General features: G+C 42.5%; 2 protein-coding genes and 2 long non-coding RNA genes across 4 annotated transcripts; 2 read left to right on the top strand and 2 right to left on the bottom strand.

Annotated features, from left to right (window-relative positions):
* Positions 1-7592: 7592 nt before the first annotated feature.
* Positions 7593-9324, bottom strand: LOC124282136. Its single transcript, XM_046718108.1, has 2 exons — positions 9241-9324; positions 7593-7912 (listed from the first exon to the last, which is right to left on the bottom strand). Exons 1-2 carry the CDS (start codon positions 9319-9321, stop codon positions 7625-7627), a joined length of 369 nt encoding a protein of 122 aa, XP_046574064.1. The 5' UTR covers positions 9322-9324; the 3' UTR covers positions 7593-7624.
* A 50823-nt stretch (positions 9325-60147) lies between these two features.
* Positions 60148-131132, top strand: LOC124282133. Its single transcript, XR_006900067.1, has 4 exons — positions 60148-60280; positions 69745-69850; positions 111464-111546; positions 131069-131132. It is a non-coding gene; the product is annotated as an uncharacterized LOC124282133 (long non-coding RNA).
* Positions 112471-117698, top strand: LOC124282132 (putative nuclease HARBI1). Its single transcript, XM_046718106.1, has 3 exons — positions 112471-113629; positions 113992-114098; positions 117300-117698. Exons 1-3 carry the CDS (start codon positions 113025-113027, stop codon positions 117482-117484), a joined length of 897 nt encoding a protein of 298 aa, XP_046574062.1. The 5' UTR covers positions 112471-113024; the 3' UTR covers positions 117485-117698.
* LOC124282134 lies at positions 118364-131506 on the bottom strand. The gene is made up of 4 exons (XR_006900068.1): positions 131496-131506; positions 122862-122865; positions 119351-119355; positions 118364-118554 (listed from the first exon to the last, which is right to left on the bottom strand). It is a non-coding gene; the product is annotated as an uncharacterized LOC124282134 (long non-coding RNA).
* Positions 131507-144179: the final 12673 nt, after the last annotated feature.

Here is a 144179-nt window from a genome sequence, read left to right as displayed (position 1 = left end):
TGAAAATTACACAGTACACATAGACGACATAGTCCTTTGCATCATGAGAGTCGAGGTGAACCCCGGCGTCATATACGGACACAACACCGCTCTTTCTACGACAACGGCTAAGTATTTTTACTCTTGCACGGAAGTGAAAATGATGTCCATACCCAGAGGTCAAGTGGCGTTCACGTACGATAATATCTTTCAAGGCATGCGACCCAATAAAGTGGTCGTAGGCTTCGTACCTTCCAACGCAGTAGCTGGAGATTATAGTCGAAATCCCTTCAACTTCGCCAACTACGATCTATCTCAGATAGCGCTCTACTGGGACGGTCGAAACGTCGGAGAATCGGGACCTATTAAACTTCAATTCAACAAAACGCAAGGTCAAAACATTATGATGGCATTCGCTAATCTCTTCCGGTTCAACGGGTGTTGGACGGCTGACGGAGGAGGTATCGATTCACAAAGCAGCGTCTATCTAGATAGGACGGATTTCGACGGGGGATACGCCCTATACGTCTTCCCATTGGAACTCGTCTTCGGGCGAAGCCACGAACAATCTTATCTAAATCTACAAAAACAAGGCAACCTCCGCCTAGAAGCTCAATTCGCCACTGCTCTTCCGGAAACGGTCACGTGTATCGTGAACGCGGAATTCGGGGATGGATTTCAGGTCGATAAAACCAGGAATGTCATAGTGCGATAGAGAGAATGAACAGACAGAAGGAATGTTATGTATAGCGATATATACTGAGACAATAGCTGTATTATCTCACTACTGTGTCTACCATTAAACCCGCGTGCAACACAACGTCGATATGACGAAAGTACCGCTTGTGAGACAGAGGCGTCTGACGCGGTACTACAGATGATGACGTTGAAGCGGCGTCGACGACCTTACCTCTACTCGCCCGACCACTATTTTCATTAGCGTACTTCACGCAAGGGGAAGTCGACCTTCACCAAGAGATTGATAGAAAATGTTGACACCATGTTCGAAAGAAAAGTAACGAAAATACTATATTGTTATTCCGTGTGGCAAGATATCTACGACTCATTGGAAAGAAATGCCAGAGAAAATGCATATCATCCGCTCTTAGAATTCCACAAAGGATTACCATGCGAAGAGAGTCTAAACGAATGGGCGAATTCTAGTGAACATAAGCTAATGATAGCCGACGATCTGATCGACCAGGCATCACGTGACCCGACAATGTGTAAAGTCTATACGACTCTCGGCCATCATAAAGACATAACGGTGTGTCTTCTCAGCCAAACACTCTTTCCCTCCGTCGCGTATGGAAAGTACGCCAGGACCATATCTTTAAATTCACATTACATCGTACTATTCAAAAATAGACGCGATACCTCTCAAATATCAACGATTGGACGACAGATCCTACCCGGGAAGGTGAAGTTTTATTGGATGCCTATGAAAAGGCAACGAGTAAACCGTTTGGGTATTTGATCATAGATCTGTCACCGAGAGGCGACCCGCGCTACCAGCTCAGAACCAACATATTCCCGGGTGAGGTGTTGACGGTATACGAAGCGTCCTGATAATCACCATGAACCATCCGATATCATCCGCGAGCGCGTTTCTGCATTTTATCAAAGATGCGCCGACGGACAGACAGCGGAAGTCGATACTGAACCTGATAACCAATTAGCAAATGGACGTACTGAGCGAAGTGTGTGTAAACATCTTATGCGGAAACATCCCAATTCCGCCCTATCTTAAGGAGAAGCTCAGAGGCAAGAAAAGTCAGTTGAGGAAAATCGCCGACAGGAGAATAGGCCGCTCTATCACCAAACGCCTCTTGTTACAACTCAGACATTTGTTGCCATTAATAATTAGTCTACTGAAGCTTAGATCCGAATCTACACTCGAAGACGACGCATCAGAACAAGACGGGCACTATGGCACAGGAAATGGTTCTGATTCCGAAGGAGAAATATGAACGAGAGCTCAACGAGCGATGCGTTCATCAGCACGAGGAAAGAGCGAAGGATAACAACGTTCGAGTCGACGACAATGACAACTCAACGCCATCAAGTCAATACGACGAGACTACAACGGAACAACAGCGAAATTGGGAAAAAACTCAAACTCCCTGCATGTCAATCGACTATGTATTACCATCCAAAAGCGAAAAGAATGAAGACTCATAGCACCATCTACCCCGATAGCATTGGTCATCAACAGTGGATACAGTATTGAAGGAATACTACACCACGAGCCGAACGGAGACATTTTATCAGTGACTATCCTCGCACGTATCACGAATCGAATATGAGAATACAGTATGTTGTAAATAGTTCCGTGTACAATCGTAGCGCTACTTCACTATATGTGTATATGTATGTATTCTGTTTGCGCTATCTATGTATCCTTCGTATATAGTTCTCTCGATTATATATTTTATCCATAACCCACCTCTCAATGATAGTGAATCGAGGTTATGAGAATACAATTTGTAATTAGCTTCACGTAAAATCGTAGCATTACTTTTCTGTTTGCGTATATGGGTGGTGTACAAGTATCACGAATCCGCTGTGTGAATAGTGTTTGTAAATAGGACGATGTGAAATCGTAGCACTACTTCTCTGTTTGTGTATACGCGTCGTATATGTATGTATTCTGTTTCGCGCTATGTATCCGATATATGTATATATTATATGTATATATTATATAGTTCTCTTGAATATACGTAATTACTGATTAACTGGTGTTTTGGGACTATGTTATAATGTATAGACCACATCGGGTCCGTGTAGTTGTATGTAACGACGAATAAAAAAACTCATGAACACAGAAGTACATAATAGTTGTATTTTATTTATATAGATATATGGATAAACACCAATACCAAGGATATATGTATATACGAATTCACATTTCTGCCCAGACCAACACGTGAGATTACAGATCAACATTATCTGGACACGGGTTTCAAAGTCAAACGTAATGGTCGAGTCGTCACTCCGTCAGACATCACTGCTCGTTTCGCATAGAAATAAGACAGTCCTGAGCGCCTTTGCTGATACGTATACATGGTATTATTTATATACTGGTATTGACAATCGATCTCGACATTCCATCACGCAAGACAGACCGATAGAGATTCATTGGGTCGTGAACCTTTCTCTTGTTCAACCCCTTGCAGCTCAATTTCACACTATTATCGCTCTGACGAAGGGCATACGTTTTAGAATTCAGCGATACCATCTCATCACCTTCACTCTCAACTTTGAAAAGCCCTGGCGTGAGCTTGTCTCGCATTGCGTGTTTGGCGCAACATTCACGAGGTAGAAAATGCATTTTATCGTCCGCCTCGATGTCATCTTTGTCGCAAAACCCGTATAGCATCCCGTCATACTCGGTTAGTTTTTCGGGTTTGATCGCCAGCCAAAGGGTCTTTTGCGATAATGCGAAGTAACAGCTCTCAGTATCGCATTGCAACAGCTCGAACGCACTCTTGTCTAGGAATTTCAGTAGGAATTCATAATGGAACTGTAACATGCGTAGCTTGGCGTACTGTAACACGAAGTAGCCGAGGACAGACGGCATATCGACCGAAATAGACCTTTTAAGCGATATGACCTCGAAGTCATGGTCGTCTAAAGCGCACAAGGACAAGAAATGTCTTTTATTGACCTGAGCCAAGACCGAGTTCTCTCCGTGAACGAACTTACACGTGGTATGATGCGTTTTGTCCATCAAAAGACTACCGTACGCGCTGTTGCCTATCAGTTTCCACACCTCGCCCATGATAGCGAAATCTTTGTCAGAGTCGCCTAGACGGGGACTCACTGTCACCTTTTCCACGAAGGGTTTGAAGCATTTCATTCCCTTGTATTCGACCGCCTGGTAAATTTTGGTTACCACGAGACCCTGCTGTAAATAGCAAGTAAGTAACGGCGTGGCTAGTAGTATTCTGCTTGCTTTCATTCCTCCCACCAACAAAGTGCGATCGCGTTGACTAAGTTTCTTTTCTCTGACAAAGTCGCGCATATCCCTGCGAAGGGAACTTTACACGTAGCAAATATTGGTGCCATTTCAGAAAAAATGTTTGTACAGTTCGTCCGGAACGTGAATATCGACCTCTACCAATCCGAACAAGGATCCGGTGATCACGGCATCGAGTAGGGTCTCCTGGCTAATGGCGGTATTCGCGTGAGCACTCGTGAAAGGATACTGTCTCGTCTTAAGAAAATCTTGCAGTTCAACATCCGTTTCGCACATCTTACGGAAATCGCATTCCCACAGGCAAATGATCTCGTATCCCAAACCCCTAAAGTAGCGCGTTCTCTCTACGGTTCTGTTAAATCGGAGTTTTGCTTTCTCGTTCTGCTCGACGCACGAATGACCGTGAAATAACACCTCATAAATTCGTAACAGGTTCGAGATACGGGATCGTACCCACCCACCAGAAAAGGTCCTATTTTTTTTTGCGCGCCCTGAATTCAATCGATGCATCAACGATATTCCTTTCCGGTGACTTTCCCAATCTAACCAATCGTAGCTCATGGTATACTTTTCAGATTTCTTGCGATAAAACCTGTTTTTACACCGCGTGTCCGGCAACCAGCGCACGAAATAACCAGTAGGCATCTCCAGTCCCAAACAGTAGAGATACAAGGCGTTGCAATCTAGACCGATGCACTTTTGACAGACTCTATCCTTATCCCCGCGCAAAAATGTCTCACCAGCGCTGTGATAACGACAAAAGATAATAGAAGGCCCTCCCACTATACCGCGTCTCACCGTCTCCCACAGATCACTATCCCCCGGTCTGAATAGGGTAAAGTGAGCGCATTCTTTAAGAACTGTCCGGAACAGTAATCATCTCGCGATACCCGGTGTTGACACGGCATCTTTGAAAATGTCTATGCATGTCTCACGCCAATAGAAGCGTTTTAGTCTGTCAACAGCCTCCACGCCGGGTGACACGTCTAGATTATTATACCAAATCAAAAAGTCCCTCAGCGTTTGCATGTTATTGTCGTTCCATATTTTTTGTATGTAAGCATAGTTCTCCTCCGCGCTTCTGGGGACGGTTTTTAATTTCAAATGTGATAGTATCTCTTGGGTTGACTTATTCTTCGCGGTCTCGGTGCGCAGGCAGGCGACATATTTTTGCCAATTCACATCCTCCAGGGTATTAATACCCTTTAGGTTAGACCAAAACGCCTCTATCGAAGGGAGCTTCGTTTCCTCTAGCTCCTTGAAACTATCGAGGTACTCGTAACAAAAGAAAGCCTTAGACTGAGAAACGTTGAACGTAGATAGAAACTGGTCATAGCTTACTCCGGGAGGCATAAAATTCGAGATATCTAAAATTTCAGTCTTTGGGAAACGATGCTAGTGTACTGATTGTTTCTCTTGATGATGAAGTTATTATCGTCATCGATCATGTTCAATGCCCTGGCTAATTTGCTCTTCCATAAATTCAAATCGTATTTGGAACTATTGAATCCCAAAAGAGTTGATTACAATAGTCGGTCACTTTTCGTAACAAAGAAACCAGTCCCTCGAGCGTCCATTCATCACCCGGTGTCCACACCACAGGGGGCGAGGTGGCGCGTGCTTGAACATCCGCTTCATTGATATCTTCCCATTCATTGTTGTTTTTCCTACCCCGTAAATGATCAATTTGCTTCCGCAATTCGACCAAGGCCGGTTGTAATTTCAATTCGGTTAATCTTTTCGCCTCCATGGCTATCTCCGTGACATAGTCCACGACCTGAGCGAGTAAACTCTCCGTTTCTTCCGTGACAATACACTTGGGTTCTTTGTAACCGGGAAAGTTGGAGCACACGGAAATAGAAACGGGATGGTGACGTGTCGTCCACAACGTAGACGAAGTTTTTTGGCTCTCATGAGCGCTCTCAAATATTGTCTGCGGCGGCGAAAAGTAACCACCGGGGGAATCTAAGCACGCTTTTCTGACAACAAGCGCTCTTTTCGTGATTCCTCGCGAGACTCCTCCTGCTGAAGCACATATCGCAATGTCGGTACTTGAATCGCTTAGCATAGACCTCGAGATCGACGATGTAGGTCAAGTGGCTTTCGTAACAATCCATATTCAGAGTGGATTTGTCATTGTCATTGCCTTGTTTATTCGACAGATAGACGGGTACGCAAGAATGACCGTGCATTTTGAATATATTGACACAAACGTTAAAAGTCCTCTCGAACAAAGGAACATCATCCGGGAAGTTCAATCCTTTAAACGATAGTGGGCTGATTTCCTTTCTTCCCTTAGCATGCGTAAATGTTCGAAATAGCTTTAAAACCTTACTTTTCTTGGGTGTTTGTTTTAATCTACACCCTCCCGCTTCACGATACAGTTGATGATATGCTAGACATCTGAAAGCGCATAGTGAATCCACTTCACGATCCCTCGCTATCACAACGCACTTCTTGTTCTTTAACCACGTAGGTAGAGAGAGGGTTTTCTTGCCGAGAACGTAATTAGTACGGTACACCCTGTATGCGACATTGGTGATGAATACGGGATTCCACTTCGTGTTCGGACGCTGTTGGAACATGAGCTCGTCTAGGTTTTTCCTGTGAATTCTTTTCACTACGCGGTTCAGCGAATCGCGGTTATGAATTAAACCAGGTCTGTCAAAAACGAAAGTGTTCTCGTAAGGAATAAAGTATCTGTATACACCCGTTTCAATGTGACGTAAAATCATCCCAAATGATAAGTTCACTTTAAACGAATTTTGTTCGTGCTGAAAAATGTAATCCAGCTGATTCCGGAATTCGATTGCGTCTGTGTTGACGAGTTCGGTCAATGGGAAATTGAACGTGCGCACAATATTATCTCCGCCATATTTATGCGGACGCAGTATGATATCTCTGTGAGTGATGTATACGTCTTTAAGAGTTTCGTTCACCACCGAACCTCCGTCGACTTGGTCCGTCCACGGTCTTCTCGCATCTCCTTCTGGCCATGGCTCGGGTTGTAAGAGTTCGCCGTTAGCGCCGTAATGGCTTCGATGTTGAGGACGCCACAATAATTTATGGCTTTCAAATCGTTGGTGACATTGACGGCACGTTACCTTCTTAGTCGTTGCTCCGGAAGACGACATCGTTGATAGATCATTGTTGTTGCGACATTACGACGAGTGGTGGTGAAACGATCGTTGTCTTTGGAATATCTTGCCACAGGATTCGCACAAATACAAACTCCTTCTACAACATTTCTTGATATGTGCGTTGAATTTGGTGCGAGTCCGGAAGAGTTTATCGCACTTGGGACACGTGTACGTAATACCGGATCGTTTCCCCGCCGATAACATTTCACGTGCGTGTGAACAGTCGTGAGCGGCGCCATTGTCACAAACGAGTCCACACGACTCGCACAAATAAACGTTGCTGGGAGTACGTTGATTATCGTCCTCTCTATCTTTAGTTTGCCGGTTACTACACGCATCAATATGACGAATAAGATGATTGCGCGTGTCAAATGGAGTCTGACACAGTCTACACTCGAAACAACGTCTTTGCGTACAGGCACAATCTACGACATATTGGTTAAATGCTTGTCCCTTCACCCGCTGATTACAAAGTCTACATCGCCAATGTTTATCTTTTCTGTTCGTATTGTTGCTAGCGTACATCCTACTCTCTCTGTTTGATGTTTAGTTTTCTTTTCAAATATTTGTTCACTTTCAGGAGATCCTCGACGGGGAAGTATATGCCGTTATCTTTTTGGTAGAGTGTACCCTCTTGTCCCTTAAAGCGTCGAACATTCGCGTACCAGTAGTTATCTATCTTGGTGAAAGTACAACGGTAGAACGGTTTCCTGGACACGAGCAGTTGAGCCGCCTCTCTCACGTCGCGATCTGATTTGTGTCGCTTCACTACCACGCTGTACGTGTGTTTGATGTCCCCGATCTTCTCAAACACCTGTAATTAATTAAACATAATAATTTAAAAAAATAATAAAAAATATATAAATAATAATATTAATTTGCAATCATCCAATGTTCCTTTAACACGTGCCTAAGTTATTGCTCTGATAAAAATGAAAAATTGCTGCGAGCGAGCGTTTGTGTTTAATATACCGTTAAATAAAGCATATATATATATATATATATATAATACATCTTAAGTTTTCCCCCTACGCATGCCCACACACACACGCACGCACACATTAAATGGAGAGAAAAGTTAATATATAATTGTTACATCTTAAGTTGTCCTTTCCTTTCTCGCGATTTTTTTCCGGGAAGCCCGGGTTTCTCGATGACGCTGCTGCGAACGAGCGTTTGTGACTGTAACCACAAAACTATTGTCTCTTTAAACCTACAATATGATTGTCAATCTTGATAATATTGGTAAAAATACTTGGGCAACCCGTATTCGTATTCTTTTGTTTAGATACGGCTTTGGATTTGTTTGGCTATCCCAAACCCTGGGCGACATTAATGCATTTATCAAACTCTTTCGTACCAGGGCTATTGATATCTTTAAACAAGACTGGCATTCATCTTTATATGAAAGTTCAAGATATGAATGTTATCGTGAGTTTAAATCTTTACTTGAACCTGAGTCGTATCTATACAACTTACGTAGTAAAAAGCTTCGTAATGTTTTCATGCGCCTGAGACTTAGCCAAAATGATTTATATATCAATCAAGGAAGATATTCATTTATTATAAAATCACAAAGGTTCTGTCCATTTTGTAATACTGTAGAGAATGAATTACACTTTCTATTTCTTTGTCCTGCATATAATGATTTAAGGCAACTGTATTTTCCACAATAGCTAGAATCAAACATTAATGCTACAAAACTGTATTCAATACTTTCATGTAAAGCATCACCATTACAATATAAGGAAGCTCTATCTATTTATCACGCGCTTATATTGAGAAGAGATTCAATGTAACGTGTGTGTGTCGCATGTTGTACATATCATACATATTTATTCTGTATATGGGCCTCTGGCCTTCATGCAATAAACTGATATATACGCCAAGCACGCTCTCCCCCACGCGCGCACGCACACACACACACACACACACACATTCGTGCGAAACATAGGAAAATAGTGACATTTCATAAACCGTTAAATAAAGCTACAATATAATTAATACATCTTAAGTTTTTCCCCTACGCATGCACACGCGTGCGCACACACACACACACATACACGCGGGCATTAAATGTAGAGAAAAGTTAATGTAGCATATATATATATATATAATTGTTACATCTTAAGTTGTACCTACCTTTCTCGCGACTTTTTCCGGGAAGCGCAGGTTTCTCGATGATGCAAATGTATATTTTTTGGATGTAGATGATACCTCCATCGATCTTGATTGAAATCTTTCTGGAGATAGTGTCCTTTAAAGTGACATAGGGCACGTTTGGGTTGCCGAACTCGTCGTAGCCATCGTCACTGTCATCGCTTAACAGGATAACATCGCTTTCGGTTTCGCTGGTAGTGTCATCGTCGAGGTCTGTTCTCTGTTTTTGAGTAAGATTACTCAGCACGTAGACATCGTCATCATCATCATCATCGTCGTCACAGATCACGATATCAGTATTTTGTGAGGAGCATTCGGGTTCGTTCTTCCAGTTCACTTCTGGCCGCTTTTTCGTTTTCTTCGAAGAAAAACTCGATTCAGCTACTTTGGGTGCCTTACGTTTCACATCACTCTTCTCGGCTTCGGCGACGTCGGCATTGCTGCTAGTGTTGATAGTCTTCTTCTTCTTCAAGATGTCCATGTCGTCGGCGGCGTGTTGGGGTGGTTGGCGGTAGCTTTGATATCGTTACACATAATACAAACACATGAAAAGAATAACAATTAGCGGTAGGACGCGAGGGAGAGAATAACAATTAGCGACGGGGATGCGCGGTGCAGGAAAACATAATTGTTACTAGGGTGGATGGTTTCGGGTCAATAAGGAGGAGCTTATGGGACGTAGGTGTTTGCACGTGTCTTCAGAAAGGAACATAACAAATACACTTACTCGTGCACGATGTAGATATATTCGGGAAAGACCAATATCCTTTCTCATTACACGACTCGGTATCTCTTCCCCATAAACAACTGAGGTTTAACAATGTGTATCGTCAAAAAATACAGGTCCTCTCTAGGGTTTGAGTTAATTAATGCACGTGGTCAATTCAACGCCTCTAGATGTATCGTCAAAAAACACGAATCTACGGGTGTGTATGTGATAACTATACTTCCATGGTTTACCCTAGCCCGAGCAAGGTGGGTGAGTGTTATTAGATGCTACATCACAGTAACGAGCAATTTGCGAGTAATTAACAGTGGTATCTTTGACTGACCGTCTCCTCTCTCCATGCGCGCGATGATCGCTAATTTGTTGATTGATGTGCGTCCGAGGGATGACAATCAAAAGAGGGGGAGGGAGTCTCAGCAGCTGACTATACACACGCTCAGCGAAATATTCGTTAACGACGTATTTTCAAAATTCGTACAATTAGCCCAGACAAGTGTTTATAAAATACTACATATCTTCGTTGCAATGATTTCATCAGTGTAATTATATGTGATCGAAGATATCGCTCTCCCGCGAACTGCTCGGCCCAAGTATGTGGAAATTATGTAATTCCACAAGCCATGTATCTGAGTGGACTTCGGTATCGGGTCACCTGTTCTCCCTTCACCCCACACTCCCCTCCCCCCATGGTCATGCCGGACTTTGGGTATCGGGTTACGTTACCTATTGTCTTTAACTAACTGGGGTCAGTCGATTAGAGACCACGCGACGAGAAGATAGACGTTTCATAATGGGATTTCTTATCATGTTTTGGATGAGTTTGGTGACTCTATGGTGGACTACCAGCGGTGTCCTGGTGTTACCCCCAAGATGCGCTTTGATGGATGGAGGGGAACTGTGGTGCTACGCTGGCACCCGAGACCATTTCAACGGGAGGACCGTACCCCCGGGTCCTAAGGATTACAGGCGAGAGGTGGGACCGGGGGTTTTCTGTTGGTGGATACAGCTATCCTAACCTGCGATTCGTGGATCTTAAAAACAGCGCCGTGTCCTGTGGGGAGATTTCGAGACCCTCCTTGGTCACGATACAGATTAACGGTGAACCGTGTTCCGAGGTGAGTTATGCAAACATAATTATAATATATAATGTTTTACAGATTAAAAGTAGTATGCAGCAGAGAGAGTTTGGAGATTATTTATTCATTTTATTATTTATTTATTCATTTTATTATTTATTTATTTATTTCGTGTTTTTCGCAGATTCTTGCTAGCTCACCATCGACGTCTGGAACCGCCACAATCATCAAAACCGATACAACTACGACAACTACGACAACTAGCACCCTCACCACCACCACCACTGCACCATTCACAGGTATTGTTACTAGATAACCTATTAGTTTTGTATTGAAACCGATCGTATTTTACTTATTTTGTTGTATTTCTAACTTCTTTTCTTAACTTTTTGTTCTTGTTCTCTATTGTTAGACGACGCTGGATCGGACCCACCAACTTCTGGAAACACCACATCGTACTCGATAAGCGATAGCGCTCTAGTTAACGGTAAGTAAATCGCATTTCTCTCTCTGTCTGTCGTGTGTGTGTGTGTGTGTGTGTGTGTGTGTTTGGATGAGAGAGAGAGAGAGAGAGAGAGAGAGAGAGAGAGAGAGAGAGAGAGAGAGAGAGAGAGAGAGAGAGAGAGAGAGAGAGAGATACTTCAGATACTCATTATTGCACGGATTCAGATTCTTTCTCCATTGCAGGTGTTAATAGATCAACACGACCGACCCCCTTCTATCACTTCTGCGAGTACTGTTGCTATAAACCTCTCTACTACTACTACTACTACTACTACTACTACTACTACTACTACTACTCCTGCTGCTGTACCTGTTTCTACTATGATGGTTTCACACATCGTCGTGTCGAGCGCTGTGTTTACTATCGGCGATGATAGAGCTTCGTCGAGAACGGGTGTTAACGACACGGTAATTTTCGTTATTTTGGGTGTGATTTGTGTGATCTTGATATGTATGTGTGGTGTCATGTGTAGATTTCAGAGAAGGTCTAATTACATTCATATGCAAAGTGTTTTATCTTCTTCTATCAAACTGCAACATCTCGTCGACAGGGGTGGTACCGGGTTTATATCTAATAATGATTGCTATGAATTGGAGGGAGATGAAGAAAATACTTTGTACGAAGAAGTAATTAGATAATATATTATCAAACGAGCCTAATTTCTTTTCCCTTTCTACTCGGTTTCCAGATTTGAAAGTTATGTGGTACCCCCTTGTCGGCGTGCTGAGTGGAGGATGGGTAATTTTTACCCTCGTCATCGGGGTTATGTGTAGGCAGCGACTTCGACGTCTCTCTAGACGGTGTTGTCGGCGTGGTGCACGTCAGCGTTTTGTGCCGGACATCGAGTTGATCGGATGTTGTCGTTGTTGTTGAATATATGGTTACACATCCTGTATTAGTATCACTTACATTAGATGAATACACACCCTCACCGTTCATTATTATCTACGACCGCTACTTGATTCCATGTATATCTACAGATCATCGCGAGCGATGCGATGCTGTATTGTATCTACCCCACTTTGATAGCTGTTCCTTTAATTTGTTCAGATTTTGTTTTTCCACCCATATTGTTAAAGGATGATTCGTTTCCTTTTCTCTCTGTCTTGAATTCCTGTATGAATGACAAGTATTCATCTTGTAAGCAATATTGATATACTTCGAATTGGTCAATGCTTCGTTGTTCAACTACGACTTATGCAGTGTTTTCTCGTTGCCCTTCGTGTTGTTCGGCGCTGCAAAAAATAATAAAAATAAATAATAATAATAATAATTATCTACATAAATACATTTGTATTAATTATTCCCGTGCGATATCCCTGATAGGGTTGTGAGTAATATACCACGTGATATTATTGCATTCGTTATGGGTGTACTTACCTCTCGTCTTGTGTGTCTCGTATTTCTTGATCATCGTCTCTTGATACCTCATTTGTAGTATGATGAATGACAACAAATTCAACTTCTTCATTGAAATAGCGAGCGTGTTGATCTCGGTGATATTCAGTGTCCACTTCATTATACGTTTTGAAACCACAATTCCTGCACTTATGGGTTGTTGTTTTTTTCGCACTGGTTGATGAATCTACTCTGCGGTATTGCAAGGGTCGTAACGTTATAAATTCATCGAACGTGACAAACCACGGTTTATCTAACGAGTCATCTTCTGAGGATGAATCGTCTTGGGTAGTTGATGATATTTTATCCGACTGCTCCATATCTTAGGTTTATGATAGCTAGTGTTGTCTGTATTTAGTAACTACTTTTTCTTAAACGCGTGAATATTCATCGAGAACAAACTAAACATTATTACACAAAAGGGAGAATGCTATGTCGTATGTCGGGGTTCTCCACTTGATAATCGTTTTTGAGAACAACGGATAGAACAACGGATAGAGTCATAATGTATTTGTAATTAACTACGCGTAGAAAATTGCTCCTGGAAGTTTTGGTGGGAGTAATGTTATTCATTCCATTGTAGTACGGATTAGTATGTTATTCATTCCATTGTAGTACGGATTAGTACTCGGGGGGTTTATAAGTCGTGCCTATTTCGAAACTCTTCCTTCGCAATAGACTTGTGGTGAATGATACAACTGATGATGATGGCTAAAAACGGTAGTGACTCAGCACCCATGCCTATACGCAGACAAGGTCTGAAGGCCTTGATGTTAGGATCGGGCCATTCGGAAAATGGTCTACCACCCCTTGGGCGTGGCAAGTGGAAGGAAACCGTGGAGACTTTAATAAAGTGCCCCTGTGACACCGCCCGTTGGACGAGCCAAATGGAGGGAAGGGGTAAAAAAAGCCTCTTTGCTGTGTGTTCCTAGGCTCCCTCGAAGTCTCTCAGCAGCATATATTGCCGACCCTGTGATGGGGTGTCGACCACCTTCACCCCCGAATAACCAACGACGAACCCGCAACGAAATGGACAGAGTTGTGGGACGAGTGGCGGCAGAGCAGACCCGATGGCAAGATCCTAGTATAGGACACGGAAAACGATTATGCTAAAAAGTACGTATTATCTTCCAATATTTTAGTTATTCATCTAATAACATAATATTGCTGCTCGATTCATCTAACATAACGTCTCTCACACACACACACACACTCTCTCTCTCTCTCTCTCACACACACACACACACACGGCAAACGAAACTTCTCACATTGCGTATTGATAAAATATGTCTTACCTCATCTTTTTTCCTGTGTCCCATTCTCCATGTTTTGTGATTTTGATGAGCGCTCACTCCGGTGATCCTCGTAATTGTCATAGGGATTGTTTTTCCCTGCGATCTGGTTAGTATCTGTGTGTATAGGGCATTGTTTCCGTTGATGGCTTTGTGGGAACCCATGCATGATAAGACCTTTGAACATGTTTCTTTTTTCCTTACAGAGACCCAGCGATGAAGTCCCTGCTTGATGTTCCTGACGCTTTGAGATGTTATAAAGCATACTTAAATGCTGCAATTTTTAAAAAAATAAATAAAAATAAATGCACTTCCTAACAGTACCTTTCGTTGGTTGTTGTTGAATAGTTGTGTAAATGTATTCACTCGAGAATATTAGGAGCTTTGGTTGATATGTACAGTGTCCAATGGCGTTAGCGGAATGATGTCAGTCTATTGTCTCAGTTCCGACACAAAAAATTCTTGTACATGATGGTTAGTCCGTGTAGTGCACTCACTTACACATGCATGAGTGAATCTTTGAAGATACTTTTTTCTTCACGGCACACTTTCCGATTACGTCAGAAAACGATGGTACGTGTATTTCAGTTTGGTGTTGCAATACACACAAGTAAATAGTCCTTGGTAATCTTCACAGTTTGCGTCCACTGGTAGCAGACCAGAACACGTATCACGCAGGTAGGCCATTTTAAACTAAAGTGTAAGAGCTCTAGAATGGCGTTGGTGCGCACGTAACACTCCTCGGTGAAATATTCAAACTCATATGACTCTTAAGACTCTGCCCCTATAGCTATTTAACCGACACTATCATTCACATTTAATTGTCGTTTTCAAGTTCTACAGTTTGGATGTTCTGTTCATACTATAAGAGCACGTGTATATCTTATTAATTAACTGCGGTCTCATTAGAATACTTTTAGCTATGACTCGATATCAGACGTCTGTGTACTTTTCTCGATAGTTTCCCGGGACAGGTGTTTACCCTACGTGGCGAGGTGTTTAATTAGTGGGCGACGGTCACTCGCCGTGGCAGAGCTCGCTAATTGGGGGGACCTCTTTTTTGCGAAAATTTTAACATAGGATTCCCCATTCAAAACTTGTAGGATAGTGACACATACATAACTACTAATATGGGTGGGCTTACCCCAGGACTACATAGACAATATTTGATTGACACCATGGGACGCCGTATTCAACAGTGCATCGAGAGAAACGGTGGACTAACAGACTATTGACTTGCATAACTGTAAACTTCATTATCCAGAGTGGATGTATGAAAAATATCACTGAATTTATCAGTAAATCAATTTGGAAACTACGCCTGTGAAAAGTCGCATTTTTTCTGCTCGTTACTGTATGTACAACAATGTTGACGTATGACATCACTACCGCTGACGGATTTCTTGCAAAATGGCGGCCTTGCTGACAAGGGTACACAGGATTTTGCGAGGACCCTTCCATTGATTCAGGGATCGTTTGTACATATATATGAGATGTAAGTAATCAGAATGATTCTGACTATCTGTGTATTGTTATATGTTTTTATCGTTTTCATTATAAGTAAGAGAAGAAGCCAGAAATGTAGATAATTACCATTGTCGTTCTGCGTGATTTTGCATCAGTCAGCGTCACGCTACATGGAAACTTTGACAATTTCCTATGAATTATATAATCATTGCATTGTATCTATTTATAATTTCCTATTTCTGGCTACGATACTCTTTCTATGCATATTCCAAAGGTATTGAGCCGTTGCAAGCGATGAATAAACGGATGAATGTTGGAAAATTTCAGAAAATGCTACGCAATGTACAATCGGAATTTGTCTTTGTTTACATTTCAAACAAGCGCAGTCTTTCGAGCGCAGCGTTTGTTTTCACACCAATTATGTTTCGTCTCATTTTATCGAGACAGTTGGTATTGGTGACCTCTGTAAAGTACCTTGCGTATCACTAACCTGGTGATTTTATTCTCATTTAAAGCTTTCAATAATTTTGCCGTCCATTCTCGCACGAAGTCAGGACATATGCCCGGAAATAAACAAATCTCAGGCTACAGACCCGCACTGAGTCTCTGATTGGATAGCGTCTTCTATTATTCCCACCTGTTTTAACGTGCAAACTATATTATCCAATCAGAGACTCACTCTACTATTCGGTGCTTTAAATGAGAATAAAATCATCGTAGTGATACGCAAGGTACTTTACAGAGGTCAACTGAGCATAAATTGTGCAGTTTATTCAACGGTCAAAGCGATGGAAGCGTTTGTCAGACCGAAACCAAGCCGAGCCGAGCCGGGTCGCCATTTTGTTTCGATTTACTGACACACCTTTCTTATATCTTATATATATAGGTCATACTTATGAACATATCAGAGTCAAGCGCCTATGCCTTCATCCGCATGTTCCCACGTTTCTATGAGTATGGAGACATCCGGATGTAAACTCCTCACTGCGCATAAATACACAAAACTCCTTGCAGTGTCAAACAATAGAAATGTACACTAGGCCTTAAAAAACAAAGATTCATAATGAAAGTTTCGGTTATTATATAATATGCTGTCAGCATGTAATAGAACTAAGTTACTCAAGTAGTTCATCTAATGAAAGGATAGTGTTACGTTCACGGTTGTAAACTTTACATCCGCGTATACACCAGAAGTGTGATTTTATAAATAGAAAAGCACATGGTGTTGTTTATAGTGTTCATAGCTATATCTGATTTGGCTTTTGCTGAATGATTTGTATCAGTCACAAATGAGTAGAGGAGTGACATTTTGTAATGAAGATAACCATATCTGCACAACATACATCTATATATAGTGGAGAAGGAAATTGCTCTGGTAGTTAGTCTCAACGCAAAGAATAATCGACGTTCCGTTGTATGCTTATTACCTTGCATACTACGGGAACTAAGTATTATGACATCAACAGACATAAAACACGAGTTGCTGCTTGTAATTTTCACAGCTATATCTCATCTTATGAATGATTTCTGAATGCTATTAAGTAAGTTACTAATCAAACATGAGATAACATTTTAGTTCATATTTTGTTAGATATCAAGACATTTATATGTCATGTCTAGTAATAATAGGTGCTGTCTACACATTAATTTTGGCAGAACGTCTGAGTTTACTGTAATATTTAACATATGGTATAATATTTAAATGTCATATTTAGTATTTACCTGAAAAATCCATGAATAATTCATATTCCAGTTCATGAAAGAGGAAATCCATTCCATGAATCAAGTTCGCTTTTTGTACAGACACTGGCGATTTTCCCCCAACACAAACTGAATCCGTGACGCTCTTCGCGTGTTTATGTATTATTAACTGAAAGTAAAAATGTTAGTCCTTGTTGGTCACACGTTGTCACAATTCACAGTCACAGTTTGAGTGTGTCCTCCAACGATATATTTTTCCAGTCGTCCTGTGAATTCTTCCTGTATTGGAGAGTTAGATCGACTCCCCGCTCCATAATTCGGGTTTTTAGCTTGTGGTCCCTTCTTAGTTCAAACGCTTTGTCAGCCAGTCGTCCGCGTTGCTTTTTGAGTGGGACTGGAAGGTCCGTTCGAACGCTTATTTTCTTCTCTCTCAGTACCTTGTTGTTCTTCAGAGAAGCCAGGTACCCTTTTTGTCTGTCGGCAGCTAGTACAAATTTGACACTAAAAGGTTTCGGCATATTCGCCCTGAAAGTTCGTGGGGTCTGTGCTTTTCCTCGGTAGACGATGCACATTTACCAGTAGCATGTTGTCGGCTCCTTCCACACCGAGTGAAGCGAAAACCTCTCGTACGGCCTTCTCGGGGTCCAACCCGTCCGCCACCCCGTAGACAAGGAGATTATTCTTGCGCGAATACAGTTCTTGCAGTAGTAGCTTCGACTCAAATTCTCGCTGCATTTCAAGAATTGTGTCTTTATTTTTCCTTATTTCTTCTACATTGCTCTTAATTTTACAAGCATTAAACTCAACTGTATTTCTTCAGTTTTCTTTTGTAACTCTTGAATGTCAGTATTTATTGTGTTCATCTTCTCGATTATCTCGCTTGTTTGGCTTTGCAGTGCTTGTGTTATCCATGCTTTGAGATCAGACTCAGTCGGCGTGTCAGGGTCCGCCATAATGGCGCCTTCGTTTTCAGACTGTGGGTTTCTTCCCGCTGTTGCCCTTGTCCTCATAACCACAAAATCGTCCAAATTGGTAGCTGGGGAGTTTGGCTGTGACCTGTTTTCCGGTTTACTTTGTTTTTTTCTGTTGTTGGCAGGCATTTTAGAATAAGATTGAGTGGATTGGTGAGGAGCCACACGATTAGCGTCTGCTCATGCTGGCAACTCAACCGGAATGATATTGGCATGACATTTGGACTCGACAAATGTAACACTCTTCATTTGAAACGTGGCAAGGTAACTAATGATGGATCAGTCAAGTTACAAGGGGGAGGAGTTATTGAGCATCTTGTGGAAGATCAGGCCTACACCTATCTTGGAATGCAAGTTCGAGACAAGCTCCAGAATGCCCAGATTCAAGACAAACTTCGGGCCGAGTACAAATTTCGTTTAAAGAAAATCTGGAGCTCAGAGCTAAATGCTCAAAACAAGGTCAAAGCCACCAATACTTTTGCTGTGCCAGTCCTTTCCTATTCCTTTGGAGTAGTTGATTGGACAAAACAAGACATCCAGAGTCTTGACCGTCTGACCAGAAGGATCATGTCTGATAACAGAGCCCACCACCCTCGTTCCTCTCTTAACCGTTTATACATGCCAATCAATTCTGGAGGTCGGGGTTTCATTAATGTGGAGGCTCTTCATGATAGAATTTTATTGCGTACTTTTGCACATATTTATTTATCGGATGATCCTCTAGTGATTTCCACAGCTATTTTAAGCGTGCCAAGGTTGTTGGACAGAATCTGAGATTTCAGGTTGATTTTGTTGATGGCGATGTACTACTGGATGGTACAGTGATGGGAGTAAACCAGGTGAAGTCCTTCACCAAGTCTGCCAAGAGTCGGTCTTTTGTGGAGAAGCTTTCTGAGAAGCCATTGCATCGTGTGCACATGCAGTGTGTTGAACAGAATAGCAATCCCACCGACTCCTTCGCCTGGATGAAGACGGCTGGTCTTAAATGTGAAACTGCTGCTCAGGACCAGTCACTTCCCACTCGCAATCGCCTAAATGTGATTCTTAAAGAAAATATCAATATGAAATGTCGACTTTGCAATGAATTCACGGAGACTGTCCAACACCTTGTTAGTGGATGCCCTTCCTTGGCACAAACAGCATATCTTAAGAGACATTATGGCATGGCTCGTTGCTTTTACTACCGTTTCCGCCATGTCTGTGGCTTTGACTCAGAGGTCCATCCATGATACGACCCTGAACATGTCCAGGGTATCATGGAAAATGATGCTTTCAAACTTCTCTGGAATAGGCCCATATACAGCCTCAGAAGAATTCCAGCCAACAAACCTGATCTTGTCCTTTTTGATAAAGCCAATGAATGTATTTATATCATTGAATTTTCTGTCCCTTTTGACAGCAATGTGATTGACAAGATTCAGGAAAAGCATGATAAATATGCGGACCTCGTCTTTGAAATGTCTCGCTTGCATCCCAAGTACACTGTCGTCAGGCTCCCCATTGTTCTCGGTGCCCTTGGTTTGGTACCTCCTGATCTCTTGGCGCAGATCAGGAGAGTGCCCGGGTTCTCCACTGGGAGTACAGCCCTTCTGACACTCTGGGTAATACAGAAGGTTGCAGTGTTGGGGAGCCTTCATATTCTCCGGAAAGTTCTTGGTGGGTTCGACTAGGCAGCGTTTCCTGGGAGAAGTCCCATTCGCTGTCTGGCCTGCATGTAGAGGGGGCAAGGGCCCTGAGCTGATGATGAGCCTTACCAGCTTGACTGTGCCAGGATCACCCGAACCCTCTCTGCTGCATACTATCTTTAATCTGTAAAACATAATAATAATCAAATAATCCTCTCCAGGTTCTCCTTCAGCCTTGTATCAGGACACCCATCCCGATTGGATACCAACTTTGAAACTTGGCTATGGCAAGGGTTCCAATGACAACAAGAGTAGTATATACACTGGGGGTACGAGATCACTTTTGACAAAAGCCTCGGTAAAGCTTTATTTCATAAATAAAGCTTTTATCAGGCCCTAATCTCTTCCGCAATTGTAGAATCCCCAGCCAACTTCCTGGTCACTATGACCGCGAGCCAACACTTTCCTGGTCATGTGACACTGTTGTGAGTGTTAACTTTTTTGAATCGCTACTTCTTGGGTGGGGGTAACATTGTGCCGTGAGGTATGATCAATAATTCCTCTCAAGTTCGGTTCGTCGTCTTTGATGTCCACTTTATCTATGTTGTAAGTTTTGATCGACCATGTCGGGTCGGTGGTTCATTTCCGAGTGTCTCCTTCGTGTTCCGCCAGCTGGTAGAAGTACCTCACGAGAGCCCAGTCGGGTATCTGTTTCTCGTTCCCATGCGATGGTGCAGTCGGTTCGGCCACCACTGATTTCAGTTTGATAGCGTCAAACGGTTTCTTACCGGTGAGACGAGTGGTTTCGTGATTGATAGCCGACACCACTTGATGGCGCTACCCATTCAGTCGATCGCTTTTCTGGGTTGACCATCTAACTTACATACTGGTGCCCAAATAAGCGCTCAGCCTAAGTCCGATTGAATCTCTCGACGATGGCTTGGCTGATATGAACCCCGGGCCGTGCCACGCCTGACCTGGATGCCATGCTTGGTTATCAGTTGTGTCACCGCACCCATGAACCAACTTGCAGCTCTGTGGGCCATGTCAGCGGACTGCGCTTGTATATGAGCTCGAATCCGCGGGCTACTTGGGCCGAATCTTTCGCGGTTAAGGGCTCGGCTTCTTTGTAGCGGCTGGCCACGTCAACGACGGTTAGGGCATACTTGTACCTCCTGTTGTGGGGTAGAAACAGGAGGTTGGCCTGGGGGACGCTATTGGGCGTCGACACACCGAAATTTCTTCTAGGTACGTAGCGTGGTACCAGTAGGTAGATCTGCCACAGGGCTTGTTTTTCAAGCCATACTTTGGCCTCATCTGGTGATATTCTTGCTATCTCGGCAAGCTTGTGTATGGCACTAGCCCCTTTCCAGTACCCACACGGGCTGTAGTAAATGGTCTGAAGGCGTCGTGACATCGTATATATATACGTCTATGTTTTCGGTTCAATTTTCTCATGACCGTACGTGTACGTGTTGATCCCGTCGATGGCTATCCAACGCTTCGTGTCCATCGGCGAAAGGGACGTCTTGTTTATCGTCAGTCCATATATCCTGTGCCCGTCACTTCTAAGCCCGTTCATCTGATGCTTGAAGGTGCGGGTCTTGAACAGGGCTTCCTTGAACCTGGCGTGTTTGATGTGTTGTTTCACCGCGTATTTCTTGACCCCCTTTGCCTTTGGATCTCGCCGTTGTCGGCCTTCAGGATTGAGTACATCTTGGGCCTCAAGCCTATGTACTCGGCAATCAGTGTGCCGGCACAGTCATCCTTCATCCTACCAAGGACCTTTTTGTTGACTTGGTTGTGCATAGGGTGGTCCTTGGCGTAGTCGCTGGTGTCGTACAGGTGCATGCGTTTCTTCATGTCCTCGTACACGTCCTCGGTTCAAATTTCCATCAGCAGGGAGTCCATGTCCGTGTACAGCACTTCGCACCTGTCGCCGTACTGCTTCTTGAGCTCGTTGTAGTAAAAGTCTTACATCAGGTGCTTGGAGACGTCGTGAGGTTCCTCATGTGCAGGGCCACCAGATCGTTGGTGAATATCTTGCTCCGGTTGAATGCCGAGCTGGCTATCAGTTTCCTGAGCTTGTCTTCCTCTTTCGACCCGACTAGCTTCACGGTCACGCATTTCCTCAGGTTCTCCATTGTCTTACCAAACACCGAGTTGTTCATGAGCTTGTAGAGGTTCTTCTCGAAGTCACTGGTGGCCCTCATCTGCAGGTCCGTGTTCATTCTGATGTAGGGCTCAATCCAGGGGCTCTGGTTGAACTTGAGCATCCTATGAATTTTAGTCAGCCTCATACCCAGCGACAGGTACAGCTGCAGGTTGCGATAGTGAACGATGTACTAGGTTTTGGCCATCAAGTTGGGTACAAGTTTTTCAACGTTGGCCGGCTAATTGCCCCCCAGAAAGTTCCACTGGTAGTCAGACATCCAGTCCGGGTCCACCGTCAAATGTTCGGTAGCCAGGGGGTAGCCGTTCTGTGACATATGTTGGATACTCCAAGTCCACTTCGAGTATGTAACCCTTCCCCGAATCCGGCGGTATGCTCATGACGACAGGCACCCACTCGAATCTCCCGGTGGGTAGATACTGGCTCATGGCCCAGCCGTACAGGTTGTTGGCGTCGAGGTAGAGGATGTGGGTAGTGGGCTTGCTAGAGTCGTAGCCCTTCACGTACTCGTTGTTGGCTTTTGAGTAGCGTTTGGTAGCCATGGATATCCCGCCTCGCAATCCTTTCTCGATGAACAGGTGCATGTTGTAATCGGTGAGGAGTTCTAGTTTGACCCCGGTCTTTTTCAGCAAGGCATCGCAAGAGAGACCGGGGCTGGTGTAGTTCCACGCGGGATCAAGTTGATACTGCTTGAAACTCGTCTTTCTGAACGTCTCGAACACGTCAGCCAGCAGGAGTATGTCCATTCTCAAGTACAGGTCGTGGTAATCACCCAGGTTCCTGCAGCCCAGTTTCGCCCACACATTCTGGGCGTGGCCGTAATCGTCCTGGGTGATGGCATAGTTGGTCAAGTTGCTGTAAAATCGGTCGATTGGGGGTAGTCGTGTCTCGGCGAACTTGGCCCAGCTGTCCATGTACTCGTAGGGGTTCTAGTATGCACGAACTGTAGAACGGCCATTGTTAAACTGAGATGCGAACCCAATCTCTAATTAGGCCCCCGGTTATGGAGGGGAGGTAACTCTGGCAGGCAAATTTTCATTCTGAGGAGGCGCCTACGTTCGTTTATGAAGTCCTTTTTCTTCTCGTAGATAAGCTGGTGCTGGACTACGTTTGCCCCGTGGGCTTTACATACGTAGGCAACATATTCAACACAAAAACGGTCTTCCCACAGCCCGTCTGACCGCACACGATAGCGCAGTGTGGGTCTCGAGGCAAATCAATAGATGGCTTGCACGAATCTTCCATTGTCTATATTAAGTTGCGCGTCCATAATCACGTACAAGTATAATTTTAATTTGCCTGCGGTTTGAGCCTTCTTAGTGATTTGGATGGTTATCCCCTCGCTGCCGTTGTCGACGCGACGTCTGCTGCTGTGCAACCGATCGTCGTCCGTGGATCGCATGTCCAGCCACTGCGCATACTTGGTGGTCAGGTAATCTCCGATCTGAACGGAGGATAGATCCCGTTCTTTGGCGACGTCGTTGATGGCCGTTAGCTTTGGTATCTTGTCCCATTGTTGGTGTGCCATCATACCTTGGCTGACCAGCTGGTTGGGTACGCCCTCGATGACTACTTCCACTTTTGTGATTTCGGGGTTGAAAAATCTTTCGCTGTCTCTTCGAAACAGGTCGTAATCTTCTACAGGGACGATCAAGATGCCTTTCATCGATCGCGCCGGCACGTTCAAGTTGATGCTCTTGTTCCGTACGATCGTTCTATGCCGCAGGACTCGGTAGTACAGGATGGACAGCTTTCCCGAGTACTGGTTTCGAACCTGCCGGGCCAGCTTCAGGTTCGTGACCATGTCGAACTCCAGCGAGATGTTGTTGATGGTGTAACTACCAGCATCACTGTTCGGCGCATGCACGACTTTGCTGTAGTCGTTAAGCGTGAGTTCGTATTCCAACCAATCGTCCAGCGCAGCCTGGTAAACCTAAAACTCAAAGTCAAGCGACACGCAAAACCGGTTCCCGTATGCTTTGGGGATAGCTTTTTCACCCGCCGGGATCTTGTCGAGCTGGTCTTGGGTGAAGCCGTACCCACCCGAAGCCGTGGTGGAAGGGGCTGTGTGGATGCGGGTCGAACCCTGGGCTCCGGGGGTGATGCCACTATGCTAGTATTCTTTGTAGATGTGATGGTTGAGACGTTGATATCCGGGTTGATACCCAACTTTTGATCGGCGGTGGCGTTGTTGTAGCCCACCACTTTATGGATTCTCAGTTGCATGTCGCTCGGGGCCATGTACAGTCCCATGTCGTAGACGTAGTCGACTTTAGACCGAGCGTATTCCAACACGTTTATGTAGCGTCGGATGGCACTCGGCAGGTCGACCGGAGCGGCGATAGCATCCTCGACGTTGGCCACGAACTGTTTCTGCGCGTCGTAAGCAGTCCCCTTACCGAGGATGTCGGAACACGTTTGTGCTTGTGCACCCACCAGCGCCCACACGTACGTTCGAATCGAGTCTTTCAAGCGTTTGGTGCCGGCAAGAGTGAACCCTCTCGATGTGTCCAGCATGAACATTTTCCAGTCATCCGCGGGTCCCTGCTCGAACCTCCAGACTCGGTAATCCTTGCTGTCGTCGAAAGCCATGTAACGGTCATTCCTCTCGTTCGTCGTGATGTGATGATACGACTTGTATCCCCATTCTTTCATCTTTTTGCTGGCTTCCATGAGGGGCATGTTATGAACGATGGGGATACCCAACCCATGGTTCAGGCGCGGTAAATGCCAATCCGTCTTCGGGTCTAGTTCGAATTCGTTGCAAACGCGTTCGTAGGCCCGTCGATCATACGGGTTATTTACTGCGTCCCATGCTTTGTCCTGTGGGAGCGGAGCGCTGATTTCTCTGAGGATACGCCTGACCTGGTAGTACACGTGAAACGTGAACACAGACCTACTGAGCGCATCACGCTGAGTGTCATTCAACGTCAAGCCGCACTCCCTTATAGCACTCAACACGGCGAAATTGAATTGATTCTGCCAGAACTGCATCGGGTTGCTAAACCAAACGTGCACAGTTTTCACATTCGCCACCGAAGCCCTGTAATTTTCAAACAAATCAATAAACTGTGCTCTGAAATGTAAACCATCCGCATCGACCACGGTCTTCATGTTCGTGAAATCTATATCCATTGTAGGGTAAAAGACTCCCAGTTTGTACATTTTAAAAGTATTATATAATGGGTATATATACTTCAATATGTACGTAACACTTCCAGGAATAACGAGCGGTGAGTCCGTTCAACTGATGCACGCGATCGATAACACGTCGGGTCAACTCGAATTCGCACTCTGCGATTTCACCTACCTACCGCGATGGACCAACATCAACAGCAGCAACAACAGGCTGTTCGTTAGTGATAAACGTAACCAAATAACGGATGGCTACTACAGTGTATGCTCGCTCAGCAATGAAATTTTCGAACCCGTGGGAGTCGAACTCAAAGTTAACGACTTGAATGGCACGGTCGTGTTAACCAACAACGGAAGAAACGTCTTGAGACTCAGTCGGACGTGGATTCGATGACCCAGGAAGAGATGGTAAACTGTACGCCTTGCAACTGAAAAATAACATTTACTAACACGTGGAAGTCCCTGCCGGACCCGGCAGTAACTTAAGTGATATCGTCGATACCGCAGGAGCGAACAGCAACACTCAGTACAGCTTAGTCTGCAACGACGAGGACGAATGGACAATACACCCAGTGTTCGGGGGCAAACTGTTCGACCTAGACGACGTCGAGGTCATGGTAAAGCATTGAAAAGCATTGAAACACGACGAGATCAGGGTTCTGGCCGAAATAAAGCTGAACATGGTAAGTGAGCGTATTTCCACGGCACTCACTGACAGTAAAGTCTCTGAGGAGGAGTTTCGTTTGGTCCTCTCTGAACTAACCAAGTACCGCAAAATGAAACAAGAGATTCGGTCCAAGTCTCCCAAAGCACTGCCATCAGTGAAGATGAGAAAAAAAGTATATAGAACAGGGGTACAACAAGCCCGACAAGCCTTCATCACGAAAACCAAAGAAATCATAGGAGATTCACATTAAATTGTTTCGCCGAGACCAGGAAAGTGTTGGCTCGCAGTCATAGTGGCCCGGAAGTTGGCTGGGGATTCAAAAGTGGTACAGTGGACTCTGTCAATACCGGCCTCTCTTAACACCGGCACTCTGTCTACATCGGCACAAAGTTTCAGTCCCGGCAGAAATGCACGTTATTATCATTTAGAAACTTCTGTAAACATCGGCATCTGTCTATTCAGGATATCGGCATTGTTTTTCAGTCCCAACGAACAAGTTGTTATGAAAACGAATCTGTAAAAACCGGCACATGAAAGACGACGTAACCCTTTGATGCAATTAGGTCCAAATGATGTAACAACACAATTCGCTCTGACTCCCGAGATTATTCAGAAACGGGAAGTGTTAATCAGTATCTTGTTAATCAGTGAGTGGTACGTAACACTTACCCAGAGTAATTAATACATATAGTGGGCAGTTTGACTGTATAAACAAGCAAGTGTTTACATGTTGTTGATTCGCGGGTATTGACTCCCGAGATTATTCAGAAACGGGAAGTGTCAATCAGTTTCGTGTTAATTAGTGAGTGGCACTCGTCACTTACATAGAGGCGAATCGTTTGATGGCGTGTATCGTTCGAAAGCTCTGAACATCAACAATATCACTGTACTCTTGCCGAGAGTATTTTCACATTTGTAAGAAGCGATTTTATTGGATAAAGATTGGTTTCTAACGACGCTTTTTCACTACACTCTGCTTATAAGGGTCGTGATTGGTCAAAATCAGACACGTGACCTAAGCAGCCAATCATATTATGGAAATGGATACCGTCCTCGTAAACGAAAAGTTTTAGATTAAGACAAAAGTTTTTTGGGTAAATAATGCTATTCTGAACATATTAAGAAAGACATCGCTACCTATACGTAAATCATGGAACGTATTGGACATATCGTGCTAGGTTATGGCCTATGACAAAAATGCTTCACGCATATATTTTCACATTAAGCATCGTGTGAAAGCCGAGATGTAACTTGTCAGTGACTTGACTTACATTGCATGATCGCTCAAAAGAATGGAAATAGTAATTTTATATGTACGTCTGACAACTTTTATGAATGTTATTGTTGATTTCAATTTATTTAATGATTTCCTCGATGTTTGAAACATCGTTACTTTGCTCTTTGACAATGCTACTGTAGACCCGCTGCCGAAGCATAAACAAGAATCGTTGTTTGCAATAACATTGCGAAAAATAGTTTATAATTTTAATTCTGCCGATAATATATGATCAGTTGAAATTTAATAAGAGATTTCAGACATTTTTATTTGATTTAAACAACATGAATGTGCATTCAGACACTGCCTTGTTTCTTATTCAAACATCTTGTTAATGCTAACGTGACAGTACGACAGCGAACTTCCGTGTGCGCAGGCGTCATAAGCGAACCTAGCTAAACCGGCACTCTGTCAAAACCGGCATTTTTACTTGGTCCCGACTGATGCCGGTATTGACAGAGTACACTGTATATACAATAGCGGAAGAGATTAGGTCCTGATAAAAGCTTTATTTATGAAATAAAGCTTTACAGAGGCTTTTGTCAAAAGTGATCTCGTACCCCCAGTGTATATACTACTACAAGTTTTTTTTTCTTCCGTCTGCAGGTAAAGTAAGGGACCGTTCATAATTTATGGCTGGGTAGGGGTGGTGATGATGATGATTTTAAAAGGGGTCACCCATTTTGATTTTGTTCTGCGGAGGTAGTGGGGGATCAGCAATTTTGTACACAATTTCTTGGGGGTGCATGTCAGCAATTTTGTACATCACAATATTTAAAAATTAGGCTTACAAAATATTGGAAGGGGGGGTCATTGATTTTGTACATGATATGCAGAGGGGGGTCAATTACTTTGTGCATAAATTTTAGGAGTGTCAGTCACATTGTACATGCTTCTCCATAAAAATCATCACACACACAGACAAACACACACACACACACACACACGGCCATAATTTATGAATGGTCCCTAAACATGTTTCATATTTTTTATGTATGTATATTTCGTATGTAACTGACTTGTGACACTTAATTAAAAGAAATGTTTCTGTCTTTCTGTTCATTTTGAAATTCCTTGAACATGCAAAGGAAGTCAAATTGAGGGGTGCAAGGTTAATTGATTTTTGCTGTAGTGTGTAACACAGATATTTCCCTCAATCGTAAATTATTTACATCATATATATAAGGTTTATTGTAAGGACCTCTTGATTTTCAAGATTTATTTTTGAACACTGAGATAAAAATGTTTAAACAACAGTGTTATGGTCTCAGTGCACTTGCTACATGTGTGTAACAGAAATACATGTAATTTAGCTAAAGAACTAGTGTTCTTTGTCATTTAGGAGCGCAAGGAAGCATCAAGACTCCGGAACCTGCGGTTTGATCTTGAAGAGGAACTTTGTGAGGCAGAATCAGACACTGAACCAGTAGATCAAGAGCATGATATTACACCCGAACAGGAACTTAAAAGTTGCAAAATTAAAATGGACATTCTTAAGTCAGAAAATGAATCTTTAAAACATGAGAATAATCTACTTAAAAAGATAGTTCATAAAATGAAAGCAAATAATACTGAAGACTTTGAAGGTGATGATGAATTGATGATAAAGTACGATATTATACTGGTCTGCCTTCTTTTGTAACACTAATTGCATTGTTCAATCTTGTAACATATGTAATTTGTCAGTCTTCACATTCATCTCTGACAAAGTTTCAAAAGTTAATTATTACATTAATGAGACAGACTGAATTTACCCACTCTTGACCTAAGTTACAGGTTTGGTGTCAGCAAAGCTACAATTTCCAGGACATTTAATCAGGTTATGGATGTCTTGTACATCAACTTGAAACAACTTGTGTTCTGGCCAGATAGAGAGGATTTATGGAAAACAATGCCAATGGTATTCAGAACATATTTTGGACGCAGAGTGTCTGTTATTATAGACTGTTTTGAGATTTTTATTGATAGACCATCCAATTTGACAGCTAGAACCCAGACATGGTCAACGCACAAGCATCATAATACTGTAAAATATCTTATTGGCATCACTCCCCAAGGTTCTGTAAGTTACATTTCTGATGGATGGGGAGGTCGTGTTAGTGATAAGTATTTAACAAATAATAGTGATTTCACCAATCATCTTCTCCACGGTGATATAGTATTAGCAGATAGAGGCTTTGATATACAAAAAATTGTTGGTTCTGTAGGAGCGGAGTTAAGGATTCCAGCATTTACACGAGGTAAACCACAGTTAAGTGGCGCTGAAGTAGAGGAAACAAGAAAAATTGCCAATGTAAGAATTCATGTTGAAAGTGTTATTGGTAGTGTCTGTCAAAAATACATGATACTCAGCAGCACTATTCCCACTGATTACCTAATGACAAAGAATAATGAAACTGATCAATTACTTGACAAGCTTGTCCATGTTTGCTGTGCACTTACCAGCATGTGTCCATCAGTTGTTCCATTTGAGTGAAGGTTACTTATATCTTGTGAGACTTACAAAAGATGAAAAACTTAAATGAAAGGTCAAATGTGTTTAATGTTGGCACTTTTAGCACTCGGGAATACACCCACGTTGACATGTTCAATGGCGACTAGAACCACATTGTAGTTTGCATCTGATATACTATTATCTGAAAATGCTGTAATCTATGTTTCTAACATCACCATGATCAATGTTGTTCACTTCAATTTTAAAAAGGTACTATTTGATAACTTCATCATTAATGATCATAGATGTGTTCAGTTTGAATTAAGTTTAAAAAGTCACTGGCAAGGAGGGCTAGTTAAGTAAAATTGTCGCTTGCCCATATCATACTTCACCGGCCCTGCAAAATATCAATATCAACATGCACATTGGTCAGGCCGGGTATTATGCTTGGTAATTACAGATGGCAGGTTATTGTCAACCCTTTGAAACAATACATTTGTATTGTAGTAATGGTTCCTAACTTCTTTTGCGCAATACTGTTAACATTTTCTATATAGTGATCTTCGTGTGGCAAGAGATAATATATATCACTAAACTTTTGAGGACAGACTTTTAACACCTTAATAAATGACTTCATAATATGATGAAATCATTTATTAAGGTGTTAAAAGCCTGTCCTCAAAAGTATGTACATTAAACAAAGAATAAATTATCTGATATTGAGCCAGTTGGGATAGCTTTAACAGTATATTATTTGCCCGATTCACAATCAGCTAGCATTTGTCTAGCAGGCAAGTAGCCATTTCAAACACTGTGATGTGTTGTCATTATTCAAGCAGATCATATGTCACAAAATTATTTATCAGTGAAATCACATCTTATTCAAAAGACTTTACTGATATTTTGTTTCACACAATAATTCAGCTGCATAATTATCCCAGCAACTATTGATGTCATAGACCATTTCACAAACCAATGGAAAATAGTTCATACACAAGACTATGAGTTACTGCTCAAATGTACAATCTGTCAATTATAGTAATAAAACTATTCTTAACGTGCTGAAACATTATCTGTGATTATTTTAGTTCTATGTTGGCATTGGTGTAGTGCCAACAAAATATGACATCAATATCATTTTGAGAACAAGTTCAATAAAGAGGTGGTGTGTCATCACAGACACAGAACAAGTTGCTTGGTGTCAGAGAGGCTTGAGACACATAAGTAAAGTTATACTGATAAAATATTGTTCATGAAACATCACTCTTCACTATTGTGTTTCCGCTTCTTTCGTGTGTTACTTGTAGAACAGTGTTTACAATACCATTTCCCTTTCGGTTTTCGCACAAGACCAACACACTTGAAGTGAAACCACCTCACTGTACATTCTTTCCCATCACAGCCAATATACCTCCTTCCATCTTCTGGCTTCTGGCATGTACAAAACACTTCCTTGTCAACACTTTCTTCAGCAACCCTTGCACGTGTGTTCGAGAAATGGCGTGCAACAATCTCTAGTAGAATACTGGATGTGAAGAACTGCATTGCATGATCAGCTACTGGTTTCCAAAATACCATACAAGGTGTAATTCTTTCCACAAATATATCATTGTTTGTCCAAACAACAAAGTCACAGTAATCATGATTAGTTACACATAGCTGTGTTTGCACCTGGTAATAATACTGACTGTCCCTTTTTAATTGCAGTGACCCATTAATCTCCTCTAAGTAAACTATATTACTATCAACAAAGTCATCCTTTGCACAGAATGGACACTTAATCTCAAGACAGCCCCTTCCACAACAGCCACAGTCAACAATACCATTTGGCAAGAAATGCACCACTGAATTCCTCATACATTTTAGAATCAAATTACAACTGGTCTTTGTCACCAATACCAACTGTGTCGATGAAATGAAACAAAAGATATTGGGTGTGAAAACGAACGCTGTGCGCAAAAGAATTAAAACACTTATTTGAAATGTAGATATAGAAAACTTCCGAGTTTACATTGCTTAGCATTTTCTCCAAATTTCCGACATCCATTCGTATATTCGTTGGTTGCATTGGCCCAATACCGTTAGAATATGCGTGGAAAGAGCATCGTATCAAGAAATAGGAAATTAAAAACCGATACAATACAATGATTAGTTAAATTCATACTAAAAAATCCGTGCAGTGTGACGCCATGGCTGAAGCAAAATCACGCAGAACGACAATGGTAATTATCGGCATTTCTGGCTTCTTCTCTTGCTTACAATGACGACGATAAAAACATATAACAATACACAGATAGTCAGAATCTGTCTGATTACTTACATCACATATCTATGTACACACGATCCCTGAATCAAGGGAAGGGTCCTCGCAAAATCCTGTGTACCCTTATCAGCGAAGCCGCCATTTTGTAAGAAATCGGTCATCGATAGTGACATAATTTACATATTGGATAGAGCCATCCAAATCGCTATTAGGTGCTTTCTCATGTAATAAGATGTCATCGTTTCTCATAAATTGTGATACTACCAAAATGTATACGGTTACAGTGGGGATCTTTGTATTTGAATAATTTTGTTCACCGTCGACAAAACATCACGAAAATTTAGCGTCCGTATCCACTCCAACGTATCTCCACGTGATCTGAGTTAATGGATTTTCCTCTGTGACGTCAAACCACGACAGAGAGGTCATACACGTATGAAGATAAGGGGGCATAACTACGCTGTGCCTAACACTAGGTCATTGTAACTCAGATCACGTGGAGATACGTTGAAGTGGATACGGACGCTAAATTTTCGTGATGTTTTGTCGACGGTGAACCAAATTATTCCAATACAAAGATCCCCACTGTAACCGTATACATTTTGGTAGTATTGTTCATGAGCTTGTAGAGGTTTTTCTCAAAGTCACTGGTGGCAAGCTTTCGGAGGTCTGTGTTCATTCTGATGTAAGGCTCCATCCAGGGGCTCTGGTTGAACACAAGCACCCTGTGTATTTTGGTCAGCCTCATACCCAACGACAGGTACAGCTGTAGGTTGCGATAGTGAACGATGTACTTGGTCTTATTCATTAAGTTGGGCACGAGTTTTTCAACGTCTGTCACCCGCCCACCTAACAAGTTATGTTGGTACTCAGACATCCAGTCTGGGTTAACCCTCATACGTTCGGGGGCCAGGGGGTAGCTGTTGTGCGATGTGTGCAATGCCTTGGGGTATTCTAAGTCCACCTCGAGGATATAACCTTTGTTCGAATCTGGTGCGACGCTCATAACATCGACCTCATGCGATGCCCATTCGAATCCCCCTGTGGGTAGATACTGGTTCATGGCCCAGCCGTACAGGTTGTTGGCGTCGAGGTAGAGAATATGATTGGTTGGCTTGCTCGGGTCGTAGCCCTTCACGTATCGATTATTTGCTTTCGCGTATCGTTTGGTTGCCATGGAAATCCCACCTCGCAAGCCTTTCTCAATGAATAGGTGCATGTCGTAATCGGTGAGCAATTCCAACTTAACCCCGGTCTTTTTCAGCAATGCATCCCACGACAGACCTGGGCTGGTGTAATACCATGCGGGGTCGAGTTGATACTGTTTGAAACACGTCCGCCTAAACGTCTCAAACACGTCGACTAGCAGCAGTACATCTGTTTTCAAGTACAGGTCGTGATAGTCACCAAGATTCTTACAGCCCAGTTTATTCCAAACGTTAATCGCGTGCGAGTAATCATCTTGGGTGATTGCCGAGTCGGTCAGGTTGCTGTAAAATTCTCTGATGGGGGGTAGTCGGGTCTCGGCGAACTTGGCCCAGCCATCCATGTACTCGTAGGGGTACACACCCTTCCTCATTAGCAGGGGTCGAGTCTCTGCGTCGGTGTATCGATCAGTGATGGGGAAGGTATCGTTGGCCTTGACAAGCATGTAGAGAGACGACAGGAGGAACTGAACCGAGTCGATGAACCTCAAGCCGTTTAAGCTGAAGGAGATGTACCTCTCTATACTCTATACTTACCGGTGACGTGGCAGTGATCTCTCACCGAATCACCGTTCAGTGGTTTATCACACACGTGACAATTAGTACTACAGGCGTGAGCTAGCCGGTCGGCTTGGGTCATACGCATGGGAGAGACTGTATACAGTGTATTCCTAATAATTTTTTCCTCCTCCTGCAAACACTTTAGAAACTTTTCAGCTGCGTCGGGACCCCTGTACACTATGGGAGCTTTCGTTTCCCCATCACAACGGACGACCACGTATCCAAACCCACAGGCCTCATGCTCCTGTGTTTTCTGTGTGGTTGGGGTACCCCCAACAGCCCCACCCCCGGCAACCTCAACGGGTTTGACCAAGGCTTCAAAGTCGGCGTAGATGACATAAGGCACGGACATTTGGTTCTTGTGGTTGCCGAATTTTAGGATATTGTCACCTTCCTTAGGCATGTCGACTCGTATGTCCGTCTGCCCCACACCTTGGCAATCCTCCGGTGGGATTCTAATAAATCAGCTCGGCTGAAACCGTGCAGGCATCGCACACAAAAGTGTTTTTTCCCAACGTGTTTCGACTGGTCGTGCAACAACCGACTGAGATGTTTTATCCACATGTAGTGATACTTTTCACCTCACTGGATCATGAATATATTGATAACACGGCGACCCAGACCCAACGGACTGACACTGTGTACTATTGTTGTGTTGCCTTCGTGCCCTAATACGTTTATGACTATATCATTCTGTTTTTCTATTTTAGTTATCTGGGATATGGGGGTGGGTTCATCTATACCATCCCAGTTGAGCCCATCATCTTGAGGATAGCTAGAAAGCCTGTTCGAATTAGTGTCAGCTGGAAACAAGGCTGACCTGATAGCTACCCTCAGGCAAATGTTTCCTCTATTCTTGACGTTGACCATGACCTGTTTTTTCTTATAGTAGGGGGGCAAGTCTAGGTATGACCCGCCTCTTAACGGCACGTAGTTAGCTATGTCTAGATAGACATTATCGATTTTCTCAACAACCCATCGGACCCCATGTGTGTGTAGCGTTCTAGGTATTCTCGTATCTGCTGAAAACTGATATCGATTGATGCGTCTATGGTCTCTGTATGAGTCACGATTTCCTGTTTACCTCGGAAGTAAGGCTGAACGTACTCAGTGACCCCAGCCCCCACCTGCTTATCGAGTGACATTTTCACTGTGATCTGAAACTTTATACTTCCCAGATTGTTTAGTTCCTGGTTGACTTTATCAGCTACCAGAGGCTTGATATCTGTGATGTCTATGTTCCTATCAACATGCATGCGCCAGCCTCTCAAATAGTTGCCTACAGTGGATATTAACTGTAGGTCAATAGCTCTATTCTGCCGTAATAGTTCTACAAGCTGTGGTTTCCTCATACGGGAATATCCGCCTAACCCCAAATTGCGTACCTCGGCTTTTAATTGTTTTACAGTGGGGAGCTGAAGGTGAACGGGGGTCATGTGATAACAATGTGACTAACCCGGCTCTCCCCAGGTGGGAATAACCCGTGAACCCCAGCTCTTTTGCTCGGAGTTTTAATTGTTTTACCGTAGGAGGGGCTTGCTGGCCTAGTAACCACAACAAGGCTGGCTTCCTCATCCTAGAGTAACCAATCACACCCCGCTGTCTCGCGATCTGCTTGAGCTCACGAATAGTAGTCATAGTTGCGTACACACCTAAGTATATCAAACTCTAATTGGGCCGCCGGCAAGGGAGGTAACTCCTACAACCTTGATAAAAAATAGTGAGGCGCCCATAAAATCCTTTAGTAAATATCTAGATAGACCTTATCGATTATTTCCTCGCCCCACCCGGAACATGCGCAGCATAGTAGGGTGTTTTGTATTACTTGCAACGAGTCGTCAACAAGTATATCTATCTCCCCATGCACATCTACTCGCCCCCCCATCAAAGTAATTCCAAGTGTGCCCAGCCCACGGCACATCAAACCCTACTTTCACCATGATTGTAAACGAGCACCCCTTATATAGTTCGCTGACAATCATGGGTTTGAGGACACTGACTTTCCCTGGGCTCAATTTCCACAAACATAGTTATACCTAGGTGTGTGCACAGTCTCTAATTGGGCCACTGGCAAAGGGACCAGCCTTACACTGCTATCCTGAGGAGGCGCCTACGTTCTTTTATGTAGGCCTTTTTATTCTCGTAGATGAGATGATGTCTGACTACGTTTGCTCTGTGAGCTTTGCATAGGCAGTAGTGCCCTTTAACCCCTATACCACACACAGAACACGTGTAGTTAGGGCTTCCCATGTGGAAACAACAGTACCCCTCGGTCCTGCATCTCCTACCACAGGGTTCAGTCTTCCCCATAAGTATGTATTCGCATCGGTACGGAGCAGGTCTCATCTTTGGTATACTTATATGAGTACTTAGTCTAATTGTTTTGCAACCAACGCAGTCGCTGCTATACCCAGCGCGATAAAGATTAATTCCCGGTCCATTTGCCCCTTGGATGGTGTGTAGTACTGAGAGAGTGTGGGCTTATGTAGTGGTTCCAGCTGTTTACCTGTTAGTAGGTAGTATTCTCTCGCTGCGTCGTCGACATAGTGGAATGTTTTAACGGCATGGCTCTCACGCCTGAGTTGTTCGTTAATGTAATCGATCCTCTGAACACGTTTTTTCGCGTACTCGGATTGTGCCGCTTGTAACTTCTCAACAGCAAGGTCGTGTCGCTTACGCTCTGCCTGTATCTCAGCCGCGTGTGACTCTCGTAGTTTCGAGAAGAGGAAATTACTCCCGGAAAATGCCAGGGCATTTACTAACCCCCGCCAACCATCATGGCGATCGTAGCCATCCTATATTTACTTCATAATATTTTCAGGTAGTATCCCTTGTTTTACTAGGATGTCCTTTGTGGCCATCGCCATACCAAGGTTCATTATGAGCATACCCATATCCTGCAGGTTGAAATCTAGCTTGATAGTCGGTTGTTTAAGCACCATTTTGGTCAACCGAGCGTACCCTACAGCTAGACTGGCGACCACGGTGGCGTGGTATGCGTCGTTGACGAACGTTTTCCCCTCAGACATTATGTATATGATATAAAAATATATATTTTATAACATCATATGTGGGTTGACCTCTAATTGCACTAGTTTCTCGCTGGGCTCCCTTGGCCGTGTATATAACCATGAGATAGCCACGGCAGCAGTTGCGTCTGCAATCAACAAGAGTGGAGTCGGGCTCCACGTGATACTTTTATGTTGGTTACACAACCTTTTTTTACCAGTAGCTACTCTCTTAGGGTTCTTCTGCCTGGTGACTATAGGAGGGTTCACCTCCCTTGGGGTCTCCCCCAACGTTGGGGTCTCCTCCAACGTTGGGGTCTCCTCCTGTGCAGCATCCATCTATACTATTATTATTATTTTTCCCCTCCTTAAATTGGCAATGTTTTGCCGTGATAATCGCTGCCGTCACCGGGGCTAAAAACATAACGTATTTGTGGTACAGCACGCAGCTGACAGAGCTCAAGGCGTGTTCAATAAACGGGTCTTTCTCAAGGGCCTCCCAAAGGTAAAGTCGGCGCTCCGGGGGGATGGGAAGGAAGTATGACGCAATACCAGTGTATATCTGGGTCATAGCGGATCCTATAGTTTTCTTCATCTCGGCCCCAAGTCTAGCCTCGTATCTAGCGTACAGATTATCGATTTCTTCGGCTGACATTTTGTGAATTTTATCTGGAGTGTAGTCTCCAAAGTAATGTTTGGCTTTGCCACCGACTGCCAACGCCACCAGTCTCTCTTATCATCGCCCACTGGCACCAACAATTGTTCTAGCAATTCATCACACTTCATCTTATAATGTAACAAGCAAGTTTTAGTTTTAACAATATAGTAGGCGAAACACAGAGAAATGAAGGTTAAGTTGCACACGACGAACACTTCAAAAACAACCATTGCTAAGCATTTGCTAAGCTTTGCTAAGCATTTGCTAAGCATTGCTAAGCTAAAACACCCTATAGGCCACGGGTTGGTTGGTCTTGAGCACAAGCTTAGCATGTTTAGTTTCAGCGAGCTGTTTCTTCACACATTCCCGTTCTGATTTGCTCATCACATCGTTCTCTCTCAAACACTCCTCAAACGAATCCCTGTCCTTGCAGTGGAATAAGGCCACCCATCGCGTCTGCTCCCTGAGGTCTTTCAACACCGAGTTGAACTTCTGCTTTAGTACACAGACGCTGTGTTTTGCGTGTCGGCCGGAGAAGGCCAGGTACGATAGCATGTCTCTCTTTTTTTGTTATCTCACGATTAGCGCTGCAGTCGTCCAGTATGAACAGCGTCGACTCCCCTTTAAATTTCATATGGTAAGCCTTCAACCAGTCCTGCAGACGTGTTCCCGGGTCGACTTTGTGTACGTCTGGGTCCGTCATCACCCAAGGTCTTTCCGTGTACGTGCTATTCATGTGCAGGGTAGGGCACATGATAACGATGTTGTCGAACACATCCTGGTGGTACCCCTCCAACATATCCAGCACGAAAACAGTCTTCCTATAGCCCGTCTGCCCGCACACTATGGCGCAGTGTGGGTCGCGGGGCAAATCAGCAGGCAGTGGCTTGCCACCATCAGTAGATGGCTTGCACGAATCTCCCATTGTCTATATTAAGTTGCGCGTCCATAATCACGTACAGATAGAATTTCAACTTGCCAGCGGGTTGAGCCTTCTTGGTAATCTGGATTGTAATTCCCTCGCTGCCGTTGTCAATGCGGCGACCGCTACCGTGCAGTTTATCGTCATCCGTGGATCGCATGTCCAACCACAGAGCATACTTGGTGGTCAAGTACTCACCGATCTGCACAGAGGATAGGTCCAAGTCTTTTGTCATGTATGGGTGTTGTTTGATAGCCGGTAGCTTTTTTTATCTCATCCCACTGCTGGTATGCCTTCATGCCACGACTGAACAGCTGGTTGGGCACGCCCTCGATGGTCACTTCCACCTTTTCAATCTCGGGGTTGAAAAACTTCTCGCTGTCCCTTCGGAACGGCTCGTAATCCTCCACAGGGACGACCAGGATGCCTTTCATCGATCGCGCCGGCACGTTCAGGTTGATATTCCACACAGTGTCGCTCTTATCCCGCACGACCGATCTATGCCTCAGTATGCGATCGTACAGGATGGCCACCTTCCCCGAGTACTGGCTTCGAACCTGCCTGGCCAGCTCTGGGCTAATGACCATGTCGAACTCCAGAGAGATGTTGTCTATGGTGTAACTGGCCTCATCACCGTTCGGCGTACGCACGACTTTGCTGTAGTCGTTAAACGTGAGCTTGTATTCAAGCCTATCCCCCAGCGTGGCCTGGTAAAACGGCGCGTGTTCCGTGAGCAACTCGAAGTCGAGCGAGCGGCACGCAGAACCTTTTCCCGTACGCTTGGGCGATGGCCTTTTCACCATCCGAGATCTTGTCTAACTGGTCTTGCGTGAAGCTGTATCCAACGCGCAACCGGGTCGATTTGCTGATTCCCTGGTACACGTCATTGACGCGTTCTCCCTCGCTTTTCCAGAGGTCCCTGTAGCAGTGAAACACGTCGCTGTCGTCGATGCTCAGCACCTCGTTACCGCTGATCTTGATGGTGGTTTTCTTGATGATGGCTCGACCTACATTCCGCACTAGCTCGCGTTTGTCGTTGTCGAAGGTCAGCGTGAGGTTGAACGTCAGTCGAACCGTGCCTGGTATGATAAGGTCATTCTCGCCAAGGTTTGGGAATCTAACCAGCAGCGTTTGGTTCTAGTCTATCTTGCTGGGATTGTTGGTGATGGTCACCGACTGGCGCACGGCTCTGACGCCTAGAGGCTCTCTTGATCTTCGAAACGGATCTAGCTTCCTGCCATACATTGTTATATAAATGAAATATATAAGTCTTAATATTAAATAATGGCTGAAGGCGGTCATGAGGACATACCTATGGATGATATGTGGGATGATAGTGCCCAGGCATTCGACGAAGAGGAAACCTCGTTCACGCAAGGCAACGAACTCGTGAAGCAGGCCGTCAACGGGTTTTACGATGGCTTAAAAGGAGATAAAAATTACGTCGAGCCGTGGGGGCGAGACTATTCCAAGTTTTTGGTCGATGGCAAGGGCACGTTGCAACTGAGGGATCGCCCGGAGATCGATCTCATGAATAAGCGCACGAGAGAACCGCTTGCCTTATCAACACTCGGCAGTCGCCATGGGGGTGACTTTATCTGCAATGAACTAGGCTTCATAGATTACGGTGGCGCACGGCCTAAGCTTCCCCTGGAGGCCGTTCAAGATCTACAAGACGTCAGGGGCGCCACATCGGATCAAGACATGACTGATAACATTGAAAAGCTGTTGGCCACCTACCATAACAAACCCTTACCCGGGTTCGAATTTACCGTTTGGGAACTGCAGGGGCTGGACAAGCCATGCAAACCATTCGCGGACATCTCGTGAACAACACAGCTCAACTGGACGCGATAGACGACCACATCGCCCATAAAAAGGTCAAACTCGGTTAAACGGAGGACGAGTCTCTGAAAGCCACAATCGAGGAACGAATACGTAATTTGGAAGAGGAAAGGAAGACACGGCTGGAGACCAGCTTCGATCCCAGATCAGCCGTGCGCGTGAAACCGTTGATCGAGTCCTCTACCAGGACACCACGTTAGCTGACAGGATCCGAATCCTGTTCCGGGAGCAAGGCATCACCATCGCCAGTATTCTGACTGCCTTGGGCTTCATCATATCAACCCTGGTGGTGTCACTGAGTGGGGGTACCCCCACGACTGCCGGCGGCAGTGGCACACCAACACCCACGGGTGGCGTCAAAGACTGGATAAAATTTTTTGGCTAAACTGGCTGGTAAGGCCGCCGAAGCCCTGCCCGGCATCCTGGGTAGCATCGTCTCGTGGCTGCTGAGCGCTCTGGCTAAAACTGCCACGTGGCTTAGTCAAAACCTGTGGGCAGCCATTGTCGCCGTGGCGGGTTTGGTGTACGTAGCGGCTATGGAATTTTTAACCAAATAAGTCCCAAACCCACCGCGACCCCGCCAACCACCAGGGTTGTTTTACGATCGATATGCTGCTGCAGGTGTGTGTGTGACCCCACAGTGGGTGTTGGTTGAGCCCTGGACTCCGGGGTTGGCGCCACTATACCCGTTTCACCTGTCGTGGGTGGTGGGATGTGGGGGACGTTGACATCGGGGTTGACTCCCAACTTTTGGCCCGCCGTGGCTATGACTATTTCGTTGTTGTATCCCACCACTTTTTTTACTCTCAGTTGCATATCGCTCTGAGCCATGTACAGTCCCACGTCGAAGACGTAGTCGACTTTCGACCTGGCGTAGTCCAACACGTCTTGGTAGCGTTTGATGGCACTCGGGAGATCAACTGGAGCATTGATGGCATCCTCAACGTTAACAACGAACTGTTTCTGAGTCTGAGCGTTGTAAGCAGTCCCCTCACCGAGGATGTTGGAACGCGTTTGCGTCTGCGCACCCAACAGCGCCCACACGTACGTTCGAATCGAGTCGTTCAATCTGATTACCCCGGCACGAGTGAACCCTCTCGACGTGTCCAACATGAACTTTTGCCAGTCATCCGCTGCCCCCTGCTCGAACCTCCAGGCTCGGTAATCCTTGCTGTTGTCGAAAGCCATGTAACGGTCATCCCACTCGTTTGTTGTGAGGTGATGATACGACTTGTAACCCCATTCTTTCATCTTCTCTCTGGCATCCACGAAGGGGAAGGTTGTGAACGATGGGGATACCCAACCCGTGGTTCGGTCCCGGCAAACGCCAATCCGCCTTCGGGTTTAGTTCGAATTCGTTGCAAATACGTTCGTAGGCCCGTTTATCATACTGGTTGTTTACTGCGTTCCACGCCTTGTCCTGTGGGAGCGGGGCGCTGATCTCATTGAGGATACGTCTGACTCAGTGGCCCACGCCGAGTGTCGGTCAATGTCACACCACACCCCGTTGTAGCGCACCACACGGCGAAGTTGAGTTGATTCTGCCAGAACTGCATCGGTTTGTTGAACCAAGCATGAACTACCTTAGCGTTAGTCACCGAAAACCTATACCGGTCAAACACATCTATGAACTGGGCGTTGAAATACAGCCCATCAGCGACCACGATCTTGTGTGGGAAATCTTTATGCAGTTTAGGGTAAAACACTCCAGGGGAGTAAAACACTACTTGGGAGTACATTTTAAAACTATTATATAATGAGCATATATATTCTAACATGCACATAACACTTCCAGGAATAACGAGCGGCGAGGCCGTTCAGCTGATGCACGCGATCGATAACACGTTGGGTCAACTCGAAGTCGCACTCTGCGATATCACCTACCTACCGCGATGGACTAACATCAATGTCAACAACAACAAGCTGTTCGTCAGTGGCGCCCGCAACCAGATAACTGACGGCTACTACAGCGTGTGCTCTCTAGGCGATGAGGTCTTCAAGCCCCTGGGAGCCGAACTCAAGATGAACGACTCAAACGGCACAGTGGTGTTAATCAATAATGGAAGAAACTCCTTGAGGCTCGGTCGACCATTGGCGAGGACACTCGGTATGCCGCCTGACGAGATAAAACCAACAACTACCGTCACAGGCACGAAGTTATCGACCTAGTACCGTACCGAGAGCTGTGCATTCATCTCGGCCAGCTGAGCACAACGGGCAACATTCAAGGGGGTCACCCTTCCACGATACTGAGAGCAGTACCAGTGAAAACGGAGAAATACAACGACGGTAGAACCGAGTCGTTTTCACCGCGGCAGTATAAGAGGTTAACTCGGGGCACCATCCCTGAGCTGATAATATCGGTGTTAGATATAAATCATAATCCCGCTAATATAGGATACCTCAGCATGACGCTGCACATAAAATGACTAGCGCACAAGGCCCCGGGATGAAGTTGAAAAAATGCATCAATACTGGGATCTCCGACCTCGGGGACACACGTGGATTCGACGACCCCGGAGTAAATGGTAAACTGTACGCCTTGCAGCTTAAAAACAGTATTTACAAACGCGTTGAAGTCCCCTCCATCGGTAGAACCCTAGGTGACATAGTAGATGTCTCAGGAGCGGACGTCAACCATCGGTTCGACCTAGTCCGTATCGGTGATGATAGATGGGCGGTATCCCAATCGTTCCGAGGCAAACTGTTCGACTTAGAAGATGTTGAGAGCACGACCGTCGCCCGAAACGAACCATATATGACAAGTGGGTGTTGTTGCCCTCTAAAGTCAACTGGTTTCTCAACATTAAGCTCGGCTCCCCCTACGTGTTCACGGAGAACAAAGACAACTACCTAACCAAAGTCATTAACAACGGAACCCTGCTTGTGGCTTACGTCCCGGCGCAGAGACGTAGCGTAGTCATCAGCCCAGTCGCCAGTATGGCAGCCCACATGCTATCGAGTAAACCGGGAGTGCAAGACGGAGCATTGCAGTTGGTGTCTGAATTCGCTGGCGTGGTCAACATCCTGGCGAGTCTACCGGCGAACTCTACGCTGGTCATCAAAGTCTACCTAGGGGAACCATCGAAGGATGAAGTCGAAATCGTAAAGGGGATCAAACTCCAGTGGGGGAAACAACACCAGTATCAAGTTTGCACTGTTTACGTTCGGGTGGGTGTCGACTCCCACACCAGTCTGCAGGGGGTCATCGTGACCGTGGAAGCCACGATATCACTCACCAAGATCTTCCTACCCGACAACATACACTTCATGGGGGTGAAGTGCACCCCTGAGAAATTATCAGAAAAACAATAGGAAATTATCTCGTAATAGTAATATAGCAATGTCCAATCATCACCCCAATGCTACGCTTAACGACCTAGGGGACAAGAAGGGATTCGCTCAGCCTGGCGAGGAAGACACCTCGTACGTCCTGTCCTTAAGAAAAGGCGTGTACGTGCGGCAGCATCGGCCAGACGACTTTATAGAGCCCAAATGGTTGATCAACATGACCCTCGCCGCACCTTATATCTCATTAAACAAAGATAGGGAGGTCTCCGAAATTAGGAACAACGGCATCTTGCTTGGGGTTTTTGTTCCGAACTATAGGATAAGTGCTCAGCTAACAGGGGATAATAACACGAGTAACATGTTAGTTGTTTCAGGCCGGGAGGACGAGTTAAGGTTTGACGTCCCCGATACCCAATTGGCCTATATGACTGTGGTACCAGGCTCCACACTCACCAGAGAAGTCTTCCTCGGATCGGTTCGTAATAATACAGAACGGCAACTTTTACCTGGGGTGACAATACGCTGGGGCATCACAGGCAGGTACCAACGTTGCCGTATCATCATACAACCGGACCCCTCAACGGGTTCTATAGTCCCCTCAGTAAGATGCCCCGATGATGTTCGTGTGGACGCAGAGTTACCTATTAGCCTCTCGCCTATTTCCCTGTATGATGATCTAAACCTTATAAGCCTCAAATACACTATGCAAGAATTAAATGTCGTACGATTTAAAGATCTTTTTTTAGAATATATTATATACACAGGATGGGGCTGTACCCAGTCGCGGAGGAAGTCCCGAAGCCACTGGAAACCGTAGACGGGTTCCGCTTGAGCCAGTTATGCGGCATAAAACGCCAACTAGAACAAGACCACGACACACGGGCAGCATTGTATAAGAAGTACCATAGAGCTTCCAATGTCGTGGATGGGGTTGATACCGCCCTTATGGCTGCCAGTATGGGGTTAGGGGCAGTAGGTATTGGGTTGTTGGCTACCATCATAGCTGCACCCGCAGTGCTAGGCATCGAAATAACAGCTGGGGTGTCAGGGTTGGCCGGATTGGTGTTTAAGTTTGTGTCATGCAGGCTGCATCGTAAAGCATTGAAACACGATGAGATCAGGATTCTGGCTGAGGCAAAGCTGAACACGGTAAGTGAGCGTATTTCTACAGCACTCACTGACAGTAAGACCTCAGAGGAGGAATCTCGTTCAATCCTCTCTGAACTCGATAAGTACCGTAAGATGAAACAAGAAATCCTGCTCAAGTCTCGTAAGTCTGCTATCGGCGAAGATGAGAAGAAAAAGTACATAGAACAAGGGGTGCGAAACATTAAACTGTTTCACAAGACATAGTGCCACGTGTGGGCGGGAAATTAACAGGGGCTCAAAAGTAGTAGATACAATGGTGGCAAGATCTAAGGGCCTGACAAAAGCTTTATTTGTGAAAAAAGGCTTTGCAAAGGCTTTTGTTGGACTTGATCTCGGACTATCATTATATATACTACTTAGGGAAATTAGGGTGTGCATTTAAAAATCGACCATCTGTTCACGCAAATAACACGAATATTTACGTTTACTGTTATTTCCTGTGAATATTAACATCAAAGACATAAAATAACAAAAAGTAAGAATTCAAAAAGAGGTTTCCAAGAAATAAGAACAATTTAATTTTCAAAGGTCTTTCCAGCGCCTGCATGACAGCGATTTTTCAAAACATAGAAAATACGTTTTTGACGTCTTCAGATGAAGGACAGCACGGCCGGCTAAAAATAGCAACCCATGGAAAATGACATAACAATGTCAATGTGTTTTTTATCATAGGCATTCACAGCCATCGTCTCTTTGGCCTGTACCGCCTCGAATATATTGCGATATTCGAGACGGGGCCCAGCTTACCTATACCGGCTCCTAGCTTTGGCGAACCTTAGCGCACGCAAAGGGAGCCTGGAACCAGCTTATTTACCGTCATTCAAAGTATAACATTTCCTGTGAAACTTTACCAAGGTTCCTATGAAGATATAGACTACTCCCTTAAATACTGAACCATCCTAAGTGCTTGGTTAGTAAAATTATATTATATAGGGATAATCAAAATTGTTACCTACCTCATAACATATACTGTGACTCTAACTTCCCTCCATAATCCGGAGAATCCAATAAGTCATTCTTGTGCTTAACACGTGAGCCAATCCCACCCCAGCCCACACACACTCCATACCCAACCAAAACACACACACACACACATACACACACACACCCCAGGCGGAGGAGAGGTGTTGTGCCGCAACTAAGGGACCCAGGGATTTAACCCCCTGGATGCCACAGGGACATATATGTCCTTCCCCTTCAACCCTCAATTTGAAGTCCAATAAAAATCACAATATCCCACGCACACAAATGTACTTCACAGTTTCGAATTCTGTGGGAAATTTCCCGTTTCTTGATACCATCCACTATCATTTTAGACAAAGTGCTGAAAATGACCATTCAAAATAGGCTTCAACGAAAATGTCGCCATTTTTGACACAGTACGAAATCGCAATTCACAGCGTTATTTGCTGTATATTTTGAAATGTGAAAATCAGATAATTACTGGGAGTGTTGAATTTCAAAAATAACATATTCATGATCACTAATATCAGTTTTACATGAAATCGCTAATGATATTCTGAAACGTTTCCGATGAATCTATATCGGTAGGGATGTTTTCGAAAATACACTTACATGAACGCCGTAGAGCGCTTTCCGCCATATTGGATAGTGTTTACAAAATCACGTTTCGCGAAGGCCGGTATTGAGACGCCTATTACATCATGTATATTTCATATTCAGCTCCGAAAAATGCACCACTGAAATCCCCATACATTTTAGAATCAAATTGCAACTGGTCTTTGTCACCAATACCAACTGTCTCGATAAAATGAGACGAAACATATTGGGTGTGAAAACGAACGCTGTGCTCGAAAGACTGCGCTTGTTTGAAATGGAAACAAAGACAAATTCTGATTGTACATTGCGTAGCATTTTCTGAAATTTTCCAACATTCATCTATCTATTGACTGCTTGCAATGGCTCAATAGCTTTGTAATATGCATGGGAAGAGAATCATAGCAAGAAATAGGAAATTATAAATAGATACAATGCAATGATTTGATAATTCATAAGAAATTGTCAAAGTTTCCGTGCAGCGTGACGCCATGACTGACGCAAAATCACGCAGAACGACAACGGTAATTATCTTCATTTCTGGCTTCTTCTCTTACTTATAATGAAAACGATAAAAACATATAATAATACACTGATAGTCAGAATCATTTTGATTACTTACATCTCATATTTATGTACAAACGCTCCCTGAATCAATGGAAGGTCCTCGCCAAATCCTGTGTACCCTTGTCAGCAAGCCACCATTTTGTAAGAAATCGGTCAACAGTAGTGATGTCATACGTCAACATTGTTGTACATATTAGGCAATTTCTTTGAGGTGAAGGTCGATTGAACAAGAGTAAACACAATCGCCCAATCCTTCCGATTACACAGTCAGTATTATAATCTATATTTTGCGTATAGTTCAGATACTTTTTCATGAAACTGACTTCAGTATCTACATTTAGCCTTGTTCAATATCATATCATACGTGCATATAGGGTTTACGGTGTTATATTCTTTGAAAGTTTTTGATTGTTTGAATAATATTTACATAAGAAATTGACACATTTAGTGCAGTACACCAGATTCTAAACCATTACACAAGTGTTAGAAGATCAAATGTAGCCATAACTACCACTACTTTAGTTCCTATGATGTACAATATTCAATGCATTTGGACTAATATTGCAGTTTCATATGAACAGCTTAATGAACAGCGATTTAATTCAACCTTATAAGTAAAACTGATAATATTTAATGAAAATGATTTATATATGTTATGAAATATATATGCACACATATTTAAAGGAATTGTCTTGTTCGTTGTATATTTTTGTGTCGTTTTATAGACAAAACAATTATGTATATATTGATTGGCCAGGTGCGCGTTTGTCGGAAACGTTTTATGATTTACTATCATTGTTTTCGATATATTTTTCATTTACATTAAATTTATGTCAAACAGGTGCGCGTGTTGCTCACAATAAGATACACAGTCAAGCCGTCTAATTGTCTATATACTCAGGACACTATTTAAATGGAAAAATCAGTCATTTTATGTTTTGTCTAAAGAGTGTTAAATTCTGACATAGAAGCCGAGACTTTTCACACAATTAATGGAAATTAGTTGAGATATATACTAATCAGCGTACCAATGTCGTCTTTTTCCGATGTCGCAAAATGCATAAATAAACCAATGACGTCAACTAAAATGTTGTATTATTTTCAGCAATTTCATTACATTTCAAGATATGGCTAGTACTCTGGTAATAACGATGCAAAATTAGTCAAAATACATCTACACAAACTGGAGAATATGGGAATCTAAGAACTAACTTATATATCGGATAGGGCCATCCAAATCGCTATTACGTGCTTTCACATGTAGTACGCTGTCATCTTTTCTTATAAATTGTGAAACTACCAAAGGGAACTTTGAGTTGGAACAGTTTGATTCACAGTGAACAAAAACTAACGAAAATATAGCGTCCGTATCCACAACAAATTCTTTCCATGTGATCTGAGTGAGTGAGTGAATGAGTTTGGTTTTATGCCGCTTTTAGCAATATTCCAGAAATATCACGGCGGGGCCATGTGATCTGAGTTACACTGACCTAGTGTTAAGCATAACGGAGTTATGCCCCTTCATCATTATACGTGTATGACCTCTCTGTCGTCGTTTGACGTCATAGAAGAAAACCCATTTTTGACATTTATTGCGAGTCATTTTTAATGTTGAACATATAACGTTATGCATAAGCTAATAAACCCAATTCATATGTCGCTCATACTTTCCGTAAAGATGCCAAATTAAAAAATTCGTAGCACAGTGTCTTTATCTGTGCGCGATAAAAAAGCGGGGAAATTTACTGTTTTTTAACGCATAACAAAACTTTGGACAACAAGTAGTAGATACAATGATTGTCCGGGACCAAGTCCAACAAAAGCCTCTGCAAAGCCTTATTTCACAAATAAAGCTTTTGTTAGGCCCTGAGATCTCACCAACCATTGTCTACTACTTTTGAACCCCCAGTTAACTTCCCGACCCCACGTGGCACTACTGTGCCGCTATGACCGCTATAGAAAGATAGAAAGGTTCTAAAAAGTAGTAAAAGGTCCCCGGCAGCCACAATTCCCCAAGGGTGAAATCGAAAGATGATGTTGCGCTTCTCCCAAGGGGAATTGCGTCGGCTGCCTTTCTCTCACCATGAGAGTGCCCCACTCAGCTAAGTCCTTTTCAGCGACCCAACTTATATGATCTTGATTCCTTACCGAAAAGTTACACACAAAGTTGCAAGGAATCTCCACTGAGGCAACGGTGGGATACGAACCCACATGTATAGCTTGCGCAAACTATACATAATGGGCCGCACCACTCAACCGATTGAGCTACCGGGGACTTAGCTGAATAATCTCGGTTTAACGGGTCTATCCTGAGATAGCGAACTAGCACTTTCCTGATCATGTGACATGTCGAGAAGCTTATCCAAACACCTTGCTCTACATCTTCCAATCTTCACAACTGGTCCGCTGAGAGGTTCACAATCCACAATAACAGTGGCACAACATAACCAGCAAATCACAGTCAACAGGTATCGACATGTTGACATCGAGGAAACAGTTTAATGTGATACAGTATACTATTGGGATTACTCAACAATAAGTGTTAAATATTTTGCTTGGGTGGCAACATTGTACTGTACGGTATGACTAATAATTCCTCTCTAACGAAACCTCTCCCTGGCCCATCTCTCAAGTAGTACAAGTTCGGTTCGTCGGCTTTGATGTCCACTTTATCTATGTTGTAAGTTTTGACTGACCATATCGGATCTGTGGCTCGCTTACGACTATCAGCCTTGTGCTCCCCCGGCTGGTATAGGTACCTCACTAGGGCCCTACCTGGTATCTGTTTCTCTTTCCCACGCAATGGCGCAGCCGACTCTGCCACTATTGATTTTAGTTTGATAGCGTCGGCTGGTTTTTTGCCGGTGAGACGGGTGATTTCATGGTTGATGGCAGACACCACCTGAGGTAGCCGCGCTACCCATTCAGTCGATCGTTTCCCCGGGTTGGTCATCTCTCTCACATACTGATGCCCAAATAAGCGCTCTGCCAAAGTCCGATTGAATCTCTCAACTGTGGCATGGCTGCGATGAGCCCCGGCAGCACCACGCCTGACCTTTGTATCGTGTTTGTCTGAACTCCCGCCCGGGGTCGACTTGCAGCTCTGTGGGCCACGTCAGCGGACTGCGTTTGTACATGCGTTCGAATCCGCGGGCTACCTGGGCCGAGTCCTTCGCGGTCAAGGGTTCTCTGGCAACGGCGACTGGCAACGTCCACGACGGTTAAGGCATACTTGTACCTCTTGTCGTGGGGTAGGAATAGGAGGTCGGCCTGGTGAACGCTATTGGGTATGTTAATACCGAACTTCCTTCTAGGCACGTAGCATGGTGCCGGTAAATAGATCTGCCACAGGGCTTGTTTTTCAAGCCACGCTTTGGCCTCGTTTGGGGGTACTCGCGCCATTTTGGCCAGCTTATGTACGGCGCTAACTCCTTTCCAGTACCCACGCGGGCTGTAGTAAATAGTCTCAAACTTTCTCTGGTTCCATGACATCCCGATATATATACACCTATGTTCTTGGTTCAATTTTCTCATGCCCGTACGCGTACGTGTTTATCCCATCAATAGCTATCCAACGCTTAGTGTCCATCGGCGACAGGGACGTCTTGTTTATAGTCAGTCCGTATATCCTATGGCCATCACTTCTAAGCGTGTTCATTTTATGTCTAAAGGTACGGGTCTTGAACAGGGCTTCCTTGAATCTGGCGTGTTTGATGTGTTGTTTCACCACGTACTTCTTAACACCCTTCGCCTTCCGGATCTCACCATTGTCGGCCTTCAGGATGGAGTACATCTTGGGTCTCAAGCCTATGAACTCGGATATGGGCGTGCCAGCACACTCATCCTTCATGTTACCGAGGACCTTTTTATTTACCGTGCTGTGTATGGCATGGTCCTTGGGGTAGTCACTGGTGTCATACAAATCGAGGCGTTTTTTTCATGTCCTCGTACACGTCCTCGGTTCGAATCTCCATCAGCAGGGAATCCATGTCAGTGTACAGCACTTCACACCTGGCGCCGTACTGTTTTTTCAGTTCATTGTAGTAAAAGTCGTACATCAGGTGTTTGGATAAATCGAGGATGCTCATCCCCACGTAAACAGGCCGGTTGAATTTGAAGTGGCTTTTCTTCATGTGTAGGGCAACCAGGTCGTCGGTGAATATCTTGCTCCGGTTGAATGCCGGGCTGGCTATCAAACTCCTGAGCTTGTCCTCCTCATTCAACCGAACCAGCTTCGCGGTCTCGCGTTTCCTCAGGTTCTCCATAGTCTTGCCAAACACCGAGTTGTTCATGAGCTTGTAGAGATTTTTCTCAAAGTCACTGGTGGCAAGCTTTCGCAGGTCTGTGTTCATTCTGATGTAGGGCTCCGTCCAGGGGCTCTGGTTGAACACGAGCATCCTGTGTATTTTGGTCAGCCTCAACGACAGGTACAGCTGTAGGTTGCGATAGTGAACGATGTACTTGGTCTTATTCATTAAGTTGGGCACGAGTTTTTCAACGTCTGCCACCCGCCCACCTAGCAAGTTATGTTGGTACTCAGACATCCAGTCTGGGTTAACCAACTCATACGTTCGGGGCCAGGGGGTAGCTGTTGTGCGATGTGTGCAATGCCTTGGGGTATTCTAAGTCCACCTCGAGGATATAGCCTTGATTCGATCTGGCGCGATGCTCATAACATCGACCTCGTGCGATGCCCATTCGAATCCCCCTGTGGGTAGATACTGGCTCATGGCCCAGCCGTACAGGTTGTTGGCGTCGAGGTAGAGAATGTGATTGGTTGGCTTGCTCGGATCGTAGCCCTTCACGTATTGATTATTTGCTTTCGTGTATCGTTTGGTAGCCATGGAAATCCCACCTCGCAAGCCTTTCTCAATGAATAGGTGCATGTCGTAATCGGTGAGCAATTCCAACTTAACTCCGGTCTTTTTCAACAATGCATCCCACGACAGACCTGGGCTGGTGTAGTATCATGCGGGGTTGAGTTGATACTGCTTTAAACACGTCCGCCTAAACGTCTCAAACACGTCCGCTAGCAGCAGTACATCTGTCCTCAAGTACAGGTCGTGATAGTCACCAAGATTCTTACAGTCCAGTTTTTGCCATACGTTAATCGCGTGCGAGGAATCGTCTTGGGTGATTGTCGAGTCGGTCAGGTTGCTGTAAAATTCTCTGATGGGAGGCAGTCGGGTCTCGGCGAACTTGGCCCAGCCATCCATGTACTCATAGGGGTACACACCCTTCCTCATCAGCAGGGGTCGAGTCTCGGCGTCGGTATATCGATCAGTGATGGGGAAGGTATCGTTGGCCTTGACCAGACTGTCGAGTGACGACAGGAGGAACTGAACCGAGTCGATGAACCTCAGACCATTCAAGCTGAAGGAGATGTATCTCTCCATGTTGTTGGGGATGCACGTCAGGTTGCCGTCGACTTTCGCGATGGCCTGCATGATCAAGTGAGAGTCGTACCCTCTCAAGTTGTGGAAGACCACGGGGATGTTTATTGTCTTGGGGTTGATTCTATACTTGAGGTTACACGCGTTGTGAGCGGCGCCTCTATACTTACCGGTGACGTGGCAGTGATCTCTCACCGAATCACCGTTCAGTGGTGAGTCACACACATGGCAGTGAGTGCTGCAGGCGTGAGCTAACCTGTCGGCTTGAGTCATACGCATGGGAGAGACTGTGTATAGTGCATTCCTAATACTATTTTCTTCCTCCTGCAAACACTTTAGAAACTTTTCAGCCGCCTCGGGACCCCTATACACTACCGGAGCATTCGTTTCCCCATCACATCGGACGACCACGTATCCAAACGCACAGGCCTCATGCTCCTGTGGTTTTTGTGTGCCTGGGGTACCCCCAACATCAATGGGTTTGACCAAGGCTTCAAAGTCGGCGTAGATGACATAAGGCACAGACATTTGGTTCTTGTGGTTGTCGAATTTTAGGATATTGTCACCTTCCTTAGGCATGTCGACTCGTATGGCCGTCTGCCCCACACCTTGACAATCCTCCCGGTGGGATTCTAATAAATCAGCTCGTGTGAAACCGTGAAGGCATCGTATGCAAAAGTTTTTTTTCCCAACGTGTTTCGACTGGTCGTGCAACAGCCTGCTAAGATGTTTTATCCACGTGTAGTGATACTTATCGCCTCACTGGGTCATGAATATATTGATCACGCGGCGACCCCCCTGTTCCCCCAACATTGGACTGACCCTGTGCACTATTGTTGTGGTACCTTCGTGCCCTAAGACGTTTATGGCTATATTATTCTGTTTTTCTACTTTAGCGATCTGGGATATGGGGGTGGGTTCATCTATACCATCCCAGTTGAGCCCATCATCTTGGGGATAGCTGGAAAGCCTGTCCGAATGAGTGTCAGCTGGAAACAAGGCTGACCTGATAGCTACCCTCAGGCAATCGTCTCCTCTATTCTTGACGTTGACCATGGCCTGTTTTGCTTTGTAGTAGGGGGGCAAGCCTATGTACGACCCGCCTCTGAATGGCACATAGTTAGCTATGTCTAGATAAACATTATCGATTTTATCCACGACCCACCCGGACCCCATGTGTGTGTAGCGTTCTAGGTATTCTCGTATCTGCTGAAAACTGATATCGATTGACTCTTCTATAGTGTCGGTATGAGTCACGACTTCTTGTTTACCTCGGAAGTAAGGCTGAACGTACTCAATGACCCCAGCGGGGGTTCCCCCCTGCTGTTTATCGAGTGACATTTTCACTGTGATTTGAAACTTTATACTTCCCAAATCGTTGAGTTCCTCATTGACTTTATCAGCGATTAGAGGCTTGGTATCGGTGATGTCTATGTTCCTTTCAACATGCATGCGCCAGCCTCTCAAATAGTTACCTACAGCGCGCTCAGTGCGCATGAACTCTAGGTCAATAGCTCTATTCTGCCGTAATAGTTCTACAAGCTGTGGTTTCCTCATACGGGAATGAATAACCTACTAAACCCAAATCGCGTGCCTCTTGTTTCAATTGTTTTACAGTGTGGAGCTTTGCTACGGGGTCATGTAATAATAATGCGACTAACCCGGCTCTCCCCAGGTGGGAATAACCCGTGAACCCTAGCTCTTTTGCTCGGAGTTTTAGTTGTTTTACCGTGGGAGGGGCTTGTATGTTAAGTAATCTCAACAATGCTGGTTTGGTCATTGGAGAATAACCAATTACACCCCGCTGTCTCGCGATCTGCTTGAGGTCCCGAGTAGTAGACATTGTGTACACACCTAAGTATATCAATCCTTAATTGGGCCGCCGGCAAGGGAGGTAACTCCTACAACCTTGATAAAAAATAGTGAGGCGCCCATAAAATCCTTTAGTAAATATCTAGATAGACCTTATCGATTATTTCCTCGCCCCACCCGGAACATGCGCAGCATAGTAGGGTGTTTTGTATTATTTGCAACGAGTTGTCAACAAGTATATCTATCTCTCCATGCGCATCTACTCGTCCACCATCAAAGTAATTCCAAGTGTGCCCAGCCCTCGGTACATCAAACCCTACTTTCACCATGATTGTAAATGAGCACCCCTTATATAGTTCGCTGACAATCATGGGTTTGAGGACACTGATATTGATACTTTCCCCCACATCCATCTGCCAGCTTCTCAGGCAACGACTTTCCCTGGGCTCAACTTCCACGAACATTGTTATACCTAGGTGTGCACAGTCTCTAATTGGGTCACTGGCAAAGGGACCAGCCTTACACTGCTATCCTGAGGAGGCGCCTACGTTCTTTTCTGTAGTCTTTTTTCTTCTCGTAGATAAGATGATGTCTGACTACGCTTGCTCCGTGAGCTTTGCATAGGCAGTAGTGACCTTTCACCCCGACACCACACACAGAACACGGGTAGTTGATACTATTTATATGAAAACAACAGTACCCCTCAGTCCTGCAGTTTCTACCACAGGCCTCAGTCTTCCCCATAAGCATGTATTCGCAATGGTACGGGGCAGGTCTCATCTTTGGTATACTCATATGAGTACTTAGTCTAATTGTTTTGCAACCAACGCAGTCGCTGCTAGACCCAGCACGATAAAGATCAATTCCCGGTCCTTTTGCCTCGGGGATGGTGTGTAGTACTGAGCGAGTGTGGGCTTATGGAGCGGTTCTAGCTGTTTACCGGTTAGCAGGTAGAATTCTCTCGATGCGTCGTCGACATCATGGAATGTTTTAACGGCATGGTTCTCACACCTGAGTTGTTCGTTAATGTAATCGATCCTCTGTACACGTTTTTTCGCGTACTCAGATTGCACTGCTTGTAATTTCTCCACGGCCGCGTGTGACTCCCGTGTGACTCCCGTAGTTTCGAGAAATTACTCCTGGAAAATGCCAGTGCGTTTACTAACGCGCCGTCAACCATCATGGCAACCGTAGCCATCCTATATATATAATTACATTTACTTCAAAATATTTTCCGGTAGGATCCCTTATTTTACGAGGATGTCCTTGGTTGCCATCGCCATACCAAGGTTCATTATGAGCATACCCATATCCTGCAGGTTGAAATCTAGCTTGATAGTCGGTTGTTTAAGCACCATTTTTGTCAACCGAGCGTACCCTACGGCTAGACTGGCGACCACGGTGGCGTGGTTTGCTTCGTTGACGAACGTTTTCCCCTCAGACATTATGTATATGATATGAAAATATATATTTATAACATGATATGTGGGTTGACCTCTAATTGTGGGGGTTCATGGGAAGGGTTTCCCTCCCTGGGTGGTTGTTTATTATATAACCATGAGATAGCCACGGCAGCAGTTGTGCCTGCAATCAACAGGAGTGGAGCCCGGCTCCACGTGTTACTCTTATGTTGGTTAGGCCACCTTTTTCTACCGGCGGCGACTCTCTTAGGGTTCTTCTGCCTGGTGACTGTAGGGGTCACCTCGGCAGGGGTTTGGGGTGGGGTTTCCTCTGAAGGGGTCAACTCCAGTTGGGGTGGGGTCTCCTCCTGTGTCATTTCTTGGGCAGCATCCATCTTGTATACTATTATTATTATTTTTTCCCTCCTTAAATTGGCAATGCTTTGCTGTGATAATCGCCGCCGTCACCAGGGGTAGAAACATACCGTATTTGTGGTACAGTACGCAGCTGATAGAGCTCAAGGTGTGTTCAATAAAAGGGTCTTTCTCGAGGTCCTCCCACAGGTAAAGTCGACGTTCCTAGGGAATGGGAAGGAAGTACGACGCAATACCAGTGTATATCTGCGTCATAGCCGGTCCTATAGTCTTTGTCATCTCGGCCCCGAGTCTAGCCTCGTATCTAGCGTACAGCTTATCGATTTCTTTGGTTGACATTTTGTGAATTTTATCGGGAGTGTAGTCCCCAAAGTAATGTTTGGCTTTGACACCAACAGCCAACGCTACCAGTCTCTCTCACTTATCATCGTCCCCTCGCTTATCCCCCTCCAACAGTTGTTCTAGCAATTCATCACACTCCATCTTATTATGTAATAAGTAAGTTTTAGTTTTAATAATATAATACCCGATGCAGGTTAAACACAGCGAAATGAAGGTTAAGTTGCACACGACGAGCACTTCAAAAACAACCATAACTATAACTATAACTGATAAGTGCTAAATGCTAAGCATTTGCTAAGCATTACTAAGCATTGCTAAGCTTTGCTAAGCTAAAACACCCTATAGGCCATGGGTTGGTTGGTCTTGAGCACGAGCTTAGCATGTTTAGTTTCAGCGAGCTGTTTCTTCACACGTTCCCGTTCTAGTTTGCTCATCACATCGTTCTCTCTCAAACACTCCTCGAACGAATCCCTGTCCTTGCAGTGGAATAAGGCCACCCATCGCGTCTGCTCCCTGAGGTCTTTGAACACCGAGTTGAACTTCTGCGTTAGTACACAGACGCTGTGATTTGCGTGCCGGCAGGAGAAGGCCAGGTATGATAACATGTCTCTCTTTTTTGTTATCTCCCGATTAGAGCTGCAGTCGTCCAGGATAAACAGCGTCGACGCCCCCTCGAATTTGTTGTGATAAGCCTTCAACCAGTCCTGCAGACGTCCTGTACGTCTGGGTCCGTCATCACCCAAGGTCTTTCCGTGTACGTTCTATTCATGTGCGGAGTAGGGCACATGATAACGATGGTATCGAACACATCCCAGTAGTACCCCTCCAACATATCCAGCACGAAACGGTCTTCCCACAGCCTGTCTGCCCGCACACTATGGCGCAGTGCGGGTCGCGGGGCAAATCAATAGATGGCTTGCCGCCGGCAGGCAAATCAGTAGATGGCTTGCACGAATCTCCCATTGTCTATATTAAGTTGCGCGTCCATAATCACGTACAGATAGAATTTCAACTTGCCCGCGGGTTGAGCCTTCTTGGTAATCTGGATTGTAATCCCCTCGCTGCCGTTGTCTATGCGGCGACCGCTACTGTGCAGTTTATCGTCATCCGTGGATCGCATGTCCAACCATAGCACGTACTTGGTGGTCAGATATTCACCAATCAGGTCCAGGTCTCATGGTTATGTATGGGTGTTGTTTGACAGCCGGTAGCTTTTTTATCTCATCCCACTGCTGGTATGCCCTCATACCATGACTGAACAGCTGGTTGGGCACGCCTTCGATGGTCACTTCCACCTTTTCAATCTCGGGGTTGAAAAACTTCTCGCTGTCCCTTCGGAACGGCTCGTAATCCTCCACAGGGACGACCAGGATACCTTTCATTGATCGCGCCGGCACGTTCAGGTTGATATTCCACACAGTGTCTCTCTTATCCCGCACGACCGATCTATGCCTCAGTATGCGGTCGTACAGGATGGCCACCTTCCCCGAGTACTGGCTTCGAACCTGCCTGGCCAGCTCCAGGCTAGTGACCATGTCGAACTCCAGAGAGATGTTGTCTATGGTGTAACTGGCCTCATCACTGTTCGGCGTACGCATTACTTTGCTGTAGTCGTTAAACGTGAGCTCGTATTCAAGCCTATCACCCAGCGCGGCCTGGTAAAACGGCGCGTGTCCCGTGAGCAACTCGAAGTCGAGCGGCATGCAGAACCTGTTCCCGTATGCTTGGGCGATGGCCTTTTCGCCGTCCGAGATCTTGTCTAGCTGGTCTTCAGTGAAGCCGTACCCCACGCGCAACCGAGTCGATTTGCTGATACCTTGGTACACGTCATTGATGCGTTCTCCCTCGCTTTTCCAGAGGTCCCCATAGCAATAAAACACGTCACTGTCATCTATGCTCAGCACCTCGTTACCGCTGATCTTGATGGTGGTTTTCTTGATGGTGACTCGACCTACGTTCCGCACGAGATCACGTTTTTCATTGTCGGAGGTCAACGTGAGGTTGAACGTCAGTCGAACCGTGCCTTGTACGATAAGGTCATTCTCACCCAGGTTTGGGAATCTAACCAGCAGCGTTTGATTCTGGTCTATCTTGCTGGGATTGTTGGTGATGGTCACCGACTGGCGCACGGCTCTGATGCCTAGAGGCTCTCTTGATCTTCGGAAAGGATCTAGTTTCCTGCCATACATTGTTATATAGATAAAATATAAAAGTTTAATATAAATAATGGCTGAAGGCGGTCATGAGTACATCCCGATGGATGATATGTGGGATGATAGTGTGTGGGATGACACCACATTCACTAACGACCCCTTAAGTGCTGAACTTGTACAGCCGGCCGTCGACGATTATTACGCAGCAGTTGAAAAGAGAGACAACATCAAGCCGTTGGTACGAGACTATGCCAAATTTACCATCAATAAGAAGGGCACGCTGCGATTGAAGGCTCACCTGGGGGTCGATATCATGAAAAAAGACGGGAAAGGACCGTATGCTTTGTCAACACTCACCAGTCGCCCTGGTGGGAGTCAACTGATCTGTGATGAACTAGGCTTCATAGATTACGGTGGCGCACGGCCTAAGCTTCCCCTGAAGGTCGTCCAAGATCTGCAAGCAGCCAGGCCCGAACTCAGTAATACTGGGGACGTACCCCAATGTGCTAAAGAAACGTCAGACAGCATTGAAAAACTGTTGGCCACGTACCATGACAACCCCTTGCCGGGGCTCGAATTTCCCCTCAGGGAACTGCGAGGCCTAGACGAAGCCTTGAAACATGTACGCGGAGAACTCCAGAACAACATGGGGAAACTGAACGAAGTCGACGAGCACATCGCTCGCGAAAAAATAAAACTCACCGAAATGGAGGACGATGAAACGTCATATCGAGGACAGAATAAAAAACTTGGAAGACGAGAGACCGACTCGGTTGGAATCCGCTTCCTCGAACCGGGAAGCCCTCCAATCACAGATCAGTCGTGTACGGGAAACCATCGATCGAGTCCTAAATGAGGACACCACGTTGGCCAACAGGATCCGAATCCGTCTTCACCAACGATGACAAGTGGGTGTTGTTACCCGCTAAAGGCGACTGGTTTCTCAATATTAGGCTCGGTTCCCCCTACTAAGGCTGTTGCACTGAAAGCCTCCACCGGCAGTGCTGTATGGGACAGAAACTCGGGTGCTGGGTTGTCAATACTTTGCCGTCCTGATCTGGTCAATGTGACGTCTAATGACTTTTGTCACCCGCTTCAGTGGTATAATTTTGTGCACCATCTTCAGACAATACTGTCCCGCACACCCACCTATCACCTATGGCACTATAGTTTCTTGCCCAGACCTTTTGCCCCACATCTAATTTTCTTGATGCCTCGACTGTTTGGAAGACTTGTTTTCCGGTGACTGTTTATATTAAATCTGGGTTCAACAGGTACAGTCTAGTTGTAATGTTATGCCCAAGAAACAGTTTGGTAGGTATTTCTCCTGTTGTACAGTGTGGAGTAGACTTGTACATCAATAGGAACTGTTCACATTTCTTCAATTCTGGAATATCATCCGAGTAGTCGAGGAGAAACAACAAAAGCAACAACCAGTCCCGGGGGAATTGCTCCAGGTCATTGTCCCTTTAAGACCGAAAGTGAAACGCGGGAGCTGGGCTCTGTCTTTACATGTCGCAAGCTGTCGCAGCGCACATTGAGTCCTAAACCAGGCCGGTAGCGATAAGTTTGGGCGGTCGCTTACATATCATTTAAAAAAGAGAGTGATTCAATGTCTTTAATGAATAAACGTCTTCAATACGGATTTATGTCATTTTGCTTATAAAGTTCATATTCTCGAAATTGGGTTGCCACTTTTTACTGAACCTTGGGGCTGTATGGGGATTTCTTGCAAGGATTCGGTTTCTCCTGCACGCAATTAAACAATTGATGCTTACATCAATCTACTGCCCATTAAACACCTACAAACACCTGTTTACCTACATTTGAAACATTGCATGAATATATGCAATGAAAGCATGGCTGATCAAGGACAGAAGTCTGGGGCTAGTTTTACTCCTGGCCGTTTTAGAATATAACCCGTAAACATGTGCGTAAAGATCGGCAGCGCATAAAGAAGAAGGATCTGGTTTAACACATGTGTCCGGAAAAGGGGGAATTGCACGTTGCACCACACGGAGAAACACATAGTAGTCATTTGCAAGAACGTCATATCCAGTGGAGTCGTAGTAAGGTAGTTTTTTTTTGTGTCGCCAGTTTTAAAAAAAGGATTTGTTAGAGCGTATTTGCTCCACTGTAATGAAGTGTATAGTAGCTGTATACTACATTGGAGCCCTATTTGGTAAGAGTTCCTCACGTTCCCCCATCCCAAATAATATGTATAAATATTCTAGAATTATAAACGAAACTTAACGCAACAATTACTAGAGAACACACAAAATGATTAAAATTCCAAAATCTAAGTTAGGGCTAGGTTAAGGGTTAGGGTTAGGTTTAGAGTTTTGTTTAGAGTTGGGGGGAACGGAAGGAACTCGTTCCCTCATGTCACTCTGGCAACAAAAAATGTTTGGAGGAAGCAGATTGGCTAAGTAAGATATGTGGAAACATCACAGGTCACATTTTAGTCTGTGTAAGGCTGAATGTGTACTGCACTACTGTATATATTAGGCGTGTCAAACAGATACACAATATACGACAGTACAGATTGAGTACGGTGGAAATATACAGAGGTGAGCTGATATCCAGATACCTTTAAAAACCTTTCCCTGTAGTGTGAGGCTGCTTACTGTTCAAATGCTTTAGAGTGACTAAATTAGCAGGCCAACCACTGAGTTTAAACTGTGATAATTACATAAGCTGGACAAAAGACTGAGGCAGGTCAGGGCTTTGGCTATTGTAAGGTTGGTGTTTATGCATTGATTGATATCCTTTGCTGGAGCATGCTTCAGCTGTATTGTAAGATAGGGCAACCACATCTAAGTATGCTAACATAACCATATTTAAAGGTGTGTATTATGTACATAAAAACAGAAAGATTTTCAACTAGCAGTACCAACTAAGATAAAAAATAACACTGTAACATAAACATACTACACTGCCACACTACTGTTACTAGTCTTTTGTATAATGCAGTCAAATGCATCTAATACAACAGTATAACAGTTATGAACAAGAAAACGACACAATGCAAAATGGACTTGTTCTAGGTTACATATCTCTAATCTGATTTTGGCTAGGGTCCTGTTACACAGAAACATATCTAGGGTATACCCGTGCCGACAATGAACTGCCGACAACAAATTCAGCCTAAGTAAGTTCTGTTGAAATGCAAAACTTTCTCTGAATATAAAGATGTTAATGCATCAAACATATCCCCCTGCCGTGATATTGCCGGAATATTGCTAAAAGCGGCGTAAAACTAAACTCACTCACTCAAACATATCCTTTAAGTTTAGACTGCTTTTAACTGGCAGGGCCCAGTGAGACCAAAATCTCAAATTTGAGACACTATCCAGTTGTTTCTATGTAAATATTATACTATTCTATAGATACAAACATATTTCATGATACTTCTGAGATGTTCAGGTTGCTGTTGACCGCCCAGGCCAAGCTGGATCGATCACTTGTGTAACAGAGACATATGTTTAAAATGTAGAGGAGAAAGGGCTTCATTATATGGTACCATTTATCTTTAAGTGCAATATATTGTGACATGCTCAAGTAGTTTACAGATAGATACAGTGCTGCAGATGTTATTTTGTTTAATGAAACATCTATGCAGGGAAAGAAACCTTTCAAAATTTCCCACTAGACCACAGGACCAGTGAGTGGACAATAATTAGAAGATAAATAGTTTGGCTTGTTCAATTTCCGGGATTCATTGGAATTCAACATAACTGATCAACTGAGGGCGTTAAACGCTAACCTTTGCCTATGTTGAATTCCGATGAATCCCGGAAATTGAACAAACCAAACTATTTATCGATATTGTAAACCAATTTGTAGTGAGAAGCCTTTTTCCAAGGAGCTCTTTGAATGTAGCACGATCGTGTGTCGCAATGCGGTTAGCCTCTCGTGGTCAAGTTCGCTGTCGCCCCAGATACGAGAAACGACAAAAGAAGGGTTACGCTATTATCTAATGAGGGAGATAGGTTACGTCATGTTCGAAATGAATAACTATTAACTGTCATATATACTGAAAGGCAAAAGAAACGTCGTAATATTAGAGGTGACATTTGAGTATCAATGGAGTATTTGAACCTATTTTTTTAAATATACTCCAGAAGTCAAGTTTGAGGAAACATGAATCGTGGTCGTATAGCCTGCATTGCCCAATAAAGTATTGTTTGAGATTGAAGTTAGAAATGTTTTTGTTTTTTGGAGAGGGAAAAGTTCCCACAAACACAACACTGAAATTGAGATGCACGTGCATCATAAATGCATTCAGGCATAAATTGCCGGCTTGGATGGCAAACGTTCACTTGTTTTCTGAACACAGCAGCTATGACTAGGTTATCGAGAGATCAACCACAACAAGCTATTGGACGTCTGCACGCTGGTCAACATGCTCGAGTCATTGCTAATGACTTCAGTTGCAGTGTACGAACGATAGAACGTCATAGAGTGCGATACAACGCCACCAACAGCACTGATGACCGCCCACGTAGTGGTCAACCCCCGTAACAACACGCCGCCAGGACCATCATATCGCCCATCAACACGCAAGACCTATTCACAAGGGCCAGAGAAACAGCTTGGGTGACCATAGGAAACCACCAGCGATCAGTCAGTGACCTACCATTCGGCGACGTCTCCAAGCCAGGAACCTGTTTTGTTGATGTCCTGCCAGGAGACCCATATTCACCCAACGTCACCGCCAGGAACGTATCCAAGTGGACACAACAGCGGCAAAACTGTCGTGGGGGACAATGGAGAGGGGTTATCTTCTCTGATGAAAGTCGGTACTGCATTTCAGTGGCATATTATTTTTAAAAAATGGGTTCAAATGTTCCATTGATACTTAAATGTCATTTCCAATATTACAACATTTCTTTTGCCTTTCAGTATATAATACACAAAACAAAATGTATTCAGTCATTTTTAAAATTAAACTTGATGAGTAACATTACAATCTCAATTACTGCAATACCACTGGAATGGCAATGACAATGAAAGAATTCCATTTTATGCTACCTTCTCCACCTCATGTAATCTTATGTAGACTGGTCCAATCAAGGATGACCACAAGGATTTGATGGTGTAAAGTTAGGCCTACTATCGTTTAACGAAGCTGACATTTATGGTAGAATTGTGTATGCCCTGAAACATTCCCATCACGGATACAATTAAAGAACTTTGCAAGTGTGAAAAGGGCCAAGATGAGAATCGACGCATTGGCGATCAGACCCCTGCAAAATGGCCAAGTACGACCTCTTCTGTACACTGTTGGATTCAGTGCAGTATTATTTTAAACTTTCAACTCGATTCCGGCATGGGATAGCTGTTGTGACGGCTGTTGTGCAAAGGCAGTGATTTGTGTATGTGTGTGGCAACTTGGCATTCTTGGAGATGTTTTTCATCATTTGTGACAGTGAATTTTTGCCAACGCACCGTGACTGAAGTGAGGTGTACCCAACAGAATCGCGGATATCGACGACAGATTTCGGATGTTGAAAGAAAGATTCATTATTGGGATTCATGTGGGATTTGTACGATTTGAAGGATGAAACCGGACACAAAAGGTAAGATTTCAACATTTTTAATTGTTTTGAGATGCTTGGTCTTGTGTCAGTGGGATTTCCTAGACTGCATTAGTAGCCTTTTCATAATTACCGATTAGTATTTATTTTTTGCTATTTTAGTATATCATGATATTATCATTCAGTGTTAGATCAGATGTAACTCTTGTTGAAAGCTGTTTTTGAGAAATAATAACTATATTTGCTTTTATACCTTTGATAATTCTGTTTAGAAGCCGGGTGACAGTCTAGCGAAAGGGAGGTAACTAACATGTAACTTCCTTTTGGTTTGTTTACAAAGTGTTAAATGTTGCATACCTCTGAAGAAAATTGTATTTCTCTTAGTTGCTTTCGATAATGACCCATCAGTTATTTCCCTCAGGCCATTCTCGTCAACCTTAGCAAAGCGGGACTGTGGAGGGACGCTTGGTGAACAAGATGGAGCTGGGTCAGCGTTAGTGCTGGAATTTCGAAGTGGAAACGTCCGGAGTGCTGGGATTGGTGTATTTTGGAAGATCAATATGTAGAAACAAGTATCATTAACTTATTCTTTGGCTGAATAATAATCTTTAAACTTGGAATATTGTACCAAATTAAAAACATGAATGCTTGAAATTTGCGGAGCAGTTCATTTGTGAATAAACATCATTGAAGGATATTATTTTATGGCTCTTCAATCATTTTACTATTATCTGATCACATATGATTATGTGCCATGTGATTGTATACACTATCATCTTTGAATAATTCTTCCAAGAATTTGTCGTCTTCAAAGATTGTATCAAAATCCCAGAGAAAGAATTTGAGGTGGTAATGTTCCTCAATTATGCAAATTCATGCAGCAAAAATAGTACGGTATTAGTGCCAACGTATTAATGTGCGGTTATTAGGCCATCATTTTCAGGTATGTCGAACAATATTCGACAAGGGTAATTAACCAATCAGATTGCGGAAAGCACTCACTATTGGTTTACAATTAGCATTGATTAGTGGTCCTGTCAGAACTTCACTGGTCCAAAATAACATTCATAAATTTAATTAACTATCAATACTGAATTCACTGGCCACCAGGACCACTGGAAACTTATCATTTAGTGGTCCTGATGAATCTTAACTATCCAGGCACCACAGGACCAGTGTAACTTTCGCACACTGTCTGTGATGTTTAGCATGATTTTGACAGTTGGACAGTATGAACAGTATGTAAAGAGTGTAGGAAAAAGGGCTTCACACTAAGTTTTTGTGAAAAACAGTAAGTTTAGTCATAATGTGGTCTTTATGTAGATTTGCTGAAATATTTATGATGTTTTAGTTGCTTTAATCTTTTAATGACACTTGAGATTGAAATACTATTGAAAAGGGAAGTGTCGGGAAGACATCGTCACTTTTATCAGTGTATACGCTATAAATATGTTGGTTAGTGGCCTTCTAAAGTGGTATTTGCTAAGATATTGTATTGTGTATAGATGGAAATGCTTTGGTGGATAAATGGAAATTTCAGGTGATTAACATGCAATAGCATAATGTTATGCATTTCCTGTTTTGACCCGTGATCGATACTGATGAACTTGACCTTCAGTATTTAATCAGCCTTACTTTGTGCACACGTGGACGTGATGTAATTATGATTTTGTCACTAATGTCGCAAACATGATCATGTAACATAAAGAAGTTATTTATAGTGTATAAACATGAGTACCCAGTACTTTAACACAATAACTCCGGAAGTAGAATTCTCTTTAGAATTGGAAAAATATGAAAAAACTTTCTGAGTCATTCAAAAGTCCATAAACAGTTGAAGTTCTTGAAACATTAGAGATTCAGTTTATCAGGTGGTCTGGAGACTCTTGCAGAGCGTATAAGTTCTGTAACCTCATGCGAAACGTCTTGGCTCTTTGCATGATTAGGTGGTGTGGACCCTGAGGAGGCTGTTGCACTGAAAGCCTCCACCGGCAGTGCTGTATGGGACAGAAACTCGGGTGCTGGGTTGTCAATACTTTGCCGTCCTGATCTGGTCAATGTGACGTCTAATGACTTTTGTCACCCGCTTCAGTGGTATAATTTTGTGCACCATCTTCAGACAATACTGTCCCGCACACCCACCTATCACCTATGGCATTATAGTTTCTTGCCCAGACCTTTTGCCCCACATCTAATTTTCTTGATGCCTCGACTGTTTGGAAGACTTGTTTTCCGGTGACTGTTTATATTAAATCTGGGTTCAACAGGTACAGTCTAGTTGTAATGTCATGCCCAAGAAACAGTTTGGTAGGTATTTCTCCTGTTGTACAGTGTGGAGTAGACTTGTACATCAATAGGAACTGTTCACATTTCTTCTGTACTGTACTTGAATTCGGGTTGGCTGCATTCATAGCTCTTTTAAATCACACCCTGTAATATGCACCAGCGATAAGACGTTCTAGTGGCCGTTATGGTTTGCTATGTACAGAGTAACGGCTCGCTACGGCTGAAACTACTTTTTACCATGTGGTCTTGCCGCAGAAATTGTGTAAGTAAAGTAAAACGTTATGCCTTTGGGGGCAAATTTATCGTATTATGATAACATAATAGTTACCTAATGACTTTATCTAATAATCGGACCAAATGTTACATTAATTGTGTAAAAATCGATGTTATTTGGTATGTGTTGGCATCAAATGGAAATAATGTCTGGTTTTAATTGTCATAACAACATACATTTCACAAACCAATGTTATAACAGGTGACAAGTATTACGATATGTATGTGTGTAATTGGATGTGGATAATTTCAATTAAATAGTGAAGTTACAGACGAATTTCTAATTTGAGAGGCTATGGCTTGCTACACGTGGAGAGACACGTTTGCTAGTGGCAAGTTGTTTTCAATGAAACTGTTTGCTAGCATTGCTTTTGTTGATATGGTTTGCTTTTTTGGTCTTCCAGGTCCATGAAGTACAGGTGTCATGGCTCCGATGTTAAAAGTGCCCTATTTGACGAAATTATCCAAAAAATTTGTAACACCCATCCAGAAAATGAACCAAAAATTAGAGCAGAATGTTTGTCGCCAGTGACTCGCCACTGATGGGCAAATTGCAATATGTGACCAAAAATTTCAAAATGTGCCCATAAAAGTTCGCGATAACGGATAAAAGGTACTTCCGTCACCTGATAATGAGCACATCACACTGCATGCATATGAAAGTGAGACATTCTAAGATGAATCCAGTGCGGAGCCAGAAACAAGTACAACTGGTGGTACAGAATCACAAATAAGTACGGTCTTTTCTAGTAAAGAAATTAGTGATGATGAAAGTCACGAAGCTTTTGGAGAAGGTGGCAAACTTAGTAGTGACACCTCAGACTCACAAAATGAGAGTATTGACAAAGATATTGAAAATTATTACCATCAGTTGTAGATAGTTTTAGAGAAGTTGGTAGATATTTAGAATGGAAACGTTTCTGTCGATTGTTAGCCGACTGTACATTCCCAACAGAAAACAGCGCCTTCCATTTTTTCATGGATGTTATCAAACTACAATGAATCTGCTGTTCAGCAAAGAGGTCATTGCTTTTTGGAAAACAGGTTACAGACTGTTTCATGGTCAGTTAATCCGATTTATGTCTGGATTTAAAAACCTATTGTCAGGTTCAGTTTGGGAGATTCCACACTGGGAGATTATGATCCATCTTCTTCAAGTATCAACCTTGATGTCCCAAGTTTGAATATTAGAATTCAAATAATTGTGAAACAATTCCTCATGACATAAAACCAGGCATCAGATCTCAATTTCTTTCTATTTTGAAGTTAAATCAGCTCTGAAATGGAGTTTTACAAACTGCAGTAATTGTTAATGTGTTGATTTCACTATTGTTGTGACCATTAGCAACCGGTAACAGACACCATAGCAAACCGTATTTACGCACATGGCTTACCATTACGACCGTAGCATCAAATCTATAAAATGTTGTGAATATTATGTCATATCAGCCTTTCCTGACATATTACGGTCAATACAGTTAACAATCATGTTATGGTAATGCTTCTTGAAAATAAACATATTAGTTGAATTTCTCTAACGACAAATTTAGATAGTAATAAAAAAATGAAATCGAAAGCGTCAACACTGTTCAGAATCAAAGGGTCATAAATTCGTAAATTTACATTTAAAACAATTCCTTTCAACACAGTCTCATTTTCAGATACTTCATCTAAATACTCAGTATAATGTGTCTGAGTTGGGTATTCATGCTTAACTGTGCTCATCTGTTAAGGTATTTAACATGCTCATCTGAATTACTTCAGGCCATTTTGAATAGGCACCAACAATAAGGAACATATTGTTCAGGTGAGAACCTGCAAAATCCAAATTAATTCTTCTCCACAGTGCCAGGACCAAGGGTGTGTAGCAGCAGCTTTTGGCATTTTTTGAATTTGTTGACAGGATCTACATGATCTCACCAAATTTTCAGTAGCCATCAATGCCAGTAGTGGTGGGAATCGGTCGTGATTTCATAATCGATCATCGGTTACAATTTGATTGGCCCTACCGATCAATCGTTTGTTATTGTCTCAGACTTCTAAAGGTAAGCAAGTACAGTTCAGAGATAGATGGTTGAACATGTAGAGGAACACAAAAAAAAGAAATGTTTTTTGTTCTTTTAAGGTATATAATTTATCATCAACAGCATCAATTACCAACCATTCAATAAACAACAGATCTTGTCAGATGTCATATAAACACTACATGACTAAATGCCGGTGACTGACTAGAAAAGTGAATCAAAAACATTCAACCGTGGGGAATGAAACCACCACTCAAACTTTTGCATCTGGGTACTACTGTTCTACTATGACTATTTATTTAGATACGTAAATATGGATGCGTAATAAAGGCGTTATTCTCCAAGGGAAAAGCACAAGGAGTGACTGCTCGCTTTACCTCGAAGATAGAGTTTTACGTATTTAAACTCATTAAAGTCCTTTCAAAGAAAGGTAATTCCTTATCGTAGATTAGCCCGAATTATGAAGACCAAAAAAGGCAGCCTGTAGAAGAGTCAGCTTATCTACAGGTAACACTTTCGTCAAACCTTTTTTCTGGAAATAGTATCATTTTGCACAAGTATAAAGAAAAAACGACTTTGTCAGTGAAGACGTCATATTTGCAATTAAACATCACTAGACAAGATTATTTACCTTGTCAGTTCTAATTTGTTTTTGCTGGGCATTGTATTATATGCATGGATTAAAATTATCGTGTGTATTTGTCTCGTAGCCAGAAATAGCAATCAGCTTTGCACACGTTTCCCCGGCAATATAATATCTAAAACTATTATTTTACCAAGAGAAATATATCTTAGCATTGTGTAATTATACTTACAGGCTTTGCAATATAAATGTAAAATATGGATAATCAACACTAAGGTTATGCGGACCCTCATGAACATAAGAAGTTGTACGGGCATGGAATGAGGTGAAATAAGCATGCCATTTCACACGTTTTCACCGATGTTACTGTAAACTAGTGGTCGATGGATGACGAGTCGGTAATCAGTGATTGTTGAGAATAATGTGAAATTGGTGCTATTGCCGTTGAAGCGAAAAACGTACCCTCATGAACATGGAAAGCGGAAGTTGTACGTGCATGGAATGAGATGAAATACACATGACAGAAGCGTGCAAAAAGCACAATATTCCGTGATAATTTCTTAAACAACTTTTTCCACAATCAATAATGAAATGTCAAATTTCAGATCCTGTTGGGTACAGAGGTTCCAGGACCATGTGTCATATTTATGTTTTGTGCACTTATCCCAATTTGGAGTTACTTAATCATTTGTTGTTCTCATTTGAACCCAAACGGACTATAGCTTGTATTGAAAGGAAAAATGTGTTGCACTTTTTCTGAAAACGTTCTTTTCTTCTGATGCACATCTTGATCATTCTTTATAAATCATTTGGTTCTTCTTATTGTTCACAGATTGAATCATGCCACCTAAGAAGAAGGAAGAAGTGAAACCTGCACCTCTTATTGGTAGAGTTGGTACAAACCTGAAAATTGGTATTGTTGGACTTCCGAATGTCGGGTTAGTATATATAACGTACCATTATTATCCCCCGCCGCGCGTTTAGCACGAAGCGGGGGATATAGTATTAGGCTCCGTCTGTCCGTCCGTCCGTACGTACGTACGAATTGGAATATCTTAAGAACCGTTCACTGGATTTCTTCATATTCAATACCAAGCTTTATCTAGGGAAGGCGCAGGGCCCAGTCAATTTTGGTGACCTTCACTTAATTTTCAAGGTCATGGTGACACTTTGAAGATTTCAGCATGTAAACCTGCATGTTAAGATATCTCAAGAACCATTCACTGGAGTTTCTTCATATTTAACACCAAGTTTTATCTAGGGAAGGCGCAGGGCCCAGTCAATTTTGGTGACCTTCACTTAATTTTCAATGTCACAGAGACACTTTGAAGATTTCAGCATATTAACCTACATGTTATGCTTGTCAGCGAGATACTTCAAGAACATTCACTGGAGTTTCTTCATATTTGATATCAAGCTTCATCTAGGGAAGGCGCAGGGCCCAGTCAATTTTGGTGACCTTCACTTAATTTTCAAGGTCACAGAGACACTTTGAAGATTTTAGCATGTTACATTGCATGCTAAGATAGTCAGCAAGATATCGCAAAAAATGAACTGGATTTTCTTCATATTTGACACCAAGCTTCATCTAGGGAAGGCCCAGGGCCCAGTCAATTTTGGTGAGCTTCACATAATTTTTAGGGTCACGACGACACTTTGAAGATTTCAGCATGTTAACCTGAATTGTCAGCAAGATATTTTAAGAACGGTTCACTGGATTTTCTTCATAGACTTTTAAGACTTCTCTTGAATGTTTTTCAATAAGCAATTTCTTTAGTACTAGTTTTTCTTATTTCATACACTATGACATTCATGTCAAGGTCAAAGTCAGTCTTGAAAATATGTGTGTGTTGGAACAACTAAAGCCAGATATAAAAATATGTGTGTGTTTGAACAACTAAAGCCAGATATCAAGAGAGGTTGATTAGTCATGTTTTTGTTGACATTTAACTTCATCTTAAACTTTCATTACTTTATAAGTTTGATTTGATAATTTGCGGCGGGGGATTATGTCACCTTAGTGACAATGCTTGTTCAATGCAAGTTTTTGAAACTAAGGGTTTATCTTCACTTAGCAGGCACCCTGTAGGACTTAACATTGTTGTGACAGTTTTACACATAAGATATGGGTTTCAGTGGACCGTATGTTACTGTAGATAAGCAGAATTTTGAGGACCAAAATAATGCAGTCTTTTGAAGGGGAGTCGGATTATCTACAGGTTCCACTTTTGTCAAACTTTTTTCTGGTGGTAAGAAAACAACACCGTATCGCTTCGCGTGAATGAACAAGAGAAAACTTTTTGTCAGTGAAGACGTCACATTTGCGATTGTACATCACTAGACAAGATTATGTACCTTTTCAGTCTTAATTTGTGTTTGCTGGGCATTGTATTATATGCAGGAATTAAGATTACTGTGTGTATTTGTCCCGTACACAGCCAGAATTAGCAATCAGCTGTGCACACGTTTCCCCACGATCTACTGGTGATTTAGTTAAAACATATCCAATAATGTAACGAAATGAATTCTGAGTCAGTGATCAGAAAGATAAGTTACATACAAATGTACAAAAGCATGAGAATGGAGAACATGAATGGTTATTCAACAAAGAAATTGATAGTGGTACGAAAGACAACATGTTGATGATATGTGTTCCTGTTACTTTCCACCCCAATGACATTGTTCTCTTTTCCTGCAATGGCATTTGTGATGTTACTTTTCATAAGGATGTCACTTCAGGTCTGTATAACATCCAAGTGTAATGCACTTCCAGTTCAGTCACGTGTAGCGATACTATGCCGTTTTCTTACCACTCAGAAAAGGGACTTTAATGAAAGTGTAACCTTTAGTTGAGCCAGCTCCTTGCTACAGCCTGCTTTTCTGGTCCTCAAAATTTGGTTTATCTTAGGTCATATACGTCAGGTGGCATCTAGATGAATCCAAGGTGAATCAAAGGTGGTTTCTTGATTAGAAGTGTCCCGAAATGATGCAGTCTGGGAGATCACTTCTTTGAGGAGAGTCTTCTGTTTTTCAATTTTTCCCCAGTGGGAAAGGCTGTCAGAGAAAATTTTGAACTCCCAGGGTATTTATTTTGCTTTCATCCGGTTGAGTTAGCCAAGACAAGAAAGCTATAATCTAGCTGTGGAGGTCACTTACTGGAGAGATATAAAGCTTCCCATTAGAGACATCCACTAACAAATAGGATGAATGTGTCATGGTTGAGTTTGAAGACACTCAGGCAATGGGCTATGAAGTACTGACGGTACGCTTCATTCATCGGTGGCAGCACACTGCGGTACAAAGTTTGATAAACATACAGAACTTTATCCTATACTTTTGATATACTGGAAACTGGTGGTGAAGGCGGTTCTGGTCACTGCTTATCAAAGAGTATTCAGGTGGGGCTGTTGTACAAAACAACCTCAGCGCGAAGATTACTTTTTTATCATCCAAAACTGTGTTCCACAGGAGATATCGCTTGTGTGAGATCAAACGATATCTCCTAGGAGATATCGTTTTGACAGTAGACTTTGTACAATGCCCTGACAATGCTATGATGTCATGTACTTGATGACGTCACAATGTTATGACATCGCTGCACTGCAAGTCTAATGGCAGTACCATGTCCAGAGATGTACATTTTTCATTGAAAATTAATGAAGAGTGATTTTGGATGATAAATAGAATCTCACCCTCGTGTCTTCTGATATGAAATATATCAACACTCGTTGATAAAGTAAAAATATCCCCGGCAAGCCTTGGATATTTGTAACTTTATCAACTCGTGTTGATATAATTGATATCAGAAGACACTTGGGTGAGATTCTCTATATCTTAAGCTTTAACCTTAGGCTTTTGTTCATATTAACATCCTGTTGCTTGAATCTACCTTGTGTTAAGTAGCCTTAGTCAAGGTGAAAATGTATTGTTGGTCCGACCCGACCTTAGTGTGGCTAAGGATGACGTTTTAAGTAATTTTCAACATGGAACATTCTTGTTGATGTGTGTGAGGAAACTGGTAGAAGTGTTAATTGGTGTATGTTTTGAAATGTAAAAATCAGATAACTCAGAGGATTGAATTTAAAAATAACATCTTAGTTATCACTGATAACTGATTTTCATCAAATCACCAATGGTAATTCTGAAATGTTGCCAATAAACCTAAATGATTGGGATGTTTGGGAAAATACATGACCATGAACGTCGAAGTGAGGTTCCGGCCATATTGGATAATGTTTACAAACTCACGTTTCGTGAGACGCCTATTACCCGTGAGACGCCTATTACATCACAAATATTTCACACTCAGTTGTGACACATACACCACTGATTTCCTCATACATTTAAGAATCAAATAACAAATGGACTTTGTCACCAAAACCCTGTGTTTAGATGAAATCAAACGAAATATGTTGGATGTGAAAACGAAATGCTGCGCTTGTTGGAAATATAACCAAAGAAAAATTCAGTATTAGCACTGTGTAGCATTTTCTATGAATTTCTTTTGTCTCTTTGTTTGCATGCATTAAGTCAATGCCTTTAGAATATGCATGGGAAGAGTACCGTATCAAGAAATAGGAAATTAAAGGTAGATACAATACAGTGATTTGATAAATTTTTTCTTGTCCTGACTCATGATCTTTTGCTTATCTCCCTTTCGCTTGCAAATGGTAGTGGAACACTTGAATCCCTTGAAGTTTCCGAAGCAGACGTAAAAATACACTCACCCACGAGTTACCTCCCTTTTGCCCTTTCCAGCGCAAACGGTCATGTGACCAGCTTTACTTGTCACTCTCTCTCTTTTTGCCCCAAGCGGATGGTTGGGCGAGCACTGGAGTCCCGTATACGGCATAATATCTTTTTTATTTAGGTCCTATTCTTCAAAATTATGCTGTGTATGGATTTGGCTATAACTACTTTGTATTATATGTAAAAAAATTGTAAAAATTATTTGTATTTGTGTCATAATTTCATCATGATGTAACTTGTTTACATTTCATGAAATCTTGCAGTGTTTGCAGGCACAGGTTCTCCGTGGCTGATCCTCACCCCCAGTGCCCTTCGTGCATCAAACCATGTTCTTCCAGCTTGCGCTGTACTTATTGTGTTGATTTATCAAATCTACAATTTAAACAATATTTGGCTTATATCTATAGACGTGCCATGGATTGGGTGAGGAAGTCATCACAAGTCACGGCTGATAAAACAGGACATCAGCCTGCAAACTGTATGTTGCTTGCTACTACTAAAATTCATAATACTGGTGCTATGTTGAGTACGTTGCAGGGGCAGTCGTCTGGTACGAGGGCCAAGAAGAGATCGGCTACAACGCAGTTGACTCCAACTTAAAGTAAGAAATATGTCGTCTTCTACGTCGCAGAAGAAAGCATCTGTTACCAGATCAGAGGGTAAATCTACGTGGCCTAGTAAGTCAACGCATCAGAAATCCTTCAATGAAGAGATTTTACCTCCACATGAAGTAGACGTTTTTGATGATACCCGTCACTTCTACCCGAAGTACCTATGAGATTGGCGACTCAACTTCCATGACTACTAGATCGTCTCCTGCAACTACCACAGCAGGCCAGCTGTTTGATGAACTACCACCAACTTCTCAAAGGAGTGAAGTCGAGACACACAACTCATCAGCGTTTGCGAACGCTACATCTACACCGCAGCAGCTTCAATGAACGCAGAACTTTGATCCGGGTGAATTTATGAGGCAATTCACCAACCAGATGATGGCCATGATGGAACTTAGGTTCGAGCAAGAGGCGAAGCCTCTCATCTGCTGACAACGTGCGCATACCTACGGACCTGCGCGAACCCACGGACGTGAGTGAACCTACTCCTCATAGAACTACGTTGGTGAACGTACACCTTTGCGAAGGTCTCCACAGTCTGAAGACTCTGTCATCTTGGAGGAGGATAGAAGACATGAGATGCCTACTCTCCGTTCTACATCTGCGAACCCTCAACATTCGAGAACATCGAAGGATCCATCTCCTAAACCTAGCCGCTCTAGATCGAGATCTCATATCTCTCACAGACGTTCGCGAAGTCACTCATCACGAGACAGAGGTTCGCAAAGAGAAGGCTCACATCGCAGAGGTTTGCGAAGAGAAATATCCAGTGACAGAGGTTCGCAAAGAGAAGGCTCACGTCACAGAGGTTCGCGAAGAGATGAATCCATAGATAGAGGTTTGCGAAGAGAGGACTCTCAAGATAGATGTTCTCGAAGAAAGGATTCTTCAGACAGAGGTTCGCGAAGGGATGATGGAGGTTCGAGAAGGGATACAGGTTCGCAGATGGATGATCCGCGGAGGCCTAGTTCTACTAATCAGGAGATACTGGATGAACAAGCAGACTTCGTCTTCCCAGACTCAGAGGTTACAGCTTGGATAGCCAACGCGTTGAATTTGGAGTCTCCTTCTAAAGATAAAGATGACGTCTACACTTATATGATGATTAATGACGACTTTGACTTGGTCACTATCCCTCCAATTGAACCTATATCCAAGGTACCCTCCAACTTACGCACAGCTCCGTGAAAGCAACAAAGTTCCAGAGGCAGCATCTGCCATCCTTCAATGTGAAGAGGTTACATCATATGGATCCATTTATGAAGGCACCTGAATGGGATGATAACATGAAGTTAGTCAACAAAGTGGAAGATAAAATGTTATCTCAACCTGATATTGTTACAAGGAGATCCTTCTTCGGGTTGGCCAGATCCAGAGCTATCAATGAAACATTGATTAATAAATTCCAGAACCCAAGTTCGGAAGAGGATAGAATGATATATTTGGCTGTGATAACGCAGAAGAAGGACCAATACTTTTTATCGGACCATCTGGCATCTATATCTGCAGGTCTCACTTTGCTACGCAGACAAGGTCTACTGGTATCCTGTTCATGGAGTGACAGATTCACCCAACCGCTGCTTAGAGCTCCATGGGAGAGGCGCCTACTATCTTTGGAGGACAAATAGACGATGCAGCTAAGGATGCTACTCACGATTCAAGAGAAGTCATGATGATAAAATGTATAGATACTCTGGCCAACGTCATTCGTCATACTTCTCAAAAGTATAACAGCAAGTCCAAATATTCCAGCATACAGAAGGCTAAGGAGAAGAAGTACTCCAGCTTCAGAGGCGGGAAAGGTTCCTTTCGTCGCCCATCCAGAAATTACAAAGGAAACTCAGGGAGAGGCCGCGCTCTCAGAGGATCCAGAGGAACTAGACGTTGATATTGGGGTTCGGAATGACTGGAGTCTTCCACCCCCAGCCGTTCCTGTAAAGCCATCAACAGTGGGTGGACGTCTACAATTTTTTTAGTACCCAAGAAGAACTCCAAGGAGAAGTTCAGACTGATTTACAACATGCGCAAATTCAACGAAGACTATCTACTGAAACCAGACAGGTTCAGAATGATCCACTTACCTCAACTCAGACTACTCGCGTATCTACACATCCCTATACATCCGGAATCAAGAAAGTATCTGAGGGCAGCACTTCAAATGGAACGTCCTACAGTTTGGAAATTTCTTTGGCCCCGTGGCTATTCACACGAGTAACCAAGCCTATAGTCGCATATCTACATCATCAAGGTCTACGCAATGCCTTCTACTTGGACGACGCCATTCAGGTTCACCAAAGTGCCAGTCAACTCCAACTACAGCTGAACTTCACGAGCAAGTTGCTCACTCTACTAGCATGGCTGGTGAACCTTATGAAGTTCTCAAATTTCTGGGGATAAGATTTATCACAACACAGAATCGTATTGTCGTCCCAGAGGATCGTTGGGTCAAGATACAAGCCATGATTCCACAAGCAGTCATCTCTCCGTTAACACTAATAACATGGCAATGTCTACTCGGTCTATTAACCTCGGCGCAGGACTTGACTCGCACAGGAAGGTTACAACTAAGCCCACTGCAACGGTTCCTGACAAAACATTTAGACACAGTCGACACACATCTCTACGTAGACGCTTCGATACAAGGCTGGGGTGCGCATCTCAACAATCAAGTTGCATCAGGGAGGTGGTCCAAAATAGAGCAGCATCTTCACATCAATCTGCTGATCAACGCGTTACAACTATGGTCGAGCTTGCTGAACAACTAAATGCTGATGGTCCACACGGACAACTCTACAGTGGCATTCTCCATAAATCGGCAAGGATCTACAAGGTCTCCAAGCTTTCTATAGCTTACATTCCAGTTGTTCGACATCACGGAGGAAGCAAACATCTGGATAAAGGCGTGTCACGTACCCGGAGCCAAGAACGTACTTGCAGATGCTCTCTGCCGACCACTGCACCCGTCACCTACGGAATGGATGCTCCATCCAGAAGCGTTCCGGCTCATAATGAGGGAAATAGGCTCCGCTTGCATCGACCTGTTTGCCACGAGGTTCAACAAACAACTACAGACGTTTGTCTCACCAGTTCCAGATCCTCAAGCCTGGGCAACAGATGTACTGAGCATATCATGGGAAGGACTAAATTTTTATGCGTTTCCACCCCCCGATATTACTACCGAAAGTACTGTTGAAGATCAAACAGACACAGGCGCTACAACTGACTTTGGTCGCGCCATACTGGCCAGCGAGAGTATGGTTCCTAGACCTAATAGAAGATCTCGGAAGTCCAACAATCAAGTTACCAGATTGGCTGAACCTACTCATACATCCGCACACCAAGCAAGTCCACGGGGAACCCAACACTGTTCCAGCTACACGTATGGACCGTATCAAAACATGTTTGAAGGGAAGAGGATGCTCCGCCAGGGCAGCCAAGGCAGTAACGCTAGCGTTACGCAGATCTACTCATAACCTGTATGATTACAAGTGGCTGAAGTTTGAGACTTATGCAAGGCGGAAAGGCTTCATTGCTATGAAAGCTACTCACCCTCAAGGGCGGAATACCTGTGTCATCTTAGACAGACTAGACATCTGAAAGGTTCGACATTATCTATATACCTCACTGCCATTAGTACAGTGATCACCATGAAAACAGGCATCAAGTTGACGAAAGTACCAGAATTACTTGCTCTGCTGAGATCTTTTAAACTGGAACACCAGCAAAAGAAGTTCAGAGCTCCGGCCTGGGATCTGAATGTAATTCTACATCATCTTACAAGTGATGCCTACGAACCTCTAGATCAGACTACCTTCGAGCTGCTAACACAGAAGACTCTGTTCCTGCTTGCGCTAGCCACGGCAGCTCGAATATCAGAGATACATGCGCTGGACTTTGGTTGAACCAGATTCGACACGGGGCAACATGCTGCAGTTCATCTAGGACTTAGATGGGACTTCATTGCCAAGAACCAACTACCTGGCCAACCAGATAGATAGTTCGACGTACCAGCGCTATCTACAATCCTCGGACCAGAGGATATAGAGCATCTATACTTTTTTTTGTGTTCGGTCAGAGCCCTGAAGATATATCTTCAAAAGACTAAAACAAGGAGATGAATATTCAAGCGCCTGTTCATCCCATTATCCACAGAGACATTAGCAGAAGTCTCGAGAGCGACAATATCGTTCTGGATGAGAGCCGTCATATTGAGAGCCTATAAAGCAGCAGGACTAGAACCTCCTAGACGTTCCAACCCACACAAAGTCAGAGCACTGGCGTCAACATAGGCTCTGCACGGAAATTGCTCTATATCAGCAATTATGGAGGGCTGCTTTTGGAAGTCGGACATGGTGTTTTCCAACCACTACCTCCGAGACATAGCCACCGAAGACGTCTCATGCATTCACCAGTTTGGGCCTATCGTTGTAGCACAGCAACTAGCGGTTCCACAAAGGCGCCAGTTGGAAAATCTCACCCTTTATCACGTTGACTTGTTGATAACTTTTACTATGAAAAGTATTAGTTTGAAAGTCCATGCGCACTGTCTAGCACAGACTAGCATGAATGATTAAAGACCCTGTACATGAAGGGGTCGCAACTCATTTATGATAAAGATCTTATCATAATCTATGGGTCGTTATAAGATATCTAGTAATAACAAGATACTAGTTTATCTGAAGCCACATGAATCAACATAATTCAACTTGTCTGAGATTGAAGTAAGACAAGAAAGTGGTCCCCCTTAGTTATAACGGAAGTCGGAAGAATAGGATCACGGAAATGCCATTTCGCAGTTCCCATGGGGGGGATATTGGATGTATCTAAGGACAGCTGATGAATCCAGGAAGTGGCCTGACCCACCACCAATCCGCAGGATTCTATAAACAAAAGATCATGAGTCAGGATAAGAAAAAATATGTAATTTTTCAAGTAAAATGAGGTCAAGCCCTCCCAACCTCCCCACTGGAAACACTTAGGATTTCACAGCGGATCCAAGTGCATGGGCAGAAAAATAAGGAGAGAGAGACAAGTAAGACTGGTCACATGACTATTTGTGCTGGAAAGGGCAAAAGGGAGGTAACTCGTGGGTGAGTGTATTTTTACGTCCACTTCGGGAACTTCAAGGGATTCAAGTGTTCCACTACCATTTGCAAGGGAAAGGGAGATAAGCAAAAGATCATGAGTCAGGATACGTATAAAATATCAATTTTACTTGAAAAATTACATTTTTGTACTATATTGTAAGTTTTCATGCAGTGTGACACCAAGACTGACGCAGAATGACAACAATACTTATTTTAATTTCTGACTACTTCCCTTATTTACGATGAAAACAATAAAAACAAATAAGAATACGCAGATAATCAGAATCTTTCTGATTACTTGCATCACATGTTTATGTACAAAAGTTCCCTCAATTAAGGAAAGGCCCCCTTGAGTAGTGTACACAATGGTGGAACGGGACCAGGTCCTTATCCATTGCTTAATTTTTCAAATCAGCCTTGTATAAGTCCCTAATCCCGTTCCACCATTGTGCATACTACTACTGAGGTGCAAGCAAAATTTGATGAAAATCGGTTGAATATTTCTGAAATATTGACTTTTAAGTGAGCATGGGGTCAGTCGGGAAAAAGGCTCGGGTCGCCTCGGGGGTGGTTGTTCCTCCGAGCGCTGTGGGTGGATGAGTCGCAGTGCGTGCGCGTATGCGTGTCTCTCTCGGCTCGGTGTACGGGTGGCTGGCTGGCTACATTAAGCAGAAAATAGGCATGTAAGACCGATAAAAATCATGATGAGAAACTATCATCACACGCTGGGTGATGTGTAGGGGATTGTGTCGCGAGGTACGATCATCAACTCCTCTCTGACGAATGCTCTCGGCGGCCCGTCTTTCAAGTAGTATAAGTTTTTGATGTCGACCAGGTCGATGTTGTACGTTTTCATGGACCATATCAGATCAGTGGCGCGTTTTCTGCTGTCTCCCTCGTATTTGCCCGGCTGGTATAAGTACCTAACACTGACACAGTCTGGTAATGTTTTCTCTGTTTTATCGCGACGTGCCGCCGCCGGTGACGATTTGACAGATTTCATAGATTTCATTTTAAAGGCTTCGACGGGTCTTTTGCCCACGAGTCTGATGACATCCACCACTCGTGGCAAGTGTACAACCCATTCTGTGTTTCTGTTTCCGGATTGTTTAATCCTGTGAGTATAAGTGCGAGAACAGGCGTTCGGCTAGGGTGCGATTGAATCTCTCAATGATGGCTTGGCTACGGTGAGCTCCCGCTATACCTCGTCTCACCTGGACTTTGTGCTTGGCCAGCAGCTGCGACATGCCTCCCATGAACTCGCGTCTGGGATCGACTTGCAATACGGCAGGCCAGTTCAAGCGACTGCATTTGTATATGTGTTCTAAGGCTTTGGCGACTTCATTCGAATCTTTGGTCGTCAACGGTTCGGCTTCCTTGTAGCGACCGACGTCGACGACGGTCAGGGCGTACTTGTAGGTTTGCGCTTCACCCTGTCGTGAGGGAGAAACAGGAGGTCGGCTTGATGAACGCGATTCAGCGTTGAAATGTCAAATGTTCTTCTCGGGATGTGCCGACTTGCCAGATGGATTTTTTTTTGAGCCAGGCTTTGGCTTTCTCCTCCGAGACTCAAGCTGCTTTGGCTGCGATGGCGTCCGCGCCTTTCCAGTACCCGTGCGGGCTGTAATAAATTATTGGATACGCGTTTGTGCCCGTACGCGTAAGTGGTGACTCCGTCGATGGCGATACATCGTTTCGTGTCCATGGGAGACAGCGAGGTCTGGTTGATTCTCAGTCCGTATATCCTGTGTCCGTCGCTTCTCAGGATGTTCATTTGGTGTTTGGACGTTTTATTCTTGAACAGGGCTTCCTTGAATCTGGCGTGTTTGATGTGTTTTTTCAGCACATGTTTTTTCACGCCCTTCGCCTTTCGGATTTCGTCGCAGTTGGCTTTCTTGATGAAATACATCTTGGGTCTCAAGCTGATGTACTCAGAGATCGGCGTGCCCGCGCATTCGTCCTTCATCTTGCCAAGCACTTTTTTGTTGACTTGACTGTGCATAGGGTGATCTTTGGGGTAGTCGCTGGTGTCGTACAGGTGCATGTGTTTCTTAATGTCCTCATACATGTCCTCGGTGTGAATTTCCATGAGTAGGGAATCCGTGTCCGTGTACAGCACTTCGCACCTGTCGCCGTACTGTTTCTTCAGCTCGTTGTAGTAGAAATCGTACATCAAGTGTTTGGATAAGTCGAGGATGCTCATCCCCACGTAAACGGGCTGGTTGAATTTGATGTGGGTTTTGTTCATGTGTAGCGCTGCCAAGTCGTCGTCGAATAGTTTGCTCCGGTTGAACACCGGGCTGGCTATAAGTTTCTCTTAGTTCTCTTGAGTTTTTCTTCCTCGCTGGATCTGACCAGCTTCACGTTGACGTGTTTTCTCAAATTATCCATCGTCTTGCCGAACACCGAGTTGTTCATGAGCTTGTACAAGGTTTTTTCGAAGCCGCTCGTGGCTTGTTTTCGCAGATTCGTGTTCAACCGAATGTAAGGCTCCATCCAAGGACTTTGATTGAACTCAAGAGCCCTGTGTATAGGCGTTTTTCGACTTTGGCTTACTGTTTCCCAGCAAGTTTTGTTGGTATTTGGACATACAATCCGGGTTCACCGTCAATCGTTCGGGAGCCAGCGGATAGCTGTTGTGCGATTCATGTAATTATCGGGGGTACTCTAAGTCCACTTCCAGCACGTAGCCTTTGTTCGAATCCTGCGCGATGCTATTCACTTCGATAATCTCGGGCGAGGGGACCCATTCGAATCCCCTGGTGGGGAGATACTGTCTCATGGCCCAGCCATACAGGTTGTTGGTGTCGAGATAGAGTGTGTGTTTGGTTGGTTTGCTGGGGTCGTGACCTTCCACGTACTTGTTGTTGGCTTTGGTGTATCGTTTGGAGGCCATCGAAATTCCGCCTCGCAAGCCTTTCTCCATGAACAGGTGCATGACATAATCCGTTAGCAGTTTCAGCTCCACACCGGTCTTTTTCAACAAGGCGTCCCAAGAGAGACCGGGGGAGGAGAAATACAACGCGGGATCCAGGCCGTACTGTTTCGAGCACGTTTTTCTGAATATCTCAAACAAGTCGGCCAACAGGAGCACCTCCGTTTTCAAGTACAGGTCGTGGTAATCGCCCAGAGTCTTGAAACCCAGTTTGTCCCACACGTTAATCGCGTGCGAGTAATCGTCTGGGGTGGTGGACGAGTCGGTCAAGTTGCTGTAAAAGCGATCAATGGGAGGCTGTCGCGTCCTGTCGAACCTGGACCAGCCGTACATGTATTCGTAGGGGTAGACTCCCTTCCTCAGCAGCAGAGGTCGAGTCTCGGCGTCGGTGTATTGATTGGTGATGTTGATGTCGTCAGAGTCGTTGGCGTTGACAACACTATCTATGATGACATCAGGAACTGAACGCTGTCTATGAATTTCAGACCGTCCAAGGAGAAGGAGATGTATTTTTCCATGTTGTTTGGGATGCACGTTATTTTGCCGTCGACCTTTGCGATGGCCTGCATGATCAAGTGGGAATCGTACCCGCGAAGGTTGTGAAACACGACGGGGGATTTTGATGGTGTTGGGATTGATTTTGAGCTTCAGGTTGCACGTGTTGTGAGCGGCGCCTCTCTACTTGCCAGTGACGTGGCAGTGATCTCTCACGGAATCCCCGCAAACACGTGAGAAATTTTTCGGCTGCGTCGGGACCTTGGCAGACCACGGGAGCGTTCGTTTTTGTGAGTGAAACTTTTGTCTGGGGACAGAGCGACGGTGTTGACGTTTTTGATGTAAGGCATGGACATTTGATGCTTGTGGTTGACGAATTTCAAGACATCGTTTTCGTCGGGCATGTTGATTCGGACGGCCGTCTGTCCCACGCCTCGGCAATCCTCCCGGTGCGATTCCAGCACGTCGGCTCGGGTGAAGCCGTGGAGGCACCGTTCGCAAAATTGTTTTTTTCCCGGCGTGCTTTGATTGATCTTACAACAGTCTGCTGAGACTTTAAATCGTTGCGTAGTGATACTTGTCTTCTTTTTCAATCAGAAATAAATTGATCCTTCACACGGTTTTATCTAGGACGGGGCTTATCCTGTGCACAATAGTTGTGTTCCCTTCGTTTCCGATGACGTTAATAGCCAGAGGGTTTTGTTTTTCCACTCGAGCGATTTGTGAGATGGGAGTAGGCATGTCTATCCCTGTAAAGTCGAGGCCTCATTCATCGATGGAGGGATAGCTGGAAAGTCTGTCTGGATGATGGGTAGCCGGATGCAAGTCGGCTATGATTGCCACCGGTAAACAGTCGTCGCCTCTGTTTTTGACGTTGACCATGGCTTGTTTTTTCTTGTAGTACGGTGGCAGGTCCAGGTACGACCCTCCTTTGAATGGCACGTAGTTTGCTATGTCCAGGTAGACCGTGTCGATCGTGCCCACGACCCAGCCCGAGCCCATGTGGGTGTAGTGTTCCAGGGATTCTCGTATTTTTGCAAACGAGGTATCGATGGACGCGTCGACGGACTCGGGCTGAGTTGCGACTTCTTGTCTGCCTCTGAAGTAGGGCTGGATGTGCTTGTAGTGCTGTCCGTCTGCTGTTTTTCCAGCGACATTTTCAGCGTGAGTTGAAATTTGAGGCTTCCCAGATTGTTCAGTTCATCCCTTTCATCCTCCAGCCTCTCAGATTCTTACCTACGGCGTGCTTGCTCGGCACGAATTCCAGTTCCAATGGTTTGTGTTCCTCCAGCAGTTCGAGTAGCTCGGCTTTCGTCGCGAGTGCATAACCTCTGAGGCCACGCTCCTTCGCTAGGAGCTTGAGTTGTTTCACCGAGGGTTGAGGAGGTTTGTCGACGCGAGGAATGTCGAGCAATTTCAACAGCTGAGGTTTCCTCAAACGAGAGTAACCGATCACTCCGCGTTTTTTGGCAATCTTTTTCAGTTCTCGGACGGTGAGCATTGTTGCTATGTTCAGATATGAAGTCAAATCTTTAATAGGGTTTTGAGTTTCGCTATGTTCAGAAGGGAAATCAAATCTCTAATAGGGTTTTTCACATGTGAAGTCAAATCTCTAATAGGAATTTCATCGCTATATTCGGCTGCGAGTCAAAATCTCTAGTAGTTTGTTTGGTGTGCGAAGTATGTCTCGCTGTTAAATGTTAGCAACCCCGTCAATACATTGGATAGTTAAAAATTTTCGACCGACTTAAAAAAATATAAAAAGCAATTTTTGTCATGCACGTTAGATTTTTATTCTCAGCTGTCGGTTGCGTTCGTTGAGGTCTCTTTTCGTCAAGTAGATGAGATGGCCTCAGACCACATCCGCTCCGTGGGCTTTGCAACGACGATAATGGCATTTCATGCCCACGCCACACATTTCGTATGTGTAGTTGACGAAACCCCCTTCGGATGGACATCATGTGAATGCTGCAATAGTCGGTGGTACATTTCCTGCCGCAGGTCTCGGTTTTGCCGAGAAGCATGTACTTGCAGTTAAAAGGTGCTCGTCGTCCCATGTCTTTTTTTTTATGTATACACACATAAATATGTTCTAATTGTTTGGCGACGAACACAGTCGCTGTCAAACCTAATGCCACAAAGATCAGCTCCCGGTCTTTGCATCGCCGAGAGGTTCAAGTCGTTTGCCGGTGAGCACGTAGTATTCCCGCATGGCGTCGTCGATGTTTACCAACGTTCTCACGGCGTGGTTTTCGCACGTAAGTTGGGCGTTGATGTAATCGATTCTCTGAACGCGTGTTTTGGCGTACTCTGCTTGCGTGGCCTGCAGTTTCTCCACGGCTATATCGTGATGTTTACGTTCCGCGTCGATTTCAGCTGTGTTGGACGTTCGTAAAAAAAAATGTAATTGCTGCCAGAAAATGCGAGGGCGTTGACTAATGCCCCACCAACCATCATCGCGATCGTGGCCATCTTTTATGTTATTTACGATTGTTTTTTATTTCAATATGTTTTCGAGCATGTCTTTGGTGGCCGTCGCCAGTCCCAAGTCGAACACGAGCATGCCCATGTCTTGCAGGTTGAAATCGAGCTTGGGTGCCGGTTGTTTAGTTATCATTTAACATGATGTGAGGGTTTACTTCTAATTGAGGTGCAGGTACCGCTGCCAGGGGTGGTGATGGTGGTAGTGGATGTTTGAATTTGTACAGCAATACGGTGATGACGGTGGTGATGCATGCTGCCGTCGTTATGGCGTGAGAAATCCATTGACGATTTCTTCTTTTCTGCTTTTTAGCTAACCGGCCTTTGCGACCGGCGGCTACATTTTTTGGGATCCTTTTTTCTGGTTATGGTATCAATCACTTCTTCTTCTTCTTCTTGTTCCGTCGTCGTCTGCTGTCGTTGCTCGGGGACAGCAGCATCCTTCTTCTCCTCCGACGACATCTTGTATGTTGTTATCATTATTTTCTTCTTTAAATTGACAGTGCTTTGCCGTGATGATCGCCGCGGTCAACGGAGCTAAAAACATGCCGTACCTGTGGTACAGCACACAGCTGACGGCGCTCAAAGCGTGGTCGATGAACGGAACTTTCTCGAGATCTTCCCATAGGTAAAGTCGACGTTCCCGGCGGAATGGGAAGGAAGTACGACGCTACGCCGGCGTAGATCTGCGTCATGACTGACCCTATGGTTTTCATCATTTCAGCGCCGAGTCTGGCTTCGTATCTCGCATACAGCTTGTCGATTTCTTCGGCTGACATTTTGTGAATCTTATCGGGAGTGTGGTCGCCCCCACCCAAGTATTGTTTGGCTTTGCCACCGACTGCGAGCGCCACCAGTCTCTCTCGGTTGGAATGCTGGAATGCGCATATCCCGTAAGTATAGGATATCTTAGCGCGACGCTGCACATACGACAATGACGGAGTCTGATGGTCCAGGAACACGCGTTAGAAAATGGGCCAACATAGCGATCTCCGACCTCGGGGACATGCGCGAATTTGACGAACCCGGAGTCGACGGCAAACTGTACGCCTTGCAACTGAAAAACAGCATTTACAAACGCGTCAAACTGCCACCCTCTACTGCCGCTGGTGGTGGTGGTGGTAGCACCGACCTAGGCAATTTCGTCGATACCGAATGAGCGGTCAACAGCACGCGATACGACCTGATCCGCAATGACAAGGACGAATGGATGATAACCCCAGCGTTCCACCTTGGCGATGTCGAGACCACGGCCGTCTCCAGAAACACGCAGCACACTTTCATCTTCAACGACGACAACAAATGGGTATTAGTGCCATCCCAAATGGACTGGAATCTCAACATCACGCTCGACTTTCCCCATGTTTTCACGGACAACAAAGATCACTACCTGACGAAAGTCGTGAACAACGGAACGCTTCTCGTAGCTTACGTCCCTACGCAAAAACGCAGTGTGATCATCAGCACGTTGAGGCAAAGAGTAGCCCACATTGCAGATGGTGTCGGAATTTGACAGCGTGGTAGACGTCTTGAAAAATCTGCCAGCAAAATCCACGCTGTCTTTCCAAGTCTACCGGGGCGGTGGGTTAGCCTAGGGTAAAAGCGTTCGCTCGTCACGGGTTCGATTCCCCACATGGGTACTATTTGTGATGCCCATTTCTGATGTCCCAGGCTGTGATATTGCTGGAATATTGCAAAAAATGGCGTAAAACCATACTCATTCAGTCATTCAGTCCAAGTCTACCTTGGCGAACCGCCGTCGGTGCCTAACGTCGTCGAAATCGGGGAAGGGATCAAACTCCGCTTGGCCAAACAACAACAATACCAAGTTTGCTCTGTTTACATGCGGGTTAACGTTAACGTCTACACCAGTCTGCAGGGAGTCACCGTGACCGTGGAAGACACAATATCACTCACCAAAATTTACCTACTCGACAACATACATCTCATGGGTTTAAAGTTCATGTCCGAGGAATTATCTGATAACCAATTGAGAACCATTTCATAATTTTGTATAAAACAACCGATGAACAACCATCATCCCAACATAACGCTAGCTGATCTTGGGGACACGCAGGGATTCGATCTGCCAGCTGAGGAAAACACCTTGTACGTCCTGCACTTAAAAGACAACGTATACGAGCGGGTGTCACTAGCAGACTTCAAACAGCCAGACTGGTTGATCGACATGACCCTCACCTCACCCCACATATCTTTTAAAAACAATGGTTATGTCTCCAAAATTACGACGTAGGGATCCTTCTCACGTCTTTCACTCCAGAGTTTGATGTACAAGTTTTACGAGTATCAGGTCACACGGGCAACATGTTAGCTTCAAACGACGTGGCTTCATATTTACGGTTTAAAGTACCCGATTACCAACGTGATTTTTTCGATTCAGATTTGACTATCAAACCACACACCACGTTCGTAATAGATGTCTATCTCGCTGATGCTCGTGGGAGGTTAGAACGAACACTTTTGACTGGGTGGATAATATACTGGTTCGACAGACACAATCATCAATGGTGTCGTATCGTCATATGACCGGGATCGACACCCTTAATAAGCCTTGATGAAGTGCGTGTTATAGAAAAAAATTTGATTCATGTCTCGCATATTTACGTGTACGATAATCTAAACCTTATCAGCCTCAAATACATCGATCGGATATTAACAGAAAATCAATTAAATACTATTTTATGAAAATATATATATATACACACGCAGGATGGGACTGTACCCAGTCTTGGATGAAGTAGCAAAAACACTAGAAACCGTAGATATGCGAGATCAAACAACAACTAGAACGTGAACGTGATACATGACGCGGTCGGCATTACAGACAAAATATCACAGGTCTGTCAATTCCGTGGACGGTGGTGCTAGGCATCGAAATAACCCGGGATTGACCCTTAAGTTCATATCTCACAGACTGCAACGTAAAGCATTGAAACACGACAAAATTAGAATTCTAGCCGATGCGAAGTTAAACATGATAGGCGATCATATTTCCACCGCGCTCACCGACTCTAAAATCTCTGAGGAAGAGTTTCGTTTGGTGCTATCAGAAATTGCAAAATATCACAGAATGAAACAAGAGCTTCGGACCAAGTCTCGTAAAAACGCTGTCATCAGCGAAGATGAGAAAACAAAATTCATAGAACAAGGGAAGCAACAGGCCTGACAAGCCTTCCTGACGAAAACCAAACAAATTATTATCGTAGAAGATTCATGATAAATTGCTTCGCGGACATCAACATCACAGCCGGGTAGACAGCCGAGGCTTAGTGAGCACCCTTGATGATGTTAACGGTGTGAATATATGAGTAAACACAGTTCACTCAATTTTAACAATGTAATCAGTGAGATGATGTACATAAGTATCAAACAGCTTCATTTGCAGTTCGATTCACACATGGGTACATTGTGTGAAGCCCATGTCTGGTATTGCTGGAATATTTGCTATAAGCAGCTCACTCACCTAACAGTCGTGGTGGTTGTAACAATAGGTAAAGATAGAAAGGTTAAAATAGAAAGATAGAAAGGTTTCAAAAAAAAAAGTAGCAAAACATCCCTGGTAGCCACAATTCCCCAAGGGTGAGGTAGAAAGATGAAGGTTGCGCAACTTCTCTCTAGGGGACTTATGTGTCGGCTTACTTTCTCTCAACACTGCCCCAATTCAGCTGAGCACAGCTGATGTGATCCTGATTCCTGATCGACCACCAACTAAACACATGAAAGTTGCAAGGAACCCACTGAGGCAAGGGTGGGATACAAACAGACAATGCATAGCTGCGCGACTACACATCCGCACCTCAACCAATTGCGCTACCAGGGACTGAGCGCTGAGCGCACCAGACTTCTAGAAACACTAGTTTATCACAAATTCTACTTCCGCTTCACAGTTTGGTGTCTTTTTACCTCCAACAAAATACAAACACGATACTCCGTGGGAGTTTTAAACACGCTGAACACGACAAACAGGTCAATGGACGCTGAAAAATGTTTTAGAAACCACAATCTATTATTGAATTGCATGTCTAAGCTGAGTCATTGTCATTACGCGTACGGACACACGCACATGAACCACTGATTAGACCTCGACGCGTTGGGAGTTTCTAAGACCCCCTATAAAGGAAACTCCACTCGGCATGTTGAGGTCTTATCAGTGGTTTATGCGCGTGTGTCCGTAGACTCCCGAATCCACTTCGAGGAATTCATGGCAGACCCACTTCATAAAGTCGTCGCTGAATATTACGGCTACATTTAAAAAATTTAGAGGGGTTGTTAGTCAGGATAAACCCAGTCCACACCCCGTTGCTAAGCTCGACCGCAATCTTGGTTTGGCTTAGCAACGATGGGTCTGGCAGGCCCTGCGTTATTAGGCTGGACGACCATCTTGTTTAACTTAGCAACAACGGTGCTTGTTTCACTTGCAAAAGTTTCCGCCGATACCACGTCTCGAACTCGCGTCGCTGGATTACGAGTTCTACGCTCCACCATCACACCACCGGGACTCCCGATCAGTCAATATTCGGAACTTTGGGTCTAGGCTGACGAGTTCGGCTGTACATCAAATGATGTCTGCTCGAAAATCACTATTTTATACTAGGCGCTGGGAGCGGAATTACGTAGAAATAAGCCAATAAGAGGAAGTGGTCCAAAATCATCATTTTATAACTTCTTCACATTTAGCAGAGTACATGACATTTTTAACCTTTACACAAGTGTTAGAAGATGAAACGTAGGAATAACTGCAACATGTACTTAAGTTATTAAGATGTGCAATATCCAATATTAATTGTAATTTCATTTGAATAGGTTTAATGAACATTGATTTAATTGAGCCTTATGAGTAAAACTGACAATCGTAATGAAAATGATTGATATTGTTTATGAACTGAATATGCACACATGGAATTTGTTAATGCTGTTTTATGGAGAAAACAATTATGTATAAATGATTGGCCAGGAGCATGTTTGTCACAAATGTTTTGTGATTCACTCTCATTGTTGTTGATAATGAAATCAATTTATGCTTGCAAAAATATTGTCATGACATGATATCTAACTTTAACTATATTTCTACAAGAATTGTAAAGAAAAACCAAAACTCATGCCATGTCTTCTTTGGACAAACCTTACATCATTATTCTGAAAGGTCCATACAAAAAGAGCTATCTTTTTGCATCTTTCATAGTATACTTTTGATGAGAAATAGACACAATTATCATATACAAAGAAAAGTCTTATCCTAAAACATATATTCATGTGTTATGAAATATTCTTTTTCATTTTCCTTAAGTTGATGCAAAATAGGTGCATGTGTTGTCCACATTAAAATACACAGTCAAACCATCAATTGTTTATCTATTCGGAGCCATAGGCAAATGAAACTCAAACATTACACTATTGTTCCCACCAATGATTACAGTACTAGTCCAGTTTGTTCAAGATATTCAAATCTTATTTTCTACATGATTGCTATGGCATATTGAAAACTTTGTTGTGAGCCATTTTGCACTAAGAAATTGCTATGAAATTTGGTTGCATTGGGGCTCAAGATATGCTCCTCCTCTTGTTGTTTTTGACCTTGATTTGAAATTTGCACTGCAACCATTCTGAAAGCTGAAACATCCTATGGCAATTCCTCATCCCTTTTATTTCAGGATGCAAGAAATTGGTAGTTCTGTAGATGGTTGAGTGGATCGTTGTTTTGTTATGTACAAATGAGCATTTGTTTAAGGTCACATGCAACCCAAAAATCAAACATAATTAAAACACAATTATCACTTATTCATGACATATAATATAGATTGCTGGTTATGAAAAAACATATAAACAAAATTATAAGCGTACAATCGCAAATCAAAAGTGCAATATTGTGTACTTTGCTTTACTTCCCAAGAAACGAAGCAGCCGGGATACCGAACCCAGTCAGAGCGGGTGGGTGTGCACTCAAGTGTAACGGCTGGTTCATTTGCAGATGCCCTCACGGGTCATTGTGTGTGTATATGGGTCATTTTCAAAATTGGTAGGATTTTCTGTCCGTTCCGAATATAAAAAAAATCTGTTAACTTAAAAGGATTTTTTTGTGCTAGAAAACATATTTGGAAGTTTACTAGTCAGTAAAAGTGGTATATCATTAGTCTTGTCATTTTGAAATTTATATTTAGCCACATTTTAGGGTCAAAACTGGCCAATTTGCTCTGTCCGGAGGTGACGGTCCTAATATCAATGTTCACAAATAATGTAAATATAAATGCAAATAAACAAACTAATTCATATTATGCCAGTTACCATTGAACAGGCATACTCAAACTGCATTTAATATTTTTTTTAACTTAAAAAGGTTTTTTCTACAAATTGTAACATGCTTGTCCTGTCATTTTGTGTCCTGACTGTTACCAGTGTATGAAATTCCTGCAATAATTTCCCCCTTGAGCTGGATTGTAATACTACTTCCTGTGTGTGCTTGAGCTAGCCCCTGTGCATGTGACAGCAAATGAAATAATGAAATTCAACACATTTTGCAGAAAATTGACACCATCAAATAAGTATAAATGTTATGTGTCAACCTTAATTGTCCAGACCGTTACCAATGTATTTTGTGTCAAATATATCTCTTTGTTTTTTTTACATTTCAATGGATATGTTGCCCAGAAATGGTAGAGGTGGAAGGCATGTCCTTTGAAATCTTTTAGGGATCATTCATTTTTATATTTTAGATTTACTTACAAATTGTCTTGACCGTTACTGTCCAAACCGTTACCACTCTGCAAAGTAATGGTTTGGACAGTCCTTGTAACGGTCTGGACAAAATGATTTGTATTTCAAAAAGTTTTTCATTACTATTTGAAATATAACAAATTTATAATTACTTTAAGGGTTAAGATAAGTTTAAGCATGGAATTTTTCTGTTCAAAGGAGTTTTGATGTAGTATCATAAAAAACACAGTCTCTAGTAACGGTTTGGACAAATAATAGTAACGGTCTGGACATATCTTTAATAAATTTCAATTTTAAAGAATATGTTCCATGGTGTGATAATAATTTTTTATTTACTTATCTATCTGCTTTAAATAATAAAAACCAAAACGAATTTATCACGTTTAGTTTCTATTTTCTATTAGAGCTATAGTCTTTATAAATTAAAGGTAACGGTTAGGACATCTATGGTAACAGTATTCCAACCTTTAAAGATTTTTTGGGTGGAAACTGTTTTAACTTTAACTGTGAGATATGTAAGGCTACCATTTACTTTGAATATTTGCTAGGTGCTAATATGTTGGCCAAACCTTTGTATTTGATAAATATATGTTACCATCTCACGATTAACAAAAAGTAAAGGTATCCGAGTGAATGAAAGAAGTATATTTTGTGGAGACTAATATTGCACCATAATATCAACAGCAAAATGACATCTATTCAGTGGCCTGTGTAGCATGACCATGCGTACAGTATCATAGTTGTTGCAGTACCTTTCAGAATTTAATCTTTTGCAACTTTTTAGAGGGATAACATTTGTTTGTTACACTGATGTCCTGACCGTTACCAATAAAGTCACAACCGTTACTATTCATTCAATTTTTGTTCCTCAATTGTACTCTTCTTTAGATTATAAGTGATTTTCAACCTAGACAGGTGTGTTTTTCTATTCTTTAGAAGCTACAGTTTGTTTTTGTTCAAAAGCCTAAATTTCTTCACAAGTTTCATATTGATATAACAAATGTCCAAACCGTTACCACAGCATGGAAGAAAACATGTCACATTTGTTACAAGTTAAAATTTCTAATACACATTTCACTGTCTGTCCAAAATAGGGTTAGCAGTTGAAGTAAATAATATAATTTTTTCCTTTCATGTTACCTGTTTCTATGTTGAATTAAATTGTTTAAGGTTTATGTCCAGCCCGCTACCATTCCTGTCCAAACCGTTACCACTATTGTCCTAACCTTTACTGGTGTTAATTGACTGCTCTAATTAATTCATGATAATACATGAAACACTCCTCTTTATGCTGGTGTCATCAAAAGATGTGCTGGGCTTAGTAGCTGATGTGATTTTTAGACAATATTACCTTACTTTCAAGTTTGATTAAGTCGGTGTAAAAAGCTGTGTATGCCACCTTTAAAAGATTTTTATGAATTAGATTTTTAAATCCTTATTCTGATTAAGAAGTGGTAACGGTCAGGACTTTCCCTCATCCTATTAATTACTTATGTATCAATTAAAAGGCCAATTAGTAAATTTGAGCCTGCATGTTTGTATTATTAAATAATTAAGTATTTGAGATTTCATTTGAATAAAACCTAAATCAATTTTCATGTGATTGATTTTACTGTAATAAAGAATTGAAAATCCTACCAATTTTGAAAATGACCCATATATGTAGAGATGTTGGGTTTTGTAAATACATGCTCATTTTTTGTGTATAACATTTTGCAATCAACAGACATCATAACATGTCATGTGTTCAAGTATCACACCTGCCTGTCTGTGTAATTACATAATGTGACAGAGACCGAACTCGGGCCATAAATCAATGCATTTTGTTTATGGTGTATAGCCTGATTGGTGTTAAGTTCAAATTGCATGTGGTCAGTGATATCAGCTGTGTATTGAATATTGTCATTAGCAGACAGGCAGGCAGACACACAGGTGTCAATAAAACAAGACATTGAGTTTAGTCTGTGACAACGACATATCTATATCACAGTTAGAAATTCTGTCACGCTAAATAATGGCATTGCTTTTAAGTATCAAACTGAGAAAGTGACTCGGTAAGAAGAGCGTGTGGTGAAATAGACAAATGAAATTATATAAACAGTTAATTTACTGTCATAACATATAAAAGCTCGCGCCTGTGAGATATCAACAAAACATTAGAAAAATAGCTCACACCAAAGCCTTCACCGATTATTCACCGGACAACCGCTTCCAAACTGTGTGAACCTACTTCACTGCGCATGTGCTATAAGCGCAGCCCAGCTGTTGAAACCCGTTTTCCCCAGAAAAGTCGGGGGTAAATTAGTGACACGTTTGAACTCCGATTTCGCACGTTTTTTTTCATCGCGTTATTTTTCAACTTATAAGTTGAATTTGCATTTTTGACGATTTGTTTCGGTAAGACCACACTGAAAGGTATCAGAATCTGCAAAGTTGTGTTTTACGTTGCATGTGACCTTTAAGCTCCTACCACTTTTTAGGATATGCTCCATGTTGAAAAAGGCACTACGAATCAGTACTGTTATAATTTTGTTAAGGGGAGAGATCTAAAAACCTATATTTCAACAATGCAGAAAAGTGTCAGCACCATACCCATTTAGATTATCATATTGTTGTGTGAATCTCCTCACAATCCAATGACGCTGATGCTTTATGTGTGTGTTTCCACCACCAAACTGTGTTTTTCTGTTTATGGTCAATGATCAGCAAATTTTCCTCAAAGTCAACTGAAGCACTCGTAAGTTCTCTCAACATGTAGGTTTTTCCACTGTAAATATCTTCTTTGAGTAGTATAGGGAATGGGGGTTTTGGACCAAGTCCAACAAAAGCCTCTGCAAAGCCTTATTTCCCAAATAAGGCTTTGGTCGGACCCTTGATCCAGCTATCATTACCCCCTACTATAAAAAAGTTTGGGACGTCAGCGGGATACGAACGCCCAATGTTACACCTCCCAGCCGCACTACTGAGCTACCGGGGACATGGTGGTTTAACGGGTCTATCCTGGGATTGTATCATCTATGCTGTGTTGACAGGAGGTAATATTGTGCCGTACGGTACGATCAATAATTCCTGTCTAACGAGCCCTCTACCTGGCCCATCCCTCAAGTAGTACAAGTTAGGTTCGTCTGCTTTCATGTCCACTTTATCTATGTTGTAAGTTTTGACTGACCATATTGGGTCAGTGGCTCGCTTACGGCTATCACCCTCGTGTTCCCCCGGCTGGTATAGATACCTCACTAGGGCCCTATCTGGTATCTGTTTCTCCTTCCCACGCAATGGAGCAGCCGACTCTGCCACTATTGATTTTAGTTTGATAAGCGTCTACGGTTTCTTGCGGTGAGGCGGAGGTGGCTTCATGGTTGATTGCCGACACCACCTTAGGCAACCTAGTGACCCATTCAGTCGATCGCTTCCCGGGGTTGGCCATCTCCCTCGCATACTGATGCCCGAATAAGAGCTCAGCCAAAGTCCTATTGAATCTCTCAACTATGGCTTGGCTGCGATGGGCTCCTGCCGTGCCACGCCTGACCTTTGTATCGTGTTTGTCTAACAGGTGTGACACGACACCCATGAACTCCCGCCCAAGGTCAACTTGCAGCTCTGTTGGCCACGTCAGCGGACTGCGTTTGTATATACGTTCGAATCCTCTGGCTACCTGGGCCGAATCTTTCGCGGTCAAGGGTTCGGCTTCCTTGTAGCGACTGGCTACGTCCACTACGGTTAAGGCATACTTGTACCTCTTATCGTGGGTTAGGAACAGTAGGTCTGCCTGGTGAACGCTATTGGGTATGTTAATACCAAACTTCCTTCTAGGCACGTAGCGTGGTGGCGGCAAATAGATCTGCAAAAGTGCTTTGTTTTAAGCCCGCGCTTTGGCCTCCTCAGGGTACTTTCGGCGCCATTTTAGCCAGCTTATCTACAGCGCTAGCTCCTTTCCAGTACCCGCGGGCTATAGTAAATAGCCTCAAACTTTCTCTGGTTCCGTGACATGTAAGCCCGACAGGGGTATTTATATATACCTATGTTCTTGGTTCAATTTTCTCATGCCCGTGCTGGCGTGCGTGTTTATCCCATCAAAGAGCTATCAGCGTTTAGTGTCCATCGGCGACAGGGACGTCTTCTTTATAGTAAGTCCGTATATCCTTTGGCCATCACTTCTAAGTGTGTTCATTTTATGTCTAAAGGTGCGGGTCTTGAACAGGGCTTCCTTGAATCTGGCGTGTTTGATGTGTTGTTTAACCCGCGTGCTTCTTAACACCCTTAGCCTTCGGATCTCACCAGTCGGCTTTCAGTATGGAGTACATCTTAGGCCTCAAACCTATGTACTCGGCTATGGGCATGCCAGCACAGTCGTCCTTCATCTTACGTAGGACCTTTTTATTTACCGTGCTGTGTATGGCATGGTCCTTGGGGTAGTCGCTGGTGTCATTACAAATCGAGGTGTTTTTTTTCATGTCCTCGCATTACCGTCCTCGGTTCAAATCTCCATCAGCAGGGAATCCGTGTCAGTGTACAGCACTTCACACCTGTCGTCGTACTGTTTCTTAAGCTCGTTGTAGTAAAAGTCGTACATCAGGTGTTTGGATAAATCGAGGATGCTCATCCCCCGTAAACAGGCGGTTGAATTTTTATGTGGCTTTTCTTCATGTGTAGGGCAACTAGGTCATCGGTGAATATCTTACTCACGGTTGAATACCGGACTGGCTATCAGTCTCCTGAGCTTGTCTATCTCATTCGACCGAACCAGCTTCCGCGGTCGCAGCGTTTCCTAAGGTTCTCCATAGTCTTACCGAACACCGAGTTGTTCATGAGCTTGTAGAGGTTTTTCTCAAAGTCACTGGTGGCAAGCTTTCGCAGGTCTGTGTTCATTCTGATGTAGGGCTCCATCCATGGGCTCTGGTTGAACATGAGCACCCTGTGTATTTTGGCCAGCCTCATACCCAACGACAAGTACAGCTGTAGGTTGCGATAGTGAACGATGTACTTGGTCTTATTCATTAAGTTGGGCACGAGTTTTTCAACGTCTGCCACCCTCCCACCTAACAAGTTATGTTGGTACTCAGACATCCAGTCTGGGTTAACCCTCATACGTTCAGGGGCCAGGGGGTATCTGTTGTGTGATGTGTGTAATGCCTTTGGGTACTCTAAGTCAACCTCGAGGATATAACCTTTGTTTGAATCTGGTGCGCCCATTCGAATCCCCCTGTGGGTAGATACTGGCTCATGGCCCAGCCGTACAGGTTGTTGGCGTCGAGGTAGACAATGTGATTGGTTGGCTTGCTCGGGTCATAACCCTTCACGTATTGATTATTTGCTTTCGCGTATCGTTTGGTTGCCATGGAGATCCCGCCTCGCAAGCCTTTCTCAATGAATAGGTGCATGTCATAATCTGTGAGTAATTCTAACTTAACCCCGGTCTTTTTCAGCAAGGCATCCCACGACAGACCTGGGCTGTAGTAATACCATGCAGGGTCGAGTTTATACTGCTTGAAACACGTCCGCCTAAACGTCTCAAATACGTCGGCTAACAGCAGTACATCTGTCCTCAAGTACAGGTCGTGATAGTCACCCAGATTCTTACAACCCAGTTTATTCCATACATTAATAGCGTGTGAGTAATCGTCTTGGGATATTGCTGAGTCGGTCAGATTGCTGTAAAATTCTCTGATGGGGGGTAGTCTGGTCTCAGCGAACTTGGCCCAGCCATCCATGTACTTGTAGGGATACACACCCTTCCTCATCAACAGGGGCCTAGTCTCGGCGTCTGTGTATCGATCGGTAATAGGGAAGGTATCGTTGGCCTTGACCAGACTGTCGAGTGACGACAGGAGGAACTGAACCGAGTCAATGAACCTAAGGCCGTTTAAGCTGAAGGAGATGTATCTCTCCATGTTGTTGCGGATACACGTTATATTACCGTCGATTTTCGCGATGGCCTGCATGATTAAGTGAGAGTCGTACCCTCTCAAGTTGTGAAAGACCACGGGGATGTTTTTTGTCTTAGGGATGATTCTAAGCGAGGTTACGCAGCTGTGGCCTCTATACTTACGGTTGCGTGGCAGTGATCTCTCACGAATCACCGTTAAGTGGTGAGTCACTGCGTGACAATTAGTGCTACAGGCGTGAGCTAGCGGTCGGCTTTGGTCATCGCATGCGCATGGGGCGACTGTATACAGTCGCGTTCCTAATAATTTTTTCTTCCTCCTGCAAACACTTAAGAAACCTTTCAGCCGCGTCAGGGCCCCTGTACACTACCGGAGCTTTCGTTTTCCCATCACACCGGACGACCACGTATCCAAACCCACAGGCTTCATGCTCTTGTGTTTTCTGTGTGGTGGGAGTACCCCCAGCAGCCTCAACAGGTTTGACCAAGGCTTCAAAGTCGGCGTATATGATATAAGGCACAGACATTTGGTTCTTGTGGTTACCAAATTTTAGGATATTGTCACCTTCCTTAGGCATGTATGGGCTTCGTATAGCCGTCTGCCCACACCTTGACAATCCTCCCGGTGGGATTCTAATAAATCAGCTCGTGTGAAGCCATGTAGGCACCGTTCGCAGAAGTGGCTCTTTTCTCTGTGTGCCGATTGGTCATACAACAGCCTGCTAAAGTGTTTTATCCACGCGTAGTGGTACTTGGCACTTCGCTGGATCATGAATATATTGATAACGCGAGGGGGGTTTGGGGGTCCCCCCAGTTGGGGTTCCCCCAACGCTGGGCTGACTCTATGCACTATTGTTGTGTTACCTTCGTGCCCAAAGACATTTATAGCTAGATTATTCTGTTTTTCTATTTTAGTTATCTGGGATATGGGGGTGGGTTCATCTATACCATCCCAGTTGAGCCCATCGTCTTGGGGATAGCTAGAAAGCCTGTCTGAATGAGTGTCAGCTGGAAACAAGGCTGACCTGATAGCTACCCTCAGGCAATCGTCTCCTCTATTCTTGACGTTGACCATGGCATGTTTTTTCCTATAGTAGGGGGGCAAGTCTAGGTATGACCCGCCTCTGAACGGCACGTAGTTAGCTATGTCTAGATAGACATTATCGATTTTATCTACAGCCCACCCGGACCCCAAGTGTGTGTAGCGTTCTAGGTATTCATTATCTGCTGAAAACTGATATCGATTGATGTGTCTATGGTCTCTATATGGGTCACGACCTCTTGCCTACCTCTGAAGTAAGGCTGAACGAACTCAGTGACCCCTCCCCCAACTTGCTTATCGAGTGACATTTTAACTGTGATTTGAAATTTGATACTTCCCAGACTGTTTAGTTCCTGGGTTATTTTATCAGCTATCAGAGGCTTGATATCTGTGATGTCTATATTCCTATCACCATGCATGCGCCAGCCTCTCAAATAATTGCCTACAGCGCGCTCAGTGAGCACGAACTGTAGGTCAATAGCTCTATTCTGCCGTAATAGTTCTACAAGCTGTGGTTTCCTCATACGGGAATACCCACCTAAACCCAAATTACGTACCTCGGCTTTTAATTGTTTTACAGTGGGAGGTTTTGCTGCGGGGGCATGTGATAACAATGCGACTAACCCGGCTCTCCCCAGGTTTGAATAACCCGTGAGCCCAAGCTGTTTTGCTGGAGCTTTTAATTGTTTTACCGTAGGAGGGGCTTGTATGTTAAGTAATCTCAACAAGGCTGGCTTCCTCATTCAAAATAACCGATAACACCTCTCTGCCTGGCGATCCGCTTAAGTTCACCAACAGTAGTCATAGTTGCGTACACACCTAAGAAGATCAATCTCTAATTGGGCCACCGTAAAGGTAAAAAATCTAGATACACCTTATCGATTATTCCCTCGACCCACCCGGAACATGCGCAGCATAGCAGGGTGTTTTGTATTACTTGCAACGAGTCGTCAACAAGTATATCTATCTCCCCATGCACATCTACTCGCCCCCCATCAAAGTAATTCCAAGTGTGTCCAGCCCATGGCACATCAAACCCTACTTTTACCATGATTGTAAACGAGCACCCCTTATATAGTTCACTAACAATCATGGGTTTGAGGACACTGATATCTATACTTTCCCCCACATCCATCTGCCAGCTTCTCAGGCAACCTTCCCTGGACTCAATTTCCACAAACATAGCTATACGTGGGTGTGCACAGTGTCTAATTGGGACACTACACTGCTATCCTGAGAAGTCGCCTACGTTCTTTTATGTAGGCCTTTTTATTCTCGTAGATGAGATGATGCCTGACTACGTTTGCCCCGTGAGCTTTGCATAGGCAGTAGTGCCCTTTAACCCCTATACCACACACAGAACACGTGTAGTTAGGACTTCCCATGTGGAAACAACAGTACCCCTCGGTCCTGCATCTCCTATCACAGGCTTCTTTCTTCCCCATAAGTATGTATTCGCATCGGTATGGAGTCATGTTTAGCATACTTATATGAGTACTTAGTCTAATTGTTTCGCAACCAACGCAGTCGCTGCTATACCCAGAGCTATGAAGGCCAGTTCACGGTCCATTTGCCCCTTGGATGGTGTGTAGTACTAAGCGAGTGTGGGTTTATGTAGGGGCCCCAGCTGTTTACCAGTTAGTAAGTAGTATTCTCTCGCTGCGTCGTCGACATCGTGGAATGTTTGAACGGCATGGTTTTCACGCCTGAGTTGTTCATTAATGTAATCGATCCTCTGGGCGTTTTTAAGCGTACTTTCGGTTAATGCGGCCTGTAATATCTCAATAAGCGAGGTTATGTAAGCTTCCTTTCTTCCTGTATTTCAGCCGGCGTGTGACTCTCGTAGTTTCGAGAAGAGGAAATTACTCGAGGAAAATGCTAGGGCATTTACTAGCGCCCACCGACCATCATGGCAATCGTAGCCATCCTATATTTACTTCATAATATTTTCAGGTAGTATCCCTTGTGTTACTAGGATGTCTTTTGTGGCCATCGCCATACCAAGGTTCATTATGAGCATACCCATATCCTGCAGGTTGAAATCTAGCTTGATAGTCGGTTGTTTAAGCACCATTTTGGTCAACCGGTATCCCTCTGGCTAGACTGGCGACCACGGTGGCGTGGTATGCGTCGTTGACGAACGTTTTCCCCTCAGACATTATGTATATGATATAAAAATATTAAATTATAACATGATATGTGGGTCGACCTCTAATTGTGGGGGATCCCTGTGAGGGTTTCCCTCCCCGGGAGGGTTTCCCTCCCTGTGTCGTGTATATAACCATGAGATAGCCACGGCAGCAGTTACGCCTACAACCAACAATAGTCTAGACGGGTGAGTCACCGTGATACTTTTATGTTGGTTACACCACCGTTTTTTACCGGCAGCTACTCTCTTAGGATTCTTCTGCCTGGTTACTGTGGGTGGGTTCACCTCGGGAGGGTTCACCTCCAGTTGGGGTGGGGTTTCCGCCAGTTGTGGGGTCACCTCTGAAGGGGTCTCCTCCCTGGGGGTCTGGGGTTCCTCCTGTGCAGCATCCATCTATACTATTATTATTATTTTTACTCTCAAATTGGCAATGCTTTGCCGTGATAATCGCCGCCGTCACTGGGGCTAACAACATACCATATTTGTGGTACAGCTCGCAGCTGATAGAGCTCAAGGCGTGTTCAATAAAAGGGTCTTTCTCGAGGTCCTCCCACAGGTAAAGTCGGCTCGGGGATGGGAAGGAAGTATGGCCTTAATACCAGTGTATATCTGGGTCATAGCCGATCCTATTGTCTTTGTCATCTCTGCCCGAGCGGGACTTCGTATCTAGCGTACAGCTTATTGATTTCTTCGGCTGACATTTTGTGAATTTTATCTGGAGTGTACTCCCCAAAGTAATGTTTGGCTTTGCCCCCAACAGACAACGCCACCAGTTTCTCTCGCTTGTCATCGTCCACTGGCACCAACAATTGTTCAAGCAGTTCATCACACTCCATCTTATAATGTGATAAGTAAGTTTTAGTTTTAACTATATAATATACGATATAGGCGAAACACAGAGAAATGAAGGTTAAGTTGCACACGACGAACACTTCAAATACCATAGCTACTAATGCTAAAGCTAAGTTTTACTTAGCATTTGCTTAGCTTTACTTAGCATTGCTTAGCTTTACTTAGCATTGCTTAGCTAAAACACCCTAAAGGCTACTGGTTGATCGGTCTTGAGCACGAGCTTAGCGTGTTTAGTTTCAGCAAGCTGTTTCTTCACACGTTCCCGTTCTAATTTACTCATCACATCGTTCTCTCTCAAACACTCCTCGACGAATCCCTGTCCTTGCAGTGAAATAAGGCCACCCATCGCGTCTGCTCCCTGAGGTCTTTCAACACCGGAGCTGAACTTCTGCGTTAGCACCCAGGCGCTGTGGTTTTGCGTGCGGCGGAGAAGGCCAGGATGCGATAGCATGTCTCTCTTTTTGTTATCTCCACGATTAAGCTGCAGTCGTCCAGTATGAACAGCGTCGACTCCCTTTAAATTTCATATGGTAAGCCTTCAACCAGTCCTGCAGGCGTGTTCGAATTCGACTTTGTGTATGCGTCTGGGTCCGTTATCACCCAAAGGTCTTTCCGTTAATGCGTTCTATTCATGCTCAGAGTAGGGCACATGATAGCGATGTTGTCGAACACATCCCTGTAGTACCCTCCAACATATCCAACACGCAGCGGTCTTCCCACAACCAGTCTGCCCACACACTATGGCGCAGTGTGGGTCGCGTGGCAAATCAGCAGGCAGTGGCCTAGTAGATGGCTTGCACGAATCTCCCATTGTCTATATTAAGTTGCGCGTCCATAATCACGTACAGATATAATTTCAACTTGCCCGCAGGTTGAGCCTTCTTGGTAATCTGGATTGTTATCCCCTTGCTGCCGTTGTCGATGCGGCGACCGCTACCGTGCAGTTTATCGTCATCCGTGGATCGCATGTCCAACCATAGGGCGTACTTGGTGGTCAGGTATTCACCGATCTTCACGGAGGATAGGCCCAGGTCTTTGGTTATGTATGGGTGTTGTTTGATGGCCGGTAGCTTATTTATCTCATCCCACTGCTGGTATGCCCTCATACATTGACTGAACAGCTGGTTGGGCACGCCCTCGATGGTCACTTCCACTTTTTCAATCTCGGGGTTGAAAAACTTCTTGCTGTCCCTTCAGAACGGCTCGTAATCCTCCATGGGGACGACCAGGATGCCTTTCATCGATCGGCGCCCGGCGCGTTCAGGTTGATATTCCACACAGTGTCGGCTCTTATCTCGCTACGACTGATCTATGCCTCAGTATCGCGATCGTTACAGGATAGCCACCTTCCCGGTACTGGCCGAACCTGCCTGGCCAGCTCTGGGCTAGTGACCATGTCGAACTCCAGAGATGTCGTGAATGGCGTAACTGGCCTCATCACCGTTCGGCATCGCACTTCTTTGCTGTAGTCGTTAAGCGTTAGCTTCGTATTCAAGCCTATCCCCAAAGCGGCCTGGTAAAGCGAAGCGTGTTCCGTGAAGCAACTTCGAGAAGTCGGCGCGCGCATAACCTGTTCCCGTGCGGCAGGCGATGGCCTTTCACCGTCCGTGATCTTGTCTAACTGGTCTTGCGTGAAGCCATACCCTATCGCGCAACCGAGTCGATTTGCTGATACCTTGGTACCGTCATTGGCCAGCGTTCTCCTAAAGCTTTTCAGAGGTCCCGTAGCAGTGAAACCATCGCTGTATGCCGTCGATGCTCAGCACCTCATTACGCTGATCTTGATGGTTGTTTTCTTGATAATGGCTCGACCTCGTTCGCACTAGCTTCGCGTTTTTGTCGTTGGTGGAGGATAGCGTGAGGTTGAGCGCCAGTCGAACCGTGCCTGGTACAATGAGGTCATTCTCACCCAGGTTTGGGAATCTAACCAGCAGCGTTTGGTTTTGTCTATCTTGCTGGGATTGTTGGTGATGGTCACCTACTGGCGCACGGCTCTGACACCTAGAGGCTCTCTTGATCTTCTGAAAGCATCTAGTTTTCTACCGTACATTGTTATATAAATGAAATATATAAGTTTTAATACTAAATAATGGCTGAATACATACCTATGGATGATATGTGGGATGATAGTGCCCAGGCATTCGAGGATGACACCACATTCACGAACAACCCTTAAGTGCTGAACTTGTACAGCCCGGCTGTCGGCGATTATTACGGCGCAGTTGAAAATAGAGACAACATAAAGCCGTTGGGAAGGGACTATACCAAGTTTACCGTCGATAAGAAGGGCGCGCTCGCGATTGAAGGCTCATCCGAGTCGATATCATAAAAAGGCGGGAAGCCATATGCTTTGTCAACACTCACCAATTAAGCCCTGGTGGGGTCAACTGATCCCCAGATGAACTAGGCTTCATAGATTACACGTAGCGGACTAAGCTTCCCGAAGGTCGTCCAAGATCTGCAAGCAGCCAGGCCCAAAGGTGATGAAGGTGATATACTAGCGTGCTAAAGAAGCGTCGGACAGTATCGGGGGAAAATATTGGCTCGATACCATGACAACCCCTTGCGGGGCTCGAATTTCGAGTGAACTATGCGGTCTAGAAGCGAAGCTTTGAAACATGTATGCGGAGAACTAGTGAACAACATGGGGAAACTGAATGAAATCGGCGAGCACATGCATTTCGCGAGAAAATAAAACTTCGCCCGAATCGGACGGTGATATGAAGCGGTATTGAGGGAGAGAATAAAAACTTGGAAGGCGAGAGGCGGACTCGGTTGGAATCCGCTTCCTCTAACCGGGAAGCCCTCCGATCACAGATCAGTAGAGTACGGGAAACCATCGATCGAGTCCTAAATGAAGACACCACGCTAGCTGACAGGATTCGGATCCTCTTCAGAGAGCAAGGCATCACCATCGCCAAGCATTCTGACTGCATTGGGCTTCATCATATCAACCCTGGTGGTGTCATTGACAGGGGGTACCCCCACGCCTGCCGGCGGCAGTGGTACACCAAGTGGTGGGGGCGTCAAAGCCTGGATAAAAAAACTCGGGGAGGCCCTGGCTAAACTGGCTGGTAAGGCTGCCGAAGCCCTACCGGCATCCTGGGTAGCATCGTCACCGTGGCTGCTGGCTCTGGCTAAAACTGCTCGTGGCTCAGTCAAAACCTGTGGGCAGCCATATTAAGCGTGGTGGGTCTGGTGTGCGTGGCGGCTAAAGGAATTTTTAACCAAATAAGTCCCAAAGCTACCCCACCAACCACCAGGGCTGTTTCACGATCGATGTGCTGCTGTGCAGGCTGTGGGGGTGATCCACAGGGGTGTTAGTTGAACCCTAGGCTCGGGGGTGGCGCCACTATACCGTTTCACGATTCGTGGGTGGTGGGGCGTGGGGGCGTTGACTCCCAACTTTTGGTCCGCCCGTGGCTATGACTATTTCGTTGTTGTATCCCACCACTTTTTACTCTCAGTTGCATATCACTTTCGGGCCATGTACAACCCCGCGTCGAAGGCGTAGTCAACTTCGACCTGGCGTATTCCAACCGTCTTGGTAGCGTTTGATGGCACTTTCGGGGAGATCAACTGGAGAATTGATAGCATCCTCAGCGTTAACAACGAACTGTTTCTGGCGTCGTAAGCAGTCCCCTTACCAAGGATGTTGGAGCAGCGTTTCGCGTCTGCGCACAACAAGCCCACCGCGTGCGTTCGAATGGAGTCGTTCAAGCGTTGATTGCCGACGCGAGTAAACCCTTTCGGCGTGTCCAGCATGAACTTTTCCAACCGTCTGCGGTTGACTGCTCCACTTTCTGGACGGTGAAAGCAACACCACCTTTAAAGTTCATCACGGGTATCCCTCCATTCATTACTTTCGGCAAAGCAAAGTCCTGGCGTAGTACATCTTGTTTCAGTAAATCATCACTGACTTCTTTCGCGAGATTAGCCCCTCCATCATATGGAATACCCAACCCATGGTTCGGCCCAGGCAAAAGCGCCAATCCGTCTTCGGGTTTAGTTCGAATTAGTTGCAAATCACGTTAAGTAGGCCCGTCTATCGTACTGGTTGTTTACTGCGTTCCACACCTTGTCCTGTGGGGGCGAGCTGATCTCTTTATGGATCGCCTGACCTGGTAGTACCGTGGAACATGAACACAGACTGACTCAGCGGTCCACGCCCAGTGTCGGTCAATGTCACACCACACCCGTTGTAAGCGCACCACACGGCGAAGTTGAGTTGATTCTGCCAGAACTGCATCGGGTTGTTGAACCAAAGCGTGGACTGCCTCGGCGTTAGTCACCGAAAGCTTATACAGGCTGAACACATCTAAAATCTGGGAGTCGAAATACATCCCATCAGCGACCGCGATCTTCATGGGTGAGAAATCTACTTCCAGTTTAGAGTAAAACACTCGAGGGGAGTAAGACACTCCTTGCGAGGATACTCCTCCTTGGGAGTACATTTTAAAACTATTATATAATGAGTATATATACTCTAACATGTACATAACACTTCTAGGAATAACGAGCGGTGAGGCGCACGCGATCGATAATACGTCGGGTCAACTCGAAGTCGCACTCTGCGATATCACCTACCTACCTCAATGGGCTAACATCAACGTCAGCAACAATAAGCTGCTCGTAAGTGGAGTTCGCAGCCAGATAACTGACGGCTACTACAGCGTGTGCTCTCTAAGCGATGAGGTCTTCAAACCCCTGGGAGCCGAACTCAAGATGAACGACTCAAACGGTACAGTGGTGTTAATCAACAACGGAAGAAACTCCTTGAGGCTCGGCCGACCATTGGCGAGGACACTAGGTATGCCGCCTGGCGAGATAAAACCAACAACTACCGTCACAGATGCGAAGTTACCCGACCTAGTACCGTGCCGAGGCTGTACATTCATCACCGGCCAGGTGAGCCTGGCGTACAACATTCAAGGGGTCACCCTTCCACTTTACTGAGAGCAGTGCCAGTTAAAGCGGAGAAATACAGCGGCGGTAGAACCGAGTCGTTTTCACCGCTGGCAGTATAAGAGGCTGGCTCAGGGCAACATACCTGAGCTGATAATATCGGTGTTAGATATAAATCATAATCCCGTGAATATAGGATACCTCAGCTTAGCAGCTTCACATAAAATGACCAGCGCACAAGGGCCGGGGTGAAAAATGCATCAATATGGGGATCTCCGACCTCGGGGACACACGCGGATTCGGCGCTCGGAGTAGATGGTAAATTATGCGCCTTGCAACTGAAAAACAACATTTACAAAGCGGCGTTGAAGTCCCCTCGGTGGAGCCCTAGGTGATATAGTAGATACCACAAAGGCGACAGTCAACTTTTCGGTACACCCTAGTCACCATCGGGGATGATAAATGGATAATATACCCATCGTTCGGGGGCAAACTGTTCGACTTAGGCGATGTTGAGAGCACTACCGTCGCCCGAAACAAGCCATATACGCTCGTCTTCACCGAAGATGACAAGTGGGTGTTGTTACCCGATAAAGACGACTGGTTTCTCAATATTAGGCTCGGCTCCCCCTACATGTTCACGGATAACAAAGACAACCACCTAAACAAAGTCGTGAACAAGCGGAACCCTACTTTCGTGAAACTACGTCCGACTCAGAGGCGTGGCGTAGTCATCAGCCCAGTCGCCAGTATGGCAGCCCACATGCTCTCGGGTAAACCCGGGATACAAAACGTGGTATTGCAGTTGGTGTCTGAATTCGAAGGCGTGGTCAACATCCTGGAGAGTCTATCAGTGAACTCAACATTGATCATCAAAGTCTATCTAGGGGAATCATCACACGGTGATGTCGAGATCGTGGAGGGATAAAACTTCGAGGTGGTGAAAGCGGCGCCAGTATCGCGTTTGCACAGTTTACGTCACGGGTGGGTGTCGGCTCCAACACCAGTCTTCAGGGTGTCACCGTGATGCGTGGAAAACCGCGATATCACTAACCAAGATCTTCCTACCGACAACATACACTTCATGGGGTGAAGTTCCCCTGAACTATTATCAAAAACCAGTTGGAAATTATATCGTAATAATATTATAGCAATGGCCAGTCATCACCCCAACACTACGGCTTAGCGACCTAGGGGACATGGAGGGATTCGATCAGCCAGGTGAGGGAAAGGCGCCTTGTATGCGTCCTACACTTCAAAGATAGCGAGTATAGGCGGTGGCAATAGCCGATCATCTACCCAAACCCACACTCGGGGGTCTAGGAGACACGGAGGGATTCGATCAGCCTGGTGAGGAAGACACCTTATACATCCTGCACTTCAAAGACAATGTGTATAGGCGGGTGTCGTTATCAGATTTTAAAGAGCCTGAATGGTTAGTCAACTTAACCCTCACCGCACCTTATATCTCCTTGAAACAAAGTGGTGATATCTCCGAGATTAAGAACACCGGCATAATGATAGGATCGTTCGTTCCGAAATCTAGGGTACAAGTCATACCAATACCAGGCCTCACAGGCACCATGTTAGTTTCCAGTGGGAAGGTGAAGACAAAGATCAAATTACTCAAGTACCACGAGCATACTATATCTGTCGTGGGACAATTCACATTCATCATAGACGTCTATCTCGGAGATATAAGTTCGACTAGTAATTATATTTACATTATGGACGATATGATGATAGGTTGGGAAGCCAGGTGTAATGACCAACGTTGCCGTATTATTAAGGTATCAGGAAACGAACCTTTAGCAAGCCTTGATGGGGTTCGTCTCCTTAATGGAAGTAGAGTTAAGACCCCGCATTTTTACGTGCAAATTAATCTAAGTATTATCAGCTTTAAGTACATTAATCGAAGGTTAAATGAAACCCAATTAAAATATCTTTTGTAATATATATTATAGGATGGGTCTGTACCCAGTCGTAGAGGAAGTAGTGAAGACCCTGGAAACTGTAGACGGGTTCCGCTTGAGACAGTTATGTGATGTAAAACGCCAACTAGAACAAGACCGCGACACGCGTAAAGCACTATGTAAAGTACCATAGAGCTTTCAATATCGTGGACGGGGCTGATACTGCCCTTATGACAACCAGCATGGGGCTAGGGGCGGCAGGTGTTGGGTTGTTAGCTACCATCGTGGCTACACCCGTAGTGCAAGGCATTGAAATAACAGCTGGGGTGGAAGGGGTGTTAGGGTTGGTGCTTAAGTTTGCATCCCGCAGACTGCATCGTAAGGCATTGAAACACGACGAGATCAGGGTTCTGGCGGAAGCAAAGCAGAACACGGTAAGTGAGCGTATATCCACGGCACTCACTGACAGTAAGATCTCCGAGGAGGAGTTTCGTTCAATCCTCTCTGAACTCACAAAATATAACAAAATGAAACAAGAGATTCGTTCAAAGTCTCGTAAGTCTGCTATCAGTGAGGAGGAGAAAAAAAAGTACATAGAACAAGGGGTGAAAAAAGCCCAGCAAGCCTTTATTACAAACACCAAAGAGATCATAGGCGATTCACATTAAACTGTTTCATCGAGGTAAACGTGGCATAGCGGCACGTGGAGCAATCCTGGGATAGACCGGTTAAACCGACACACTTCAACCATGTCCCCGGTAGTTGAGTGGTGCGAACATGTGGAGTTCGCATCCCGCTGACGTCCCAAACTTTTTTATAGTAGGGGGTAATGATAGCTGGATCAAGGGTCCGACCAAAGCCATATTTGGAAAATAAGGCTTTGCAGAGGCTTTTGTTGGACTTGGTCCAAAACCCCCATTCCCTATACTACTTCTTTGAAATGCTTAACTCAGGAAGATGAACGTAGGCGACAAGGGTTCTTCTTTTTATGACATCATATTTTATGAAACGATAGGAAAAATTGCACTTTCCATTTGAGGCTCAGAGTTAAGGTACTTTTAAATGTTTATTAATCATTTTGATGTCTTGGTGATGTAACTGATAAAATTTTATTATTTGAATACCAATTGTGCTACTTGTGATCAAATTTTCACAAAGAATATTAAATTTTCAGTTACAAGTAAATAATAATTATCAAGAGTATCAAACTAAACAATAATGATCGAGAATATCAAACTAATGCTGTCTTGGCTTCTCACAGCTCAGTGATCAGTGTTTTTGGTCTGTGATGGTGAATCTCGGCGAAAAATAGATCAGCCAGATCATTGCATGTACATATTGTAAAGGTTGACTGTGTAAACATGATTTGGTTCCGAGTAGTAAATGTTCCAGTTCGGAATAAATGCCGTGAAATAGAGAATGGATGACACGAATATAAATTCCGCACATACGGCAAATATTCCATCGAACAGGAACACATACTGTAGGCCTAACCTATTCCAATCATTATTGAATACAAAATAACCTGTCAACATCTGGGATTTCTCAAGCCCGAAATACATGTGAATCATATTTTAGATCTAGGTGAAAATCAAATTAACGAGTGGCCGTTTGCCACACACAAAGGGAGGTGCAATAGGCCGATTATGGAGGCAGAGGAAAACACTGCTTCTTGTACTATGTATTGGACGAGATCAAGGAGAAGTCTGCTCCAATGAAGCTTGTGATAACTAGTGACAAGAAATTAGCAACCATCAGAATGTGCCATATTGATCACTGTACGTTTACCAAAACTGTAGATCAAATTAAAATACAATTATATTTGAACAATTCTTCAGTATTGTCCGGATTTCGATCAGGACCCTTATCACCCACATGTAGATATTATACATACATCCTTGAAATAATAATTTGAAATAGATGCACAGATTTTTAAAGAAAGGTGAACCATATCCTTAAGGCAGTTTAGGCTGCCCTATTACACAACCACCGATTTATATGATGTTAAACAAATTTAAGGTTTATCTTGCTATTAGGTCGTACCTAAATGCCACTAAGTGAATGCATATTATCAAATATTGTGATGGTGTTTATTTGGATTTTTTAAAATAGACATTATTTAGTGCTATTTTGTATAGCCATAACAAGAGATGAAACCAATTCCCACAAAAAAAGACAAATGATGCCACTGATGACAATACTGTATTGAGTCCTTTTATAGGAACTTTCACACATGATAATTGCTTCTTGATAGCCACAAGATTTGAATCTTTTCTTCCTTTCCTTTCCCCCCCAAAAAAACCACGCCCCAATCTTTAAGACCACCCCAACAAACAAAACCCTCTTTTAGACACTTTAGGATGTGTGTGAAAGTTCCTATTTACCCAGAATAAATTCTGTGTGTGCGGAACGAAATAATTGTTCTATTACAGGGACAAATATTGGAATGAAAGGTTCCAACTTTACTATGGGGGAACCAAATCTTTTTTACAGACTGTTCCCAACAATACTAAAAGCATCTCCAAGTGTTTAGGGAGTCTGGTATTCTTAACCCTGTTCAAGTGGCTGTCTTAGTTAATGTTTTAAACTCTTTAAAGGGACATTTATCAAGGTGAGAAACACTTCAATGACACCATTTATGTCAATCTACATACATTTTTGAAAATGTCTTCATAATGAATTCTGCATGTGTTATTTTGTTTCAAATCAACAGAAAGTCCACCTTTTTCAACGTGTTGACAAAGAGTCAAGCTACAGCAGAGAATTTTCCCTTCTGTACCATAGATCCGAATGAAAGTAAGTTGAGACATTTTTTATAGTTTGGATATATAAATAAAATCACAATAGACAGGAGACTGTCAAAACTGGACTGGCCAGTTTTGTATTATCAGGTTTGCAATACAAAAAGAATACAAACCTGGAAATGTGTTATGATCAACAATGAAATGTTGTCTGTCTGTTCATTGTCTATGTCTTCAATGTTCTGTCAAAATATGCCTAAAACATTACTGAAATCTAATCATGTGTATTTCAGTACTATTTGTTAGTTATTCATAAATCTTGTTTGTTTTTTTCCTGAATTCAGAATTCATTGGTCAGTATTTTCACCTGAAGACTTACCATCCTAACAGGGGAATTAGCATTATTGTGAACCACAGAATGCCTAAGGTGGCCATAAAATTACAATATAGACAGACGTCTTGATAAGCAATGGGGCTAAAAATTAACTGCTCTCTCGAAATATTATTTATTGTTTATATTTCCCTGTCATGCATTCTTCACAACACTCCCGTAGCCATGTCACATTTTTTTATAGTAACAAAACCAATACATCTGGGATATAGTTTAGATTTTATCACCAAGAAATCCCCTGAACAGATGCGTATTAAGCAATGTCTCATTGACAGCCATTGGCGAATCATACATTTAGGTGCTATATCATAAGGGCATATTGCTTATATTTAATATTTTAATTTTGATAATTATTATGTCACTAAATCTAGACCAAAATTTATGAAATGAATGTATTTATTCGTATTTCAATATTTTCATGAAACATATGGGTAGGTATTTTTGTGGTTGGAATATCACATTCTCAGTTCCTAAATCACAACAGTTTGAATGTAGAAACACAGGGGCTTGTAACACTAAAAACTGCCATCAAGGTATAGATACTGTCACTGACGGGGTCTTAGTACTATATAAAAGGAAATGGGTTATTACCACCTCTGTAATCCACAGGTCTTCTATACCATGATCACCATGAATGGCAAAAGTCGCAACTGCATTGGCACACATGTTAGTAGTTAAGGTGCAAATTGGCAACACTCAAAAAATTCTGTCTGAAGCACTGATATCACCTGCAACTTACACCCAGGTGAAATGGTCCATGTGGGTTGTTGTTTATGTGTTATGTTCTTATGAATCATTGGATTGTGCAGTAACTAATCAGGGGCCGTATTCATCAACATTCTTAGAGTGCTTAAGAATTCTTAACTATTAGAATTTCTAAGAATTATTTAGGTTTCACGCTTAACTGTAAGAAATTTCTTAAGTCATATTTATAAAACCTCTTATTCTTAGTTTTACTCTTAAAGTCACCAAAAAGTTAGGAGTCCTCACATAGCTCTCTCAGACACTCAACAAAATGGCCACCAATCAATGCCGACTCAGAGTTTTCACCCAAGAAAGGATGTATATTCGACGTATACTGACGATGAACTAGTCACAAGATTCGTCTAGACAGTGGTGGCATTCGTTCCATCACAGATCTCATGCAGAACGAATTAACCTCCCCAACAAAAAGAAATTTCTCGGTAGATGCCGACATCAAGGTAGCCATTACTCTTCGCTACCTTGCTACGGGAAAAATGCAAATGTGCAATGGTGAAGACTTCAGTATCAGTCAGCCTAGCATAAGAAAAATCATCCCTGACACCATCAGCGCCTTATGTCAGCCTGCTCTGATTAGAAGGTTCATCAAAATGCCCACACAGCGATCGGACATGCGAAGAAGACACCAAGGCCAGTTCCGAGCTATCGCTGGCTTTCCTGGTGTTGTTGGAGTTATTGATGGCACCCACATTTGTGTAATAGCTCCAAGTGAGCACGAAGTTGAATATGTAAACAGAAAAAACTTTCGCTCACTCAATGTGCAACTCATATTCGATTCCGAGCAAAGGATATGTGATGTCGTTGCAAAATGGCCAATGGTGACACACGACGCACGAATCTTGAATGAAAGTGGTATGCAAGTACTTTTTGAGATGGGAATAATGCGTCATGGATGTCACCTGTTGGGAGACCGTGCTTCATGTCAGAGGTGGCTGCTGACACCCTTCATCCAACCGCAAACTGGCCAACAGGCAAGATATAACAGGTAAATAAGACCTAATTTGTTGACACTACAATTACTCTACTTTACTCGAGTGTAGCTTCCCTTGGGTGATAGGAAAATCGGTTCCGAGTATAGTTTGAAATGAGACAGACAACTAATTATAGTTATTAAACATTCCTTATACGTGCTGTAGAATTCAATATTTTTATACAGTTGATTATGATGATATCATCTAAAATCATTTTGATGAATGCTGCTCATTTGTTACTGACATTGAATTTATTACTGTGCTTCATTGACCAGCATATTGATGACAGTTTAATTTCATAAAATCATGTACCCCGGTAGACATATTATGAAATATCCCAAAACTCAATCCTTAAAATTTTGATTATGCATTACAGAAGTCACAAGGCTACAAGGTGTGTGGTGGAGAGAGGAATTGGACAGCTGGCTGTGATTCCATGTCCTACATGGGGAATTCCGCCTCAGACCACAAAATATATCAAAGGTAATAAATATTTTTTAAGTTGGAAAAAATAATAATAGTAGTCCATCCTTTAAACATAATTTAAACAATAAATTTATGTAATTAGGGTTAAGTGATGTATGATAATTATAATTAGACAGACAGACAGACAGATATATTCAATAAAGAGGACTGGGCATACTTTCTTGGTGATATCATATAATAAGTGAGTGAGAATATAGCTGCAGAGCAGGCACAGGTATGCAAATTTGTAATAAATATCATATGGACAACAGAATGCATTTATAAATTGTTGGTTTTAAATGATGAGCCTTACTGTGTACAAGTAATAACTGAAGGGCTAATGCTTTGGGTTAATAGTATTGGGTCAAAGTTTCCATACTTTATATAAATACAGACATCTACTATGCAGGGTAGAGACAATACAGTGTACCAGTAATAACTGCAAGGCTAAGTGATTTTGGATTAATAGCGTTGGCACTCAGTTTCCATACATTGTATAAACACATACATATACTATGCAGGATAGAGACAATACAGTGTACCAGTAATAACTGCAAGGCTAAGTGGTTATGGATTAATAGCGTTGGCACTCAGTTTCCATACATTGTATAAACACATACGTATACTATGCAGGATAGAGACAATACAGTGTACCAGTAATAACTGCAAGACTAGGTGGTTATGGATTAATAGTGTTGGCACTCAGTTTCCATACATTGTATAAACACATACGTATACTATGCAGGACAGAGACAATACAGTGTACCAGTAATAACTGCAAGGCTAAGTGGTTATGGATTAATAGTGTTGGCACTCAGTTTCCATACATTGTATAAACACATACGTATACTATGCAGGACAGAGACAATACAGTGTACCAGTAATAACTGCAAGGCTAAGTGGTTATGGATTAATAGTGTTGGCACTCAGTTTCCATACATTGTATAAACACATACGTATACTATGCAGGATAGAGACAATACAGTGTACCAGTAATAACTGCAAGGCTAAGTGGTTATGGATTAATAGCGTTGGCACTCAGTTTCCATACATTGTATAAACACATATGTATACTATGCAGGATAGAGACAATACAGTGTACCAGTAATAACTGCAAGGCTAAGTGGTTATGGATTAATAGTGTTGGCTCTCAGTTTCCATACATTGTATAAACACATACATACACTATGCAGGATAGAGACAATACAGTGTACCAGTAATAACTGCAAGGCTAAGTGGTTATGGATTATTATAGCTAAAATACATGGATTTATCATGAAACGGCCCTCCCATTATCAGAAATTTGCGGTCCGCTGCAAATGATATTGGACCGCTCAACCTTAATGACGGGCCACTATCAGTTCTGTTGTCAAGTGACGTCATCGTGGGTGCGTGGGCTTACGGTTCATTCGACATTAATTGGCTTTCGACTGGCAGATATTCTGGGTCAAACAAGTCAAAGCAACCCGAATTCCCGCTTTAAATAGCGGTAATATTGGCTTTCTTGTTGGTGCTAACCTTAACATTTGCACTATTAAGACTGTTGATGGACCAAAACCGAACACTGACATAGTTTGATATGTTGCAGGCTATGGTTTTGTCAAAGGCCAAGGTCGAATATCGTCACTTTTCTCTTGTGACGTCACTTGAATTGTTCGATGACGTAATTGCATTCGGGCAGTCAACCCCATCAGAAGTTGATTTGGGTAAACTTACAGTCAAATTCCTTCATTGTTTCCTTTTTCTTTTCAACACAAATTCCATGTATTTTAGCAATAATAACGGTAATGCTATTTTTGAGGGCATTATCATTTGCAGAAGCCCTCGGTCTTTTTCAACTGCCCTCCTTCGTCGGGCAGTTAATGGAAGACCTCGGGCTTCTGCAAATGATAATGCCCTCAAAAATAGCATTACCCTTATAATAGTGTTGGCTCTCAGTTTCCATACATTGTATAAACACATACATATACTATGCAGGATAGAGACAATACAGTGTACCAGTAATAACTGCAAGACTAGGTGGTTATGGATTAATAGTGTTGGCTATTATATAATTATAATTATATATTCCAGTCATTCACCTGCCTGTTGTCTCAAAGAGATGATAAGTCATGATTTTGACAGTGATTCATATCAATTCAATAAGTCAGCAAGACTTTTGTGTGAGACTTATTTGTATTTTCTTCTTACTTGACTCATAGGTTGTACTTGTCTGTGCAATGTTGCACAACAGCTGCAAGGAGAGAAACATTGGCCTCACTCCAGGAGTTAATATGCCCCCAAATCAAGCTGTCGTGAACCCACCTGGGGCTGGTGGGGTAGCCTAGTGGTTAAAGCGTTGTCAATCTTCACTTCTAGCACAGGTAATATAGTTAGTAGCAGATAATGGAAAAGCCATTAATTTCTTTTTATCTGATAGTAACAATATAAATGCACTTAATCTATCATGAGGATCGTTTTGTTCCATGATTATATATCTAAAGTATGTACAGTCAAATCCCGATGAGTCGAATATCTGGGGACCAAGTAATAAATTCGACTTATCGATGTATTCGAGACATAGGTATGTCTATGAGGGTAGAAAACAAGATGATCCAGTCCTAATTCCTCCGCCTAAGCATTTGTTTATCTAATGATTTCCCTATCACTAATAGGGGCACCTTATCAGTTCCAGTCTGATTAGCACAGACAATGATTTCCGTAAAATCACTAATCTGCCTTTTGAACTCGCCCGTCAAAGGTGGAAAGGTGTGAGCCGTGCTGGTTTGTTAATTGGATCAGTTTGCTACACCAATCAACTTCTCATTGACTGACTTCGGCTTATGTATACAAGATTGCTGTTGTTTGAATCTCATGGGAGCAAATTTTCTACTCGAGTCATCGTGTGTATTTATGAGTCGAATTCGTGTAACCGGTATTCAAATGATGACAACTATAACAGGGAATGGTCGGGACCAACAGGTACTTCGAGTTATGCATAATATTCGAGACACCGGCATTCGACTCATCGGGATTTGACTGTAGTTTATAAATCACAATAACAAATCACAAAGTCTGTTGTTGGGTATATAGTGATACATATTATTTATTTTAAAAACCATTCAACATATGGAGAATTTATGTTTGTTTAATAAATACTATCAATAGACAAGCATGCATATACAATTTCACATCCAACATATGAAGTTCATGTTCATTTCTGATTTTTTTTGTTTTCAGAGTGTAGTATTCCATTTGAGCCTCCAGCACTTGCACTTCCAGCTGCTGTTTCCTGGTCACATAGTCCACACATAGTCCAGTTGTGGTGGTGGCGATGGTTGTATTGGTGGCACAGCTTACGGGGAGTAATGATGGAATGTCCTGCTGTCCACACTTTCCTGCAAGGGCTCATCATTGTCCAGTGAACTTGAAAAATATAATTTGATAATTAACTGATTGTGGATCTGGCATTAACTTTACATACAATTTCAAATGTGCAAATATATCTTGTTCACTAACAGACAAACTTATTATCAATATCAATTCTTCCATTTACTGTTATATATTTAAGCTATCAATCTTATTCTATGTTTCCAGCATTACATAATTGCTGGATAAAAGGAATGAATATTGATTGTGAAATGGTTTTGAAGTAATTATCATTTGTAGATAAATATATTACATAATGCATAATTTAAATTATTAGCTTACAAAGTGTTCCAGCCCATTAGGGCGGTGGGGCAGCCTCATGGTTAAAGCGTTCGCTCGTCACGCCGAAGACCCGGGTTCGATTCCCCACATGGGCACAATGTGTGCAGCCCATTTCTGGTGTTCTCCGCCGTGATATTGCTGAAATATTGCTAAAAGCGGTGTAAAACTAAAGTCACTCACTCACTCCAGCCCATGTCTATTTATCCAATTATTACAATTAAACAGTCACTTTGAGGCTGTCATTTTATTCTTGTACATATTCTTGTAATAGGATACTACCGGTAACTGATTCATTTTGCATTCTAATTCAACTTTATATAGTATGTAACACGAGTTCTGATTGGTCAGTGCTATAAATTTCCGACCGTATAATCAGCATATACGGTCACAATTTGAAAACTGATTCACCAAAACCTTTGAATGTATCCCTACACTATTGGGGTAACGCTATTTTTTCAGGGCATTGTCATTTGCAGAAGCCCTACGTCAATTAACTCCCCTATCCCGCTAAAATGGATGAAATTTGTGTTTTTTTTTGTTTTTATTCATTCAAGTCAAAGGCCCCATTCCCATAGGACGTACATTAACCGCACAAACACATTTTGCTATACCTCAATATATAAATGATAAATAAATTTCACAAAGGTATTACTATAGTAATTCACAATGCATGATAATAACATTATTGGTGTACCGAAGGGTAAAGTTTAAATGCTAGAAATACATACATACTTAAATTTAGCAGTGTTTGAGGACATGTGGAATTAATAAGGTTTACAAAATGCTGCAACAGAAGGATGTTCATGGTATGCAGGGTGAATATATGATTTTTGTAGATTTGAAAAGGCTTTGCATACAAGTAAGAAATGGAATTCATTTTCAACTACATCTATTCCGTAGCGGTTACAATGTGTACATAATCTGCTTTCCTCATCTATTCCGAGTCTTTGTCCAAGTTCAATCCTTAAGTTGTGGCATCCGAATCTAAATCTTGATAAAGCTTGACTGTATATTCTTAAGTTGATATGAGTTAGATATTGTTCGACATTCAAAACTGACTTGCATGTAGAATATGAAGATAGTTTAGACTTGTTTTTAATGTCTGCTTGCCATTGTTGAATACCTATGTCGATGATACGTTGTTTTATTTCTAATAGAAAGAACATTCTATTGCATGATCGATGTGTATCCAAATCCATATTGAAATCAAATCTGTTTAACTTTTGAAGCCCATGATGTACGATTTACACTGTCCAATCCATATAACATCATATAGGTCTGCTTCGGGAGTCGCCGATTTTCCATCAAAAGAAGTTTGGTCCAGTATGTGAGCAACTTCATTACATGTGTGATGAAAATAGTGTTTTTTCTACAGTCTCCAAGAACAGCAGCATTGCATGCATTTTTAGGTACATATATAATTTTCTTGAAATATTCAGCTGAACATTTTCAATGCGCTGAACATGTTGAAAAGCCCAGATATCATCTCCGTATGTCAAGATTGGTAAAACCATTCTGCCCAATAAGTTTGCAGCTACAGTCCACAACACATATAATGTAGTTTGTAAATTACCTGACACACTTTCTCGGCTTGTTGATCTAAAGTTGTTGTTGCTCGAGGCAATAAGGCTTTGGGTGTAAAGATCAGTCCGAGGTATTTATTGTATGGCATGACCTTAATCTGCGATCCTTTATAAAACCACCTTTCGTAGTTGCGCAGGTATCGTCCGTTTTGAAAAACTACAATCTGCTATTTTGTTTGGTTTAGAGCGAGACCCCATTTGTCGCAAAAGGTACTAAGAACATCAATATGTTTTTGTAGTCTCCCTACTGTATCTGTTGAGTTAGCCACGTCATCCGCATATAAGAGAGAACACACATTTGGAGCATCTTCCGAAATATAAATACCTTTACAATCTGATGTCATCATTTCTGTTGTAAGTTCATTGATATATAAAGTAGCGGGCTTAACATACATCCCTGTCTTGTTCCTTGAAAACACTGGAAGAATTCTAATAAACCATTGGAAGTTCTGACACATGACTTTAATTTGGAATACATATTTTGCAGGACTGTCAGAATATTGCCATGCATGTTATAATTAATGAGTTGATACCAAAGATGTGAATGATTTACGTTGTCGAAGGCTTTCGAAAAGTCTAGGAAAAAGCAATAGAAACGGCCACCCAATTTTGGGAGATACTTTCTGATCATTTCATGCAAAGTGAACATGTTGTCCACCGTTGTGTATCCCTTTCTAAATCCGGCTTGGTTTTCATATATAATACTATTATCAGATGCCCATTGCTGTAATCTTTGATTTAATATTTTTGTGAAAACTTTCCCAATGACTGATAAAAGTGAAATCCCTCTGTAGTTATTCACATCATTTTTGTGATCTGCCCTTATGGAGGGGACATATTATGGCTCGATACCACTCGTCAGGGAAATTTCCTGATTCAAGAATCTTGTTGAAGAGTCGTAAAAGTACAGGCGATATCACATCAGAGGAGTGTCTCAGTATTTCTGAAGGTATACCGTCACATCCAGGCGACTTGTTCTGCTTTCACTAATTGTTCTTGTTACCTCAGTTAAGGTATAGCTGCATTAACTCATTAAGGCCGAGAGACGCATATATGGGGCAAATTAATCAGCTCCTCACAGCGAGTGACGTGTTTATAGGGCAGGTAATTAGCAGTTTCTCACAGCGAGAGCCACATACAGTCGTCAACAGAAAGCACCTCTTATTCAGCGAGAGACGCACATGTGTGTTGTGCTTTTAAAAATCGCACTGTACCTATTATTTCAACCAATTTAGCAGTACTGAGCAAATGTTAGCTTTTCTTACGAGAGATCCCACCTTTAGTATCAATCAAAAGAAGTATTTAAAGTGTTTTGATAACAATTGCTAATCATTATCATAGGCTTGTACAGCGTTTAGCAAATGAATGCATGTCGGCGAGAAAGGGGATTATGATGTTTTTACAGAGGTAAGTGCCTGGTACTCTTCCTTGGGAATGGGGGGGCGGTGGGGTAGCCTAGTGGTTAAAGCGTTGGCACGTCACGCCGAAGACCCGGGTTCGATTCCCCACATGGGCACAATGTGTTAAGCCCATTTCTGGTGTCCCCCGCCGTGATATTGCTGGAATATTGCTAAAAGCGGCGTAAAACTAAACTCAGTCAGCCTTGGGAAAGGATACTAAAATACTTCGTAGGCACCTTGATTGAATTAGATGTAATGGTTTAGAGGTTACTAAGAATTATATTTCCTTCAACTACCTAATAAATAGGAAACAATATACGAAATTTCAAGGACATACAAAGAATTCAAACACAATAGAATAGTTTGAATTTACTTTTTAGGCATCATTACGTTGTCATGTTTCATATACTGAAACATAATGTATAAACACAAGTAATTATACATCCAAGCTCGAATAGATTAAACATAATTGAACTTGCTAATTTGAAGTTTACTGAATTGTAACTAGTTGTTTTCCATAATCTAAAGTTCGTAATGTTACCTAAGCGAATATAAAGTGATAAGTCGCGCCTTTGCATCGAATACATATATACATGTCAGTGTTATTACAACAATGAAATCTTTTACTACGTTTGTTACAAAAGACAGTAAGTTGGTAATTCAAAACATTGTCACACATGGACAGAAGTAATATCATAAGTTATTACATGTAAGCCATACAAAGGTATTTCAAGCATTTTTGTTCAAGCTGTTGAAAGTTTCATGTTGATTTGAATTGTCAGTTTTCTATGCAATTTACATGAGCATTCTGTAAAACGTTTGTATTTGATCTGTGTAATAATCAAATCCGGTGCAATTATCACGTGTATCAATCAACTCAGTCTCTATTGATCCATCGTCAATAAAAGCTGGATAGTATATCAGTTACGGTATCGATACACATACGCGTATAATCATTCAAGCAGATTACAGTAATGAGATATTTGAACGCCTCTTTCGACCTTGAAATAACAGCCTCCGGTAGAATGCATATGTAGTTACGTCCTTGTTGAAAGGTTTGTCCCGTGACAAGTGTAAAATATACAGATGCGCTGTTATATCATTGGACATCTTGCTTTATGGAGTCACGCCCCTCTCTGTGTTGTATATACATGCATGCACATCTGTAATCTTATGAACCTCGTTTGCATTCAGTAAAGATATAGGCACGCCCACCTTCATAAATATTGGGGGTGGGGGTGTCAACTGCAAGTTTATACACTATAATAATTCAGGGTCTACTCCCATTTGCGAGAACTCCCAGTTGCGAGACTCCCAGTTGTGAGACAGTGGAGAAGGTAAGTAGCAAAGAAAACACACCTTACTCCCCTATCTGATAGAATGGATTAACCCCAGCTAATTAGGGATTAGCTATTTAACTGAATCTTGTGGAGGTAGCTTAAAAGATAAAGTTATTAACCTACTCAGGTAAATGGCCTTAAAAAATAAACACTTTGTGTAGGTAACTTCGTGATCATTTGAAAGAGAAATTAATTTACCTACTCAGATTTACATGCTTGAAAAATCTAGGAATAACTGTTGTAACTGTTGTTACAAGAACAAGCAGCGGCAGACTTGTGCCTATTGGAGATGTACAATACGAATGTGCAACGGCAAATACACCACAGTCGGCGACTATATTCGGAATGTGACTGATCCTCCAGGAGATGTCCAACGCCTCCGTTTTGTGAGGGAAATAGACAAACGACTACATGGACTCAAAGATCAACTTGCAGATGGAACGAAAAATCACATGCAGTATCTTGATGCAGTCGGCAAACTGCTGAAAATATTAAAAGTGTCAAAATCTCCAAATATGGACCCATGTAAAAAAGTGTTTTATAATGACACACAAACATCATAATAACGCAAATCATCAAAATGTGTGAATAAAAAATGATAATGAAGTATTTAATGAATTATTTCTTCTGTGTAAATATAATGGTATTCTTTTTCAGTATTTCAGTATTTAACTTGTTCTTTACTGAAAACAATAAATGCTCTTCAATGAACAATGTCTTCTGTGTCTCATTAATGAACTATGCCTCCTGCGGGTACTCTTCAGCAACAGGGCTGTTCCCACTTTCATCGTAGGGATTGGGAAGCACCACCTGTGTGCACTGAACCATTAATTAATGTGTCTCGCAACTGGGAGTTCTCGCAAATGGGAGGACACCATAATTCAGTATAGTGTCACCTCGTGAATTCTGTAATGCGTGTACTCTAGTTTGGATAGTCATTCGTATCAAGGTGAAGATTATATTTACATGTACAGCAAACCATTATGTTTTATGTACTAGTTGTGTGCATAAAATGTATATGAAAATAAATACTACCTCTACTCAGTGGTTGGATTTCAATCGCTTTGTTTTACTTATCGAAAAACACTAAAATGAGGACAAATAAACTCGCCAAAGTGACTATCTACTCCTATTTGTGTTATGTGTATATTTCATACATCGTTACCAGTGTGTATGTTTACAATACACAAACTGTTACATGATAGCTTGAGTTGATAAAGCCGAAACCCAGCATATCGACTGGTCAAGGATATAGCCAATAACCAATCTCTATCCAAGCTGCTGAGTGACCAAACGTGCTCTTCAGAAATTTCATTACGCCCCATCACCTGTCCTTTCCTCTGTGACAGGTATCTCATGATAATGATTGGTCGCAGATAACATATGACCAGCCACTATACTGAACAGTTGAGATACCAGTGTGTATGTTTACAAGACACAAACTGTTACATGATAGCTTGAGTTGATAAAGCCGAAACCCAGCATATCGACTGGTCAAGGATATAGCCAATAACCAATCTCTATCCAAGCTGCTGAGTGACCAAATGTGCTCTTCAGAAATTTTCACCATCATCACCTGTCCTTTCCTCTGTGACAGGTATCTCATGATACGATTGGTCGCAGATAACATATGATCAGCCACTCCATTGAACAGTTGAGATACCGAACGTTCTATTCGGGAAATTTGATGACGCCCTATCACGTGACTCTTTGTTTTATGTCTATGCAAGGAATATGTAGTATACATTTTGTATATGTATGTTTGTATGGTCACATATGTTTTCTGCATTAAATCTGTATGAAATAAAGTGCAATGCTCTGAATGTGCTTTGTGCTAGTCACAGACTAGTGTTATAGTACTTTCATTAAAATAATTCGTAAACACTAGAAATGTATCGGCAAAACCGCTATTTTCGTCGAAGATTATAAAGTATGAAAGTAAATTCTTCTTTACAGTATGTCATTGTCATAGATGTTCCTCACACAATGATATAAGAGAGAGAATTTGTTAACGTGTGTCTCATATGTTACATTCAAAGAATACATGTGTATGCATATTGTGATAAAATATAAATGTACAAGCCGACAAAAGGTCTACAAGAGAATTTTGCAATAAAATTACATAAAGCTTGCAATACACGACATGTATTCACACCTGATTTCTTTCAACATTTATCTTTACGACACAATTAAACAATCAGGACTTGTTTGTATGACTAGACAGTTTCCTGTGATCCCCGAAACCTGCCAGGGAAATCAGGTGTGACTAGCACTAATTAGTCTCGGCACAGAGAGTGGGCAATCAGGAGGGCTTCCAGGTGTTGAGTAGTGATGGGGCTCTCGGGCTTAATGAGTTAAGACAATGCGGTGTTCCATCTTCACAGTTCATACACTGGTCGTCGTGTAGGGATAAGAAATCATTCACTGTATCTTCCATTAATGTGTCTTTCTGATTGGTCAATGCTATATATTTCCGACCGTATAATCAACATATATATACGGTCGCAATTTGTAAACCGATTCACCAAAACCTTTGAATGTATCCCTACACTATTGGGGTAACGCTATTTTTCAGGGCATTGTCTTTTGCAGAAGCCCTACGTCAATTAACTCCCCTATCCCGCTAAAATGAATGGAATTTGTGTTCAGTAAGACAAAAGAGTATCTATGATTTAATTGTAAGTTCAAACAACTTACTCGCAACAGGCTGTTGACCCAAAACTGTTGGATCATGAAACAAGATTTATGACGTCATTATGGAGCGTGACGTCACCTGCTGTGATGTCACTTGACAACAGAACTGATAATGACCCGTAGGTGAGGAATCAGCGGGCCATTATCATTTGCAGCCGCCCGTCCATTTCTGATAACTAGAGGGCAGTTTCATGATAATTCTGTCCATTTTTAGCTGTAACACTTTGATTTATTCATCATTGTCAGATTTAGTCAGTGTGCACATGATAAACGTGTTGAAGTTTGAAAAGGGAACTACTTTTTCTGGCGTTGGTGTAAGTTCAAGGAGTGATATGATTAACCTTTGACCTAGAGGAACTTTGATCTGGTTTAAATAATGAATTTCTTTCTCGAGAAAACCGCGATAAAGCGAAGTTGAATTAGAATGGGGATAACTGTACTGTGTTTGGCCAATTTGGGACGATACCGAGGGTTATATAGCTGCAAATGTATCGTTGCGGCTATATAACCACCGGTATACGTCCCCAATTCGTCAAACACAGTACAGTTATCCCCCAATTATACTGACTGTATTTAGTGTGCACCACCTACCTAGTCATGTCAATAAACGAAGAAATGAAGTGTCCAAGCCATCACCTATACCAGAGATCGAGACATTGTCTTCTCCCAATATGGTCTGTATGGTATCTGCTACTGCAGAGAGAGAGAGATTGTCCTTGGTCTCCCACCTATGAAAAATAAGTACACCAACAGCATTGAATAATCAATAACATTTATAAATCAGTGATTCTAGCTTTGAAATTTGATTTAAGATTAAATATTGTGAGAAAGTCAATAATATACAGATGTTTTATTAAAGAATGAAAGTTATTGTTTGAGAAATCAAATGGCCATGCAATCTTTACATAAAAATGTACCTGCATACAAAGTGGTTCATTTTATTTGCTGTTTCATATTGTCAAACATTTCATTTGATTTTACAGCAATGTTATTCAAACATCATGTTATGAGTTTCCTAAGTATCCACTTTATGTCGTTTTGTATATTATATAGTTTATCATATTACTTCCAGAAACAAAAATAGGACTGATTTAAAAAAAAATATCAACTGTGAATGGTAAACATGTTAATCAATGAAATTAAGTACTTTGTGTGCCACTAAACAATAAATTTTGGCAAGGATAACTAAAATTCTTTAATGAATAATTTGTTTCAGTTATGCCTGTTATTTTTTATCATGACACTTACGTTGTAACTCTTGTTGATTTAGATAACACATTGTACCATTTCTTTTCTCATTCCTCGGCAGTTCTTATAACATGGGGAAATGAAACAGATAGTTGTCCTTTTTGTCTCGGAGGAAACCTTTTGAGAACATTTTCTCCCCAAAACATTCTTATGACTGTCAACTAGTTGGATAAGTAACAAATTTTCGTCATTTGTTCAATTAGGTTTCCTGTTTCGACTTTTTTTCTGGTTGTAGAGATGCTGATAACATACACTGACACCAGTGACAGCTGACTGATCGATTAATTGATTCAGTACCTACAGGCTACAGCGCATGCAACCTTGACCAATGGCTTTATTGGACAGATAGTTCGATTAACAATAAACATAAATAATGCACTTACCATAGTAAAACACTTGGAAATGTCTGCAACAGAAGCAAAGACATTGCTTGACATCTGTGACAAGTCAAAACAAAAACAAAACAAAAGGGAAATATACCATCTTCTTGTTGTAAACTGGACAAACAGCAAAATGCGACGTCACACTTTAGCCTTTTCGTGCTAAAAATAAACACAGGTTTTCCCCTTGTGACATTTTGTAATCTTTTTTGCCGAGGAGAGTTCTGAAAGTCCTTAGCTCCATTTTTTCTGAGAGTTACTCTTAAAACTTAGCTAAAAGTAAGTCTGAGAATGTTTATAGATAACTCTATGAGCGAACTTTTAACTAAGATCGATTTTAGGAATTCTAAGGCCAAGATTAAGAAAATTCTAAGATTCTGTATAAGTACAGACCCAGATTTTTATGTTCAGTCAATCTTAATTCAATACTCAAAGGCCACAGGCCTATAGTACAATATGTAGTAGTACAATACAGAAGAGTTTTATATACTAGCCACATAAAGAAACTGCATTGTCAAAATATTATCCCAGTTGATAAGTACGATGTCAAAGGTACATATAAACTTTAATGGAGGGATCATGAGACCATAACAAGTCGGGAGAATTTCAATTGAAAAGTCAATCACAATAACGTCACGAGTCCACAAGCGGGACAGGGGTCAAACGACCATGTCACAAGCTCAATAACGGGTATGTCCACCATCGGCATTGAGAACAGCAGTGCATCGACGACGCATAGAGCCTATCAAACGTGCAAGGAAGGCTTGTGGGATGTCACGCCAGATTCTCTCAAGTTCTGTTGCAAGGTCAAGGACGTTATCTGGCGGATGAGGAAGACGGCGTAGACGTCGATCCATCTCGTCCCAAACATACTCTATTGGGGCGAGATCCGGTGAATTTGCAGGCCAAGGCAGTAAGTCATGTTTGTGCCTGTTCGGTCAATGCATTTATTAGAATTATTTCAAGGGGTTAGGTACGTTAGGGTTAGGGCTGAGGGTTTAGGGTTAGGGTTAGGGACCTAATCCAATATAGTAGGTACATGTTTGAGGTTATATATGCTATCTATTATTTCTTCTCTTGATATTGGGGAATCAAGAATCTCTTGCATAAGTTCATGATTTGGATCTTGAACAAAATGTGATGGGTTGTTAAGACTGCCATTCTCCTTATTGCATTCATCATCAATTGCAAACAAGGTTCTAAAATGTTCAAACTAGTCGCTGGTAGGGATATTATTTTTTCCCATCTTTCTATTATTCTAACCTTTTATATCATTCCAAAACTTTTTAGAATTATCGATGTTTTTTTCAATATTGTCTTGCTTTCATTTGTAATAATCAGTGCGTTTCTTTTTATAAAGAGCATTGTATCTATTTCTTGAATATTATACTTATTTATTGATTGTTTATCCTTCCGTTTTCGAAAATTGTCCAATGTTCTACAATGATCGGCCTTGAGCTTTTCGCATTCATAATCATGCCAATTTTTATCATCATATTTTATGTCACTTTAACTATTTTTCATATCTGATGCAGTGAGACAAAGAGCCTTTATAATAAAGTTGATACTTGTATCGACACGTAAAAGCGCTGTCCACAGACATAGTTAAATAGAGGTGCGGATAAAATAACATAGTCTACAACACTTGCACGGTTATAACCAATAAAAGTAAATTCCCCTGTTTGCGAATGAGACCCACATTGCCCATTCATTATGTGAATATTAGAACAGAACATAAATCAAGTAAACTTTTACCAAAGTTGTTTATCACTCTGTTGGCGGAAAAAACGTTTAAGATTACATAGTCTAACAAGAATTCCCAACAGGACTTATCATGATTGTTTGTGAATTCAAATAAATCATCTTCAACAAAGTTGGGATTTGCTCCAGTTCTGGCATTAAAAACTCCACGACAGAGTACATAAACGTTTGGTAAACTGGCCACAATTTCTAGCTGTGACTCTTGAAACAATATTATTCCATTTCTACATTCTGTAGATAACTTGTCCCATGTGGAATCTTCCGGTTGAATATAAAAACACATGCATATCATATTCTAGCCCAAACAGAGTATGGTTAAACAGTAAATAAAGCATTAGGTGTAATTTTAAACCATTTCATGTATCTACAATATTGATTGCGAATCAACACTGCTATCCCACCAGAAGGTCTCCAACAAATAGATATTTTATCTGCATCTTCAGAGATATATTTATAAACATGAAAGTTATTTTCTATGTCTAAATCGTGACACCATGTTTCTATTATGCCAATGATATCGAAACACTTAAGGTACTTTGTGAAGTCACTGTCTATTTGTTTGTTTGCAATCCCCGAAATGTTCCAGAACAAAATATCCACACACTCAGTAATGCATCATCACCCTGACTCTTCCCATGGGGGTGAGTCTCGTCGTCCTGACTCATCCAGGGTGGGTGGATCTTGTTGTCCTGGCTCGTCCTGAGTTGGCGAGTCTTTACGTGATGGCTCCTTCGTGGTCTCACAGTGTCCTCCTTGGGTATATGCATCAGTTTACTACCTTTGTAGTAAAAGCGCATGTTGGGATTGTCAATACGATGTCGGTATAGTTCATTACGCTGGTAATTAGTAAGATTATTTGCTATCCCCACGCCTTGCTCCTTCAACACACTCCTCATCTTGACCGAATGCCACTTGTCTTCCCAGTGGGCCATGATCACAATAGTTGGTCTTGACTCCCTCTTCCCTCTAGGCTGCACCCTTGCATCATTCTCACACTAACATTTTATACGGTGTACTGTAATTGTATGGATGGGTCGTGTTGGTGCATTATTGAATTCTTAAATCTGAAATGCATTACAAGTTTTTTTCAGTCAAAGTAAACTTAGTCTCAGTATTATTTGTTACACTGCTATACTGAGTCTAACAAACCCCTAAAGATCGCGTTAGCTAACCTTTTGAATTGACCAATCAGGACTCAGCTTACCAAATCACGAAAGTTAACATTCGCACATACCGTTTGAACTTTAACCTCGAAAACCCGAACAATTCCGAATTCTATTTTCCACACGATTGCTTTGGAATGTTACACATGGAGGATGCATCATTCACAACAGCGAGTAAACAGTCACTGAAAATAACGTTTTTGTCAATATTCCAGGAAGTCATATTGTGGAAATATAATCTAATAGTAACCATGTCATCTGAAACCCCTAAACGTATATACTGCAGGTCAAATATCTGGGTTTTTTTCCTGATTTTCGTTTGTTGAGAGATCAGAGTCAGCGATCGGGGAAGAGAAAATCCAAAAGCCATTTTGTAAATCCCGCCGAACCCTAAATAGTAGCCGTTATCTGATTGGTTAAATCCGTTCGGCTGTCTCGCATTTGAATAGATGGTCATGGGTTGCTCAAAGGTTAGTTGACGCGACCTTCTACTAGGGTTTGTTAGACTCAGTATAGCAGTGCAACAAATAATACTGAGACTAATTTTACTTAGACTGAACTTTATTCGTTTGGCAACTCAAGCAAGACTCCAAACTAAGTAGGACTTTGCCAAAAAAGACACCCAACAATACACCAATCCTTGCCAAAATGAGTTATTATGTTGAGTCCGTCCTTTGAATGAGTGCGAAACAAAAAAATCGGTTTAATGAGAAAAACCTGAAGCACTCAGTAAAATTTGTTGCGTCTTTCAATTTTAGCAAACAAGCAATGTCCACATGTTTTGATTTTTTTGTTTTTGTAAATGCATGGTGTCAGCAACTTTGCCTATTATCTAAACATTCAATCAAGCAGCAAATCATATATGATGTGTGCATTGCAGGTTCAGGTTTAGGATTCAGAAACAAAATTACAAGTATTCTAGTGTTAGTATTCTTGAGACATCAGGTGTTCATTGCATGAGCAATTGAAGAACATGTCACTAGCTTATTAAAGACTGTCTCAACCACAAGCCGTTAGAGTATTTACAATGTTAGAGTGACACAACCTGTCTTGTTATAGCGATAGCAAGCACTGCCATCCAAATATGTTTGATATCCGAAAACATAATGATATGAAAATGTATAAGGCACTGTCCAACTGATCATAATGATTAAAACACTGTTCCTTGTTGAAGTGTCCAGTTGTGTTGTTTCAGGTTGAAAATTCAGATTTACAGTGTTAGCTAAACTAAAAAAAACTGTTCAGTCAGTGTTGAAGTGTTCAGTTGAGTTGTTAATAAACATTGAGATTTAGTATTAGTTAGAGTTTCTTATTTTGTAATCTTTACAAATTCCTTTTACATTGATGTTAACTGTTTAATAAATGTGTTGAACAGACCATGACTTGGTTTCTCTTGTTCAAATTGAAACTGTATTGAAAGCTGAGAAAGTAAGCAAACTCATACAAGTAAATACAACAGTTTGACATTACCCACAAAATGGCCTGCCTATTTGTGGACAGATGGGCCATGGGTCCACTGTTTAGAAGGGCTAGAATGAACACTGGTTACATTCACAGATCAAATCATTTGCATAGACTCTGTTCTCTGAGGGGCAGTAGTTCTGCATAAAATCCTTTCAAGTTTGAGAAATGTTGGCTTTATGTTTACACCAGTGAGTTATGTTTGTAGCCACATTAAAACAGAATGGTGTTTACAGTGAGTGTATTCTGCTTTTCCATTTCGTTACAGGCCGCGTACCAGTGCCAGACATGAGGTGGGATCATCTAGTTGAGCACTACAAGCCAGTCAGGTATGCATTTTGTGTATCTGATGGACACATGACTTAATCCATGCTTTTTCATTTGATTGCAAAATATTTTTTTGTTTAGCAGCATTAAGTAAAGAAATAAAAATGTAGAATAGTTTGCAGAGCAGAGTTGATATTTGCAACTTTGATTTTATTATCCCCTTCCATATAGTGGGGTTGTAAGAACAGCAGTAGTCCCTCCACCTGTCTGCAACACAATGGCTGTCAAATTTCTCAAAAACTGTTCAAATGAGTAAATATGGTTTGACACACTTTTCTGATATATTCCACCTATGTCACAAAGGGTGACATCTGAATTCAGACAATAGTTATCATTGTGTATAATTATGAGAATACAATCTCTATTACATCATTGCTATTTTTTCCCGTTTTGTCTGTCAGTAACACAATTTATAATATATTTTGTGGGTTTAGATTTTCAACAGACATCCTTTTGCCTGCCAACAGATCAGATATTTTGTGAATGAAAAGTCTGTGAATGAAATGTAACTGCACATATGCAAGATGGGAAAATGTCATATGTTTCACCCCATAATCATGATTAACTAAATGCAGATAAGGGAGGTGTCAGGGACCTCTTCTTGGTATAACACAGGTAGTATTCTAACTATTGTTTGATAATTCCTTCAAATACCCAAGAGGGAAAGGTGGGATCTGGATTAACTCATTAAGGCCGAGAGAGACGCATATATGGGGCAAATTAATCAGCTCCTCACAGCGAGTGACGTGTTTATGGGGCAGGTAATTAGCAGTTTCTCACAGCGAGAGCCACATACAGTAGTCAACAGAAAGCACCTCTTATTCAGCTAGAGAAGCACATGTGTGTTGTGCTTTTAAAAATCGCACTGTACCTATTATTTCAACCAATTTAGCAGTACTGAGCAAATGTTAGCTTTTCTTACGAGAGATCCCACCTTTAGTATCAATCAGAAGAAGTATTTAAAGTGTTTTGATAACAATTGCTAATCATTATCATAGGCTTGTACAGCGTTTAGCAAATGAATGCATGTCGGCGAGAAAGGGAATTATGATGTTTTTACAGAGGTAAGTGCCTGGTACTCTTCCTTGGGAATGGATACTAAAATACTGTGAGGCACCTTGATTGAATTAGATGTAATGGTTTAGAGGTTACTAAAGATTATATTTCCTTCAACTACCTAATAAATAGGAAACAATATCTGAAATTTCAAGGACATACAAAGAATTCAAACACAATAGAATAGTTTGAATTTACTTTTTAGGCATCATTCCGCTATCATGTTTCATATACTGAAACATAACGATATAAACACAAGTAATTATACATCCAAGCTCGAATAGATTAAACATAATTGAACTTACTAATTTGAAGTTTACTGAATTGTAACTAGTTGTTTTCCATAATCTAAAGTTCGTAATGTTACCTAAGCTTAATATAAAGTGATAAGTCACTTTGCATCGAATACATATATACATGTCAGTGTTATTACAACAATGAAATCTTTTACTACGTTTGTTACAAAAGACAGTAAGTTGGTAATTCAAAACATTGTCACACATGGACAGAAGTAATATCATAAGTTATTACATGTAAGCCATACAAAGGTATTTCAAGCATTTTGTTCAAGCTGTTGAAAGTTTCATGTTGATTTGAATTGTCAGTTTTCTATGCAATTTACATGAGCATTCTGTAAAACGCTTGTATTTGATCTGTGTAATTATCAAATCCGTGCAATTATCACGCGTGTATCAATCAACTCAGTCTCTATTGATCCATCGCCAATAAAAGCTGGATAGTATATCAGTTACGGTATCGATACACATGCGTATAATCATTCAAGCAGATTACAGTAATGAGATAATTGAACGCCTCTTTCGACCTTGAAATAACAGCCTCCGTAGAATGCATATGTAGTTACGCCCTTGTTGAAAGGTTTGTCCCGTGACAAGTGTAAAATAAACAGATGCGCTGTTGTATCATTGGACATCTTGCTTTATGGAGTCACCTCTCTCTGTGATGTTTATACATGCATGCACATCTGTAATCTTATGAACCTCGTTTGCATTCAGTAAAGATATAGGCACGCTTCCACCTTCATAAATATTGGGGTGGGGTGTCAACTGCAAGTTTATACACTATAAAAATCAGTATAGTGTCACCTCGTGAATTCTGTAATGCGTGTACTCTAGTTTGGATAGTCATACATTATCAAGGTGAGGATTATATTTACATGTACAGCAAACCATTATGTTTTATGTACTAGTTGTGTGCATAAAATGTATATGAAAATAAATACTACCTCTACTCAGTGGTTGGATTTCAATCGCTTTGTTTTACTTATCGAAAAACACTAAAATGAGGACAAATAAACTCGCCAAAGTGACTATCTACTCCTATTTGTCTTATGTGTATATTTCATACATCGTTACCAGTGTGTATGTTTACAATACACAAACTGTTACATGATAGCTTGAGTTGATAAAGCCGAATCCCAGCATATCGACTGGTCAAGGATATAGCCAATAATCAATCTCTATCCAAGCTGTTAAGTGACCAAATGTGCTCTTCAGAAATTTCGCCCACTCCCCATCACCTGTCCTTTCCTCTGTGACAGGTATCTCATGATACGATTGGTCGCAGATAACATATGATCAGCCACTCCATTGAACAGTTGAGATACCGAATGTTCTATTCGGGAAATTTGATGACGCCCTATCACGTGACTCTTTGTTTTATGCCTATGCAAGGAATATGTAGTATACATTTTGTATATGTATGTTTGTATGGTCACATATGTTTTCTGCATTAAATCTGTATGAAATAAAGTGCAATGCTCTGAATGTGCTTTGTGCTAGTCACAGACTAGCGTTATAGTATTTTCATTGAAATAATTCGAAAACACTAGAAATGTATCGGCAAATCCGCTATTTTCGTCGAAGATTATAAAGTATGAAAGTAAATTCTTCTTTACAGTATGTCATTGTCATAGATGTTTTGTAAATTTAAACCTCACACAATGATATAAGAGAGAGAATTTGTTAACGTGTGTCTCATCTGTTACATACAAAGAATACATGTGTATGCATATTGTGATAAAATATAAATGTACAAGCCGACAAAAGGTCTACAAGAGAATTTTGCAATAAAATTACATAAAGCTTGCAATACACGACATGTATTCACACCTGATTTTTTTCAACATTTATCTTTACGACACAATTAAACAATCAGGACTTGTTTGTATGACTAGACAGTTTCCTGTGATCCCCGAAACCTGCCAGGGAAATCAGGTGTGACTAGCACTAATTAGTCTCGGCACAGAGAGTGGGCAATCAGGAGGGCTTCCAGGTGTTGAGTTGTGATGGGGCTTAATGAGTTAAAGCATCCCTAGATAGTTGGCAGCAGTGTAGAAGGCATCACACTTGTCAGTGGGTGTTCGAGTCACAATTAATCATCAAGAATATGGAGAAACTACTAGGATAATTTTTAAATCAGTCTCTTACTGAGCTGTAAATGAGCTTCCAAAACACATGCATTATGATGTCTAAATATAGCTGTGAGCAGCGTATGTCGGGCTTCATGGTCCTTTCTCCCCAAAGTGCTTGATTAGCCATTTAGAAATTCTTCAGTTTGGCTTTTTTTCTTCTTTGCAAGTTTTGCAAACGATTATCCTTTCAATAGTCAAATTTCAATAGTCAAATTGTGTGCTGTATTACAACAGGAAGCGAAAACCCTTTTCACATCCATAAGGAATCTCTGCTAACAGCAGAGTCGATTGTGAAATGGTATGTCTTGTATGGATCATGTCACTTCCAGTATTGGGAAATGCTTCCTTCATTAACTTTGAAATGGCATTAACAGCATCCTAGCTTAGATGCATACGATTGGGTACTCTGGTTTGGATAATGACACTTGTGGCTTTTGAAACAGATGTTGACTTTATTAGACTTTATTAGAAAGTATAACGGTTGAAGGTTCCATTGCAACTTAGTCATTTGTACTAACTGAATGGCTGACATTACCACAGGTTTTGACATGTTTGTGCTGCTGTCAAAAGCTTTTCAACTGGAAGTGCTGGAAATCTTGTAAGCTTGGATCTGTTTAGTACAAAGCTTATTTTCTCAGATTTAAAGGAGAATACGAGTGAATTGCAATAATTTGCTGGGTGAAAGATGAAGTCATCAGAAACATATTCCCAAATTTTCAATTAAAAATTATGTATAATTATGTTTTAATATCGAAAACAGTTTCTGTAAATCTCAGCTTCGGCCATTATGCATATTTCGCTGGAACCCACGTGACCTTTCCGCTCGTGACGTCAAATGTGCCTGGAGTCCGCCATATTGCCAAAGACCAAGCGCTACAGTAGTACAAATCGTGTTGAAAAGTTTCTGTCGTTCTTTTAAATGGTACGATGGTGTATTGCGTTGCCTGGGGATGCACGGCATCATCGAACATGGGAAAGAACCACCATTTCTTCCGTTTTCCAAGTAAAATGACAGATTTCGGCAAGAGAAATGCGCCGATCATTCCGAGTCGGACGCATATGAAAGAGACATGCACGCATGGGGTATGGAAATCCCCAAGCTAGGCTGAAGAAGCTAAAAGTATCCACGAGATTCATTTATACTCCATTATTCCCTGTAACAACTTACTGTCAGTGGTATTTTGAACAAGTCCGGTTGCCAGTCGAATTGCCCCCGCTACAAAATGACCCAGCAAATTTGGTCAAATTGCCCCAGCAGGGTAGTCAAAATGCCCCATTTTATTTAAAATGAATAAATATAGGCCATAAATGCATAGTTTTCAGAAATATTACTTCCTAATAACTTTTATATGAAGAACATAATATCATAATAAGTTGACAAAAACTATGCATTTACGGCATCTATTCAATCATTATAAATAAATTTGAACAAATTAGAATGAATGACAAAATTTGCTGGGGCATTTTGTAGCTGGGGCAATTCGACTGGTACACATGAGATATATTATCAAAATCAGTAAGTGATTTCACATGAGCTTGAAAATGTTCCGCTATAACGTTCTTTTCGGTTTGGAGCACTAAATGATGCAGTCAACTCGAAACATTGCCGAATACAACGGCAAATCATGAAGTACTTGTTGCTTTCATTGTTTTCCATTTTGTCCAATTACGCACGTCGGCATCAGACTCGCTATTTGTCAGTAGTGTGTGCCGTGAAAGTTGTTCTGTATTCTCATTGGCTGACAAGATGTCATTCTAAGGCTATGACCGAGTACCATGACTATTTCCATAACCAAACAATGGGGAAACATACGTTGTCCTGACTAGTATTTTATAATTCACCAGTTTTCGGGGAATAACTTATCTGCGTCGCGAATATTATCTCTGCTCAACCAGGCTGGGATCTTGTATCGAGACTTGATACGCTATTAATGAGAACTAGGATCCTACCTTTTTTTAACAAAATAATTCCAGTGTAATTTTTGAAGTAGATAATTTTTATTTTCCCTCATCTGAAACATAAGCATTTGTTTTTAAATCCCGCAGACACCCTACAGTCACCCATTTGACACAAAATGAACTGTAATCACATTTAAAAAAACTAAAATCTTAGTGACTGGTCATATTATATTTATAGGGGTGAGTTTGCTGGCTGGAACTGTATGACATTTTGCTGACAAATAGTAATCTTGTTAAATGATATGGTCTATTTTTTATTTATTTTGACCTCAAGCGGTGCCTCCGTTTCGCTTGATTCTTCTTCTAGATCTTCAGTGGAAGATTGTTTTGCAAGATGTAAAATCGGACCATATTGATACGGTCTAACATCCATTTCAGAAATGACATCAGGAACATCTTTTACTGCTTCAGAATCCATGGACACTGTTAAGTTGTGAGGTTAAATCAAAGAGAAAGCCATCAGCAACAGGCACTTATGACGTCATGTCACGTGATACCCCCTCTGCTCATTAACTGTCGGGTGTTTCCGTAATAGGCGGAAATATGAGTACGTTTTTGTGTTTTTATTGCTATTTTACAACCTTTTTGTTCAATTTTAATCACGGAATGTGACTTTTAGAATATCCTTTACAACATTTTTGTTTTCGTTCGTATTCTCCTTTAAGAGTATCATTTGGGAAAATGAATCTCAAAGCAGAAGTACCCTTTGTTCAAACACAGTCAGAAAAACAGAAAATTTGTGTCCTTAGCAGAAAAAGGTGCAAGGTTCACTGTGATTCACATTATATCAATTTAAATGTGAATTTATCTTAAACAACAAACCAAACATGTCCAGTGATGCAATTTGAAGCATATATACAAAAATTACCAGGGACATTGTTTTATTTTACACCAGACCTTCATCCAATGAAATGCAGCTAATAGGAGCATTTCAACTATTTTATGGATGCTTCCTTATGTGTCAGATATAGAACATCAGTGTTAAGAATACCCAATCTTGACTATCCTCAGAAACAGATTCCATTTTGTGTAATGGGAAAATAGATGTGAAAATTATATGAAATGGATCACTGTAAATGTGTAATGAACATGTCCTGCCCTACTGTGACACTGGCCATTCACAAAATGTGGTTGGAACTGGAAATATTATTTTGCCTGACGCCACACAGCAGTATTGCTGCCGTGTAATGGCAGCTTGAAATCAAACCAGACAATCAAGTGATCAATGGACCTGAAAAAAACAGTTGCATAATTTGAAATTACGACTGTTCAGAGATTCGTTTAGAAAAACGTTTAGGAATTACATCTGCTTTATAACACACAATTTACTCGGAGTCCACCTGATAGATGGAAACAGGCCACCATGAAATGTTATTGCTAAACACACTAACTGCAGAAGACCAAATTGTCATACGTACTGCAAATTTTGTGAACCAGTTGAGAACCTATAAAGATAAGAACAAAGCAAAATAGATTTTTACTTGTCCCTCTGTTGTCTTAGGAGCTATGTTACTGCAATTGGTAGGTAGGCACAGACAAATTTTTATAAACAACGGTTGTTTACAGAGTTATGGGTGTTTGAAGCGTATTTGAGAGCTAGAAATAGTCAAAAACACAAGTAAGAACACGTTTTTGACACACAAGTGGATCTCTGAAATATAGCTGAGGTCGAGGGGTCATGTACCTTGTGAGTAGTCCAGGAGAAGAACTAGTTCCATCTTTAAGAAGCTGTGACTCTGTTGTCCTTCAGACTACAGTCAAAAGCATTAGTAATCTGGAACCGTCAAGACGTTAGCTATCCACGATGTCTGTCAGCACTTTCTGAGCAGAACTGTAGTGACATGACCAGTCATGTGACATCTAGCAACAGGTGTCACTAGTGTGTCAGTCATGCTCAGTACATTCCTGCGAGCAGATCCCAAATGTCGGAAGAGAACAAAACAACAAGTTTATCCGGCGATTCCGTAATTGCTGGAATGTGTTTTGAGATTTACTATGTTTTGAAATGCATATTGATGGCTTATAGAACAGTGTGGCCGCTCCTGAGGGTCAACAAACTGACCGAGCGAGACCAGTTATCTGCAGTGAAAAGTAGAATTTGGAAAGGTGACTGGGAAAAGTACAAATATGATGATCGTATTGCACCATTCTACATGATGAACTGTATGAAGCGGATGATCTTGTATTCAGACAGAATCAGATTTGTGTTCCACAAAACTGGCAGAAGAAAGTCATCAAAGCAGCACATGATATGGGACATTTCGGAATGTCGAAGACAAAGAATCTTCTCAGAAGTAGATATTGGTTTCCACGCATGAATGCTCTGGTTGAAGACAGTGTTGGACGATGTTGTCAATGTTCAGTAACCACAAAGATTCACCGAGATGAGACAGTGAAGATCATGAATATTCCCGAAAACCCTTGGTACATTGTATCTATTAACTTCGGAGGGCCATATCCTGCTGGACATTATAATCATGTTGTGATTGATAAAAGAACCAGTTCCCAGATGTTGAAAGAGTGCAAAGAAATGTCCAGAGACAATGTAAAGAAGTATACAAAAGAGCATAGTTTTGTAGTAGGAGATTATGTTCTTTTTAAGCAATTGAAAAGAAACAAATGGTCTACTGCATATGAACCAGTGTGTTAGATCATCTATGCAATGCATGGTTCAACTGGTATCAGGCTAATCTGTCCTTTTAATTGAATTGATATTTATGAACTTTCTGAAAAATGAGCTCTAAGTGAATCTGGAGACTGATATGTTGTGTTGTATTACATAGAGGTATAAATTAAAAATTTAAAACTGTTACTTTTAGTTTGTGTGTTTTTCTTATGATAGGGGCAGTTGTCCGGGGTCACAATGGAGAAGGGGTGGGGGTGGGGAGATAGCAAGGGGCAGTTGTTGGGGAAGAGAGAGAGAGAGAGAGAGAGAGTTAGCCTCGACCCCCAAACCCGGTTCAACTGTATCAGCAAAACGTCTGTCTGAAGAGAGAAAAATCACAGCAGCCAGTTGTTCAACCTGACCATGGCATGGATGAGACTGCACTGGAGTCGACGACAACAATGACTACAATGATGACCACACCAATGACCACAAGGCCGCCTCCGTGGTGTAGTGGTTAGAGCGTCCGCCCGGAGAGCGGAAGGTCGCGGGTTGGATCCCCGACCGCGTCATACCAAAAATATGGTACTTGTTGGTCCCTGCCTGGCGCTCGGCATTGGGTACAACGGGTACAACAAGGACTGGTCGGCTTGGAGTCAGTATAATGTGTATGAGTGGGGTATTCATGCTTCACTGCAGCATGGTATCTCAGTGGGCTAGCACTATAAAACCAGCTTCAGTCTGGGCTAGTACAAGCAGCTGCACATACACATACACACGCATGCACGTCGTCATATGAGCGAAATATTCTCAAGCACGACGTAAAACCCAATTTCACCTCACCTCACCTCACCTAACCAATGACCATTACAATGACTACAATGATGACCACACCAATGACTACAATGATGACCACACCAATGACCACAATGATGACCACACCAATGACCACAACAATGACTACAATGATGACCACAACAATGACCACAATGATGACCACACCAATGACTACAATGATGACCACAACAATGACTACAATGATGACCACACCAATGACCACACCAATGACTACAATGGTGACCACACCAATGACCACAACAATGACTACAATGATGACCACAACAATGACTACAATGATGACCACAACAATGACCACCACAATGACTACAATGATGACCACAACAATGACTACAATGATGACCACACCAATAACCACAACAATGACTACAATGATGACCACAACAATGACCACACCAATGACTACAATGATGACCGCAACAATGACTACAATGATGACCACACCAATGACTACAATGATGACCACAACAATGACTACAGTGATGACCACAACAATGACTACAATAATGACCACACCAATGACTACAATGATGACCACAACAATGACTACAATGATGACCACAACAATGACTACAATGATGACCACACCAATGACCACAACAATGACTACAATGATGACCACACCAATGACCACAATGATGACCACACCAATGACTACAACAATGACTACAATGATGACCACAACAATGACTACAATGATGACCACAACAATGACTACAATGATGACCACAATGATGACCACACCAATGACCACAACAATGACTACAATGATGACCACACCAATGACTACAATGATGACCACAACAATGACTACAATGATGTCCACAACAATGAATACAATGATGACCACAACAATGACTACAATGATGACCACAATAATGACCACACCAATGTCTTCAACAATGACTACAATGATGACCACAACAATGACTACAATGATGACCACACCAATGACTACAATGATGACCACAACAATGACTACAATGATGACCACAATGATGACCACAACAATGACTACAATGATGACCACAACAATGACTACAATGATGACCACAATGGTGACCACACCAATGACCACAATGATGACCACACCAATGACTACAATGATGACCACACCAATGACCACAATGATGACCACAACAATGACTACAATGATGACCACACCAATGACCACAATGTTACCACAACAATGACCACAATGATGACCACACCAATGACTACAACAATGACTACAATGATGACCACAACAATGACTACAATGATGATCACAATGATGACCACACCAATGACTACAATGATGACCACACCAATGACTACAATGATGTCCACAACAATGAATACAATGATGACCACAACAATGACTACAATGATGACCACAATAATGACCACACCAATGTCCTCAACAATGACTACAATGATGACCACAATGATGACCACACCAATGACCACAATGATGACCACAACAATGACTACAATGATGACCACAATGATGACCACACCAATGACCACAACAATGACTACAATGATGACCACAATGGTGACCACAACAATGACTACAATGATGACCACAATGATGACCACACCAATGACCACAACAATGACTACAATGATGACCACACCAATGACTACAATGATGACCACAACAATGACTACAATGATGACCACACCAATGACCACAATGATGACCACAACAATGACCACAATGATGACCACACCAATGACAACAATGATGACCACAACAATGACTACAATGATGATCACAATGATGACCACACCAATGACTACAATGATGACCACACCAATGACTACAATGATACACCAATGACTACAATGATGACCACACCAATGACCACAATGATGACCACAACAATGACTACAATGATGACCACACCAATGACCACAACAATGACTACAATGATGACCACAACAATGACTACAATGATGACCACAACAATGACTACAGTGATGACCACAACAATGACTACAATGATGACCACACCAATGACCACAACAATGACTACAATGATGACCACACCAATGACCACACCAATGACCACAACAATGACCACAATGATGACTACAACAATGACCACAATGATGACCACACCAATGACTACAACAATGACTACAATGGTGACCACAACAATGACTACAATGATGATCACAATGATGACCACACCAATGACTACAATGATGACCACACCAATGACTACAATGATGACCACACCAATGACCACAATGATGACCACAACAATGACTACAATGATGACCACGTCAATGACCACAACAATGACTACAATGATGACCACAACAATGACCACAATGATGACCACAACAATGACTACAATGATGACCACAACAATGACTACAATGATGACCACACCAATGACCACAATGATGACCACACCAATGACCAAAACAATGACTACAATGATGACCTCACCAATGACCACAACAATGACTACAATGATGACCACACCAATGACCACAACAATGACTACAATCATGACCACACCAATGACCACAATGATGACCACACCAATGACTACAATGATGACCACACCAATGACTACAATGATGACCACAACAATGACTACAATGATGACCACACCAATGACCACACACAGCGATGATGTTGCAGATGCTCGACCAAGATTAGCAGACGGCAGCCTAAGTATCTGCTGGTCTGTGTTGTGTGATGAGCTGATCCTAATGGGCTGTGATGTCACAAAATATGAACTTTAAATGTGATTTCGAGTAAAGTTATTTGAAATATGAGAAGATAGAATGAGAGACTCTTTTTTCATTTAATTTAACATATTTTCCATAACAATTGAAATATTGTAGGGAAAGGTATAATTTTGTTTTGATATTTTCAGTAATAATTATTACAGATAATTTTTTTTATAATTTTATCTAAATCATCAGATAAATATTATTTCAATAAATACTAAAGAATATTTCTTTTTAAAGAAAGGGAGATAAGTTATATCCAACAGAATCATTGCTGTGGCCATTTCTATTGATTGTTGTCAAGACAATAGTACTGGAAGTGTCCATGTAAAAAAAACAATGCGTGTGAGTTTCCTGTATGAGTTCGACGTGTGGGATTAAAGAGAACGGAACTAAGATAATGGTGTGTCATTTGCTGAAAAGTGAACCCTGAACTGAAGATACATATAACTCAAATGGAACAGCTGATTCATTTTCCCCTGTGACAAAACTGTTATTTCAACCCAAGTCAGACATGTTCAACATCTGTCATGAAAATACAAATACATGTATGCATGTCACATCAATTATACATTTACTTTGGGTTATATGTGTATACAATACTGACTGATGTATGAATATTGCACTTACTAGAGAAATTGTAGATGATATGCATATATATGCTTATATATCCTGAATTTACACATGGCATGATATCATGTGCAACCAAAAGGCAAACATAATAACACCTCTATGGAGATGAAGAAACATACCCAAGTATGGCCTCAAGGTATAGATAATGTCTGCCATGACTACTTGGATAGGTGTAAGATCAGCGCATCATCATAATGCCTACAAATATGAAAATATGATAATAGTACTTAGTTAGAAATAAAACTAACTTCTCTACATATGAGAACTTCATTACACACAGCTGGTCATGATGCTGACGGAGCTAGTGTATAGGACCTCAGATGGTGGAGCACATCCTTGATAATCTCCAGGGTATACGTTACGATAAGTCTCCTATACCCTGTCATCTACGGCTTGGCCCGATAATTTTGTTACCTCCCTTTGCTGGCTCCGCATTCTAACAGTAGCCAATCAGATAAGCCGCCGTTACAACCGAGCTTGCCAGTGTCAACAAAGATAGCGGTCACAGCCGCGAAGGTTTGTTCGCAGTGCGACTCAGGTTTTGGGGAAAACATACAGACAAATTGACAGGTCTGAAACCTTAAAAGAATATATGCAAGAACTCCTTGTACCTCTTTCAGAGTACCTCTGCCAATATGTTATTATGTTGCTAAGTTTAATCGGTTAGATAAATTAAAAAGCGAAAGTGAGTTGTGATTGGTACGCTCAACTTCCCAGTGTAGACCCCTGATTGGATAAAACGCCAACCAAGGGAGAGACGTAGATGCATCCAGGGTA

The sequence above is a fragment of the Haliotis rubra genome, unplaced genomic scaffold, assembly GCF_003918875.1.
Source record: "Haliotis rubra isolate DU_JTF1 unplaced genomic scaffold, ASM391887v1 Scf293, whole genome shotgun sequence".
Taxonomy (NCBI): domain Eukaryota; kingdom Metazoa; phylum Mollusca; class Gastropoda; order Lepetellida; family Haliotidae; genus Haliotis; species Haliotis rubra.
The sequence above is the reverse complement of the archived record's forward strand: the minus strand, read 5'-3'. Positions and strand labels throughout refer to the sequence as shown.

Bases quoted from the DNA above. Each gene is read 5' to 3' on its own strand.
- LOC124282136 (XM_046718108.1), bottom strand. From the start codon at position 9,321: ATGGAGGTATCATCTACATCCAAAAAATATACATTTGCATCATCGAGA. The intron at 7,913-9,240 runs GTAGGTACAACT...AATTAATTACAG, and splicing joins CGGAAAAAGTCGCGAGAAAG to GTGTTTGAGAAGATCGGGGA.
- LOC124282132 (XM_046718106.1), top strand. From the start codon at position 113,025: ATGCAGAACGAATTAACCTCCCCAACAAAAAGAAATTTCTCGGTAGAT. The intron at 113,630-113,991 runs GTAAATAAGACC...TATGCATTACAG, and splicing joins CAACAGGCAAGATATAACAG to AAGTCACAAGGCTACAAGGT. The intron at 114,099-117,299 runs GTAATAAATATT...TTTTGTTTTCAG, and splicing joins GACCACAAAATATATCAAAG to AGTGTAGTATTCCATTTGAG.